General features: G+C 42.3%; 6 protein-coding genes across 9 annotated transcripts; 1 reads left to right on the forward strand and 5 right to left on the reverse strand.

Annotated features, from left to right (window-relative positions):
* Positions 1–19,422: 19,422 nt before the first annotated feature.
* On the reverse strand, positions 19,423–51,619 carry SMIM38 (small integral membrane protein 38). Its single transcript, XM_033063101.2, has 4 exons — positions 51,519–51,619; positions 49,938–50,074; positions 37,944–38,071; positions 19,423–21,611 (listed from the first exon to the last, which is right to left on the reverse strand). The coding sequence occupies exon 4, from the start codon at positions 21,048–21,050 to the stop codon at positions 20,919–20,921; it is 132 nt and encodes a 43-aa protein (XP_032918992.1). The 5' UTR covers positions 21,051–21,611; positions 37,944–38,071; positions 49,938–50,074; positions 51,519–51,619; the 3' UTR covers positions 19,423–20,918.
* A 5,891-nt stretch (positions 51,620–57,510) lies between these two features.
* TPCN2 (two pore segment channel 2) lies at positions 57,511–82,229 on the reverse strand. Its single transcript, XM_033063100.2, is given in 26 exon segments — positions 57,511–61,354; positions 62,071–62,156; positions 63,598–63,679; positions 64,198–64,280; positions 64,403–64,493; positions 64,861–64,934; positions 66,909–66,980; positions 67,279–67,378; positions 69,157–69,206; positions 69,853–69,981; positions 70,069–70,128; positions 70,363–70,482; positions 71,224–71,310; positions 71,589–71,670; positions 72,008–72,105; positions 73,250–73,314; positions 73,673–73,738; positions 74,047–74,104; positions 74,106–74,147; positions 75,672–75,744; positions 76,219–76,325; positions 77,613–77,729; positions 78,340–78,517; positions 79,136–79,212; positions 80,106–80,170; positions 82,124–82,229. Coding segments are annotated over 26 exon segments (2,247 nt in total). The 3' UTR covers positions 57,511–61,275.
* Positions 82,230–84,814: 2,585 nt separating this feature from the next.
* On the reverse strand, positions 84,815–99,594 carry NADSYN1 (NAD synthetase 1). The gene is made up of 21 exons (XM_033063309.1): positions 99,458–99,594; positions 99,283–99,343; positions 98,705–98,821; positions 97,823–97,876; positions 97,359–97,448; positions 96,444–96,495; positions 95,672–95,760; positions 94,810–94,927; positions 94,200–94,331; positions 93,999–94,073; positions 93,709–93,833; positions 93,457–93,505; positions 92,801–92,903; positions 91,989–92,157; positions 91,472–91,607; positions 90,619–90,725; positions 89,743–89,874; positions 89,520–89,589; positions 88,795–88,923; positions 88,143–88,319; positions 84,815–86,106 (listed from the first exon to the last, which is right to left on the reverse strand). The coding sequence occupies exons 1-21, from the start codon at positions 99,540–99,542 to the stop codon at positions 86,053–86,055; spliced, it is 2,124 nt and encodes a 707-aa protein (XP_032919200.1). The 5' UTR covers positions 99,543–99,594; the 3' UTR covers positions 84,815–86,052.
* A 1,585-nt stretch (positions 99,595–101,179) lies between these two features.
* Positions 101,180–107,611, forward strand: DHCR7 (7-dehydrocholesterol reductase). Of its 3 annotated transcripts, none has more exons than XM_033062537.1 (8): positions 101,180–101,292; positions 102,111–102,220; positions 103,065–103,287; positions 103,839–103,929; positions 104,584–104,797; positions 105,234–105,438; positions 105,957–106,088; positions 106,683–107,611. In XM_033062537.1, the coding sequence occupies exons 2-8, from the start codon at positions 102,117–102,119 to the stop codon at positions 107,145–107,147; spliced, it is 1,434 nt and encodes a 477-aa protein (XP_032918428.1). In that variant the 5' UTR covers positions 101,180–101,292; positions 102,111–102,116; the 3' UTR covers positions 107,148–107,611. The 3 variants fall into 3 exon arrangements, with proteins under 3 accessions (XP_032918428.1, XP_032918429.1, XP_032918427.1); XM_033062538.1 differs by having other exon boundaries at positions 101,180–101,288; XM_033062536.2 differs by lacking the exon at positions 101,180–101,292 and adding an exon at positions 101,376–101,586.
* A 2,339-nt stretch (positions 107,612–109,950) lies between these two features.
* Positions 109,951–112,129, reverse strand: LOC116997593 (serine/threonine-protein kinase pim-1-like). Its single transcript, XM_033062541.1, has 3 exons — positions 111,215–112,129; positions 110,762–110,938; positions 109,951–110,542 (listed from the first exon to the last, which is right to left on the reverse strand). Exons 1-3 carry the CDS (start codon positions 111,948–111,950, stop codon positions 110,439–110,441), a joined length of 1,017 nt encoding a protein of 338 aa, XP_032918432.1. The 5' UTR covers positions 111,951–112,129; the 3' UTR covers positions 109,951–110,438.
* A 3,484-nt stretch (positions 112,130–115,613) lies between these two features.
* Positions 115,614–117,668, reverse strand: LOC116997592 (serine/threonine-protein kinase pim-1-like). Of its 2 annotated transcripts, XM_033062540.1 has the most exons (3): positions 116,910–117,668; positions 116,457–116,633; positions 115,614–116,237 (listed from the first exon to the last, which is right to left on the reverse strand). In XM_033062540.1, the coding sequence occupies exons 1-3, from the start codon at positions 117,643–117,645 to the stop codon at positions 116,134–116,136; spliced, it is 1,017 nt and encodes a 338-aa protein (XP_032918431.1). In that variant the 5' UTR covers positions 117,646–117,668; the 3' UTR covers positions 115,614–116,133. The 2 variants fall into 2 exon arrangements, with proteins under 2 accessions (XP_032918431.1, XP_032918430.1); XM_033062539.1 differs by having other exon boundaries at positions 116,457–117,668.
* Positions 117,669–121,896: the final 4,228 nt, after the last annotated feature.

Consider the following 121,896-nt stretch of genomic DNA (forward strand, 5'->3'; position numbering starts at 1 on the left):
TCCTTGTGACCTTTTCCACTTACAAACCAAGACCACCCTACAGTTCTCTACTGATGTAACTCAGAGACCCTCACCACATAAGGCCTTGGAGTTTCCACTCATCCCTCTCTTCATTGTCTTCCAAACCCATGTTTTCATTCATTGCTGCTCTGTCCTGCCAGCACTTTGCAACTGTTCTCTGCACTTGCTGATAAAAATCTTTTTGTATAATATATAAATACATATATTTGTATAATATATAAAATATAAAATATCTGATATATAAAATATCCGCTGACATATAAAATAGAAATTATTTCACAGAATCCCAGAATCATTAAGGTTTGAAAAGACTTTTAAGATCAGAGATTCCAACCCTTAACCCAGCACCATCTATGTTCACCATTAAATAATGTCCCTAGAACCATATTCCTGTATCTCCACTGTCTTGTGCACAGCAACAAAACATATTATTTCTCAAAAAGGGTATCAAATCAGGTCAAATTATAATTGGGTTTTCCCACATTCTTTTTACTCTTATTTAATAAAGTTTTCTGTTAAGCCAAGAACAAAGTAGAACCTGAGATTGGATGTCTCCAGTCTGGCCCAACACAATTCATTTTTCTAGGATGGATTTAGCTTAGAGGAAAGGAGTTATATTTACAATATTTTGTGCATCTGTGAAAAGCTTACCTAAAACTGCAATAACTATGGGAAGCCAACTGTTGAATCACAGAGCCCTGAACCAAATGTTTGGTTTTCACTCTGCAATCCCAGATAATTCTACTCACACTTTACCTTAAAGTACCTGTGCCTTGACATTTCAAGAAATGCCGAGGATACTTTCCCTGCCTCAGTGTGTGTTCCCTGCAGAGACAGAGGGCATTTCACAGGAGTTGGTGGAACAGAAACGTAAACAAACGCCAGTGCCCTGGTTAGGCATCCGATCAGGAATGCCAAACACCTCCCCCTGCTCCCTGTCACTGATACCTTCAGCCCCACGGGTCACTGCTGATGGCCACAGCTTTTAATCATATGCTGGTCCTCCAATGATTTATCACCCCTTAACAGTTTTTGTGTTGAAGATTCCCAGTTGAGAGTCCACTCCCCTTCCCTCCCACCATGAAGTATTACCCAAGAGCATCAAAACCAAAGCAGGAAAACACACTGTCCAAGTGGGAGCAGAGTTAAAGCTTAGAAAGTTTAAGAAAACTGTTACTCACTGGCACTTTTAGCAAATAATTAGTGAAGCCATGAAAGATTTTAGGAATTAAGTGAAGGTTAAAAAGTTAAAGACTTGAAATCTTGTATAGTGTTTCCAGCAGATTACATGGCTATCTGTTTCTCTCTGCACATTCCATTTAAAAACACAGTCAGTCCTGCTTTTGATAAATCCTTGCCATGAGATTTACCTTTAGTTTTCAGCCTCCAGCTGCTTCTGTGGAGCTTGCTTCCAGTTTATCATGAACAGAAGAACGGTGCACAGGAAAAACTTCATCATTTAAGAATGCCAGCATGTGATGTGGTATTTTCTGGTCTGAGTAAGTAACCAAGATTTGTCACATAGGAAAAAATGATGCAGCATTTTTCAAGTCGGCAAAATTTCCCACATCTTCATTCCAAAGCCAAGCTGACTTTCACAATGATGCCTGAACCTGGGCTACAGCCAAGCTGTCCTAGTCCCCAGGAAAAAGGCCCTGGGACTGACCCACATATCTCTCAGGTACACATAAACTTCCTTTACTTGATCAGACTCACTTGGAACAGTGATACGAAGTCCTCATGCCTGTATCTCAGATTCTGGGAGGGATTCTTCCCACTCAGCTGGCAATAACCCCTGCAGGTGGTGGTGCTGGCAGTGATGAGGATAATATTTGTCCATCTCTTTCTGCATTGGAGCTCTGATGGAGCCAAACAATCCATCCAGTTAATTTTTCTGTAAAACAAAACAAAACAGTAGACATGCTATTCGTGGGTCCTGAACACAGCTAAACTACACATTGTGCACAGAAGTAACATTACTTCAGCCACTGAACAGAGTTTAACCATTTATGAGTATTTGTTTCAGTGGAAAAAAGGCAGGCCCTTTGAACAAAAGGGTCACATTTCACTCCCACTTCTCTCCCTCACACCTCTACTGCTACTCAAAGGTCTAATCAAAGACACACAATGACAGCAACGGAAGAATCAGGTTGGAAAACAAAATAAAATGATACCTTTAGGTGACACTCAGAAAATAAATTCCAAAAGGTAAAATATCCAACTCATCAGTCAAATAAATATCTTGGAGGGATGCATGGGAGACCTCCTGTTGCCCAGGCCAGGGACACAGTTTCAGCACATCCCTCCTCCATTCTTATCCAGCTCTCATGCTCATGGAAAGCAGGGTGACAAGAGGGAAAAATGTGGATGGAGAGGTACAGGTGTCATCCTGGCATGGAGCTGTAACAGAGCTAGGGAACGTGCACTGCTGTGAGAACTGAGAAATACCTGCCGCTGTCTGATTTACGCACAGCTTTAGCAACTCCCAACATTCTGTAGACTGTATAACATGCAAGCAGGAATTATTATGGGGATAAGGTGTATTCTTGATACATTTAATACCAATCTCCCTGGGCTAAGTCTCAATGATGCTGAGCACTCACAGCCATAACCAAAATCATGCTATTCTGGGATTATCTTCTCTAAATACAAGGCACCCTGTTATATGGAAAGTTCTAATACATAAAACAGTAGCTCAATGCATATCTAAAGATGTCCAAATACAAATGTACAACTCATAAAGCACAACCTGCAACACTACCTTACAAACAGGTAACTTACCTGGGAAAAAGGGCAATCTACCACTAAAATGAGGTTATAACACAGGCTCTCTTCTCACTTCCTTGGCAAAGGCATGGAATGATAATAACCAAATGTGATTATCCAACACAACTGCTAGCACACAGTGTATAAATAGCATTTTTGCATGATGTCACACAACTGCCACTGCCCTACATGGCAACAGGTCCTTAATAAATAGGTGTCTGTGACAACGAGGGACAGGCCAGAACCCTTACAAAGCCAATTGCTTATTTCTTATAGCTCTACCACTTCCATAGAATGTGAGTAGAAGTATTAAAATCTAAAGCTAATACACAAGAGGTTTGTTTATTGCACTGTATGGACCAAAGATGAATTTCTGTCGTATAACACTGCAGGCCGAATGCAGAAAAATTCCTCTGAAGTCTGCAGAGTGTGTTGAACAGACCCTCCTCTGTATTAGCCTTTTTCTCACATATCTGTGTTTTGAATTTTAATACAGCTGTGAAATAAAAAAAAATAGCCCTACAAATAAGCTTTGCCAATTGGGCATTCAAGTGTCAGAGAGAAAGGAAAGTTTGGGGAGGAGATGAGTTCGTGGGCACTGTGGGCAGTGACTGTGTCAGACAGCCAATGACATCACTGCCTGTGCTGTCTCCATCCCAATTTTCCAGAACAGGATTACAGAGATGACAGATTCCATTCCAAAACTCCCAGGCAGCTCTTTACATAGACGTCAGCAGAACAAAAGCATTACACAAGATTTCCTCTCTCCGTCAAGCAGCACTTGATGTTCTCTAATCCTCACCTTGGGAAAAGCACTGGAGAACCATATGGACTTGCTGAAATCACACAGAATGTCCTGTCTCGTAGCCCATAGTCACGAGTTAAGGAAACTCCGTGGGGCAGGCAGAGCAGAGGAAGTGGGCTGTGCCTTTTATTTCCAAGAAGAGAGCAAGGATAGCCTCCAAAGTTATGCACAGCACCTCCAAGTCCAATGGCCACGTGTTGCATAGAAAATTATTGCGGTGGCTTATTTGGGGATAATGGGGAGTAGAAAAACAGAAAAAACATCAACACTATGAGTTGTATTAGAGAATTCTTCAGTAGACACAAATAAGTAAAATAAATTTTTATAATTCTTCTACTTTCATCTTTAAAAACTCAGTTCTCTGCTTGTATGGGATTCTGACCATAGTTGGTGGTCTAAGGAAGTACAAGAAGTCACAGCTCTCGATATTTGGATGGAAGCTTTCATTAAAACTTAATAACCACCATTGTCATGTATTTCAACTAAACCCGGCCCAGTAGTTAAGAATTAATGAGCTCAGTTAATCCAGTTCCCTTCTCTGATTCAATTATTTTTGACTCTCACCATTGGCAGGAAGCTATTAAATAAATATCCCTATTTTGTGTGGAAATTTAATCTGATTTGTATCTATTGCTGATTTCATAATCTTAAACAACATTATCAGCAGTAACTGTCTTCTGTGCCTCACTAGACCTGAGTAGAAATTTTTTGTTCTTCACAGAAGAAAAATGAGCAAATATTTTCAAAATCTGATGCATGCAAATGTGCACAGTAATTTTCCTGCTCTTTATATTAGCAGAATTATCAGAACCTAAAAGCAGATAAAAATAATAGCACACATTCTCTTTTGGAGTTGCCATTTTTTTTTTAAATCCCCATAAAATGTTACAGCTTTATCTTTTTCCCAGCCTTTCTTATGATTGTACCTCTACGTTGGTATTCAGTTAATGGAAAATCAAAGGAAATTCAACAGGTTGTAAGGAACCACTTACACTTTAGAAAACAGCTTCATGGTCATTATCTGGCTTATGGTTTGGAGCCACACTGGAAGGTTTGGATTTCTTACCCAGCTCCATTTCGTACCCCAGCCTGTTTTATTAATGCCAGTGAAGACCAAGCATATGTTCCAGCCAGACAAACTCAGTGGAAGTGCCTCCTTCACAGCTACTCAGACCCATCTCTGCTTGCTGTGTAATTCCTTTGTCCCCTGTTGTAGCCAGGCATTTCTGCACTGTGGTGAAAGGAATTCAGATGAAGAGCACAGCTACCACCCCAAGAGTCTCAGGCACCTTCAGCTTTGTTACTGTGACCTCTCAGGTACCCAGGATTTATCTTTATAGGTAACACCATTACAAAGCATCAAAAAGTGCATGGAATGTGCTGTGTTTCAGAAACAATTTTTTTAACTTTTAACTGCAAGCAAAGGGTTGTAATAAGAAAATATTACATTGCATTATCAGGCATGTCACTGCAAGCAAAACCAGTTTCACATCTTGGGTAGTTTGAGAACAGATAGATAACGTGACAGTCTTTTTCTTCTTCATGTCCTGCATAATTGATCTTGAGCTAGGAGCTCTGCATTCCAGCAGAAACCTGGATTAAAAACCTAGACCAGTAACAGTCAGCCATCAATCTTGAGGCAATCTATCCTATCTGCAAAAATTTGAATCAGCCATTAGCTATTCAGTAACTCAGGAAGAGATCATCTTTCAAAGAGAATAAACTCTTAGTGCATATCCCCATTCATTCCTCCTATTCTTTTGCTAATTCCCATCTATTACTCCCTCAGCACTTGCAGTGAAATCACATGCTCATTGCTTTGGTCATATTTATATACCACATTACTAACCATCAGAAAAGAAGAAATAACTGCTTTGGGTTTTTTTCCACATACAGTTTCTAACAAAGATTTGAGAGAGAATTTTCCAAAAATATTGCAGACCAGGATGCAATAATAACCCCCAGCATGCACCCAAACCTACATGATTTTCAGTTTTATCCATTTCTCCTGCCATAATTCCTGAAGTGCAATGTAGTACCAGGAGCAACAACATTAAATTAAATTAAATTAAGTTAAATTAAATTAAATTAAATTAAATTAAACAGCACACCCTCACTGTGAGAGTCTTTTCTCACTGCCAAAGCAGAGTAAAATGAGAGGTTAGGTAAGATAAAGGGGACAAAGGCTTTGTATTCAAAAAGGCATCTCTTCAGAAGGCATCTCCTCTTCAAACACTTTTGAATTGTCTTTCCTGTGTCTGAAAATACTCTCATTTTACATACATACATACTTTTTACTGAGAAAACATTCAAAATTCACCCTGAAAGTCAGTTTTGCTGCATGCCTGCATGCTCCAAGGGCTGCGAGAAGGGATGCCCATTGCTGGATCTTTTCACTGTGCCCCTGCCTCTCCCAAGGCAACTTCCTGCTTCACCTACTGCCCCAAAACAGCCCCACCAGGCGAGTTTCTGGCTGAAGTTGAGTCAGGATTGCAAACTCAGCCTGAATGTCTGCTCTGCTGTTCATACATCAATACAGAAGAAGAAAGGAACTATTCCCCTTTCCTGGGCTGAGACAGACTCATTGGAGCCCAGTGGACACGAGCACAATATTTGGTGTGCATCTCTAGAGCACCAACCAACACCATCCACAGCCTGCTGGACTTCCTAAGTAATTCTCTTACTCAGGACTGTCTTCTTAATTGTTTAGGTAAATTTTCCCAATTGTTAGCACTCCTCTGGGGTGCTCCCATTGGAATTCTTGCTCCTAAAGACCAACAATAGACTAAAGCAAATTTTATTACTTTGGGACTGGTCATTAAGGCTGTTACATTGTTTTCCCCTCTTTTCAGCTTGCAATTACAGGTTGTGGAGTGTTATTACTTTTGTTTTTTTCGTAGTACATTGCACTGAAGATCTTCCTGACCACATGAAGAATACAATTAATTAGCTCATGATCTTTGATCTTTCACTTAGTGAACTCGCTTAACAATATCACATTCAGAACTCCAACTATATTTCTAAGCCATCAGGTTCACAGTATTTTGTATTAAAGTTAAAAAATAATTTCAAGATATGCTTTTCCACTTTGTAAAAATTGAAGTCAATTTGATCAAGCCACGAGCAATGCAATTTTCAAAGTCCAGGAAAATAGTCTGGTGCCTAATCACGGCAGAAGAGTCAAATCTTACAGACTCCTCTTTAAATTCCTAGTCTAAACAGTCATATTTCTTAGCCAGAAATAAAAAGGTGTGAGTTATTTAGTTATTTGAAGGGTTTTTTCCTAATATAAAAAAGTGGAATTTTTTTTTTTTTAAATATAAGAGGCATACATTTTCTGGCCAGCTTCACTTTAAAGGAATTTCATATGCACAATTAAGATATTAAGCATGGGCCCAACCATGTTACGAATTTAAGTGTGCCAGTACGGACAAATTATTGGCACTTAACAGTACTGTCTTTAAAATCATCATAATTTGACTTCAGAGCACTGCAAAAAGTTAAAAAAAGATTTTAAGAGCTGGGAAATTACTTTTCTTTCCAGACTGCTCAGAGAACTGTACATTCATTGTACTTTTGAAAGCAATGTGACTCGTGAAACTGGCAACTTTCCCATCCTTAATGTCTTAAGACATGTTTATAGCACATATTTTAATTGCCGGGTGACAAAATTATTTGGAAATAGATCAGTTTCACAATGCATTTGCTTCGTATTTTAAAATTAAAAAGCATGAGGTCTGAAAATTGCTAAGATCTGGACATAAGCCTGACAAAACAACACAAATGTTAGGGGAAGATGTCCATAATCCATCACCCTTAGTGCATCCATGAATCCATATGTACAAGCTTAGGTGTGCATAGGGATTTAGTCTGGCCAACAATTATCCAGGTGCATCACAGATTCACAACCCTCATGAGGGCCTGAAGTTTAATCCAGGTCATGTCTACTTAAGGATGGTCTTCCCAAGTGAGCAGTGGCTGCCTGAGACCAGCATTTCTCTTTTTTGGGTTTTTTTTGGTGAATAAAACCACAGTGACTTCTAAACAACTACTGCTATTTGAAATAGGGAGCTATTGGATAAATAAGAGTTACTCAAAAATGTATCAAGTCATTTTACAGCCAAATTACAATATTGTGGTCTGATTTGCATAAACCAGGCCACAGAATTCCATCCAGCAGACAAACTGATTTGGTGCATGTATGGAGGAGTATTTATTACACAGAGGCTCTCCCTGAACCTACAGGACTGACTGGATGTGAATGGGGTGTCTGCTGCCTTTTAATCCAGATTAGCCATTTTTGTTTTGATGTATAAAACACTCAAATGGCATTGGACACACCACATGGGGGACTGGCTTTGACTCCATGCTGCACCTCTAAACCTGGACTCTTCTTTAATGCAACCAGTATCAGTTGTGGCCGTGTAGCCAAACTTCTGCAGTTTTGGAATTTGTGCCTCACCTTTTCTAAGCCCATGAACATAGAAAACTCAACCACACACCAACAGATTTCCTCTTAACCTCCCATCTTTTTAAGAGGCAGTCAGGAAGGCTGATTTGTTGGCAAGTACATTCAACAGAGAGGGGAAAATAATAAAGTGTTTTAATGTTCTTCATTGCAGCTTTTAAACTCAGAAGCTCCTTCTATTTCCCAATATTTTGGTTTGTTAGTCTTACTTTTAAGTTATCATTCCAGGGCTCACAGGTAAACTTACAAGACATTTTGAAGTTACAAATAAGGGAAAAAAGTCTTTTCAGTACAATCCATCATTTAAAACTCTTGAAACTCTGTGTGCAAAGGGTTAAGAATTTTCTTCTTATTTTATATTACAAAGAGCACAAAATATACACTGGACACATGCACATCTCAGGGCATTTGATCCAAGTCTCATTTACTGCACTTGATGATTTGAAAACTGCTGAAATATCTGAAAGCAAACCTTATAAGCATGAATTTGATTTAGAGTAGCTAAAGTTCTAAGCTGTAGATGAGTCTCTCAAAAATTTGTTTGTAGAAAAAACATGGGCACCACTTCTAAACTGGGATTTTACTGGAACACTGTGGTGGAAGAGGAGTTACACCAGTGTTTATTGCCATACTAGAGATCAGGTTTTGTAAATGGGGACTGCCCTTAAGCTGTACCAACACTAGTAGGGGTCACTGTAATTTATTCCTTAATGGGATTTCCTCTCTGGTACTTCCCCATCTCCACATCCTTGTTTATCAGCTCAGCAGTGCTTGTAACAAAGCACGCCCATATATTCCACATCACATCCTTACCCAGAGCAGGACGAGCCAGACACCCTGAAATATGGAATGCGCATTAGCAAGCATGCTCCATAAAATTTCAAAGCCTGAGACCTTTTCACAGCCTGACAGATTTTCCCATATAGCTTTCCACATTCCTGGTGTAACCCAATACAGGCACTGCAGGCTGAATGATAAACAGAGACTCCTTCAGAAAACCTTGGGAAAGTGGAGCCTCAGAATATTATGCTTTGCTCTGAATATTCCAAGGTGACCAAAGGCTCCACAGCCCATTTTTTAAAGAGAGAAAAAGTAAAAATTGAATTTTAAAAGTATGGAAAAGTATCTGGCAACAACCTAGCACCACCCTCAAACACCATATTTTGTGAAAAATAAAAAATATGTCCGTACTTCCTGTTTCTGGAAAAAGCAGATTATTTAATACTGGTTTTGCATTAGGTGTATCAAAAGCAGATTATTTAATACTGGTTTTGCATTAGGTGCATCAATGCATTTTATTGTAAATAAATAAAATTTAACTGCAAATCATGAGAAGCATGAAAAGACATTTCTGCTAATTGACTCACTTATATTTTTCCTGCTTACCAGCTGCAGCTTATACATATATTCACTGCAGTCCCAATCACAGGCAATGTGCATCCAGCACTCAGAAAACATGAGCTTGCCACAGGCAGAACACACCCACTGAGCCAAGCTCTGAGCAGCATTCAAACCACACAAAAATATCCCAGAATGGAGCCAAGGCAGGTACACGCTGCCAGGCTCCTTCAGGTCAAACTCCAGGGGAAAGCAGAGCATCTTCAGAGCGGCTCTGCTTCCCATCAGCTGTCAGTGGCTCAGAGCTGGCACAGGTTTCCAGCATTTTTGAGATATTTTCACCACACTTGTGGCTTTGCAGCCCAAGGAGCACAGGAACAGAGGGGCAGCAGGGGATTGCCTCACTCCTAGAGTGACTTTCGTGGTGCAAATCCAGAGCAAAACCTCCGACAGCACAGCCAGAAACCCCAGCCAGGATGAGTAATAGGGACCTTCTGTGCAGCCACTGCTTGTAGTGAGAGCACAAAGTACACAGAGTTATCAAACAAAATAATGCACAGTGGACCACGGGCACTGTGCCCCTGTTGGAATTGGGGAAGTTTCAGCTGGTACTGAAAAGAGGTAATGTGTAGCTCCCAATATTACAAATACCTGTCCTATCTGTTATTTAAAATTATCTGTTAAAATAAAACAAACATACAACCATGTTTCTGACCATGGATTTGGGCAAAGCAATGGACTGGGTCATACTTTCCTCAGCTGTTACACTTGTTTATGACTGGACAGCTCAACCAGATCCTATTGCCTCTGCTCCCTCCTCACACTACTCTGTGGTACCAACAAGATGACTGAACAGTATTTCCACACTGGATCTTTAGGCAGGCAAAATCTGCAGATTATTTTGAAGATTTCTGCTGCTCTTGGTGATTTAAAAAAAAAAAAAAAAAAAAAGTTTGTAGGAAATAAACTGAAGTGCTATGTCATATAAAAAAAAATATTTTGTGTTCTTCAGCATTCATTTAACTTTAAATTCTATGCAAAAGGAGAAAACAGGTTCATTAATTAATAGACAGATATTAATTAATAGATAATTACAGTAATTTCACGATTATAAGCCGCACTGAATATAAGCTGCACTTCTGGGTTTCAGCAACTTTTCATTTTTTGTCCACATGTAAGCCGCACCTGATTATAAACCGCATGTTACAATACAGAGTGTGATAAAAGGTATCTATTCTATCACCATCTGTTGAGGGTGGGGACAGTGATCCTTATCTCAATGGCAGATAATCTGCTAATGGGCCATCCATTGAAACCAGGCAGGGCATTGTTCTTTATCTTTTCACACCCCATCCTTCCTCCAGGGAGTCATTTTCTGCTAATGGCCATTGAGTCCCACTGTGGGACTGATAAAATTACTGCATCCCATTGGAAGTTGCTCCAGCCAGGGGGAAGAGCCCAACATTTCTTACCAAGATAAAAACAGAGGGTTTGGGACACTAAGGGAGCCCCTTTCTCCACTGGACTCCAGAGGAAAACTGGATTTTTCCACATCACCACTGGACCTCCAGAGGGAAACTGCACCTTCTGCAGGAGCACTGCTCCAACTGAACCACATCTGTCACTGCAGGAGGATGCAGCCACCATTGAATGGGACTGCTGCCAACACCCTGCCTGACGGGGTGTCAGGTTGTACTCTGACTGTGTCAGGGTTTGGAGTTTGTTTCTTTGTAGTACTGTATTTCTATTTTGATTTCCCTAGAAAAGAACTGTTATTCCTAATTTCCATATTTTTGCCTGAAAGCCCCTTGATTTCCAAATTATAATAATTTGGAGAGAGGGGGTTTACATTCTCCATTTCAAAGAGAAGTTCCTGCCTTTCTCAGCAGACACCTGTCCTCCAAACTAAAACAGCAACTTTTCATTCTTTGTCCATATATTCGCCGCACCTGATTATAAGCCGCACTTTGGATTCGGACCAAAATTTTAGTCAAAATGGTGCGGCTTATAATCGTGAAATTACTGTAATTAATTAATTAATAGATCTTGAGGTCAAGGTCCTAAATGGCTAAATTGAAATTCTGATGCTTAGTACAAACCATAGGTGTGTCAACTCTCGGTTTAATCTGGGAAATTATATCCCCTGTACTACAAAACAAAACAAAGCAAAACAAAACAAAGCAAAACAAAACCAACCAACAAGTAAAAAACCATTATTTCCACCAGTGGAAGTAAATATTGGGAAGTAATTGACAACTGAGGAGACCACATTTTTTAGTGATTTTGCACACCTATGGAATGCAGTGAGCTGAGTTGCATAAGAACTGTCAGGATTTCCAGCTCTCCTATAAATTAAATCAGAGTGATCTGAAGTCAAGGAAACAAATACATCAAGGAACGGTTTCTCCCTTTCCACATACAACATCAGAAGCATTGATCTTAGCCAGTGAGGAATTTCTGGGAGATAAAATTCCCAGGTAATTGGCTGTGGTAGAACTTGGACCCCAGTTCTGCTGGGGCTAAAAAATTTAAATGTTAATATTTATGAGAAAAAAAAATTCTTTTTACTCCCCGAACATGTCTTTACAGTCTTGACCTAGAGACACAGATTTGTTAGAAGGTATCCATTTCTATATATAATTATATCAAAAAATGTTATACATTTCAGTGCCATATGTAGAGCTTATTTTCTTGTCAATAATATTACTGTAACATGTAGGTGACAGAAACTGAATTCATCACTAATAATCATGCACTATTTTGCACCAAGAGTAAATCTATCTGGTTTTAAGGCAGAGAACAAGACTTTGAATAACTCTACATTTCTTGAATCCAGCCTGAAACCTCAAATTTTTTTCTGAAATACAACTATGTTAATAAAAATCTCAAATTAATCAGCACAGAAGTTATGCATACTCTTAGCTAGAGAAAAACATCATGAGTAGAATACGGGAGAGACTAATTCCCCCAAGCACACCAGAAATATGGTAAGCATCTTTATCTTCATGTCCAATAAATCTTTTCCTGTCTTACTGAAGAATAATCATTCCTGTGTGATTGAAATAAACTTGAACAAGCTTTTTTTAAAAGAAAAAATAAATAATCCACCACTTGAACTTTCCAGTTAATTTCCAGGAGCCACGAAAATGCCTGATGCAACACTGCAATTTTAAAATCATCTGTGGTCACTGAAGCTCACCAAGCCACCATGTGTGCGCACAATCTCCACCAGCGGTTGAAGACCAAGCTGCAGAACAGGTGATGCCACCATGTGGAGCCTTGACTGCTAAATGAGGTCAACTGACAGTCATTATTCTGAAGGAGGGGGACAAAATGGAAAGAAGAGCCAAGGTTGGAGAGGAAGCTTTGGGAGGCTAAGCAGCAGCGTCAAGGGCAAGCCTCTATTGTGCTCGGAAACAGAAAGAATTTTGACATCTGACCTCTCCCAGGAGAAACCCAAGCAGCATCTCCAGAGTAGGCAGTGAAGCATGGAAGTGCACTGTCCACACAACAAAGAACAGATACACCAACACACACTGGATAAAGAGATAAACAGGGCCTTCCTGGGTGTCTCTGGGAAACCCACAAAGATTCATGCTCTGCAAAACAGTGCTCAGACACCCTGTGCAAAGCTCTGAAACATCAGTAAGACTGCTCCCAAGCCCTCCAAATACACAGCTCATTTTAGAGTTTTGTGACTCACTTCTCCATAAGACTTTACTACAAGCCTGATTCTTTTACCAAGCAACAATAATGATCCCCTCTTCCTCTTTATCCAGCATCACTAAATGCTCGTCCTATTTGCCCTTCTGTAGCCATTTGCCCACCAGGCCATTTATCTTTAAAAAGAGCAGTTAATGAACATTTCCCCCCATTAGTATGGCTGCTAAAGGCCTCAGTCTAGAAGCAGAGGTGGAAGCACTGATCACAACCATTCCCACTGCAGGGAATTGATGTCCAGGACATCAGAATTAATCCAGAATGACTTTTTGCTCCAGATGCATCCAGTGAAACGCACAGCTTTGTTTACCAACAGCTCCCCAGCCAGACATTCCTCATTCCATAGATCTGTGCAGTAGGAAATGCTTTGCTTGTGTGGAACATTTACCACCACATTGTTTCAAGGTTCCTTCAAAGCAATTTCTGTCCCATTTTGAGCTTCATCCACTGTGTGCCAGCTGAGCCATCTTCAGCTCCTCTAAAAAACAGCTCAGGTACCTGAACTCTAAAAACAAATAACGCCTGAGTCTGTGGAAGCCTGTTCAAGAAAATATATCCAGTATATAAAATAATCTGAGCAGAATTCCATGTGTCCTTGCCTGATTTTGGACCAGCAAAGAATGAACAATCAAACCCCATTATCCAGGGGATGGATTTGAAAGTGGCTGGTTTTCCTGCACTGATACCTTCACTAGTGGCTTCTTGTGTCAATTATATGTCTCAGGGACAGGTGAAGGGAAACAATCTGAGTGACCTGAGACCACTAGCGATGAATCCTGTCAAATGGATGTTTTGTAATAAATTTCTCCTCCTTGCATTGTAAAGTCTCACATGCAGCCTGAGGAGAGGTAAGCAGGTTTTTTCCTTTATTTCAAATTGGCAGCAGATCTTACTCATGGTCAGTTGCTTGGTAACAAGTTTCTCTGGCTACAAAATAAATATTCCACATCTGAAATATTTGAGAAAACACTGTTTTTCCTAACTACATTCCATAGTACTTGGGCCATGGGGTTTCCCAGAATAGTCTAAAATGTCAACAGGGTTACACAAAGGACAACCTCCAATTAGATTATCACTCTGACAGATATAGATCCATCCCTGTACACAGCACTGCTCATGTATTCTTTAAAAGTTAATGTTAAACCTACTCCAGAGTCTGGAACCCATGTAAAGTAGTTAAACTGCCTAGGAATAAATTAGCTGGCTGGATCCTGTGCCCTTTTAAACACAGGTGTGGTGGGAGACGTTTTGCAGGGACTGAAAATCTGAAAGTCGCTGTGTTCGGTCTGAGGTGCCCGCCAAGGAAAGCACATCTAAGGAAAGAGACAAAAGATACAAAACCAGGTATCTCACCACCAGGGATGCTCCTGGAAGTACCTGCTCTTGGACCAGCACAGACAGTGTGGAAGCCACGTGTCTGCAGGCAGCTCCCAGATTTCCCTGCCATCCTCCTGTCCATCTGTTCAGCACAACACTGCCTTGTGCAGGACACAGACAGCTGAAGCCAGTTCTTCCAACCCTCTGAAAACATTCCTCCCAGTCATCTATTCTAAGTACCATAATGGACAGATTCTTATTTTCCAAATGCAAAGAGAGATACTGTCCTGGACCAGTAGAGAAGAATCCTGCAGACTCAGATAATTCTGCACCCTTTTCCATCAAAATGACAGGGGATGTCTTCAAAGAGACTAAGAATAGGACACACATTTAGTGATGCTTCTTTAATATCCTTTTCAGTTCTCAGCACTCTGTAGCACAAGGATTTCCTGCACTTAACAGCCCTTGATGAATCCTTCTTCCATGAATTTGTCTTGATACAATGACTAGGGAGGAGAAACAACTAATTCTAGATTTTATGATTTGGTAATAATTCCCAGGAAAGAGCACTAATTATATGGAGTTTTAAAAAAAACGTAGTGGCAAAGAAAAAGGTATTCTTAAAAGAACAAATTAGGGATTCCCCACGTCATAAGTATCAGTTAGAAACTTGGACGAGGAGTTTTAAGGCTGCCAGTTCTCAAAGGGGAGGTAGGCAGGAAATGGGTTTAAACTCACGTACTATAGACCTAGGTTCAAGTATTCTTTTAAATACAGAGCCCAGGTTTCAAACTCACCTGGGCCTTTCAAAAAAAAATAAATAAAATTTAAAAATGTACCACTGATATGCAGTCTGGACACCTAAGGTCAACACGCAAAATTAAAAGCCTCCCAAACATACCTAAATGCTGTGGATGTTTCCACTCTACATAACTTTTTTAAAAATTTCTTCAGACACCAAGAGCATTCGCATCTCAGAGCTGGAAGCTCCACATGGGATAGTCAGCTGTGAAAAGAGTCTGGAAATTAATTGGGATTACACATATCTGGGCACTCATTAGCACCTTAGAGAGAAGAAACTATTGATTTCTTCTCATACATATGGGGAGGTAAAGGTACTTTCCCTCAATTTTGTATACTCATTTGCCAAGGAGATTATTTTTCCAAGATATTCCTGCCACATTTTCTGGATAGGATGGACAGTGTTTGCTTTATAAGATCTCATGTTTTCTTCATTATCAGCACTTTGTCCCCTTTGCAGCAATAATTAATTTCCTCCTAATTTTCCTCCATAATGTGTATGTTTTGCAGATGTTAATACTTTTGCCATATTCGTATCATCTCATTTTGCAATTAAAAAAAAAAACTACAGAAGAATTTCTCCTTTCAAACCTACTTATTTTATATGCCTTACTTCAGATTCTCAGAAATTGATTTCTCAGTGTACTGGTTAGTTAGTTAAACTGGTACTACTTTATTTGTTACACTGATAATCTGCAATTTATGGTGATTGGTGAAGTAAAATAGCAAATTAACAAATAAGCAAATTACATCCAGGATCTTTGGGTAAAAAGCCACAAAGCACAGAATAAATATCTCTAAATGTTTTCACTTAGAACTCAATGAAGGACAAAGACAGAATTAATTTCCTTTTCAGTGCACTCAAAACCAAAGTCTTCCTAGAGCTCTGTATTTCATAGTCTATTACTCTGCTTCTGGGATATTCAAAGCATTGGTCCTGCAAGCTTCAGTCCCAGAGCACTTCATCCTGTGCAACAAATGAGCAAAAGAAGCTGTCATGATACTCAGGAAACAGAGCAAAAATTGCATATAAATCCTTAATTCTGTTACTTTCTGATTGTCAGTGCTCAGCTTTGTCATATCCTGTTAATACAGCCCTGTAGATGATCAGCATACAATGCTCCACCAGCAGAAACAGAAATTTGCTGACAGCCAAAAAAAGGATGATATTTAGGTTTCAGGATTTATACCAATATTCTAAAGGGATAGTGATCCAGTAAATGTTTTATCCAGTTCTTATCCCTTTGACAGTTCCCTGGACTCCTTATTCCAAGTTAAAAGCACTTGGCTAAATAAGTCATAGCCTTCCAAGTCACAGAATCATAGAATGTTGTAGGTCATATATTTCCAATTCCACTTTTGTCCTGTCTGCTGTTAGTCCAAACTATCCTAATTTCTTCATCTGGTGTTTCTCCACTCTCATTCACTTTTGGAGCCAACTCTCCTACATGGTCCAGTTCAGCTTGCAGTTCATTAACTATGCATAGCTCACTTACCGTCTTTAGCTAAAACCTCACTGTAATTTCTTTTTTTCCCTGACAGTTCCCTTATCCTCATTTCTCCACATCATATCTGATCTTGTACCCCTTGAATCTGTGGTATAGCTACATAACCTTGTTGATGCAAACAAGACCTACATATCCCTGACAGCGTTGAGTAAAAATTATCTCCCAGAGTGGGACAACTACATCTTTTCAGAAAAAAAATATTTCCAATATTTTTGTAGCGTGGGAAAAACACTGTATTTTTCTCTAGTCTTGTTCTTGGAAGACAAACTGGTCTGGCTGAAACCTTCCAAAGAGAATTCAGACAGAGGCAGACACCAAATGAAACATGGAAAAATTTAGTTTGAAAAGTTGCTTTGACGAAGTTGTGAACAGCTGAAAATAGGCCTTTAGGGCTGGAAGTGCCTAGCAGCCTTAGTAGATGCTGGAGCCCAGCCTGAATGAAAGGGCCACCCTATCAGGACACCTACTTGGATGACAATCAAGCATAACCCAGGTGCATTTCTGGAGTAACTCTGTGTCCCTGCCAACCAACCAAGACAGGACTTCTGCCATTTAATTGTCCAACAATTTGATGCCTACATGAATCCTGATAGAGAGACCCTCCCAATACTTCCCCATTCCCTAGGGCTGTGACACAGAACATGAACGCAGGTTACAAGATTTCCCCCTAGCCCCCGTTTATGAAGTGGCAGTTCATTGCAAACAATTGGTGACTGGCTCCCAGCTGCACAGAATCCCTCTGTGAGAGTCAGTCGTAGCCCTGCTTGAGTCTTCAGCATGTCCTCTCCAAATTTGGCTGTAATGGACCTACCTGAAGTAATTAGGCCACCTGTTGCATCTCCAGATCCGTTTAAGGGAGTCTTTCAGCACTTCAGTTTACGCAGTTTGACAGGAACTGTGTAAGAGGGTACCAGTGCAATGGCACTGCAAAATGAAATCGTGGCATTATTTTAATCAATAAATATAATTACAAGCTCAGATGACCATGAGCTTGTCTGTAATTAGTTCTCCATACCATAACTCAGTCCGCAAAATGCCAACTTTTTGCATGTTACACAATGTGGGATGGAAATTGCCTTTGCAGATAACAGGATATTTACAACCAATTGAGCTTTTTCAGGCCACAAAAAAATTTTTAGCCCTGGTCAAAAAAAAAAAAGTATCAGTTGTGGAACTTGAAAATAGCTATTTGTTTTGGGAGCAAATTTGGTTTTATGGTACCACTGGTACCATGAAAACAGTCACCATAAATTAGCACAGTCCTAACACAGACCAGTTCTGCATCCCTGCCTTATACAGTTTTATTTTTTGCTTACATGTATAAATATAATCTATTTATATTTTTATATATTATATATATATACATATATATCTCCCCATCTTAGAGCTTCTTCACAATCATGGCAAACAGTGGGGTTTCTTCTCATCAGGTTACATGGCAATTTTGGCAACTGTTTAGTATGTTAATGATATAAATTAATAAAAACATATCAAATATAGTTATATACAGTAGATTTTCGTCAATATATTAAAAATACAATTAATTTTACATTAGCAAGGATTTTAATATTGCAGTATTTCACTTTTATTTTTCTCTTTCTTTAAACTTACCTCTGTTTCATGTCTTGAAAGGGGGCTCCACCCTGTAATCCTCATTCACACTGTCCACAGCTGAAAACTGACATTAAGGACTTGTTTATTTTTAAATTAATTTTTTAAAAATTGATAGGGCATAAATATCTTTTAAATATCTAAATGTCAGCATAGTGCTCCATAGGAAATACCAGGAAATATCAGTGGATACTTTCACATCATACCACACTTAAAGGTTTTAGATTTTTATGATCTCCATGAAAAGAGAGAGGGCAAAGACCTATGGGAATAAAGAGGAGGATCTCAATCTCCTTTATATTTTGCACTCCTGAAAGTGTGATAGCCCCAATTTTGTAATGCAGAATAACCAGGATGGCATCCCACATCCTGCAGGATGGGATAACAATTATATGAATGCACAGAAATCGACCAAGTTGTTGCTAAAACTGCTTTGAATGCATAAGGAGTTTAGTAGGCAACAAGATCTAAATGAACTCTTCAGTCAAAATTTTTATAATTATTAAATTTAATTAAATGTGCCTCAAAATATGGATCTTCTAACGACCTGCTTGGTGCTGCAGCCAGTTTTACCATTGCAGGACACAGAGCAATGTTATGCCAAACAATATTTAGCCAGATCACTCTTATAATCAGAGTGCAACTCACGTGACTCAAATGAAGTCCAAATCAAATGTTTTACACCACAAACACCAGTAGAACCAGTCCATAGAATATGGTCCATATCAAGACCACACACTCTGATTTACAGGGAAAACTTGAAATGCTAACCTGCAGAGATAAAAAAATCAAAGTTTTGAACTCCATACTAGTGTCAGTTCCAATATCCCCAAACGTGAAAGGCAGTAAATCACAACTCCACCTCCGCCTCTTCTCATTGCATCCACGCTTTTAAACAATTAATACAAACATGACACCATCAAATGCAATTTCAATATGACTGAAATAAAGAATTAGAACATTTATTTCTTAAAGGCACTATCAATTTCTTCACAAGCCTTGTTTTGCACACAATAGCACAGAATAGCAATGATAAACTAAAAGAAGAAAAATGGATCACTGTCGCTATTTTTCCAATTACTCATTATAAAAGGTGTGTCTGCACATCAAGTAGACAACATTTCACTTTCCCTTTGTGGCTTGCTGGTGTTGGGTAAACAAAAAAAGGATGGGATTATTAAAATTGAGAATCAGAGAAACAGATAAGGGGTTACTTACATCTACATGTAATTTTTTGTCATCTGGTAGGATTTCAAACCCATGACATGCACCTTCAAGCATTACAGGCTGTTGTTTTGTAGATTGGTCATCCACCATAAATAAAATCGAGGCTGAAATTAATTGACCTTACATTTACCCTGTTCCATTGCCTAAGAACACACCAGCTCTCATGCCTGATTCTTTAGGAGGCTTTAAAAGACAAAATTATAAGGGCTGATGCGCAGTTATTAATGACAAGTGTGTAGGAGTGTCTGAATCATGAATAGGCCAGAAACTCTGTATGGGAATACTGCAGTCTTTTATCTAGTTGAACTCTGATACCATCATGTGAGCTAACAAGAGATATAGAAATAAGTATATGAAGTGGTAAACTTCACATTCACATGAGATAGAAAATGATCAAAGAAAGGAAAAGGATTTTTCAAAAAAAATTTTAAGAGTGACAAGGCCAAGGTTAGTGCATTTCTCAGGCAAGGTAATACAATTTTTCTATCTTTACTACAGAAAAATTCAGATCTTAAAAGACAATATTACACTGAATTGCATTAAGATTCTGATTGTTTGACTTTATACAACACTTATTCACTTGGAAAAACTTATCTCCCTTTGCCAAGTAAGTTAACCAAGAAATCCCAAGTCACTTTGTCCTTGGGCAAGTAGTCAAATCTGCCAGTGTCCTAGTAGGGTGCTTATTTCAGGCTAGACATGAAGGTCACTTGCAAGGCTTTGGTGTCAAAACTCACTCATGTTGTCACCCCACCCACTGTTGGTGCTGAAGCACAGCCAGAGTCCATCAGACAATCTCTGAGACACAAATCTGTCTTCCATGGAACACATTATTCCAGTGGTATCCACCTTGTACTGATATTCAGATACATTGCTTGCCAAGAAATGTGAATATTGGACAGGTTAAACCCTTCAGTCAGTTTCAGATCTGACTGGCTGGGAAGAGCCACGAGGAATTTGGTATCAAATCAATCAGCCATGTAAAAATCCGCTCCTTCCAGCTCACAGCGTGGCACGTGGACACTGAGCACTCTTGGGCTGCCCAGCAAGAGGGTTCCTTCCAGCCTGACCACATAATTTAATTGGCAGAAGTCCACAAGTGTGTTTCCAACAGCAAATTCATGCCCAAGTTGGATAGGAAGTTATTTGACTCAATCAGCTGTCATTTCTTCCCCTCTGTCAGCATGAGGCTTTCTGAAAGATCATCGCACAGCTGCAGTCTCAACAGGTCATTTCCCTCTCATCAGATCCCAAGGTAAAAGCTGCTGTAGCTCCATTTACCTTATCCAGCTCTCTCCACTGTCAATTCAAATCTGAACAAGGCTTTTGAAGTCTCTTAGTCCTCTTTTCTTGTGTCAGGAAACCTTTGGGACAGTTTATAATCTATATAAGCACTAAGACAGGACCACAAAATGAATCTTATTAATATAATTGCAACCAGCAAAGCCATCAAAAGGACTGATTCCATATTTAAGCTACAATAATGTGGTAATGCGAAAAAAATACTCTGGGAGATCTAATTATATAATGCAGTATTCAGTTTTGCACGGCCAGCCCAGCAATTCCTCTAACATTCCAATCAAAGTGATCTCACTAGCATGTGAGAGAAGAGTCCAGCTGACAGATTTGGGACATGTAACGTACTATTTAGTCAAGAGGCCCCATGTGCTATTCATAAAGAATTAACAACTCTCATATTGACAATGACAGTATTGTCAGAAGACCTTTGGAAGGGGGAAAAAACCTCCATAAACTCCGTCTCTGTGAAGTTGGACTTTTTTTTTTTTTTGGCCCCTCTTTTCCAATGCTGATGTAATCTCCAAACATCTCCAGCAGCAGCTGCTCAGCGAAACCATGCACCTTCTCCCTAGTCCCTTTCAGCAGCACATGCAGCACTTTCCAGCTCCCTCAAGACAATCAGGGCCTTTCTTTCTCCAATTAGCTATCACTTCAAGAGTCCTGCGCTGTCCAACAAGCTCTTAAGAATGGTCTTTGCAGGAAACAACACTGGAGGAGCTTTTTTTTCCCCCTAGACAAATGAAAAGAGGAAGAAGGGGAGGGGGAAGAGGGGGAGACAAAAAAGCACAAGAAAACAAATCAGAACACAGAAGCTGTCCAAAATGCATCTCTCATTTAGTACATTGACAAATGCAGAAATGTCCTTGACAGCCAAGGCTAGAGAAAAGTGAGCGCGCGCATACGCACAAACAAAAAAAAATGCTCCTACTTTCTTTAGGAGATAGTTTGTTTAGTCAAATATGTTAAAAAGGTTTCATAGAAAGAAGAGCTCTTGTTACAGCAAGTCTGAGCAGTGCAAACTAAAAGGGAACAAAACTCCTGTAAGATTGTGCTCTGTTTCCTTATTTGGCTCTCCAAATGTAAAGCAGCATTATTTGAAGTAGACACTGTAGGAAAGAACTCGGTTTAGCTCACTTTAAATATAGATGGATTGAAGAAATGAGTAATTACTGGAAATGCTAAGATCTTTTCAGACTTACTAACTACCAAGCTCCTTTCCCCAGAAACTGCACTTTCCATCTAAAAAGAAATTAAAGCCTGATTTGGGGGCACAGAACTTTGGGAATTCTACATTTTTTTCCCCTTAAATTCAGGGTACAGTAATACCTTGAGGTCCATGGAGATGCCAAGCCCTCATTAGAACTAGCACAAACTCCAGGATCCAGTTCAGAGGAAAGCATGGGATTTTTACTGATGTTTAAGCAATTCCTTGCCTGGGTCTGGACATGTAGAGTTGCAAAGCCAAAACTGGGAAGGATCAGCAGTAAGTGAAATGACTTGGTAATGGTTCAAGCAATAGCCCAGTGTCAGAGCTGTTTCCTTGATTTTTAAAAATTCTGCATTAAACCAAATGTCATACCAAAATTCTGACTGTCAGCATCCTCTCAAAGGACCACTTTGTGGTCAAATTTGTCCTTGTTTGGGGTAACCTCATGGAAGTCAACCTGCTGCCTATTACACAGCCAAGAGAAACACATTTATACTGCAATTAAAACAATATTAAATAGTCTGTTCCCTTTTATTGATGTGGATCAGAACTAAAGCCCTGGGCTTTTCAAACCACTGAATGGTAGAGCAAAGCAATACTTCCAGGGTTTTCAGGAGTTTGTTCACTCTAAGGGGTGTTCTCAACTACCACATGGATTTTTAATGGAGGTGGAAAGTGTCAGAACTGATCAGATTGCTTAAAAGGCAAGAAAGTCTGACATAGTGCCCTGCATCCATTTATGAAGGAATGGGAATCAACTCAAATTCCTCTGGACAGGAAGGCTCAACCAAGGGATGAGTACACAAAATCAGGATTAAGGAGGAATCTTTGAGGAGGTGCACCAAACAATGTCTTTTTATATCTACAGATTTCAAAAGCTGCTGAGTTCAAATGGACTGCTCCTTTCAACTAGCAAATATTTTGCTGAAAAATGCAGCAGGCTGAAGAGAACAGATGACTACACATACACACACACATATATATATATATGTTACTAGGGTCACCTACAGCTAAAGAAAAAAGGATAAATTGGACCCAAAAGATCTACAAGCTTGCCCTAAAGCAAAATCAACTATGTCATTCCTGACAGCTGTTTCTCTAACCTGCTCTTTTCTTTTAAGAGACCTACACCCACACAGACGAGAAGAAAGGAAATCATCATCTCATCTGAAAGGGATTTCAGCAGGAAAAAAGAGTTTGACAAACTGTTTAGTTTCTCTGTCTGCTGCAAACACAACCCCTGCAAGACAGGGGCTCTATAGTATGCACTCACTTGGGCAAGTGGCTCATTTTGTAGCTGTACAATTAATTACTGGTTGAGGTGATAATACCTATTTTTTTTTTTTAGAGAAGCAGAATTTTTGTACCAGCCCAGCTGGATGGATGCAAGAAAAGTGCATCTTTTGTGACAACCCTCTTCCTTCAGTGTGGTGCAATGCTGCTGTCTGCGCTCCAGCAGTATTGCTGAAAACCTCCGATTTCAGCATTAGCTGCAATCCAGTACATCCCACGCCTTGGCCACCAGCTCCAGCTCCCTCTGTTAGCACCAAGGAGACCGGTGGCTATTTAAGGGCACACCAGGGATGAACTGGGGGCTCATTCTAATGTCAAGGGAACAACAGGTGCCTCATCCTCCCTAGCACCACTAGCGACTCTCAGCTCCGCCGGCTCTGGTGTTCCCTGCGAGGTGTCAAAGCCGGAACAGAGGCAGCACATCCCTGGCGCCTGGCACCGGGATGTGCCTGGGACAGGCTGACACAAAGCCAGGGGAGCTTCCACGCCGGCTGCCCGGGCAATGGCAGCTCCCTGGCTCTGCATGCCAGGGCTGTCAGCTTGGCACCTTGCGTTTATTCACACACGAGAATGCTGCCCGGGATGGAAGGACAGTGCTTTCCTGCTTGGATTTCACTTCTTGGGACAGATTTCCTCCCACGGAAAAATAAAGGCACAGCATGAGCAAGGCGAATTTAATTGCCAGATGAAAACTGGTGTGGCTGGATTTCAGAAAATGCCATTTAACATGGGTAGTTGTTCTTCCCCTCTTTAGAAAGTATTTTGTGAACAAGTTAAGAAAATTACTATGTAAAGCCTATATATTGAGCATTATTATTTGGATTTTCTCAAATTTACTTTTTCACACAACGTGTCTGGCACCATTTTTAATGATATGCCTTTTTTGAAGAATGTGTGTTGTATCACCCATAAAAGCATCCTCTCTGTTCAGAGTTTATTTTGTTAAAATCGTTTTTCAACTAGTCATCTCTCTAGGGAACAATGACATGATAGAACAGTATTTTCGATGGGTGATACTCTATTACTAACATATGCTTTCATAACATAACCAATACTACTACCCTATTCTGCTATAAATATTTATTTAAATCCTCTAATTTGAAACTATTTCCAAGACAGATTTCATATTTTGCTTTTAAGTTATCACATAATTAATTGTCCTGGTAAATGTCCATTGAAGGGTAGCTTGCGGGGGGGGGGGAGTATCTATTATGCAGTCTTGCTGACTTTTAAAATGTAAGGCAACAGATTTCACATCTCATTTTCCAATTCCTTTATAAAGCAAACTCCTAAAATTATCACTATATTCCCAAAGAGTTAAAATATCAAGTAAACTTACAAGCAACAAAGCAGACATTACAATAATAATCATAAAACACCCACTGTTATAATCAGTTTGAAATACACCCCAAAACATAAGCAAATTAGAATTTAAAAAATAGGATATTTGACTTACTGCATTTTCCACACATTCAAAAGTCAGGATATCTACCAAAGGAAACAGTAAAGAGTTGTAGGTCTTGGCAAGGCTAATAAGAATTTCCGAGTTCTTTGTTTAAAAAAAAAAAAAAAATTAAAAAAAGCAGGACCAGCACTTATCTGTCAGAATCACATGGTTTTTACAGTTATCAGAGTCAAAGGCACCTTGCTCCAGATTACATACGTGAAACCTCCCTCCTGAGCAAGCATTCTACATCACACAGAAAACAAAATACCACTTTAAAAGAGCCAGTTCAAGTAGTCACCGCTTTAGAGGACAAAATCTGACATTCAGAGTCAATTATTGCTCCACATAAGTTGTGAAAACCTGCACATGTCAAGATCATTCAATGTTGCATCGAGTCAAAGCAAAGTCAATGCCTGCCCCACTGGTGTTCTCCTGGAAAATCTCCAGCACACACACTCCTCCCACGACAGTCAGTTCTGTATGCCCATTTCCATGATCAAGGACAACAAGGACAGAAAGAAGATATTCCATTTATTACATATTTCATCCCTTAAGACTAACTTCAACCTCCATAAAACCAGAAGTCTTAGCAACACTCCAGCTCATCCTCAAAGGTGTCAAAAGTGAGATTTAAACCTAACAAAAGAGCAAAGATTGCAGGAAACACCAATAAAAGTGAAGGGAAAGGTCTAGAAGGAAATTAAACAAAACCTTATAGATCAGTCTTAAAAGTGATTACACTAAGACATCTGTATTTCCAAAAAGACTTGATGAGACCTCCGCTGCCACTCCATGACCACCTCCATGTGCAGAGACATCTTGGCTCCCTTTCATTTATGCAAATTTCTTACTAGGAATATGATCAGAATAGATCACACACATGCCATGACACCTAATGCCACCAACCAATTAAAAGATTAGTAATGCCCAAAATGTCCACCTAATGGTGAACAAAAATACACAAAAACTCCATGCCTCAAAAGAAAATAGCACAGATACATATTTAAGATTGATGTTATAAAGTTCAGAACAGCTTGTTATCAAGTAATTACTATCTCCTTAGTGATCAGATGGATCATTTGCTTTATTTTTACACTCATCTAGATGCCTAATTTTTGGGGTAGAAAGAATCTAAGGGCTTTTGCTGGGGAAATTAAGGAATTATCACCAAATCTGACTAGGCACAATGATCTAGCCCTAAATCAACTTTTCCTGGTGCTCTCCTTCCATCAGTAGTTTTTTCCCCACTGAATTAATAGAATTCACATCAATACAGCAGAGAGTGTAAGGAGCACTATTTTTGACAAAACAATGTTTCAGCAAAATGCCAGTTTTTCAAACACAGAAAACTGGTAAAACATGCTTCCATTTCGAGAAAATATTTACCAAGAGATGCTTTTCAGATCCCTAAAATTCAAGATCAGTACAAACCTGACAGATCACAGCCTTCAAACATTAAGCAGTGAAGGCACTCATGCATAAAACCACAGTTTGAGCCTTTTGACGAGTGCTGTGGTCACCTATCTCTGGGCTATTCCCAAGCCTCCCTTGACTTAAAATCCTTGTTTCCTTTTCACTGTGCACAAACCAGACTGGGACTTTCAGAAATGTTACAGCGTGGAAAACTCCTTTCCCTCCCATCTGCAACTCCATGTCTTTGGCAGACCAGACCATTTGGATGATGGTCTGCCTGTTCTGTACCAAAAATGTTCAGACCCAAACCTGCCTCTGGTTTGCAATTAAATTTGGGTGTCCTGATTATCCTTTGTTTTGACAGGACAAGCCAGTACAGATAGAAGCAAACAATGACACAGCTGCCATTTTCCTACACGGTCCACCATTCAAACTTTGTAAAACTAACCACAAGCAAAATGTGCTCTGGCGAACTACCTTGGAAACGATTTGAAGATTATATCACTCCACTCATAAAATGCAGTTATTGTAAAGAACTGCTATTCTTTGTAAGTGATGGAACACAAACATTTCACATGCTGCACTGACACTGCTCCAAACCTCATTTTTTCTATTAAAAAGTGAAAGTTGGGCTTCATTGTAGTTCAGAAAACTGCACTGTGTTTTGAAGAAGTTTTTCATTCTACTAACCAGTTATCCTGCTTACTTTTAAAGTCTCTTTGCACACAAAAAGAAGGGGAGCTGGGGCAAAGAAGGAAACAAAAGAGTCCATTTGAAAAAATTACACTGCTAGATTACAAGAGTTGAAAGCTGGTATGTAACTTTGCTCCGGGTGATCAAACTGCTAATCAGGAATGCTGTCGGGAACAGAATGGAATTCCAAATAAATTAGCCATGTCCAAGAAGCCAATACAACACAGGATTAAGGCTCACAAAGAAAACAAATTTATTCAGCCTATTTTATCAGAATTCTTAATAATGTGTACTACTTTTTCTCATCACAGTCTGAGCTCTTCCACTGGAACAGTGTGAAGAAGGAAAAATGAGTCACACTCCATAAATGTCCTACTTGTACAGACACCTAAAAATGCTACATAGAGCAAGACACACAACACCATTATATATAAATACATATGCTTATCACAGCCACGGGACAAATGTGCAGATTTATGCTCTGACTTTATTTCCAAGGCACCTGACCAAAGAAAAGATGCTACACACTTCTGTGAAAATTTACAAAGCTGAAGGAAAAGGTTAGAACTTCATTGACCTCCATGCTAAAATGAGGTATAGCAAGAAAAATTTGCAGTACTGTGGCCTGAGGTACTGTCTGCAACTAGAGCATACTCTGTTTTCACCTCCGACAGCATCTTAGAAAAACCCTTTGTAATAGTTAATGCCAAAATCACAGGAACATTAAAAGATGCACTTAAGCTTCTGCCTCTCCTTGAATTGGAACTTTAATCTTTGGACTGGTTTCCCTCATCTGGGAAATGGAGATTATAGTAGGTTCTTACTGTACAGTAATTTGGAGACAGAACTAAATTTTTGAAGCATTTTATAATAATAAAATTTTTAAGAGGAGATTAAATACTCACAAGAAGTATTTCATGCAGAATCTAGACACATAGAGAGAAATCTTTCTGCGATAGAAGTGCATGTATCATTTTGGATTCTGAAAAAATGAGGTAAACCATAAACATATTCTTACTTCAAGCCATACATTGTTCAGTACGCTTACTCACTGGAAAATAAGAGTCTGAGGACAATACCACTTGTATTGACATGACTCTGCCATATTTCCCTGAGAATCTGTGTATGCAGGGATTTTCTGTAACAAAATTCATCAAGCAAATCACCAGCTGGGTGTGAGTGTTGGGGATTCCTTTTCCTGGTGGTTCCCAGCCATGGCACTGCTCTGCTTTCCAAATGACCACACTGCACAAGACATTTCATATCCATGGTTGGTGTGTTAGTTATTTTCTAAAGAATTTTTGTCCCAGAAAAGGGGGACTCCCTGTAGGACACCAGTTGCATCCCCTCCCCTTCCCATAATGAAACAAATGTAATGCCATTTACTATCACCACTGTATCTAGTATTTTATTCAAGCACAAAAGCATGTGTGACAGACATTTATTTTTTTGTCAAGTGTTTTCTCCTCCATGTAAGAAGGTATTTACATAAATATGGAAAGAAAAGCATTCCAAAATCCCTTTCTCTGGAATACACCTCCAGAGAGTGAGGGTCAGATGATGAAAGCCATTGCTGTACCATCAAGACATGTGACTGGAAGGGTTCTGTCTCTACCTCAATGCCTCCATTAAATGCACATTAAAAAATGTTTGATTAGAACAAAATATTTTAAATTAAATATAAACTATGATGTTTGCTCAGAAAAATAAACCAAGAAAGCAGTAAGCACAAACAAAACTTTGCATGAAGACCAAGGAAAAGCGCTGATTATCATTTTCAAAAGGGTCACCTTGAATAAAAACCAAATTTTTATGATTAACTACTGAAAGAAAAGTTTTGATTCAGGGAATAGCAGAAAAGGACATTTTCCCAGAGATTTCGAACATGTCAATAAACTGCTTTGAGTCATTTGAGACAACAATTGTGACAAATGAACTACCAGTGTAAAAAAAGTTACCTTGTTCTACTTTGACCTGCCAAACAGGGCTCTGCATTAATGGACGATCCATGGACTCGAGCTGAACACATGTGCAAATGTTGAAAGAGTTGGGGTGGATTTCTGCATTTCCAGGATACAAACCCTGGATTTCTGAGGGAAGAAATGGAGGATGGCTGTTGGCAAGGAGCAATGCTGCTCCACTCTCAGCAGATCGCAGGCCAAGGAGATACAGTCTGGGTTCCTCACTAAATATTTGGCTTTACAAAATAATGTCCTAAGTTACAGTTTGATCAGCAAGTGCACTCCTCTTGTACCCTTAAATCAGCATGCTTGAGGTACATCTGAGATTTTTTTTAAAAAACACAGAAAATAAAGCAAGTAGGTGAAAGGTAACTGTATCACTTTACAGACACAAGCTACCCTCTGATTACAACTAATTAAGATATTCAGCAGCCTTAAAACAATACCTTTTTTAAATCAATGTACCCAGACGGCATTCACAGCTTTTTGTGATGACAAATGCTCTTTGAAAGAGTTAATAGGCAAAGGTTTGTACTGGCAATGAATAGGGCTACCTTTAATTGATCCAAGAGCCTTAGAGAGCCGTCTTACAGCATGATGATGTATTTGGGTTGCAAGTAGGCCAAAATAAGCATAAAGAAAATCTGTAAGACCATGAGACCTTTCATTTTTTCATTGCAGGCAGGGAAGAGGGGGGAACTGCTGAGGAAAATAAGAGAACTATGATGGGGTTATCTTTGTGCTCTGGCACTTAAAATAGATAAAACGACAGGAATTTTGAGGAAAAGAGAGGAAGTGATCTGGCTATAATTCTTAGAATAAACGTCAAGATGTACAGAAATGTACAAAACAAGGCTTCTTCAGAATAAAAAAAAAAAAAGAGGAGATGACCTAATGGTATAAAGAAACATTGATTAAAGAGATACCCAGAGGGAGAAAGATATTCCATCTGCTTTAACAAACACGGCATGGTCCTGCATTCTCTCTTAACTTCTCAAGTAAGGGGAGAAAAAAACATCTGTAGAAGAGGCAGTCACATGGATCCATTTATAATTTTTCCCCTTATTCCCTACTCATCTTTTGCCTGGTTTTGTTCAAGATGTACAGGAGCTGCGCATACTAAAAGCAACTCACAAAATTAGACATGATAGGTTAGTTGTAAATATTTTACCCTGAGTAAAGAAAGAAGAAACAAAAAAGAAACAAAAAAAATCATTTTTATAAGGAATATAAAATCCATTAAATCGTATTTTTTTCTTTATGAGACTGATTATACATTAATATTAGCTAGTAATGAAAGAAACAGTCTATCCATGCTTATACTAGTCTTTCATCAGAAACTCAGTTTTGGCAGAATCCCTTCCTCACACAGCAAAAGCTAAACAGATTTCCTTGAACTGTCATAGGTGCAAACTTTATATCAAGATAGAATTTTTCTGGAAAAGTCAGAGGCAAATCAGACAAGAAAATTCCTAGTCTAAAGGACCATTTTCAAATGGAATTACTGTGCAAGCATACTATCAACAACTCTGTGAAAAAAATCAAATAGAAAGTTGTTGGCATCTTGAGATTTTCTTAGAAGACAGATATGGGAGGAGCTGGGAAAAAACAGTTGACATTGCTCCCTAAAAATAAAGAAGTTGAGCAATAAAACATTCTGCTCCAATATATGCATCCAGATGCATTAGGAAAAGTGAGTCAAGTCCAGTTTCAATCTGGAACAGGGAACAGGCAGGTTGTTCTCAAATTCTGCTCATCCCATTCATCCCAGAGCCATGAGCAAGCCCTCTTCTAGCAGCCACTCAACAGAAAAAGGTACAGAGCCTTCATTGTGGTCTGGGCAAAAATGAAGATTGAACTCACCTCTACAAAGCAAAAGAACTAATATAGTATTCTCAAAACAGCAATGCATTCCCCTATCAGGAATATTTGGCTCCTGTGAGTCTTCCCTTATAGCACAAAGCTCTGAGGAAAAGAACAGATAAAAACTACACATCACAACTTCCAGACATTTTCCCAATTAACCATTCTAAGTCCACATCACCAACCACCACAGAATTACAACCATACCAAGGTGAGCACCAGCTGAATCCTTAAAAAAACCCCTCACTTCAGGGTACAAACGTGGGCAGATGAGGAGAACCGAGACATGTGGACAGTGGCAACCTACTATGGAAAATGGACATGAGCTGTGCACATCCTTGCTTACTTCTCTATGAAGATACTCAAAATACTGTTTGTATTTTGTATTTTGAGTTGCTTTCATTTTTAAAAAAATAATAATAATTTTGAGAAAGTCTTCTCTCCTTGTTCCATTTACTTTCAATTCAGACTCCCAGAATCTTCCTTTGTAGTTTAAAGCCAAAATATTTCCTTCTACCTTATCAGGTAACAAAATCACTATATACAAGGATATTTAAAGGATATCAAGTTCTTTAGCAATAATTAAAAATTAACTGTTTTTTGTGCAGGGCACAGCAGGTGGATTGCCCATCCCACTCTCCCCAATCATGGTGAAGCACCAGTGCTTCATAAAACAGAAGTCAATCATATCACAAAATAACTACGTCCAGTAGCTTCCTATCTGACAGGGAAAAAAATGGCCTTTAAAGGTCCCTTCCAATCTATTTTATCAATCCATTCTATGAACTGGTACAATCAGCTCCGTACTATTGATGGTGCTATTTCTACTGCTGCCCTTGGGGACAGCCTACAGAAAAACAGTCAGTATTCAGATCCTGTTCACACACATTCAGTTTCACCATAGAACACACTGAGAAGGGCACTTTGGTGGCAAATACCAGCAAAATCTGAGCCATTTTCCCAAATGAACCCTAAATGGTGTTTACAGGTCTGTTTATTTACACAGAGACAAAACACATCCCACCTGGAAGCATCAGTGGGAGCCAACAGAGCCCTACCAGAATGGCATTTCTCTACAGACTCAAACTGACCACCAATGCCAAAATGCAATAATCCCATATCCATGTGCTCATCTATGAACAAACAAATACAGTACTGATGAGAAACTGAGGCATAGAAAGTTTGAATAGAAATGAACTCAGATTTTCCAAGGGGCATCTATTTTACAAATGCCTCATAAACCTAAGAGAAACAACATTTTAAAAGCCAGTTTATGTTGTACTCTTGAAGGAATTTCTGGTTTTGGTTAATTTCCACCCCTGCTCATACGTGCACACGCACACACCTGGAACTGTTGAAACAACAACTTAAATGTAGGGAAAGCTGATGAAGAAAGAGAAATGGGTTTTCCAGTGCCAGAGATGGACTCAATTTCAGAGATAAGATTAAAACATCAGTTTTTGGCCCTCATGCCAGTGCTCAGACTAAAGTTTCCCAGGCTCCTTATAAACTGAAATAACCGTCCTAAATAATTTATATTTTTTAAAAAGCAGTCTCCAGTAAACTTTACCTAAGAGCTAGCTGCATCTCCTTGCAAAATGTGCTGTTTAACTGAGGTTTAACTAGATTGCCATCGACAATCCCGAGCCCAAACACAGGGAAACAAAACCCACGATGTTTTCCCAAAGGAGGCAGAAGGAGATTTTGCGCTGTATCCTAAGAGGCAACAGGCACAGATAAAGTTGTGCTTTCAGCTCCACCAGTATAAATCCTCAGGAACTCCACGCTGACAGAAACCTCCACCCTAAACTCTCCAAGGACTCTCCTCAGCTCAGCTGAGGATACTAAGGAAACAAACTTTGATCCTCTTTTTTTTCCCTAGAAATCTGCTTCACAATTCAACATCTTTGATGTAAATATTTTAAAAGACTGTGATGGCTTCAAGTCAGGGACAGGATGGAGGGAAATGTGTTTCCGACTCCTCTGTGGGGGAACCATTAGGAGGAGTGTTAAAAGCCCTGGGCATGCGATCAAATTAAGGTTTGTGCCAGTTCTTCCCTTGCCATCACCAGCTTCTCCAGGCTGGGCAGCTCACCCTCATCTCCTCACCAAAGACAGCTCTTAAACAGAAGCACGACAGTCTGCTGGGAGGAAACAGAAAGATAATCGCACAACTAACTTATATGGACAAAGTATGAAACAGGCCGAGGCAGAGGGAGGAGGGAGGGAGCTTTTGATATCTTCACCTTTGGAGTGATACAAACTTAATGTAAATCCAGCTTAAAAGCCGGGAGGTGGGGGGAGCTGGAATTGGGACCTTCCCATCATGTGGATGGCAGCAGCGAGGCAGCCCCGAGCCTAAACAAGGCCGGAGTTAGCATTCAGAGCACACAGCCCAGCAGAGTATGGGAAAGGGATAGAGCAGCCCAAAGAGCTGGCGCCACAAACTGACGAGCAGAGCGCAAGTGATAAAGATTTACTGCGAGAGAGGAGGAAACAGTCCGCTGGCCCGATTAGAGCTGTGAATACCGAGTTGTTCAGGGAGGATTTTGCAGCTGACTGATCACAGGCTGTCGGAGCAGGCCTCGGACAACAGCTGCAAGGCTTGCTGGGCTGCAGAAACAAAAGGCGCCTAGCACAGTGCAAAGAAAGAGTTGACAGGTTGTTGTTAGCAGTGGCAAATGTGTGAGGTATGTCACTGTGTGTGAGACAGGCTGGGCTGGGGTGCTGGGGAAGAAGGAGAGCAAGAAGCACAGGCAGCACTCAGAAAAAAAGGGGGCGTCGCGGGGGAGGGAGCGGAGACATAGGCTTGGTCAAAGCGTTTTCCTAAAATCAGGCCGGTGTTTGTAAAGGAGGACAATCACAAGGTCTGTTTACTGCTGCCAAGATGAATTAGCCCATCGTCTCATTTATAGGACGAATCCGGTGGCACAGACTACAAGGTGCATGGCATTAAAGGGACTAATTAGACGATTCTGGCAAATCTGAATTAAGACCCTTTCTTTCTTTGAAATCTGGAAAGCATTTCTCAGGACTCCAGTCAGATGGCTTAGGTTTTGTTGGGCCTTTTCTTTCTCTTCTGAGAAGGGATATCTTGTGCAATTCCCTAAATCACAAGGGTCTGCTCTAAATTCTGCTCTGAGCTTCAAGAACAGTTGTTAGGAAGCTGCTGGCATTTACATCATATCTAAAAAGGTCCAAACGAAAATCCTGGATTCTGCAGGAATTCAGCTCCCAGTCCAGGGACAAACTTCACAGCTGGTCCCTCCTGTTAAGAGTGGGCTAAACCAGAAGCCCACATGAGAACATACCTGAGCTAAGAGTCTGCAGCTGAATTCTCATTCACACACACAAAACAAGCGAGGTTTTTCAAAAGCTGGCTTCTAATCTGACACCCACCCCCTTCAAATCCAGTGCCTGCAGCCAAGTGCTTTTCCCAAGCAGCCCTGAGCTTTCTGGAGCCATGGTTCACTAAGCGTGTGAGTGCTGGGCAGGAATGTATCAATGAAACTCCAGAGATGATCAAAGACAGGAGCTGGAGAACAGGAGACCTTACTTTCAGCTCCCTGTTTGGCAAGTTTAGGATTCAGTTCTTGAAGTCTGGCAACATTTTACTCCAATTGTGACCAAAGCAAAGTGTTCCAAACGCCTCCGAAGCAATGGTGCATGCTGTTTGCACACAACCACTATATTACAGTGGTCATTATTAAAATGTTTTACAAGCAGTTAAGGTTACCATGGTATTCACAGCATAATCATAGAAGGGAATACCATGAAAATCACAGAAACATCCAGCACTGCAAGCTGCAAATATCAGATGTTTCATAGTAATTAGTGACACTTTGTTAAGCATAGGCTTCTTGCATTTTAACACACATATCTATGACCAACTAATAGGAGACACTAAGAAAGTGCAGTGGCCTCTATAGTGTTCAATCAATTATACAAACAAACCTTATTTTGATTTTTCTCTTCTAAATGGTCTCTGGGACCCAGTTAGTCTAGTCCCAACAGGCAGTACTTGATACACGGTAACAGGAATTCAGAACAAGAGGCATTTCAAATCTTCTAACACAGCTCCATTCTCCCAAAATATATATAAAAAACCAAGCCAGTGTGCAGAATACTCCATCTAGGGGCAGAAATGTGACTAGAAATTTCCTCAGCCTTTGCTTTGACATGTGTTAACCTCATTCTACCAGGTCTGAATGCATGAGGAATAATCAGACATTTCACAGAGGTTCCAAATAGCTCTTCCTCAGTATGAGTCCATAGATTTTTATTTTTTATTATTTTAAATACAGAGCTTCCAGCTTGAGTTTCCGCTTAAGAGTGATGAAGAACACAGGCACCACTTTTATACAGCTACTAGCAACAGGACTATACTTTAAACTACAAATATTATCATAGGAACAATTTATAATCCATCATCTCCATATGCTCAAAGTTTTCAGCTGAATAAGGGTGGCCAGTGAGCTCAACTAAAAAGAATAATGAAATGCCTGAAGGACTGCTTGTGTAACTGTATTTTTGTATGTAATTGTGCTTCTACTGGAGTCAAAGCAAAGTCTGAATTCGACTGCAACAGGAGCAGAAATAATCAGTGGCAGAAGTATACTTCTGAATCAAAAATCTCTCTGTAGCTGAATAATTCAATATCATTTATGATTAATGGAATTTGTTTACCAAATGTATTTGAGAGCAATGCATACAGTAGACAGAATCAACAATTCACAGGCACTGAGAAAACCCTGAAAATATAAAAAAAACCCCCTTAAGAATTTTTTTCTTTTTAGGGAAAAAAATTAGTTACAGAAGAATACCAAGTCTTGCCTTCCAATGATGTTTTCTTTATACAAATCGCTTTCAGCTGACAAGTCCTCACTGATTTTCAATAGTCAGCAATGGGTTACGGCTTGTCCATAATGTCACAGCTTTCCACTGCACTGTGTCTTGCTCTTTGTCTCTCTGGTAGAGACAGGCTGCTTCTGAAGCTGCTGTAACATTTTGGAAAGCAATCAAATTACTTCCTACATTTGCTCTCCTTAAACACCTCTGCTTGATCCCCTCCACTCTTCCTGTTCAGCCTCTCAGTCACAAACTTCATACTTCATAAATGCAGTGGTTAGAATTTTCTAGACACCACTTCAATTTTTCAAATAGCAATCCAATTACTGAGCAAATTGGCACATGTGCCTGGTTACATAGTGACTTGGCACTGCTTCCACTCGCTGCTGGCAGTGATGAATGTGTTCCCCCTCAGTCCTCCTCGTCTATCTGCCCCAGCCTCCGAGCCAACACCAGTGAACACATAAGGAGAGTGCCTGGCAGCTGCAAGCCCGAGGTGCCAAGAGGCAGATTGTGTTCTGTAGCAGAAGGATCTGGGTCTGTGACTGGCTTCCTGGCTAGTCTTTTGTAAGACCTTTTCCATGGGCTCTAGGTTGGCTCTAATGAAGCCTGTAGAAATGCCTGCAGGGAGCTGGTATAGAAGTGAGTTAAGTCAAAGGTTTAATTTAGTTTCTAAAGTGAAGTGAATGTATATTGGCCTTCTCTTTCCACCCTGCAATTATATTCCTGCCACATTTATGTGAAAATACAGTATTCAGTCAACAATAGGAGTGCATTCCTGGGTATGTCTGCATCACACATTGGGGCAAAGATCCCCAAGCCAGTCTCAATTAACTTTGCTGCAGAACCAGGAGCAATATAGCTGTGTTTGGTCGCTGTGACACTCGAGCTAATTAACTATGTATGGCAGTAACAGAGCTTTATTGTTTCTGGCACCAACGCTGCTGTCCCTGTGTGGTAAACTGCTACAGATATGCCAGCACACTTGGAGGTAACCAGAGGGCTTCCCAACCCAGTGCTGCTTTGCACTGGCCAGATACGTTTAGGAATACTCTGGGAACTGGCAAGAATTTGTTGGCCATCTCGTGAGAGTGGTGAGGCTACTGATGTGGTTACAGAATATGTGGACTGTTCCACTTTCATCCCAGTCACATCCTTTTATTACTTGCAACATGATGGTCACAGAGCATCTTTAAGTAATGTGCTGAGCATCTTGAGCAGCATCTGTCACATGTGCTGCTTTCTAAATATCTCACTTCCTCCTCCAGGGGCAAAAAGCTGGACAAAGACATTTTAAAGTATTTCTCATATTTGCTGCTTTTTTTTCTTTCTCCCCAAGAAATTTTGGTCTTATTCATAAGTGAACTTCTTTAGACTATTCAAAAAGCCCTTTTCAATTATTGCAATGAAGCAGATAAGAACTTTTCCACAACAGGATAGCTTCTCCCCATCTGGCTTTTTTATGATCCCCAAGAAATTAACTTTCTTAAAATAAATGAGTGCAGGTTCCAAAGACCAGAGATGAACTATGATCCCTGTAATTCAAACAGGCTTTGGTGAAGGTAAAAACAGAACACAACTTGCCAACTATTCCTCTTTTGGAATTCCACCTCAGGCATACCAAGAAGCTACTGGAGAGAATCAGAGTTATTTGTCCAGAAAATTTCTGATGCAGGTGGTAGTTTGGAAAATATCTGAGTGGACTCTGAACTGCACAGACAAGAATATTTCACTGAGTTTGCTTGCTTGGACTTTACTGTATGAGTTGCACTTTCTGGGTACAGTTGTTTGTTACTGATGAAATTTTTCTTTTCCCTTTATATTTTTCCTCTAAATCAGGTATTTTGACAGAGGTACTCAATGAGTGGTTGGATTATATTTAATTAAATCATCTGCATTTATAATTCAAGAGCCTTTACCAGTGTGGGTAGATAAAAAGCCCAAAATCTTCTGTTGGCTTCCTAGATAAGCCATGTTGTAATTCCAAGAACCACCATAAGTATGCAAGGACTTTCTCTTCAAACATAATCAATCACTCCAGCTCTCAAGACTGACTTCACTAGGCACCAAACACAGTGATAAATTTTAACACATGCGCCCCTTGAGCTATCCTGCTGTACAAACATCCCAACTGTGATGCAGGAGCATGGATTTTAATTAACTGTATGATATCTGAGCATGACATTTCTCCTCTGTGCTCTCAGTCTTTGACACAATTTTGCATGGGTTACTTGGAGTCACTTTAAACAAACAGCACTAGATTCTGCACAGGCACCAGGCAAGGTAAAGTTACACACATTGCTGGTAGGCTTCATACCATTTTTCAGGAGTCTTTACCTCTGCCTTCCAGTGATGTCCAAGAGAAGGATAAAAACCCTGGAGCTGTAGATGAAGTGCAACCCTATTGCCATCTTCAATACCTTCTATGGGAGCTGGACACTGGACCCACACTCCTGGTCACAGGCCTATAGGACACAAGGAAGTGTTAGTTATCCAGAAGGGCACGTGAGCATGTGCATCTCACCAGGCATGTGAATGGCCCAAACATGCCAAAGCTAGCAACACTGCTGTAGCCAAGCTGTGCTGGAGCTAAGCATGCACTGAGAGCTTTGCTGGAAGGCAGCCATTTACAGATGTACAATCAGTACAGAGACATGGAGGCAGAGACTTCCTTTAATGGGTCCCCTAAATTCTCTTCCTGAAGACACATACTTGGTTATTTCAATTAACATTTTTAGAAAACCAAATACTCTTCTTCTGATTACATCTCAGACACTGACATGTGTATCATTTTCCCTGGAGTCCTTAATTTACCACACTTCTTAAAGATCCAGGGACAAACAACTAAAAATCAAATACAGAAGGTAGCTGAATTCTGATAAGACAGAACTCTCCCAGCTCCTGTTCGCCTCTTGCTTTATCCTTGATTTGTCTGAAGATGCTGGTGGGTGCTCGCCTGCTTGTAATGATAACTATTAACAGCAGCTTGATGAATAAGAGAAGAGAAAGTAGAAAAGAAAACAATAGGAAAGGCATTAAGGGCACTAAGTCATTCTTTCTGGGGCGGGCATTAGGCATATGTTCACTACTCCAGTCCCAGTGCAATCAAAGCTGTCCTGTGCCACTGCCAAAAACTGTAACAGGTGCCAGAAGATTACAGCATCGGTTTAATCCACTCTTAAGGCACCCACTCAGGGACTGATCCAAATCCCAGGAGCCAATGAACATCTTCCCCCAGATATCAACTGTTTTCAAATAGTTCCCCTGTTATTTCTAGTGTGATGCTAGGGAGGGGCAGGGGGATAAATAAATTTGGCTGCCAGGAGGCAATCCTCTGATTTCATCACAGTCAGTCTGGACAGTTGCCAAAGCCATGTACAGCCACTCAAACACATTTGTAAGGTAATTAATATTTTATATTCACTACAATAAGAGAGCTTCATTCACACTGAACTATTAAGACAGTTTCTGGTTCCATTCTTCCCAGCACATTACAACAACAACTCCATGCCAGCAGCAGCCACATGGCCTAAAGGTGCCAAGCTGGCAAGGATAATCTCTCTCAGCATTTGGCATCTAAACCCCTTGGCAAAGCCCTCAGCAGTTGTGCTTGGCTGCCTTTGGATCCGTCATGTGGTCAGGCTGCTGATAGCATGGGAGGGTGCTGCATCCTCTGGGCACCATTTCACTTTAACACCTGTCTGATTCAGAGGAATGTGCACACATGCAGAGCAAGATCCCTGCACAAATCTTCCCGGAGACCCAGAGCATTTGCTCCATTTGTTACTGAAAGGGGTCTTTTCCTCAGAACCACTATGCTGTTTTTTTTTTTTTCTCCCCTCTCTCCCCTTCCTCTTCCCCTTCATGTATCTGTATACAGCCCTTAGAGGGTCCTACATCCTGCCATTACACATGTGTTGGAGGTTTCCTCTGTGAACAACGAATACAAAACATAGCCTTTTTGTATATAATGAAATCTCATATTTTACTGTGCTCATATAGAACCATTTCTTTGTTACTAAGACTCTTTTCATTTGCGACATTTTAATGATCTACAAATGTTTGGTATAGATGAAAGGAAATTATTATTTCTAGGTCACCTTGCAGTAATACTTTTTGATAGGCACTATAATTCCAATTAAATTGAGTAACAAGGGAGGGGGAAACCCTTCAAACATTTAAAGTGCCACAGAAGCAGAAATATTTTTAGGGGAAAACATAAAAACAAGCATACATATTTACCACAAGCTACAAAATATCAGACGAGCATTGATAAGAAAATTCAAAGCCCTTTTTCCTCTGGGAACCATTCAAACAATGCAGACCATAAGAATGCGACTCTGTGCCCCAACGTTTCTGTGTCACAGAATTGGGGCTGACTTGGGCATGAATTTATTGAAATACTCCCATGTCTGATCTGTCAGATCACAAAAGCACAGCTACCACCCCAAGCCTGGCAGAGTCAGCTCCCTGGGAGCAACAGGAGAGAAATGCATTGAGATGTTGCAGAGGACCTCCCCAAATCCTCGCCTGTCCCAAAGCACTACCCCACAAGCCTCCACTGGTTCTTCTGGTACATTCTGACACATTAGAGCATGGTTATCTTTGAGTCTGACACCCTGAAGCCTGTAAAACACATGCAAGCCTTGGGTTGCTAAGCTCTCATCACAAAATAGCTGCTATCACTTGCTCTGGATGGAAGGCTCCGTGCGCCCATCCCACCCCATCCAAACACAAGCCATGACTCCCATGTTCCCCCTCAAGCCACACACTCTGCCTGTCACCTTGTACTGTGATTTTTGGTTTGTATCAAGCTCAGGGTTCACAGACACCAGCCAAGGCCTCCCTGTTCTAGCACAGAATACAAACCCTGCTTGCAGCACGTCTCCTGTGTTTACCCACATGAGCTCTGCTTTTTTAAAAATCTTTTTTGCAATTGAGGGAGCTGATTTTTGCTGTTTTGTTAGACTTTTTTTACCTTCTTGAGCAGTTCTTCACTATTCAATCAGGAAAAAACTTATCTTCCCCCCTCTTCTGATGCACTTGTTTTTTTCAGAATATTAGGGCAACATATAGGATAGACCCTGGAACCATGACAAATTCAATATCCAGCATCTTGGAGGCTTTCCTGGCCAAAAGTCAAACCTTTCTGGAATGGAAAAAAGCTCTTTAATAAGGCATTTTCAGTAAGAAATTCACTATTTAACCCTGGGGAGGTAAGGAAATACTCCAACTTAAAATTATTATTCAGTTGCATATAAAAATGTTATTTTAGATCATTTTTAGGACTTGCTTTAATTGCATTATTTTCCTTTTTTTTTTTCCTCTTTTCCATGACCTGGGTAGTGGATTTCATTGTGATTAAAGCACCTGGCTTTTGGAGCAAGGGAGACGAAAAATAAGTACCAAATAAACATATAAAACTCTCAAGCAACATTCCTGGAATAGTTCCTCTGTAAAGTGCATGGCATGTTCAGAACACATGATTTCCTAGTACAAAGATTTTATTGGCTTCACTGCTCAGTGTGGTCATCTCAGATTCATGCCAAATAAAACTTCCAAATCATACTGACATTTTATTTTTCATCTCTGGCAATACCTACTTTTTCTAAAAAGCAAGTTTCAAACTCCTGCAGGAATTACCAAGGTTGAATGCATGTTTTATTATCTTCCCTTGAAAATGATAACCTAGAAGACACACTGCATGTTGCTCTTAGCAACTAAAGTGGAAAGGAGTAACTACAGAATTTCAAAAGATGAAACCAAAGAACAAAAGTCAAGGAGAAGGATTTGCCTAGTTCCTAGTACCTTGTTTTGGCAGCATCCCAGTGCCAGGTATCAGGAGCAGACTTGTTCTCACACAAGTGCCAGTCAGAGTGAGCCCTGGAATAAGTGCACCCTACAGCATGGCTTGCATACAAGTCACGGGGAAGACCAAGGAAAGGAAAAAAAATTGATGTCAGAGTCAGAAAAGCCTCCAGATTCAACGATGTACATGCAAACCTACACAGACAGACCTTGCCCAGTGCTTCTTTACCATAATACACTTCCCCTTGTCAATGTGACAAAATAAATACAACTTACCCAAATCAAATCCTGACCATTCCCCCTTTTTAAAATTAAAGAACTTTCTCAGGTTTATGCACTTTTTCAGCATGCAATGTAAAGTCAAGAGCTTCTTCATGAGAAGGCACCTGACTGGGAAATTTATTTTTTTTAGAACAGTTACTGTGCCATGACACAAGGGTAGAACACTGCTTTAAAGGGCTGCTGACTCTGGACAATTTATATGCTAATTTCGGAAATGATTCCTCCTCCATTAAATAAGGAGCTGAGGAATGTTCCAAAGGTCTAGACAGACCATGCTATTAACAGATTGGGTAAATCAACATTAATACTGCCCACAGCATATTACACCGTGTGAACTTTCTTCACTGCCTGCTCTTTACTAACTTTAGTTCCACGTGGTTCCTCAGCTGACTGGCCAAAATATAAACTACATCAGGTCCCTAAAGCCTTCGTGTGCCCATCTTGACCTTGGACTCACCTTTAATATTAAACTTGGGAAAAAAAATCCTGAACGGTCACACTTTTTATTCAGGGTATATTTATAAAGGGTTAATAATGATTAATACATTATGAAAATGTTAAAGAGGCATGGACAACTACAAGCACTAAGATTAGCTGTTTGGCACCTAATCAACCATCTAGAACATACATTCTAGCCCAAACTCCATCAGTGCGAAGGCCAAGTCTGGCAAATAACTCAAATACCTTCAAGCTTCTTTGAGCACTGACAAGTTCTCCAGCATTTATTAGTAGTATTCTGTGATTATTATTCTTAAAGCACAATTCAAATCAGTCTCTGAATTTAGACTTTGAATAAACAAGCTGCTACAAAACCTTTGACTAGCAGGAAAATTTCCAAGTTTTATTTTACTTTCAATAAAAATTATCTTTACATGATTTCTCATATGGTATATGTAATGCTAATAACACAGAATTGAAATGCAACAAGCATCACTAGATGGATCATAAAGCACTAAGATCAATTGAATTTTTAAAATTTCTTCTGTTTTTGCATCTCAGCTTAGTAGCCACAGTGCTAAAACAAGGCACTGATGCAAAGCATGATGCCAAGTCTAAGTGCTTAGCTGTCACAGAAAAAAAAATTAAATCCCACTTGGGATGAAATTTTGGGTTTTGAAATTAATCAGCATGCAAAGCATTTACAGCCCTTCGTGTATTATCAGGATATGATGAGTCCTTGCAGTGTCACTTACTGGTAAACCCTAAAGCAGTAAATGCTGTGAGGTGCCATCACATGACAAAAATCTGATTCCTTTGCAACTGAAGTAAGAGCTACTGATAGGTTTTTCTTTCTTCCACCCTTACCTCCCTCCTTTTTTTTTTTTTCCTTTCTACTAAACTGAGGATTATATAATCTATGTGAATGATACAATCTCGTAACTTTCTTGACAGACATTGCAACATTTCAGAGGCACAGAACTGAATGTTAAGTCAGAAAAGCATTGGGCAGGCACCTCCTCTCATTGAATTCAATAGCTGAACTTCCACAGAGTGCCAAGGGATTGAATTAGGTCTGTTTATAGTGTGAGTGCCAGCAAACTCTGTGCTTCATCACACACCCCAAAGCAATCATTGCACTATGACTTAATTATTTCATAGGAGTCACCTCTTAGAAAACTACAGCCAGGTAAGAAGTGAAAAAACCTCCCAAAAACCAGTACAAGCAGGGTCCCAAGACCTGACACAGGTAATAAATACATCACACACAGCAAGAACATGCTTTGCTATACCTGAGACACCTGTCAAATGGCTCCTGATAATGATCAATGATGGCAAATTGGCAGCTGGACTACTGGAAAAATTCCAAGCTTCACCTTCCAGCTACAGAAATGAAGAGGATACATGAGAATGTGATCTTTGGCAGGGAAAGGTACATTGTTTCATTGCTGTGGGAAAAATGCTTAATGCTCAAACATTTCCTTAAAATAAGATTACAATGAAACATTAGAGGTAGCATTATTAACAATAATCAGCTTTCCTGGCTAAAAACCAAAAAACCTTCTCCAAACCCACCTCCAAGCTGCAAGACAGAAGAAAAGAAATCTAGTGTTTCACCCCTTGCTTTTTTTCTGAGTATTTCATCAGAGATGCAACTGCAAAGTGAACAGGCCTTTGTGTGCTTTGGGTTTTAAAAATCAAGGCAGTTCCGAACTTTCCTGCTCTTTTTCCCCATCAATGAGTGAGGAGGAGATTAACTGAAATTTTGGGGTTAGATGATAACACTTGATACACTGAAAAGAACCTTCACACAACTCAAATTAATTTCTGAATGTGAGCCTTGTGCAGGAAATCGCTCATGTCTGAAAAGAGACACAAGATTCATACAGCTTTAAAAAGGATTTGGGGACCTCAGAATCTGGAGCTGTTGCTATGCTCCATGCTACAGAGAAAACCTGAATGGGGTTTTATAACCTTTGCATCAAAACCTAGTGATAATAATGTTGCTAAATATTCAAACAGGTATTCTTCCTGAGAAACCACAAGTGAAGGTCATGCAGATGTCTGCCCTTGAGTATACAAATATATGTGCAAAACATCCTATGCTTCTCAACAGGAAGTAAATCGTTCCTGAGTCAGGACTCATCCAGGGGCTCTGATTCATCACTGTCTATCCAGTTTAGAGCCACCTTTCTCCCCTCCTTTCTTAGTCTTTTACCTCAGCTTCCTTCCAACATCCTTTACCTCCTGTGAAGGTTCAACCAGATCCTTTCTTCCCCCAATTCCCTTAATTTCCCCCAGAACACACCTTATCTCAACAAGAAAACAAAACACTGGAATTTATGTTATTTTATTATATCTTTACTTCTCTGGATGCCCCTCTCCTCATACTGCCTGTTTGGGTTAAAGTTTCTTTGTGACAGGGATTATTTATTGTTCTGTGTACTCATACAACACCGTCTGGATCTTAAGCAGCCTCAAGGCACTACCATAAGAAATTGAGAATGAAAAGAGACTGCCTTTGCCCTAGGTAAATGCTGTCCAGAGTGATATTGTACTTACCCATCTTTGCAAAAAGAGCCCCAGAAAGCACATAACAAACATGTCAAATATTATAGAACCTAAATCATCAGTTCTTTTGGAAAATACGTATTTAAAATTATTTCTATAGCATGAAATGTGCTATAACACATTTATTCTATGAATCTTTGAAATATTAAACCATGGTGGAAATTTTGAGTGTTGTTCATGTATCTTTTCAGGGTACTTAGGAGTAAATTTTACCAGTTCGCAATTACTCTTTTCTCTTCATTGAGCTACCTTAACACAATTAGAAGAACATTCAAATTTCAAAAATTTTCCTATGAAAGACTATAATTACATATACAAAAATTCCAAAATACTTAGGAAGACACCCACAAAAACATTAAAAAATTGTTTCTGAACACGTCTAGCATCTAAATATTTTTTTACTGATAATTTTACAGTAAGCATGCACTTCATTTTCTTAGTGGCAAAGCTCTTGGAAAATCCAGGAGGTTAGGCTATGTTGCCAGTCTGTGTTTATCATAGAATCCTAGAATACTTTGGGTTGGAAGGCACCTTAAACATCATCTCATTCCAAGCTCCCTGCTCTGAGTAGGGATACCTTTCACTATCCAAGGTTGCTCAAAGCCCTGGCCTTGAACAATTACAAGAAAAAGGCAGCCACAGCTTCTCTGGGCAACCTGTACTACTAGGGCCTCACCAGCCTACAATAAAGAATTTTTTAAAAATATCTAATCTAAATCTACTCTCGATTTGAATCTATTTCTCCTTGTCTTGTCACTCCATGCTCATGTGAAAAGTCTCTCTCCATCTTTCTTGTAGGCTCTGTTCAGGTATTGGAGGCCACAGTTGGGTCACCCTTAATCCTTCTCTTTTCCAGGCTGAACAATCCCAATTCTCTCAGGGTCTCCTGGTAGGAGAGCTGCTGCATTACCTTGGTGGCCTCCTCTGGACTCACTCCAACAGCTCCATGCCCTTTCTGAGCTGGGACTCCAGAGCTGGAGGCAGCTCTGCAGGTGGGGTCTCACCAGAGCAAAGGGGCAGAATCCCCTCCCTCTCCTGCTTTGGACACAGCCCAGAATGTGGGTGACTTTCCAGGCTGCAATTGCACATTCCCAGTTCACATCCAGCCTCTCACCCATCAGGACCATCAAATCCAGGGCTACTCTGGATCTGCTCATCCCCAGCCTGGATTGATACCAAGGGCTAACCCAACCCAGGTGCAGCACCAGCACCTGATCTTGTTAAAACTTTGAGATTCCCATGGGCTCACTTGTCAAGCTTGTCCAGGTCCCTCTGGATAGCATCCCATCCCTCAGGTGTGTCACCACCCTGAGTTCAGTGTCACCTGAAAATTTGCTTTAGGGTGAAAAAAAGCCACCGTGACAGTCCCTGTTGTTTTCAGAACACATCCCAGGCCTGACCAAAGGCCACTGAAACAAAAAGAACTCTTTCAGGCCTTTAAGTGGAGTTAGAATGAAGAAATAATTCACTCTTCTGTAGAACAGCTCAAAGACAACCACAAATTCTGCAGAGTAGGAGCTGAATGTCTACCACTCCTAAGCAAGTGGGAAGTCAGAGTCTCAGTCTTCCCATTCGGGGCAAAACCATGGAGTTATTGAAAGAGCTAACCCATTCTGACATGCCAAAAGGATCTATTCTCTTTCCCATGAAGCTCAGGTTTCCACCTTTGGTTACGTTCTCAGAATATAAAGTTCTGTTTTTAACCCAACTAAGCAGGGCATGCAACAAGGAGAGTGGGAGAACTTTCCTGAATGTGCACTGAGCAGTCACCCAAGACTTCTGTGGAAAGAGACATCAGTGTCAGATCAAGATGGGTGATTACAGCCACCTTATCTAATCATCCTCCCTCACACAGACCAGGAACCATCAAGCAGATCTAAAAAGCTTAAAACTGCACATTCCAGAAAGGCATCCACTTGGCAGCTCTGCAGTAAAACAGTAATGCTTCAAAATGCCACACTTCTTTGAGAAGAGACATCTGACAATTTTGTTGTGAACATTACACAGCTCTGAAGAGGATGGACCTCCACGCTCAGCAAGGCTTGCAGCCTGTGACACGGATTCAGATAGCACAGAGTGACAAACCCTTGTTTGTGGCAGGGACAGCATAGTTGGAGTACTTTAGCAGTGAATTCAAGCTAAATTAAGTAGGTGATCAATCCTTAAACCCTCTGCTAGTGAATTGAGGGAAGCAGACAAAATGATTGAAACACTATTTTATGAATAATACATTATCACTTCCTTTTACACAGGGCCACATGAAAATCTGAGACTTCTGAGAAGTCTGTGGTACACTGAAAAAGAGGGTAACACCCAGATTTGTAACAATTTGCCCCAACAATGCATGAATATTTTGATGATTTCAGGTGCCCTCCTTCAAAACAGCAGTAACTTCTTTTGTCTTTGCTCAAGAATTTGTGTAGGGTCTTTCATAATTGCATATTCTGAAGCTTTCTACCTAAAACAAACTTTCATTAAAATGGGCAAGTCATTGAGCCCAAAATTCAGCCTTTTAAACACATGAGGTTTGGATGCAGTTTTGCCAGATCCACAGCAGATCCAAATGAACCTTCAGAAATTCCTGCTAGCATTACTTGCAGGAATAGCCTTTGGCTGTAGTCACCAGGGCTATAAGGGTTCTACAGTCAGTGCTGACCTTAAAGATCCTCATGTTATTTTGTTAACATGAGGGTTTTATGCCCTGGAATTATCAGCCTGCAAACTGCCCTTCTCCACCCACTGGAAACGATCAAGTATCTTTGACACAGGGAAGCTGAACTAGGAGGAAATGGTTATCCTCTTGAAGTAATCCCTAGAGTAGATGAGGATGTCATTGCAAACTTGTGGGAAAAAGCAAGTTTTCCCATTGTCAGCATGCAAGACAGGCACAGGACAATAGGTATCATGATTTTTCTGCAGTCAGGTTGGCAAATCCTTGAAAATTAAGAAAATGAAAGCCAAAGGCTATTAATTAACTAAGGGTTATAAAGTTGAGATTTAGAGACCTGACCTCTCAAAGAGACAGAAAGCAGCACAGTCTTGAAAAGAACATGAAACTTCAGTATTAGAACAGGTATAATGGATTTCTCTAATAAAGTTTTTCCAGTACCAGCCTCTTTCCTCAAGCAGTGTCTTTGTCCAAAAGAAAATAAGAAAATACTGCTACATGTACTAAAGTGAAAAAATAAGAACATTCCCATTAGTCACCAACAATTTCCTCTACCATAATCCCAAACTAATCAATTCCCTACAGATAAAAAGCTCAGATGTTGTTTCTACCATCATATTCTCACTGATGACTGCATTCTTTGGTTAGACATTAGCGACAAGTGGGGTATCCTCAGAGTTTGTTCATTTGACCTTCCACAATTCCTGTAATTTCCAGTCTACCACCTTAATGTTCTGCAAAAGGTACACAAATCATTAAACACCACATAAGGGGACATTTCACCTGTGTATAGGCAAATAAAGTTAATCCCAGAGCTGTGTGGGTGCAAGGGAATTACTTAAAACTATCAAGACAAAAATACAGGAATGAAGTCAATTCACTGTAGTTAAATCACTGCAGATACAACAAAGATGATCTGATGTAATAATCTCATGACATCCTGTCCAAACACAAGGAACCTTCCTATGACTGAACAGGTTTCTTTTCTCACATTGATTCTTGCTTAATTTTCCAAGCTTTTCAGGACAAGAATCTTATGTCTTAGTTACTAGAAGTTGAGACAACAGTTGAGAATCTCTTGCAGTAATCTGTACAAACAAAATAGCAATATAGTTTTAGAGATATCTTTCTTGAGAGAGTTTCCAACAGCACTTACATGTATAAAAATAGGCTTTATTAAACCCTGCAGGAGCCAAAAGCCTTTATTCCTTGAAGAAGCCATATGCCACCAGCAAATAAGGGTTTAGGACTACCAGGGAGCTGGGATCCAGAAAGTGCTGCCTCTTATTCATGCAAGAATAAGATGGGTCATAACTTTTGGGGATACAGAAGCAAGCACTGAATCCTGAGCTCAGTGAGAGCTTCAAAACAGGGCAGCCCTTTTTCAGAGCTTGTTCTTGTTTCTGTGGGCTGTGGGCCTTGGGTTTGAACCGAACAGAAATCAGCATAGTTCAGAAAAATCTCAGCATTACTGAGGCAAAATCTTCAGGCCAGACTATAATGATTGGTATCTAACATTTGGTACTCAGTAGGAGCAGTGAACCACAGAGGTCCCCCCGCTACTTCAGGAACAAACAATTCCCAAAGCCAGCCTGTCCCTGATGCCTGAAGGAAGTCCATGGGGACAGTTTTAACTTTCTTATTTGCAGGTGAAGTAGTAGTAGAAAGATGTTAAATTCCTTCCAGTCACTGAGTTTCCACATTTGCAGCAACATTGCCCATGAAGTAGGAGATTGATGGCATTTCCATGGTGGTGACAGCAGAATGAGTAGTTGGAAGGTAAGAGATTTACTTACAATACCAGCAAAAAAAAGTTAGCACTTTTTTGTAGAAGATGTAACTCCATAAAAGAAACAGACAAGTTTGTATGCATGCCTGCTGCAGTTTGTGTTCTCCTTAAGGCCATGACACATTCCTTTGTGTGAGCTACAGGGTGAAGTTTTAAAGGAAAACACAAAACAAAGAAAATCAAATGCTCTATCTCTTCACTAAAATGAAAACACACAAAACACACTTAGCTCCTAGTTCCAAATATAGAACAGATTTTTGGAGTCTTTCAAGCACTGTCTGCATTATCCAAAAAGGCCAAATACTCATGCAGTAGAATAAATATGGAGAGGTTCAATTCTTCCTAAAAGAGTAACAAATACTGTCCTGCTTGTCATATTTTTACTATACCAAACCAGGGAGTTTTTATTAAAACTGTAACTTTTCCTGGTCACATTCACAGACCCAGTTGATTCTAAATTAGAACTTTTACATACTTTTATTTGCACCAGCAGCAAGATATATCTCTTGGGAACAAACTTGGTCTGTCAGGGATATGGGATCTAATTTGGAAGCTAGCAGTCATCACATTAAGGCTTCTCACTATCACAGAGCAAACCTCACCTGCAGAGACAGAGCTTTTATGTTTACATGCACATATATTTATATATAAATATATATTTTTACATATATACACAGACACATACACACATGCAAACACACTTTTGGAGATAAATCTTGTGTCTCAAATGGCTGTCTCACCATAAATACCATTCTGAGATCTCATCTGCAATTACCTACATCACAAACATGCAGAACTGCTGTTCTTTCTGGCTTTATTTTGCTGGGATGCCACAGCAAGTGGTAAATGCTCTGCTGCCACCCAATGATGTTTCCTGGGATTGTCCATTTCCCAAGATCCTCTTCTCTTACTCTACAACCAGGTTTAAAAAAAACATCAGGTTAAAGTAAAGGCAGTACTTAGAGCTGAAGCACTTCACATACCTGCGCTGCCTTGGCCTCTGGGGAACACAGGACATCACCACCTCTCCTCACCTGTATGCAAATGGCCCCAGTTCTTTTCATCATCCCGCCAACAGCGGCAAAACTTTATCTGAATTCCCAGTCACAAGCCATCATTGTGCTGTGGCAGTTAATTTTTACTGGTTTACAATGTACTTTCCTCCGCACAAGAGATAATGCCAGCTAAGCACAGCAAATCTTTCACACAGCTGTTATTATGCTTTATAGGCCATCAAAGCATTGATTTCGCAGCACTGTGTCAATGCCAGACACGCCGACTTCCCGCACTGTTTTCACTGCTCAGTTCCTTTCTTCGCTCTCCTGACAAAGCACAATTTGTTTTAGTCCTTGCTGCTATGTCTAAATTTAGTTTGCAATGCTGTATAAACACAAGTGGTAGCCCATTAGGTTAAATGAAAAAGAGGAAGTGCTGTAACGTGGGTCTTGAGGTTCACCCCACCTATAATTAAGTCCTCAAAAGTTGGAACATTTCAGTTTTCCTTGCAGTAAAAATAGACATTTGTGTAGTGCTAGTTTCAGGAAATCTGAGAAACTAGCCAAGTAATTCTTGTCAATATGTATTTGCACACAAGAACAAGCTGCTCCATTCTGAAGAGTCTGTCCAGAAATCTAGGGTACCAACATGTGCATCTGCTCAAATTTGTGTAATTTAACATTTGTCAGCCCAGAGTATACAATGAATTACTTTGAAATGTGGTTTACATTTACAGTTATCAGCTTGAGCTGGTATAAAAGACCCTGACTGCTCAGGGGTGAATGCTCAGTTGAGAGTTTTCTACAAGAAAATTTGATCACTGCATTAAAAAATAAAATTACTTCCAAAACATTCTGTCCATTGCTGATTCCTGGGGTTCTCAAAGATCAGAGATTGTTCTGAGACTCATTAACAGCAAATGGTATTTAACTGTGAGACAAAAAGACACTGGATTTGGTACTTTATAAGATGTGCCACTTTCATACCCTTAACATTTTAATATGCCAAGCACAGTGCAAAAGTGTTACAGATGCAAACATCTTGGTACAAACAAATGTGTATTACTGATAATTCACAGTCTCAAACCCCTTGATTCAGGCCCCAGCACTTAACTAGGCTGAGAATGTTCCATTAAGTGCATCCAGAAGTGTTGATCACACAGCCCAGCCTGCAGTCAGTGTAAAATGGGGGCTTGAACTCCCTCTGCTGGCTAAAAAATATCTAGAGTTAAAAATAACCTCTCATGTCCAAAAAAAAAAAAGTATATAAAAAACTTTTAAAAAATAAAGATAATCTTTATATCTTCTTTAAAGATTTTAATCTTTTTAGTTATTGGCATCTCAAAGCAATTTTTCAGTACCTGAAAGGAAAATTCCTGACCTCCCCTGTTTGTTGCTCCCATGAAACACTGGTCTGTATCTGGGAAGCTCTACAGATGAGTCCTGCACAATTTCCTTCTTAAGCTCTGCCAACAGACCACAAAAAGGACAGTAACTGTGATGAAACACCAACCAGTCTTTACAAAAAAGATGGGAGAACTGCTGGAAAAAAATACACCGTCAGAGTAGCAAATTAAGATATATTTGACAAGGACCAAAATTACAACTTTAGGTCAAATTTACTGAGGAGAAAGGTCTACTACTAAAGGTAACAGAGCGGCAAATGGGGTGCAGTCCCCAATCCTAAGAGAATTTTCTGTGCTCCAAGTTATTTTGGCTCAGTTTCTTCTCTGGAAAGTGTTCCTTCTCTTCATCTATCTCAATTTCCAGAGAGAGGATTTCTGCCCCAAGAAGCCTATAGGGCAGATTCTGTGCCTTCTGTGATAGGTCAGATAATCCAGTTTTTTTAAACTTATTTCAAAATTATTTTGAGAGCATTGTGCCTGACCTACCCGTACCTTTCACAGGAGTACTCATTCCTACATCTTGTGAAGCAGGCAAGAAGATATTGTACAGTCAGAAGGACTGTGACTGCAATCCTATAAAATGGCCTGAAGCATAAATGGTGAAGCAGCCTTTGCTGGTCAGAGGGCTCTGTCCCATTAACCCTGCTGGTAAGCCCAGCTCTGCAGTGACCTAATTCAGATGGCAGTATTTTACACATATTCTACTTAAGCCTGAACACCACCACAAGTGGGATTCAGACATACATTGATGGGTCACAAACATGTTAATCCAAACCACCATTTTATCTGTGTGGGATTGGGATTTAGTTCAGCTCTTCCTCATTTAATGAACTAGACATGATCCTCCCCAAACACCTGTTCATGAGTGTCTGATGAAAAGCCAGGTAACACCTCTCTGTGCAGATCAGAAATGAGCCACATGAAAATTCGGTGCAGAACTGCATATGAGGTACCTCAGACCTACATTTCACAAGGTCCACCTATACAATGCATGTGAGCCTCAGAATATTTAAGCCTGAACCCAAACTTTCCTCATACCTCACCTTCCAATGTCTACACAATTAGGAAGTAGAGGATTCTGCTTTACAGATCTCAGGACTGCATCAGGGTCACTCAGGAGATGAGAAGAGATCCAAGGGCTTTGGAAACTTCAGAGGCAAAAGTTAATAATCACTGTGGAAGGTCTCAAATAAGCAGATGTTTCAAACATGCCTAATTTTTAAGTGCCGAGTTTGATGACAGTAGATATTACAGTGGGCACCAACCCAAGACAGCCCTAAGGAGGAAAGGCTAGTGGACAAAACAGGAAGAAAAGCAGAGCATGAAAAACATTTTTTCACATTCTCTCTTAGTCTGCATAATCTACCCTAGAGAGGCCTCAGCAAGCAAGTTAACTTCAGACCTCAATTACACCACATGGGCAACTTTATTGCCCAACAAAAAATACATAAGACATTTATAATCTCATTTAATTAAATTTTCCTACTTGTAACATTTACTATTGGGTGTGTATGTGTGTGAGGTTCATACAAAAATCTATATTATATTTGTATATTAACCAGATTAAAAGCTCACCTGCGTGGCAGGTGTTGCTGTGGGCACATGCTTGGACTATGGATTAATCAACTCCTATCAAAAACTGGGGTCTACCATCAAATCTAAAGCAAGGAAGGCAGGTGTTTTTCCTGCTGATCATCTAGCTGAGGGCTCTCATTGAATTACATGAGGAAAGAATAGCTTTGCTTCCTTCATGAAATCTGATTACAGAAAGAGAGGGGTGACACGTCACACAACAGAGTGAAGCTTAAAGGACAACCTGTTCCTCTATGGCCCCTTCTGCTGGCTACTTTGATCTAAGTTTTATTGTCTGGGTGTCTTAACAGCTTCACCTTTGATTTCACAGGGAATTTTTTTGGAGGCATTTTGCTATAGCAATTGTCCAAGTCTTTTCAGAGAAACCACCAATTATCCAGGATGCCGGGAACTAAACCCTTGTAGTTTTGGTGAAATAGAAGATTACTAGTATTAAACAGGTATGGGAAGACACATTAAAGAATCAAGTTTTACTTTCTAAAAAAAAAAAAAGAGCACTCTGTCAGCAGCTCAGCCCATCATGTGAGGAACCAATTCAACAATTCATTCCTAAAGGCAAGGAGGCCTAACACAATAACACAGTACGGGCCAGACTGGCTTCCCAGTTCACCTCAGAGGATGCTCAGGATGCTCACTGTACAAGGTATTGTTACACCACCACCCAGTTCAATGCTATAGTGTTACAGTTTTGCAGCAGACACAAAACAGCAGTTCTTTCCTGGAAGATAACAAATCCAGTCTGCTTTTAGCCAGAATCCCACACCATAACGATAATTTTAAGCATAAAAATCAAAATCCCTTCTGGTCTTACCTAATGTGACAAGCTGTGTAACACAATCTTTACAATTCAATTCTAATTTCTGCATCCAGCCCACCAACCTGTGGTTGTATTAGAGGTTGCATTTCACATTACATAGACACACACACCTGCTATACAGTAGAATTCGGTCTTCAAAATGCACTCAATTTTCTATTTTGACATGAATCTCCACCCTCTCAAACGCTGATGATCCTTTGCCAGTGAGACTGTGTGGGGCAATTGGCCTCCTGGGCAGTTTTCCACATTCAGTATGATGTTGCAGACGCTCAACAGCTCTGAAAAGTCAGACTGTTCACTCACCTCCAAAAACAAAATGCAAGAAGTACAAAGGAAGATGAGGCTAGAAGCATTTTTGAAGTGTGTTTCAGGTCCAACAGAAGGCTAGAGCTGTTGTTTAGGATGGTCATCCTGTATTTCTCCTCTAGTTTGTACAGTTGAATTAGTGACTTAATAACTAGAATCTATCAGTTTACTTACACTTACCAAACTTCCAGCATGTGCCAGCCTCAGCTCATCCCTACTAAATATTTATAAATAAGACAGCAAATAAGCAATAATTCTTCCTCCTCTTTTGATAAGGAAATATGTAGAATTAGAAGTTTAGAGGTTCCAGGATTTTTTTTTTAAACTTTTAAACAAAGTAAAAAAGTTATATACAAGAATAGGCAGCAACAAAATTATTAACCAATAGATACGGAAAAGTAAACATCATCTTCTAAACACGCAACTGAAGCTCACAGCTGGTGGGGAAAAAAAAAAAAAGCCAGCATTGTGTGTTAGCAAAGGCAGTGAGCAGGGACTGCAAGTTTTATTCCTAACTCTCCCACGGATTTCAAGCTCGGCTGTGGGCAGATCACCAAATATCTCAGCTGATCATCTACAAAATAAGGATAGCAGTATTTTCCTATCCCAGCAGGATGTTTTCAGAAGAGTGCTTGGGAGGCACTCACTGCAGTGATGGGGTCCATGGAAGTCTCTGCACAGAACAAAGACAACACCTGCTCCACTGGCTAATGGGAAAAAGATGACTGAGACTGTTACACGGAATTCCTAGCATTAAAGGACGAGCTGCAATTGCCTCTGGTTTCCAGTTAAGAAATTCACCATCAGTGAATCATTCTTTTATACAATTACTGTGGAAAAAATATTAAATATAGGACTAGATAAGAATATGATGCAAATAAACTACATCAATGGATGGAATCCCATATCAAAGGTAACATTTGGGTTTTCTCTTATAGTGGGTAACATAGAAAGTTCATGACAAATTATCCTTTTGCTTCCTTTGGCAAACAAGTGCATAGATGGTGGAGGCAAATGCACACCACAGTTTTTCCTCCAGGATTGCAACAATTTTACTTAACTGAGACACTTTTGAAAACGATTAATTAGGCCTTGTGACTCCATTTTATACAGTGTTGAAGTTCTTCTCATATTCTCTGTGGGAGATAATGATAGGTGGCTCTTCCAGTGGCTTGCTGGACATACCCCCATGTACTTAGTATTCAAAAAATGCCAGCTCAGCCTTGAGGGAGTCTTTTTCTGACCGTCTTCTTTCACTTTATGCTGGGAAAATTGTAGCTCTACAAATATAGAAGAGGTTTTGAGTTCATAATGAAATATGAACTTTAGGATTAAGGAAGTCTGATGATCTGGTGTTTATTCCTGAATTAGCAACAGATTTCCCACGACCTTAACTTCATGATTAAGACACTTCATGATTAAGATACTTCATGATCTATTTTATCTTTAAAAAAGAGATTGTATGTCTGGAGGGCGCAGAAAAGAAATCAAGAAAGGTTTCAGATTCTGTCTGCCTCGGATCCAGGGAAACATCAGACCTATTTCCATCAACAAAATTAATTTTGTTAACCACTTCATCATTACCTTTGGTAAGGTAAGGTTTTTTAATATTAAGGTTAATTACTTAATCTTTGTTTTCTGTAAGGTTTTCTAGCTGTTCCTAGGATTTGTGCAGCATCAGTCCCTTGGCAATAACTTTTGAATTCATTAATCAAACCAAGTTTCAAAGAAGAGCTGAAGTGTGAGAGGTATTAGTGTCATGCATTTTGTGACATCTAGCAAGCAGAGAACAGTGCCCAAACTAAGTGCCCTCATCAAGGGAAAAGCCAAGTTATCTGACCTACTTGGCTTGTCAATGAGCCAACACAAACTGGGAGAAGGGCAACACATGCCCTCTTCTTACCCAAAAAGTCAAGGGATTTAGAAATGAGATTAAAGGGAACTCAGCAGAGTGAACGTCTGGAGAACTACAGGGAGCTAGAGCAAGATCAAGTATCAGCAACACAGCACACACAACTCAAGCTCATCTTCCTGTGTATAATGAGAAGCTGAAGGAGCATAATTTTATTTTTTGCTATCCCTACTTGTACAACACTTGCACGCTATAAACATTTGTAAGCCATTAGCTAGATTCAGCAGAACTGTGGAAGGCTGCAACAATAAAAGCTAGGTTTGTTACAGCCACGGGAATTCTTTCCAGTGAAACCACAAAGAGAGAGGTAGGCGGGACAGGATCTCAGGGAGCAGCTGAGCCACCACCACGCTGGGGCAGCTTCACAAATATCCAGACAAAGCTATAGCAGGTGACTGTCAAATCCCTCCTAAAACAGCTCTTGAGCAAAGGGGAGTCTGCTACCTCCCACATACAGTGCTCAGAGCTAGGGAACAGCCTCAAATCCAAACTACAGCTTCTCCTACAACCAGCACACAGCGATTATGCCGCTTACAGCTTACAGATTACCACAGTTCACTCCTCTCAGCCATTTACATATTTGAGTATTGTTTTTAAAAAGTATTTGTCTGCCTCTTGTTGAGGTGAATAAATTATGTACTCTAAAGTTTTTCTAAACTCATACCTTTCATATATCTTAAGACCTCTGTTGTCCTGTGATAAACACCTTCCCCTGACTGTTTACTTTAAAATGCAGAGCCCAAAACATGCAGATTATTTTTGATCTCTTTCAGATGCTGTTAGCTCATTCAATTTGTAGTAGACTATCAGCCCCATATTTATCTTCTAATACTACTTCTTCCCTGCTCTATACTGGTGAACTGTAACAGTACATATCTCTTAAAGTTTACTTCACCAGTTTTGGCTACTTCCCCCAGTTTATCAAGGTCATTTTGAAAGAGTGTCATATAGAGTGTATTGCTAAGAGATGGACTCCAAGGTCAATTTTACCCCTCCACCCTTGAAGACCAAATTTTCCTACCTGGAATTCAGAAAACAAATGGTTTTGCATGTTTATAAAGACTTCAGATTAAGTCAAAATCAGCTGATTTCTGGAAAACTCACAAGAGTTGTCTATGCTTTTAATTAGACAAAAATCTAGTGAAAGAAAAAAATCATTAACACCGACTTGAACAATATAGGCAAATATAGGTTTTCAATAAAACCCCAAGACAGAGCACTGGAGTGACTGGATCTGATAAAAGCACAATGTTAAACTGCAAAAGCCATGGTAACACCCTGCACTACTCCTATTATACAGGCAGGTGAAAAGATAAACCATCTAGCAAGGTAAGAGCTCTGAAACATGAGGTGAAGGTAACTAATTCATACCCTGAATCATTTTCCTATAGGCCCTCCTTTTTCTTCTAGCTTTATACATCCTTTTTATTTTTTTTTTCTGCACTTTAAAAAGTGCTGGAGGGATGCAAAGCAATATTCCCCAAAACGTGTCAAGTTCATAGTTGAGTGTGCCTGTGAGTTTCATCACTGTATTTCTGTATTTTTACTGAAAGAATAAAGAACACTTCAGTTGAATCCTTCCTCTCCCTCCACTCCTAGATCTTTAAGCAATAAAAATTCATAGCAAATCAGGAAGGAAAAATAAATACATGAGGCATCTCAGATTACCCTTAATTAAGTGACTAAGGTCTTCCTCCAGAAGCTAGAAAAATCTGATCCTGATTTAATAACACAAGGTGTTCTTCTTTTGGCTTTGGCTTTCACATGCTCCACCCAAGCATCTACAACAAACATTGTCAGAGACATCAACTTGTTCCAGAACCAATTTTGTTCTGTCCTTAGTAAAACCCCACCATCCTCTAAACCAGAATATACTACCAAAGAATATCATGGACTCTGCTAAATTACGTGCAAAATCTGCCCCAGTTGAAATGCTATGAGAATGCTTTTCCACTGATCACTTGGGGAAAAGAGAGATGAAGGAACACCTGGTTTATAGAGACAGAAACGCAAATGAAAATCAACCTGCTCAAAACCATCAATGCTTGGTTCCAATGAGGTTTCACCTTAGAAACTGAGTGTGCCAAGTACCTACAGAGGATGCTATGTGCCTCTAGAACTGAAAAATAACAGAGCAACATCCATTAGGTCTGCATTTTGAAACCAAGCACTTACATCTCACTTGCATGTAAGTTCCTCTACAGGCCCAGCCCTTAACTGGCAAAAACAATGGGAACAGAGATGTCCAGCACTGCAGAAATCAGTAGCAAGAGAAAGGCAAAAACAAACCACAAGAATAATTTCCACACCCCAGTTATTTTCATGGTTTAAGAAGAAAAAACTTTTTTTAATAATGCAAATCTCAAATTTTACCTAATAACGTACATTCATTTTCATGACTTATACAATTATTGCGTAAGATTTGTGGTCATTTACATCTCCTGGTTTAAGTGACATAAGGTAGCATAATTTTGTATTTAAATTCTATTTACAATCTCAGTCAATTACACAAATGTGAAACAAGAACAAGAAAGACTATTCCCTTCAGAATGCCTTCTCCACATTTGTCCAGATGTAAAGATGAAATAACAGAGACAGTTGTGAGGCTTATGGTAATCCCACACCAATTTGTGTTGCTTTGGTAGACTATAGTGTAATGTAACAAAAAGAAATAAAAATCAACCACAAAACCCTGAAGAACCTTAAGAGGTCAAAAAAAAAAAAATCACACTTGTAGGCTGGTAAGAATTGGACACTTTCTTTTTGGCAAGGCAAAGCTACTTTAAGTATTCAGAAAAGTGGAAAACAATTTTTTTTTTTTTGCAGTAAAAAGGTAAAATAAGAATGTTTAACCACTGTGTAATAAGTTCCAATACACTGGTGGCAGTGATTATACATCATGCTAGAAGGAACAGAAACCATCCTGACATGAAGCCATACTGAACAGAACAAACTCAAAACTAGAAAAACTGTGTGCTGATGCCTTTATAGGTTTGTGATGATGAGTATTTTAAGTGCATGACTGACTTTTTATCCTAAAAAGTTTTTTCTAGAAATAATCTACAGCTTTACTTCTCTGAGAAAGAACCATTTACCCCAGGAAAGCTTGAATCAAGCTGAGTCTTCAAGCAAAAACGTTTGTTTTAGTTTTCTTTGTGTTTTTTTTGCAGTTTGTTTTGTTTTGTATTTTGCTACAAAACAAGCCCAAGCATGGCAAGTCTGAAGGAATAGGACTGCCCCGACCTATGAACTTTGAACACCACTGGATGATGATGCCACTGAAACCAGTGCAAGTGAGTTACTGGGTGGCTTAATCTGGAACAGAGACAAGAGACTGCACACAGACAAGGGCATGGCTTAAGAGGCAGGATTACAGAAGCAAAGAAAGACTGCAGGAGTAGCTCAGAACTCAGCTCACGTTTGTTCTACACATATGAAAGCTGCAACATTTTTTTCCACAGTACAAAGAAAATACAAGCAAAATACAAGCAAAAAGGAAAAGAAACAGACAGAAAGACTCATTAAATAATTTCTCAACAGTGAGACAACAAGGCAAAAATATGGTTTTGACCTCAAATGCACCATCCTGGATATTTTGCTCTCCTTCATGCAGGACAGAGAAAAATAGAAAATTATGAAAAAAGATGAGGAAAGGTACAGAGGATGACTGTTTGGCACTTTTGAAAAATGTTTTTTAACTAAAAAAACAATTAAGGGACTTAAAAATAGTAGCCAATTCCCTCCCTCAAGCCTTTGTCAATACAGAGATGACCACGATAATGTCTATTTTGGTGATAAGTGTCTCCATGAGAAGGCTGTGCCCCAAAGAGCAGTTTCATTTTTACATATACAACAGTAGTTGTGGTAGATTTTATTCTTCACAGCAGTTTACTAGTTATGTGATAGAGATTCAAGCAAAAACACCTCTTCAGAGGTACACCAAGGGATAACAAAGAGCATGTGGACATAGCTTACTGTGAATCCTCCACTTTGGATTTGTTGAGAAACTTATTTACCCAAAAAGTTTTACCCAGGTGAAAGTTAGTGGTACACAGCATGTGGTCATTAAGCTATAAAAGCATGTGATCCTGCAGTACAGGTTGAGCACCTTCAATTCCCACAGGCTTGAATTAAAATTTCAACTGTTAAGCACTTTAAGGGGGAGTGGAAAAAAAAAGGCTGAATGGGATAATCAAAGTGGGTGACTCCAGTGATCATGGTACAACAACCCAGCCAAAGTTTGTTCTCCTAAGCTTTTTCATGGAATACAACACAGTGTGCAACAGGACTTGGATGAAAGTAAAAGGAAGAGGTTCAGTAAAGAGCAACATGAGAATATTGACTCTGAAAGAGAGCTCAGTTTTACCACATTGAAAACCACAAGTGCAATTGCTCCAGTCCAGTTTCCAACTGCTCTCAGTGACCTGAATGGCAGAATCAGCACAAACCCCCCATGGAAAGCAAATTAAAACAGAGGATGTGCAAAGCAGGCAGTCCCTGTTACTAAGCTGGAATTGATTGTGTTCTGACATGCTTAACTCCCGAAAATTCGGTAAGATATGCTGGTGTCACATTACAATAAAAATAGTGTTTCAGCTCTCACTACAAGAAGATTAAGGATTTTGTTCTGGTCCTGCCTAATCCATTCATGAATCGCAGGGCACAGCCCTTGCTACATTTGCCTGCCAGAAAAGGCAGCTCCATTTTCTTGTGCTGAAAAAAGTAGCAGGCTTAGTGGTTATAAAGTTCATGTTTTAAAGTGCACTGTCATTTTAAACAGAATTTCCCTACTAAAAAAAGTAAATAAAACCTTCTGATATCAACACCCTATAAAAATAACAGCTTCAGTACTCCTTCTAAAATTGCAACTTAAAATCAAGTTAGCAAGATTCAAATCTTTTTCAAAAAAAGATATGAATCCCAAATAAAAAAAAAAACTTTCTGCAGAGAATTCCCAAGCAAAACCTCACATAGTGTCCTACAAGCCCCTCTCCTAACAGCATCTCACAGAAAATCCATTCAGTTTCTTCCAGCTGGCAACCTCAAAAAAACAGAGGTCTAAATAAATCAGTCCTTCCCACCAGTCACCTACATAACTGCAGGTGTGGGTGCTGGTGCAGTTTTTCCATCAACTCCTCCTCTGTAGGTTCTTCCAAAACATCTCTACAAAGAAAAAGCATGAGTTGTTAGGGGCAGCAAAGGGAGCTTACCAGCACTTTTTTTTGCAATGCACATACTGAGATGTAACGTGTGCTTGTTTCAGGAATGAAACAAGGAATTAAAATTACAATAAGCTGATGCTCCCTAAAGATGCATCTAGTTGCAAGTGATCCATCCTCTACAGATGTGTCATGGAAACCAGCAGCTGTTTTCCCACAAGAAGCAGGGAAGCAATTTCCTGCACACAGTACAATACAACTGAAGGTCAGTAGATTTGTTTTCCGGAAAAAACTCCCAAATGAGAACATGCTCCCAATGCTACTATTGAGTATCCAACATGCACCACAAGTTCCACTAATGCACAATCATCAAGCATTAACTCACCACCCACAATTTCATAATAAGCCAAGAACACGCATCACTTCCCTCAGCTTCCCTTCTCTTCTATCCCTTGTTTTTTCCTCCCTCAGCAGTTGTTCCCCTCACCCCCAGCACCTCCTCTCCCACCCTACTATGAGCACAAAGCATATAAAGGTTAGGCTACCAAGACAGCTTAAAGCAGGCCTAACTAAAGCACTTGCTGGATTTCTCCAAACTAACAGATGAAACAGTTTGCTTCAGAGGAAGGAAACAGAAAACATCTTGCAGCCAGCAGACTTTCTTTAAAACAGACAAAGAAAAAAAAACCTACACTGATTATCAAGTCCAGCGCAACTCACCTGAACATGAGTTCAACTGTCCGCTGGTATTCAATATCTGAAAGAGACTCTCGCTGGCAGCGACGGTCCCACTTGTGAATAAAGTTCTGAAATGTAAAAGGAGCAGCAAAAATATAAAGGCTTCTTCTTCTGATGGTACCAGAAAATAAGTTATATGTCATTACTGTGCTTATAGATAAGGTTTGGGAGTAAGGTTTTTTTTTACTTAGAGAACACAGAACTACTTAGACATCAGATTATATACTTGCTGCAGGTCACTACTTCACTCAGGCTTTTGTTCAGCAGTGGAATACCTTTCTCATCACAAACTGAAAGAACAGCAGAGCAGGAGACAGCCCTGCTGCCTTCAGCTCCTAGCAAGGACTGCCTCCCCAAGACACCTGTGTGAACTACCCACAAGACTTCAGCTGATTTGAATTTCTTGCTCTTTAAAACTCAGCAACATATAAACATAGTGCTAGTCCAGGTTTTGTCATGTTCCCTTATCCATTTTGAGCAACTCTGACAAATGAATACATAGGGAGTAACAGGGAGTAGACACACAGCAGCTCAGGCAAAAATAAAAAAAATAAAATTTTTTTAAAAAGAGAGAAAAATAGTGACATCCTGCTTTCTGGTATGGAATGCTGCACCTTTGCTCTGACAGCAACCTCTGGCCACAGCCATACTAAAACAAGCAGGCAGAAGAGCTCTAGACTGAAAGTTTGCCATTCTTCCTACTGTAGTAAATTTTAATTCTTAGTACAGTCAGCAATGTCAAGAACATCTCCAAAAGAAACTTTCATAGGGTTTGAGATGGGGTAAAGTGCCCTCTGCAGGCTCTCTGCTCCCTCCACTACCTATAAGAGAAGTCTGCAATGGTGAACCTGGAGGAGATGGTTATGATTAGCATGCCCTTCTCCATCAGAAATTTAGATTTTCAGGAAAGTATGCAGTGAGTAAATAGCGGAACCACATGCTCTTCATGGCATTGCTCAGGCAACTGCACTCCCACAGTTTCTCTGAAAATCTCTAGAATATGATCTCTTGAAAATAAGTAATCAGTTCCACTCGTCTAGTGTGGCACTGAACAATGGCGGTAATTCAAACTAGGGTGGGAAGAAACACAGGAGAACCAAAAAAAATTAAAATATTGCATTTAAATTGCTCATTTCATTTGCTGACAAATCAAAATGCAAAAAGCCTGCAGCTTAAATAACTAATGCTGAATTTAAATGGTAATGTATGAGAGAAGCAATTTTGTAACACTTTAAATATTTATCAGCTTTGTAACAAAGAGAGTGATACAATGAAATTATACACACCCAATGAGACACAACCAGTTTTGTGACAAAATTGCAAATAAAACATACAGTTCTCTAGGAAAAAGAAAACAATTGCTCAGCCCCTCGGGCATACAGCAGCAAGAAGAAAGGTAAAGTAAGCGCATACACAAACCCAACATAAAGTTGTCTGGGTTCTTTTCATTTCCTGCACAAATTAGAACCCATTTTCAGGATCTCACACCAAACAAACACACCTCCTTACCTCCAGAAGTAAAGCTACGAAGAGATTAACCCAGATGACAGAGGAGATCAACCACCAGGCTACAAAATAGATCTTTGCCCACCTGCAGATCAGATGAACAGACAATACATAAAGAAGGCAGCAAATAACCTCAGCCTGAAAGTGAGCAAAGCACCATGAAATCACTTTTTTTCCTTGAAATATAATACTACTACTTTCTTAATGGAAAAGGGGGCCTGGATCAAAAAATTAAAAACAAAAAATGTTTGCTTTTCATTAAGTTAGCCAAACAGACTAACTCCCCTCAGTTAACCAGCCAAGGGTCACTGGAACAGTTCAACCCAGGCGCTATCCAGTTCATTCAAACATCCCCCATGAAGTCAGTAAATAGAAGTGAAAGGTATGTCCAAGGTTTTAAGTCTACAAAAAATTGTTCACCCACAGAGAAAACACAAAAGCATTAGGATTATTTCCTATATATCTGAACTAGTCCAAAAGAAAGGTAAGCAGCACCCCTCTAAGTAGATGGTAGGAACTGTGCTGTGCATATACTTCTTGTTCAGGTACCAGGTATAAGGTGGATTTATATGGGACTTCTTCAGTATTATTACAGCTACTTACGGACTGGAATATCTTGAAAATGCATCCAAAAAGACTTGCCAGTTGTTCACCACCATCACATCCCAGAGGGTCACCACTGCTGCCTAAATAACAGGAGTAGAACAGCATTTAAGTTGCTGTACTGCAGATTTAAACCTCAATAAACGAGGAGGAAAGACAGGTAGAGAGGGGAAGAAGGAGGGATATCATCCATGATCAGACTCACAGCAAAGTCATCAAAGTTGTTGGGCCAGTACTCCAGCTGCTCATAGGTCCCACACTGCAGAGTGCCATTGTCATGAGTTGTGTTGGCAGCACTGCAAGAGATTACAGGCTGATGTGAACACAGCCCTCTGTGAACTCTGCTTTAGAATTCTTCTGAGCCCCTCGTAGAAAGTTAGAGTATCTCATACAAGCAAAAAATAAACAGTTAAAAATATATATTTCAGATAAAGTAGGGTAAAATTCCAAGTTACAGATAAGCATTCCTGCAATTTCAGTGCAGCAAGAAGAAACAGGAGTAGCAGATAATGAAGCGCTGGGTTTTAACATTAAAAGTAGGGTGGCTCCAAGAATGAGAGGGGAAAAAAGCCAAAAAAACCAACCACAAAAAGCTCAGAGGTAAAAGTTGCAGATGCTCTTGAAAAACAGATTCTTTCTGAGCAGTGATGTTTAGAATCTTACCTGGTATTTCCCAAGGGAACAACAGCACCTTTAAATAACATTATGCCAGTTATAGCAAATGCATAGAAAACCACCTGAAAGGAACAACCAACTATTAGCTTTGAATATGTCTGTCAAAAAATAAGAAAGCAAAATGCAATTAACACAGAATTTATATTAGTACCACAGTTAAAGTAATTGCATCAAGAACAATGCCTGAAGCTTTTAAAGTGAAAATATTTCTCAACTGCTTGTTCTTACTTTTTAATATTCTACCTATTTTTCAGTTGTTAAAATGCATTAAATCACTTAATCATCTATTTTACGTCTCTGTGTCTCAGAATGGTGCTATTTAACTACAACCATTGCAGAATAGAAAGTCAAAACCAAAGCTCAGTACAAGTATTTACAAGGAACAACCTAAATATCTGAGGGGTATTCTGATAGCATCAATGAAAGTAAGCTTTCCTGAAAGACAAAACTATGTCAGTATTTTCTCTTCCATCAGAGACTTCCTTTAAAATGTTAATTAGTCTAAAAATTTTCAATAACATTGAAATAGGATTTGGGAACTTCTGTCTTTTAATTGTTAGAAATCTAAATTTCTTTTTAAAGAGACACCTTTCAGTCTTTAGCAGTCGCCTAGGTGATATTGCAATTTTTATCCTAAAAAGTTTTTTCTAGAAATAACCTACAGCTTTACTTCTCTGAGAAAGAGCCATTTACCCCAGGAAAGTTTGAAGCAAGCTGAGTCTTCAAGCAAAAAGTTTGCTTTGGTTTTCTTTGTGGGTTTTTTTTGTTTTTGTTTTTTTGGTATTTTGCTACAAAACAAGCCCAAGCATGGCAAGTCTGAAGGAATAGAAGAGAATTGCCCTGACCTATGAACTTTGAACACCACTGGTATAAGCAGAAGCTGACATTTCACAGAGTGCCAGAAGATGGGGTATCTGGCCTGGCAACAAAATTAATTTTATTCTTTGAAAAAAGTTATATTTAAAACACTCACTGCCTGAGAAATTAGCTGATCAGTTACATTATTTTATCAGCATGTGTGTTCCAGGCTAACATTAGGAAAGATACCTTTATCAGCTGGCAATGGAGTCAGATTTCACTACAGCAGAAGCTTAGTGAGAGCTTCCATGCACCCTCAAGTAAAAGCAAATTAAATTAATGGAAGGGGCAAACACCTGTCTTGGTGCCACAGACAAGAGGCAGACTTGTCTCAGAAGTGTGAGGTGTACAGCACAACGAGGTTTTTACCCCCTTAGATTTGCCTGAACCAATATCTTTATTTCAAAGTGCAACACAAATCAATTTAAGGTCTATCCTCTACAGATAAAAGTAGAGATTATTAATGACAAAAATAGATATTCTGGTTAAATTGCATACTAGGTATACAGACTAGAGCAACAAATCATTGATCCTTAACCATTCAAATTAAGGTACCCTATAAAAATCCATGAACAATAGCAAAACCAAATCTACCTAGGCAGTTCTTTGCCCTACCAGGAAGAAATGGTTGCAAAGCCAGAAACGCAAGAGTAGGGAGAATTTATGTAATGGATATCACACATTGTGATCCACCCTTTAATCATGTTTGTTGAGTCTATGTTCTATACACACACACACCTAAACCAGGATGGTAGAGGCTCTTAAAAAATCATGTCCAAACATGCCATCTCAAGACCTTCCCAGCCAAAAACAATTTTAAAGTTGTTTTGCTATTTAAGTTAACATAAGCAAAACAGGGTAAGAAAAACTGGTATACTTTTAGCATGAATGAATTTTTATTTGAATCCACACTACCCAAGCTACGGCAAACACTCAAGTGAAGCTTTAATCAATCTTTTAAAGATTCTCCTGCTAAAGGAGGCACCACCACTGTGTGCTGACAATCACAAACCAGCAGTTTATTGTGGCTTTCCAAGACATGCCCTGGAGAAGAACTGGCTGGTTAAGGTGAAATGTTACTGCTCATAACAAGAGAACAAGAACCTTGTTAACTTTGTTGGTGACATACCCTTATTATACTACAACAAAGGAAATTACAATCTTCCATCGTGACTTACCAAAAGGATTCCTGCAAAGGCTCTTAAGTTTTTCACCAGATCCAGCAATGTAGTAACAACCAAAGCCATGAACTAAAACAGAATAGAATTTTGTATGTATGACACTCATCATACGTACAAATCCATATCATTTCTTTTAGTAAAAGGACAAAGAATCACATTAAGAGAACTTGCCTGCTCCCTCACCAGAGTAAACAGCTCAAGAGACAGTGATTTTGTGAGGGGCTGTGCAAAAGCCAGGACAGTTAGAGCTCAGCTATTCCACTCATGTGCAAGATAATTGCAACCTACACATTATTCTTAAAGGCTCTAACAAAATCTGTAGCTTGACCAACACAGAAATCCGAGTTGTGGAGGGAAAAGCAATCACCTTCATGTTCGGGATAATCCGCAGGAACCTGAACACAATTAACATGTTCACCAGCCGCACCATATCCCACAGGGATAACAACCCCATGAACTCAGGTCTCCTGGGAAAGGCAGAAGAAAGTAACACATCAGAGCAACAGCCCATGACAGGAAGACACAGTTAAATCCACTGGGCTACAGGTAATTGTAAATATATTGATTTATTTAGCAGGAGTCTCAGCTACAGTAAACTAATAACTGATGAAGGAAGGAATCCCTGTAGCCTGGGCTCTTAAATATGTACAGAGAGCTCTTTGTAGTGCATGTTTGTGCCTTGTGCTGGGCAGGAGGCACCAAAGAGGGTCCTTTCAGAAAGCAAAGTGAATCAAAAGAATTGCTGGAGGGAGATACTTCAGGGACTTGCACAAAGATAGGCATTAATCCTTCAGGGTATGCCTGGCTGAAGAAGAGCTTTAAAACAGCACTAGGTTAAAGCACTGTCTTGTCAACCTTCTGCCTTACATGTCATCATTCCATGGGAGATAGGACACTTCAAAACCCAGCCCTGAATTTTACATTTTACATAAACATCCTGAATGCTTCTTGGCTGGAAAGGTGAGCAGGTGGTGGGAATCTAAAGCTGCTAATGACAAAGGCCCTTGGTAACACTGATACTAAAATCATGATTTGTACCTCCAATACATTTAACTCCAACAATTAAAGAAATTATTTAAGGTAACACTGCACAGAGGGCATATTCTAGATAATTCAGCAACATCATTGTCCTGCCCTGAAGGTGGTGGTCTGTGGATGTGACAGTAGCACACATCAGCACTCAAGAGTGACTCATCTGGGTGGTAAGCTGTTTGCAACGACTGACACAAAGAACTAACAAAAATTACTAGTGCTCCAAGATGACAGAGCAAACAACTGCCTACATTTAAAAACCAAAGGGCAGAATCAAACTCAAACATAATGTTAGCATTAATAATTAACATCATTTGTCTGTAGCAATTACACTTCTGGGTGATAGGAATACAAGTAGTACTCAAATGTGAACGCTTCTAAAATCCTAAGGTCTGACTTGTCTAGCTCTCTTCAGAGATTCTACTGTAAAGTAAGAGAACTTCTTGATGGCAACATAACAAATATTCTGAAAAATCAGGGAGTGCTAGGGTCTTAAGTGTGAGCTTGCATGAAGACACAAAGTAACAATGTTATGAATCACCAGTGAAGAGTCAGGAAAACTTCCAGAATTCCTTTGGTTTCCTCTCTTCTTGTGGAGATAGTTTTCAAATTTTAAGATGAAGCAATGATTTTTATGTTTTTTACAACAAAATCAGGAGAGTTATCCAAAAGCTGTTTGAACTTAAGAAAATCAAAATACAACTGCTTGGTATTACAACATAGACAAATAGTGTAGGTCCATGGGAATTTTCTTACTAAATTTTATAGTATGAAAAACACCTCAGCCTTCAATCTAAATACAGGGTTGAAGAGGTTTCATCAGCTGTTTGGGAGTTCATATAATCAGATTTATGGACAATCTGATACTGAAACATATTAAGTATGTATGCTGTACCAAATTCCCACTTCTGCACCCCTGGTAAGCACAGACCTGCCAATATATTATTTAAAATCAGATTACAATTAAAACAAATGCATCCTTCTCAGAAGAGCTACACAGAACTCAAACACTAAGAAAAAATAAAAACTGTTTCACTTATCTATATTGCACAGCCTCTAATGACTACAAGGATGCAAAATTCTATCAAGTTTGGTAAATTAAAGACTGGGCTGACAATCACAGCATCATGATGTGTGTGTATGAATGTGTGTGTGTTCCCCTGACCCACCCCAGCCACCGAGCAAAGGGCAGCAGGTCATAGAGGTTACTCACCAGCCAGGGTGAGGAAATCCATACACAGCAAAAGTTGCAATCTCCAGAATCTTCAGTTAGGAAAGAAAAACAAAAACAAAAAAAACAAAGTCAAAACTTCATTTGTAATTCTGAGTTCCAGAAATTATTTAATCTTCTTGACAGGAAACATTTTCAAGAGTTTTAAGCCACTAATTTGACTCACTTTAAAGTTCTGAATTGTCATATTTGCCTTGCTATTCCCCAAACTAACCAAATGTACATACACCCAATAGTGACTCATAAAAGGATATACAGTGAATACCATTAACCATGAATTTGACCTCATCTGCTACAGGGTCATCAGGCTTTGACCACATAATTATTAAAATAGTCTGACCTTTTTTTTTTTTTTCCTTTTACTTTAAAGAGCAAAGTGGTTTTAAACTACAAAACAGAATGCCTCACGTAATTATTCCAAGAGCTGAATTTTTCCCAATAAAATTAAAAAGGCTTCTTATTAGGAAAAGCATCTTTTCCATGGATTTAAATATGCTTATCATCAGAACCTAAGAGAACCACCATGTAAACTTTCCAGCCACACAATCCCACAATACTGGCTCATGCTGCTGAGCTCAGCAGATCAGTGTTGAAAAATAAGTAATCCCACCAGCTCTTCTAGCTCCCTAACCTCCCTAGCCAACAAACCCAAAATGTGTAAGTTAACAAAGCACTTACCAGCAAAATTATAGTCAGAAGTCCATCAAATCTATTGCTTGGGTAAGACAAGTATCTTTTCAAGCCCATTGCTAAGATTTTCAGCAACATTTCCAGCAGATAGTACAGGATGAAGAAGCAGTTGATAGCCTTCACCCCCCAAAAGAAGAACAATCATTAGAATTCCTGACATCTCAGGGAACAGCAATGACTGTATGGAATATTGTTGCATCTTACCCCCAGGAAGAAGTCATCTCTTTCAGACGGCTGCTTATCAGCATCCATCACCAAAACCACCTTAAACAAAAAATGTTTTATGAATCTATGGCTTTATTGCCAAATTAAACAGATTTTTAAGCACAAGAACAGTCTTACATTCCAAAAACCCAACTGCTAGTAAAAGCAGTCATTTAAAGAAAAATTGAAGAACAAAAGAAGAAATTAAATTTGTAGCAGAGAAACACCAAAAAACAGTCACAAAAAGAGAAAGAAAGAAAACCACTGCCCCACAACAAAAAAACCTTTACTTACACAAATAGAAATAATGTTTGCCAGGGCTACCACATTCCCCAAGTATCCAAAGTAGGGATGGCCAAAGGCAAACTGCATTTTCTGCATAAAACGGGATTGGTACTCTGGACTGGAAGGGTGCTGAAAAGAATACAAAAGATTTGCTGAGACACAAAGCATAAGCATTTTAAAAATAATAAAATCATTTTTAAAACAGACAGCTTCAAAGCAAAACTTCAGGCCACTGGCTGATTTTGACATTTAAACTGGAAAATATTTTCCAGCTGTGGCTGTCAGCAGCAAGAGACCATTCCTGATTATGGCCCAAAACAAGATAATGGCAAAGAAGAGAGATAATCCAACCTCTCTCCAATGCCCCAAGCAGATAAACTAAACACCAAGCTACTATTTGTATACATCACTTCCCCATTTCCCAACATTTAATTCAGAACATTTCCTAAGCCTCAAATAGTTTTGTGTTTTGTTTTTTCTTTTTCTCCAAGTGGAGAAAACTACTTTCTGCCCCTCTTCACCTGAACATTGAGAAAACTCACATTTTGTTCTTCATTCAGGGATTGGGAAAAAAAGACTTTGAGCTATTGTGCCTTACAAACACACTTCAAAATGCTGACAGAATAAACAAAGATGCATTTCATTCATTTAACACTACCTAGCAATCCCAAACTAATGGTGTAAAAGCCCCCAGAGCAATTTTGTTTGTGGCCATAAAAGCAGCTCACAAAAAGCTTAAAAACCAATGCCATTTGATCACACCTTGTGTTCACATGTTGCAAAGTTTGTTTATACACTTGACACTAGAGTACTCTTGCTTATTTTTGCACAAGACTTCTGATGCTTTATAAATGATGATCACATACATACTTGCTTAATGGCATCTTTGTCTAGTTCTTCAAAGAGCTTCTGGAACTGGGCAGCTGACAGCTGGTCACAGGAGCACATTTTGAGTGACTTCACATGAAAGAGAAACATTCAGATTAACATCTGCAATAGGAACATCCACAAAGTTTGCCAAAACCCTTCAGATTACCTTGGAAATGCAGGAATAATGCAGCTGTTTGAGTAAGATTCAATATTGCTTTTCTGACTAACTTAAATTTTTAGTCCCATGTAGAAGTGCCACTATTCTGTTTTGATCCAAGGAATGCTGCAACAGAGGGCAGATCTCTGGACTTCCCAGTCAGGATTGATAGTCACCAATGTAAAGGCTGGAAAAATCCAGTTCTTACTCTCATGATGGCTTGCTTGCAGCGAGAATCCATCTCAGCTTTCTGCAGCACCTGTAGTAAGGCCCCAACACTCACACAGGACCTATTTAAAAGAAAACAGAATGGGCCCTGCTACAGATAACTTTATAGATGGCAAAATGAGCTATTCCAAATGTGCTCCTGACTCTCTCTTGTTTTGAAAAGTAAATAAAACTAGAAGAAGGAAAAAAGGAAACAAACTCCATAGGAGTTACAAACAGTGTCTTATGAACATCCAATTGCAGAAAAAATAAATAAATGAGACAGGCAACATGGGCAACAAACTGCCATTTTCAAGAATGGATCCTCAATAATTATATTAAAACACAACAAGATGACCAAAAACCTACTCTTTTTTTTTTTTTTCTTTCTAGATCATCTAGCAAAGATTCTTCACTTACTGTTGTGCACTAGCAGGAGTCTCTTTCAGGGAAGACAGCACCTCAAATGCAGCCCGGATTCCCAGCCGCCTCCTGAAGAGGGAGGACTGAACTGATTTCTGAGCAGTAAAAACACCACAGAGGAAACAATTTACTCACACTTCAGGCACTACTGTGTCCTATGGCCAGATAATATACTGATCCTTGGGCACACATCCCAGATTTGTGATTAGAGATCAGAACAGGAGACTGCCCTAGGCCTTACTCCCTTCCAAGAACTCCGTGTACAAGGAGGAAGGAAGCAAGTAAGCAAACAAGTCCCTGGAATTCAAGTAAACACCCAGGTTATGGTTTATTTTCAATTCTGCAGTGCATGGCATACACCTCTTCCAGAGACACTGGCAACAGCAAAGCTCAAGCATTCACAGAAACTCACACTAGTGCACAGAGAGAAGAGTTATAGAGCTTCTTTCCTAAAAGTGCAAATTTAGAACTATAGTTTTCCATGGTTTTTTTTTAATTACAGTAATGACTTTCAAGCTCAGTTATTTTATTAGCAGCCAGATTATGTCACACTGTCAAGTAAAAAAGAAAAAAATTGAGAAAGAAGGGATGAAACAGAGGAGGAAAGGATTACCAAAAATCCTTTCTGCATCTATTCTGTTTACACACTCCTCTGACACAAGAGGGTGGGGGCCATTCCTACTCAGTAATATTGCCTTGGGCTTATTATCCAAAAAACTTCACCTCCTCTCTGGAACTCTACTAGAAAAGCTACTGGGCCAGTCTGGGTAAGGCCTGGTCTAGTGGGAGGTGTCCCTGCCCATGGCATGGGGGTTGGGACTGAATGATCTCTAAGGTCTCTTCCAACCTCTTAATATTCAATGATCTGCAATAGCTATTTAAACAGCACAGCAGATTTCCTTCACACAGACCAAATTCAAGTTACTCAGCCACTTGTTTTTGTTCAGTCATACAACAGTTTCTTTTCTCCCCCTCTATAATAGTCAAAATTGCAGATTCACAGCACACTTTAAAATATGTAAGCAGGTCATTTTGTCACAGGAGGGGATCAAGTTGTAACAGCATATAAAAGGAAAAGCATCTGCATCAAACAACTTCTGTACCTTAAACAACTTTCTAGTACCTTAAAACTGCATCTGCAACCAGAGTGGGAGGGCTCCTTTAATACACAGATGAAACTTAATTCTTCAAAGGTTCAAGGTTATGGAAGAACACAGAATTTAGGAATGCTTTACTCACCAGAAGGTACCCTCGAAACTGGTTGTATATTATTGCTGTAAGCAAATTCATCAAAAACAAGTTGCCTATTAGAGAAAAAGAGGTAGCAAAATTTACTGAAAAGTATCTCAAACTTCTCAAAGAAGTTTCAATGTATGCAGTAAAGCAGATGTAAAACTTAAAGAAAGTTAGTTTTCTCATACTTGATTTCCAAAATGTTTTTAATGTTTTTAATATTTGAATATACTGTCATGTATACATGTTGCCAAAAAGCTCCAAACCATAAGTACCTTCCACGAAAATGATCTACACAATAACTGGAAGAATCACAAAAATGGACAAATGGATTATTAAACTTCCCTGGAAAAATAAAACACTGTAGATGGCATGCACAAGTGTCAAAGTCGAAGTGCATTACATTTCTGATGACAAGAGGTAACTTACCTAATACAGTGAAGAGGATGAAGAAGATTGAATATGCTCGATTCTTAGAATATGCAGGTATCATTACTGTATCAAATTTAACAAAAATAGGAAACAGTGTTTTAATGCTTGAGATGCACAGTAGACCTCTATGAACTTTTGCCAATTAGTAAAAGCTCTCATACAGCTGGACTTTAGACTGGCATATATAATTACACCACAGAATCAAGAATCAAGAGTCAAGTTACTAAAGGCTTGAAAAACCTTTGCACAACCTTCCTCTGGCTGTACTAAGAACCATCAGCTAAAAGAATGGTTACAGTAGTATGAACAGAGCAATCTTACTCTGTTGCTCTTCAAAAGGAGAGATGAGTTATTTCTGAAAGATTGCTCACCATCAGGATTATTTGCAGTAGTCAGCAGGACCAGCAGTGACGTCAGAGAATCCGGTAAAGTTCCGGAAATACACGACCCACTCCTTATCCTGCTGGTTATCCTAAGCAAAGATGTGTTCATTGTTAAGAGAAATATAAAAAATCACTGTCTTACCAAGGAAGGGGGAAAAAATAATTTTTAAAATTTTAATTAACATCACTCAATAATCAATTTCTTACACAAGTAATCAAATCTACCCCATGGAAAAAGCAAGCTGAACATAAAAATTAAGAGAATGTGTCTGAGTACAGAGCAATCATGTCACTTATTAACAGCATTTAAAAAAACACACAAGGAAGAACAGGAAACTCCACATGGAAGTTACGTCCAGTTAGCACCACAGACCCAGGAAGAACAATCATGTCACAAACTGACATTATAGGACTGAGAACCTTCATCAAAAACACACTGGGAGGCTGATCTTGGATCCTTCACATATTTTTTTTTTTCCCTGAGGTCAAGAAGAGACAGATAAAAAAAGATGCAGAGTGCAAACAACACAAACATGAGACAGGCAGCACAGGACAAACAGCTCTTGAATCTGCTGCAAATACTGGAATATGTAACCCTAGAGGACATAAACAAGACAATGCAAAAATGCAGAGTCATGGAAATAGGAAAGTTATTTTTTACCTCAACGTACACAAAAATGACTGGTTTAGGTACACAAGCTATAAATATACATCTGCTGGAGAATCTCATAGCTGAAATTAGATGCGACAAACAGAGACAATACAAGCTGCCAGAAGGCAGCTAACAGTGGGAAAACAGACCTCTGCTTCTAATTCCAAAGATTCTGTAACATGGGAATTCAGGGAATTTGCTGATCATAAGGAAGACTAGAAGCTGGCTCAAGTGCAAATTACAGTAGAAATGAAGTTGCAAAACTGAGATTAAGGATGGGACCAAAATCATTGCAATAAATTTTTGTTTCCATAAAACATATTTATGGAAGGTCTTAAAAAGTAAGAATTAAAAAAAACCCCAAAGAATCTGAGTGTAATAAATTAAGATACAGGAAGTCTAGAAGAGAAGGAACATATCAAGATTACTGGAACACAAAAATTATTTTAACCACAAATTTTCAATTTTGCTTTTCAGAAGCAGGAAGAGAAAAACGAGAGGAAAACCCAAATGGATCAGAAACCAAAACTAATACAGGCAAAAACCTACCAGGGCACGGCCAGGGATACCACTATTAAAAGGTGAGAAAACACAGAAGAAAATAAAGTTAGCAAAAAGCTAGATAGGAAAGAGAAAAAAAAAAAAGAGTGATAATATAAATGAAAAAGTGGCAAGAGCTTTGAAGACAGAACAGCACAGAGGGTTTCAACAAAAGCAGAGAAAACAGCTAGAGGGATCAAACTGGGTACTTGTATAAGGAAGTCTCCCATATACATTAATACTATGCACATGTTAGAGCTCTCCAAATGGACTTCAAACTCATCTCAACACATCTGACAACATGACCTTTTCCAGGGAAAACAAGTTTCACTAGCTTTACTATAAAACTAGACAAGAAGCAGCTGTGCAAGTACAGAAAAAAGGCACCCAGCTCTACCAAAGCAGCAATAGAATTGATTACCTTTGTTCGAGCAAAGAGCAGCATGGCAAACATAGTGAAAAGAGACAGATGAACAGCCAGTAGTAGAACAACACTGTTGAAAGAAAACATATCAAAGTATTAATAGTAACTTTATCTTATTCTTAATATCCTCTGCTAAAAATGCAAAATGATACCATATAAAGAAACGCAAGGGTGTTCTAAAGAAGTTACATGGAGGTAACAGGAGGAGATATGAGTTTTAATTCAAAATAAAAATCACACATATGTGCCTAGTTGTTTCCTTACAAAAGAGCTTAGAAAAGCAGAATCAAAACCTCCCACTCAACTAGCATTAAAAAAACCTACGTCACATACACAGTCATGTCAAAGTCTAGAGATCCTGTACAGACTAAGGGGAATCAAAAAGTTACCACAACCTTCACCCTCTGTCACCTGATCTCACTGAGCACTTATGAACCTGACTCAGAAGGAAGCTGCTCAGATGGGCCACACCAGAACACAAAGGATAACAACCTGCCTGCTAACAACCACCCTGTGAAAGGATGTTTTCTGTGCTATAACCCACCTGGCCATTTCAGGTAATGTGCTGTTAATACTTTTTAATGTTTTCTTCATCATAGAAGAATTCTGGAGGAGAAAGAACGGGCGAAGGATTCTTCTTATTCTCACACTCTGCAAAAAACAACAGATCCAGACACTGAGTTCCTGCAAGACTGGCAGCACAAATACTTTGAATGCAAGTTTGTCAAAAAGCACTTGACACACACATCAACAAAGCCAACAGTGGAACATAAAAAGAAGTGAGTTCGTAATACATCAAAAAAGATTCCATACCTCATTAAAATGAGGAGAGATTGCTTTAAAAACACACATTGACATTTCAGTAGTCTCATCAGGCCACTAATTAGAAACAATCTAACTTTATTGCTCAGTAGACATAACAATCTGTCAGGAGATGGTATTTTCGCATTTTCCACCGCAGTCCATCTCAAGAAATGGATTAACAGAGAGCTACTTTCAATAACAATAAATACATATTCTAAAAATAAGTGCTTAATTCCAATTTTCAGACTGTTTGTGTTATAACTAAAGGGCCTGCTTATTACTTAGCAACTTCTCTCTCTGACAAGACTTAAGCTGTAATTGCTTTCATAATTTCAACACTTAGAGCAAATAATCTTTTTGATTCTTGCAGTCAAGACATTTGCAAGCCCGTCAAATTATTCCTGCCACTTATTTGCTAATCAAGTGTTTCAGCATCCTGCAATATTCCAGGGGCCACACTTAGCAGCAAAAAAACGTGCTAAATAAAAGTCACTTTCTTTATTTCTGTTTTCTTGTTCATCCATCCCAGCAGTTCAACTGCTCCTTCTGCCATGCTTTGTGTTGGGAGGCTCCTGTTCAAACCTGTCCACTACCACACCTCAAGATTTTACATTTTAAGATCATGTTTCTCTCATTCACTTCCCAGCATTTTACAACAATAGTATTTTCTTAACAAAGACTGCAAGGGCCCAAGAACTAATTTAATGCAAATCTGTGGCATACAAAACCAACTGGAAGAGTGCAGTATTACATCAAGGAGGCCACTTCTAGAACCATTTCCAAACCTGATGTTCCTCTCAGGACACAACTGTTTTGAACACAGCTTCAGGTTAGAAAGCAGCTGTCAAACTACATAATTATCATTGTCTTATACTTCACTACAGAGGCTTTGATATTCAGTCAAGTTAAGCACATAACTCTCCGATTGCATGACAAAATTGGTGCCAGGCAACAAGTTCTCCCTGCACTCTTCAACTGCTGACAAAGTAATGAGTGCTATTTAATTTTATCAACAAACACAAAATTTACCTTAAGAATCAAACAGAATTCTTTACTAAGCTACATTGCACCGAACTTTTTCTGTGTTTCAGTGCATTATCCAGCTATCAAAGACCAAAGTACAGCTGTTCTTACCTCATTGCAGAAAAAACTCAGTGACACAATCCAATCAGCAAGGGAAACAATTAATGTCAGTATATATGCCATTAGCCATTTATTTTTCCAAAATTCTTTCCATCCAATTAAGTAACTCTGGACAAGGGAAAAAAAATGAGCAACTTTAAATAAAATCCAATACCCTAATAAGTCATCACTTATTTTTTCCAAGTATTTGCAATTTTATATTAGTGCTCTTAAAAAGCTCTCTACAATCCAAACAAAAATAGATTGTTGAGAGATTTTTTTCCTACAAGGACTAAAAAAAGGTCTGTAAAAGGTACACATGTGAGAGGTGCACATATGCCAGGCAAGAGAAATTCTCTGAATGCAAGAAAATTCTCCACTTAATAAACATAAAAAGGGATTTTCCAGAAGTAAGTATTCCAAGAAAGGTCAGTTTCTGACAACTTTTATTCTGTGTAAATTAACTGACACATATTTATTATATACCCTGATTTTATAGCCTAATAAAAGCAGATAAGTCAAAACACTTGCACTCCTAGCAATATTTCACACAATTAGGAAAATCAGGTTAAAAAAGGGGGAAATAAAAGTATTAATTTAGTAAATGTGAGCTTGCTAATTTTTCCTGAAATAAGACTCTAAGAGAGCAAGGCGATTTCACCCTGCGAACTCAAGATCTGAAAAACAATTCTCCACACATCTGCTGTTTCATTCAATACCAGATGAAGGATATGCTCACCTTCACAGACACATCAACCATGAACACGAGGAAGCAGAGCAGCTCAATGCTCTCCGTGAGGCCACAGGGAGGATTCCAGGCAGGAAGGCGGTACCGCACATCCGATGTAACAGTGAGTGAGGAAGGCTCTTCAATGAAAGCCAAAGCCAATATTACAGTAATGGTTAAGCTCAAAATCCTGTTTGGACAGAGATGAAATTAAAAATAAAACCAACAAAACCATAAAAAACAAACAAACAAAAAAAACCCACCCTAAAACAAACCCCAAAAAAACAGCCACAAAATGAGTCAAAATAATACTTACAGTAAAGCCATTTTCTTTGAAGTAAACCAAGCTTTATGATACCATATTTCACTCAAATGGGTTAGACCACAAGGCAGCACTTGACTAGCATGCTGTTGCCTGCACTGGAGACGCAATAGCTGACCACCAAATACTCTGAGGCGGTGTCCTTTTGAAACTAACAGCAGCATGTTTGCTGGTATCCAACATGTTTAGAAATAGACACTTTGAAAACTCCTAAGGCACAGTACTCTAAATCATGCTAATTAGTCCACTAATGCAACAGTCCTGTGGCTGTTCTCAAGAGCCATCTACATCATCACACTTCCATAAAATTTGCTTTCCACTTCTATCATGCTCACATGTGGCCAATCCCTTTGCTTCCCACAGTAAGTTCTTATAAAAATAAAACCACAATTATCTAATTATCTAACAAGCAAGAAAGATGAAGAGTAGTTTTTCAGAAAGACTAACTCCTATACAAAAATAGTAATGGAATAACCAAGTTCTTACCACTGGCAAGTCCTGGAATAGTACCATCGATAAAGCCACAGGGATTTGGAGTCCACACGGTGATTTATAGATCGATACTGAAGGCAGGAAGCAAAAAGGCTAATTCAAACATCACATTCAGTCTGTCTCAAAGACAAAGATCAAGTGACCAAAGCAAAGCAAATTAATGCATGTTATTAAAGCATCAGGTCAGCCATGACCACAGAGGTACTCTACATGCGTGAAAAGGGAAAGATTTCAAAGAAGTTCTGCCATCTAAAACCACACAGCTGCTCAGATAATTAAACTGTGTGCTACTCATCTGAAGCAAGCACTGCCATAATTTCAAATAACAGCATTTTTAATAGTTCAGTGACTATTGCATGTAGTCCCCAAAATGGTTCACCCACTGAATTCCCCTCTCCAACATTCACTCCCCTCATGGACCTTTTGTCTTTCTCTTCCAACAGCCTATAAGATGCAAACAAATTAATCCTGAATAGGTCTCACCCTATGTCTTTGAATAAAACATGCTTTCACACACTTTCCAGCTTCACACTTGAGACCAGTCTTAAACTCTTAAGATTTTACCAGCTCTTAAGACGTGCAAGTAGTCAGCTTGAGAGGCAAATTACAGGGTTTGCTCAAATAGTTTCTTTTAGCAGTAAGTTAGTCACTATCAAAACACCCACAACCAAGCCAACCCAAACGAATAAACAAACAAAAAAATCATCAAAATCACTCTCCAAACCATGTCTTCTGAAACCCTTAAAGGGATTACTTCATTGTGGGGAAAAATATATTTCTCCAAGCAGAAGCTCACTGAGACTGATATACCACAGGAATTCGGAATTCTGATTTTGTTTTGTGAATTGAGATGGTGGTTTATGAACATTGAACACAGAAAATCTTAGAAACTGGCAGAATTTGTGACAAACATCCAGCGTGGGAAGCATAACAGCTAACAAAATAATTTGTACTTTTTACTTACTTGTATTGCATCTTCAATAAATACTATGGCTTGGTTTATATAAAGGTCATTATCAGCTCCAGCACCTATGAAGTCAAAAGGAATTAAGAATCACTTGCTGTATTTTAGATAAACAAACTTTGGATAAAACAGCTTATCAGTTAGCAGAAGATGCATAGTCACAGTTCTCATGACAAAGGGCACTGTATACACAAAAAAAAGACAGAGTTCCTGCCACATTTGCTCTGCCAGCAGCACTGTTCATTACATTAAATAAGTAATAATATTGTCAAACACATCTTGCATCTTTCTGGTTCTCTTTTTGGTTTAAGTAGCCAGACTACACTGGTAGTTAAGTATCACAAAGCTACACAGAGACAAGTCCTAACAGGCAAAATAATGGAGATTCAAATTGTTCTTTGACAGAGTGTATAGTCAAGTGAAGCCAGAAAAATCAGGCACTACTATTACAGCAATTTTTATTTTTGTTTAATAAAGATACTACAGTTTAGAGTGATATTGTTCCTCCAAAACCAACAGGAATCTCCAGTCATATGAGAACTAAATTAAAAAATTGAGAGTTACTATCACCATACCAAACAGATCAGAGCTCAAGGCACAGAAAGGGGTGAAAGAACACAAATTGACATTAAATACCACTAAATTAGTTAATATGCCACTTTTTAAAACCCAGTATTAAGAAGTCTGTGTGAAGACAGACACATAAAAAATAAAGGCAGCCACTTGTGTTTTACTTGAAGTAAGACCTTCCAGGAACTTAACCCGGCAATTAAGCCAAAAAGAGAAATAAAGGCAGCTGAGGTCAAAATAAGGAAGGGGAAAAAAAAAAGAAAAAAAAAAAAAAAAGAGAGAGATATAAAAAGAGATAAACTGAGGGAGACTCAAGATATGAAAAACATATGCTAGTGTAACCTTCCCACAGAGGAGAAGAGTCCCAAGGAGCCCTTCATACCATCTCCACCGAGGAGCTGGCAATCACAACCCGGGATACAACAGGAAGGAGCCCATCCTAGCAGTAGCACAATGCCCTCCTCCAGACACAAAGCAATGCCAGAAAAACACCACTGATCAGAGTCACAGACAATTTCATGCTCCACATGATTCAGCAGCATCAATTTCCTAAAAAGGCTGCCAAAGGGTTTTAAATGTCACCTTTTATCTGAGCATCAGCAGCAAGAGTTTTGTACTGATCCTCATATGAGCCACGATGCAAGAAAGATCTGAGCATAAGCAGGAGACAAGCCAGGCTCACGCAGTAACGACATCATTTTTTTCGTGACATCTCACACTAGTGAGATAAAAATAAAAGTTGCTCAAAGGAACCATTAGCTAAAAGGATTGCAAGGACAGCAAAGCTTTGGGTACTTGAAGCACACAGTAAGCCAGTAGTGTTGACGCCAAGGATTTTGGAAGGGCAGAATCTAAGTGACTGTTCATAAAAATAGGGAAATTAGCCAGAACTGTTTACTTTAGCGATTTCTCCATGTATTCCACCATGGATATCCAACTTATTCTGCAACTCTTAGTCACAGCAAGTGACACTTAGTCACAAGGGATGATTAAAGCACTGCTCGGCTTGGGCACACAGGATCCATCCGAGACCCCGCTGCACTTCTGGCACGGCACAAAAGAGCAACAAAAAGTGAAGGTTCCTCTAGGTGATGCGATAACCTGAAAAGAGAGAATCTGAGGTTCCATCCTGGGGGAATTGAGGTGTCAGACCTACGACAGTCACCCTAGGAAAACTTGTCAGCACCTTAGAGGAAAACCCTAGAATTACATAAGGGACTAAAGAAGCCTGGGACCGGAGCAGCAGCGCAAGGCTCGCACCTGAGCTCAGCGCTAGCGGCTTCCTCAGAGCTTCCCCGCCGGGAGCAGCCGGGGCAGGGCGGCCGAGCCCCGCCGAGCACCCCGGGGGGGTCCTGCCCCTCCCGCTCCTCCCGCTCCCGGGAGCGCCCCAGCTCCGCAGAGAGGCGAGAGCTCCGGGGCCCCGGGCACCGCCCGCCCCGGGCACTCACCGTCCTCGGCGGCCGAGCGGGCATCGCCGCGCTGCCGCCACAGCCCGCGGGCCGCCCGCCAGCGCCGCGGCGGCAGCAGCGGCTCCGCCTCAGCGCCGGCCTCCATCGGCACCACGGACCGCACTGCCGCCGGCAGCCACCGGGCTGCGACGGGGCAGCACGGGAAGGGAGGGGAGGGGAGCGGGGGCGGGACGGCAGCGGGGCTCGGCCCGCCTGTGAGGGCTCCTCCCTCCGCCGCTGCCGCCCCCTGGGCGCCATTTCCCGGCCGGCCCGGCCTGCTGGGGGCTGGCGCGGGCCGTGGGGGGTGAGAGGCCTGGTGGTGTGTAGGGTTTTCACCTAAACTTCCCGGGGAACGGGATCCCACACGTTATTTATGGATTAAAAAAATATATCCCTGATGAGGAGTTGCATCTTTTTTGCCTCGGGCTAACTGCAGGCTCCTGGTTGGGTGCCTCAGGGCAGCTGCGGGTTCGCTTCCAGCGTATATCACAGTCCTAAATTACCATTTACATCCCTGGTCGCAGAAATTACTTAATTTGTGTTTAAGCACCTAGGCATTCCATAAGCAACTGTGAACTTCACTCATGCTGCTTTTACTGTTGTAAGATGCTTGACTTGTGCTGCTTGCCCGCTTTTCTCACGGTCCTTTTCACACACCCACTGGTCAGTTCCATAACAGTTTCAAAAGAGGCCTCAGGAAAACTTGACAACCCTTTTCTGCTACATACTAGGATCTGTGGCAGCATAATGATAAACACGAGAATGTATCAATCCCTCATTTTAGTATTCCAACCTGGGAAGTAAAAGTAAACCCATCCTCTGCTCTTTAATTGAAAGTTACATGTTGCTTATCAAGCTAGGTGCTCTTTACTTCAGTGACTATTTTACACATTTACTAGTCAAGACTGTTATAAGGTGACTCTTAATTGTAAGAACTAGTTGAATTGCAAATAAAATCATGGACCAGGGAGCACGATTATGATGTGTCACAAATTGACCCAAATGGCAAAAGAATTGATTAGTCTCTATGGGCCGTCTTTATTTAAATCTGAAAAGAAATAAATGTATCATTTTATATATGTTTGATAAATAGCAATGGGGTAGCTTTTGCTTTCATCTGCACCACTGTTTAGTCAAAAATTAGTTTAACACTGACTTCCAAGTAAGTCAGGGTAAGATCCAGCTGAAGATAATAAAGAAAACTCTTTGATGTTATCTTTACCACAATGGTTGTGCAGTGGATTGACCTGGGCTACTCCATCACTCCTCTCCTCAGCTGGACATGGAAAGAAAATATAAATTAAGGGGAGGGAGAGGTCACTCACTGAATACTATCACAAGCAAAACAGAATCGACATAGCAAAATTATTTGAATTTATTACCAATCATATCAGGACATGTCATAACAGGATAATGAGAAATAAAGCAAACTCTGAAAACAGTCCAGCCCTCCCTCCTTCCTGGGCTTAAATTTATTCCTGATTCTCTACCCCTCTCCCTCAGTGGCACAGTGAGACAGGGTGCAGGATTATGGTCGGTTCTCGTTGTTTCTTCCTCTGCTTCCTTAGGGCAATGAGTCCTTCCACTCCTTCAGTGTGAGGGTTTTCCTTTTCCAACACAAGTCCTTCCCCCGGGCTGCAGTTCTTCAGGAACAGCCTGTTCCACTGTGGGTTCCCTGCAGTGCCCCAAGCCCTGCCAGGACACCTGCTCCAGTGTGAGCTCCTCTCTCCATGGGTCTCCAGGTCCCTGCCAGAACCCTGTTCCAGCATGGGCTTCCCACAGGGTCACAGCCTCCCAGGGCATCCCCCTGCTCTGGTGTGAGTCCCTCCATGGGCTGCAGGTGGATCTGTGCATCCCTGTGCCCTCCATGGGCTGCAGGTGGATCTGTGCATCCCTGTGCCCTCCCTGTGCTGCAGGTGGATCTGTGCATCCCTGTGACCTCCATGGGCTGCAGGTGGATCTGTGCATCCCTGTGCCCTCCATGGGCTGCAGGTGGATCTGTGCATCCCTGTGCCCTCCATGGGCTGCAGGTGGATCTGTGCATCCCTGTGCCCTCCATGGGCTGCAGGGACACAGCTGCCTCAGCAGGAGCTGCAGGGAATCTCAGCACCGTGCCTGGAGCACTTCCTGCCCTTCCTTCTGTGCTGACCTGGGTGTCTACAGGGCTGTTCCCCTCACATATTCTCATCCTGCTCTTCTCTGGCTGCAATTACTTCTGCACAATACCTTTTTCTCCTTATATCTGTTATCAGAGGCATTACTCCCCTGGCCTTGGCCAGCAGTGGGTCCATCCTGGAGCCATCTGGGACTGGCTCTGCCACACACAGAGGAAGCTTCTGGGAGCTTCTCAAAGAAGCCACCTCTGTACCCCCACCCCCCTCACTAAAACCTGGCCACATAAACCCAATAGAAGTTGTCGCCAGTAAAAAGTGAACATCATCAGAATTATTTCCCATTCTCAGTAGGCAACAACGCACTGATAACATTGGAGTTAAGTATTGATAACAGTTGAACTAGCAGCATCAGATGGAACAGACACAGCAAAAATTTCTGGATAGTGAGAGGAAAATAGGAGTGACTTGGTGCAATCTGTAGTCAGCATAAAATGCAATTTGTACAGGTGCTGTAAATGCCATTGCTAAGAAATACGAGTGTCTGAAATAGTCAGGGTAACAACACAAGAGACATGCGTAAATATTGTATTTTTGTGCTATTATTTTTATTTGAATGAAAGCAAATGTCTCTTCTTTCTTCTTCTGTGATTGTCCAGAAAGAGAAACCAGTAACTTCCAGAGGAAACAAAGAAAGAAGAAGTCTTCAAATATACAACAAACTCTTGAACTTCTGTTCAGAATTCATCCACTCCCTCTGGCTGGAACAGGAAGTGCCCAGCTAACTGTGAAGGGAGGAAAATTGCAGCTGGGGTCTTCCATTCTTCCTTCTAGCAGCACCCATTAAGGGTAAGTTAGTTATGCATTTAAATTAGTACCATATAACAAGCACACAATGAACAATGCAGCATCTTTAACTCCAAGTGAATCAACTCCTGAGTTTTCCTTATTAGAAGTGCACCTTTCAAATCAAGGTTTAGATAAGAAATGGGAACAGTCGAACATTAAATGAAAACAGCCTCAGGCAAAGGAACAAGGCCATCCTTTTTTATTGCTCCACAGCATTGAATAAATTTAAAAGATCAACTGAAGTAATGAAGTTAAAAATTAAGTTTTTGCAAGCTAGTTTTTGCAAGTAGGTGGGATGTGGATAACACTGTAACTGAGCTCTAATTGAGAAGATACTTGTTTTATACTTCCTTCTGGAATATTCAAACAAAACAAGAAGCTGAACTCTAAATTCCCTTCCACTAACATGAAGATTACCCATCTGCTTCAAGATAGACATGCTTCCAGTACCTTGCCAAGTTAGACCTTGTGGTCACTCAAAACACTGGACCAGTCTCCAAAGCCAGTGGCAGGTAAATAAAAAACATGTAGAATAAGAACTGAGTCAATTAGCGTGATAAAATTACAAGTTTATTGCAAAGTAAGGTGATTTTTTTCCCCCCTCAACAGCACATGCCAGAACTGTTAAAATTTTACATGTTCAGCTGAGTGTTACTCAAAAGTCATATCCAAATTATCAGAACCAAAAAATAGACTACTCTGGGTTTATTTATGATTATCCAAATATTTTAAATTAGAGGCAACTAACTCAAGAAGTTGAATAAAATCCTAAATAAATGATCCCTTGGCCAAACTACAGTTTAAGTATATTGAAAGTAAAACAGGGAGTCAGTAAAAAAAATTGATTACAATGATCAGCTCATGAACTAACTGTTAAGGAGGTCATCCCTGCTCATTATCACATTATAATCTCCAGTTTTGAACATTCTGTTTGGCAAAGTAATTACCACAGTTAAACAAGACAATAAATCAGTCCACATCTTCAACTACAGAAATTCCTTCCTTTTTTTCTAGCTTGGATACCTGCAAGTAAAAAGGAAAACAATTCAGTAGCAAAATAAGCTTGTTCTTTCATCAAGATCTGCTACTGTGGTTGTAAAAGAGGCACACAAAGATCAGGTTTCTATGAAGTGGAGAAATCTTTTGGTTTGACCAAATGCAGCTAATCTGTGGTGTGACACTGGAAAAAGCAGAAGACAGCCTGCAGATAGCTTGTCCTTGCAGGTAGATGTGCCAGCTGTCCTCTGAGCTGCATCACAGTTCCCTCAAATTATGCCAGCTATTAAAATCCCAGTGAACACTTTGGCACTTGGAAGTGCATCATTTGTGCTCTCACCACAAATCCTTTCCTTCAGACACAGCTCCAGGGCAGAAGCTACAGACAGCACTGACAGAGTTCCTATGTTCTAAACCCCCTTGGCCAGGCAGAGTTGAATGACATGAAGACTTCAAGAGCAAATCTGGCAATTCCCAGCAAATGCTATGATCTCAAATTCCTTTTACCCCTGCTCTTTCTGCAGCAAATACGAAGGAATTTTGCACTAAAAATGAGTGGATAACTAAACTGGCTTGACTACACTACAGACATCCAAACCAGAAACAGATTTCTCCATCATTAGCACTCCAAATTGTTTCCATTCACAAATGAGCTCAAGCTGTAAAATAACTCTCCTACAGGAAAACCTGGCATGACCTAACTAAAGGTCAGTTTTATGTCAGCTTTATGCCATATTTTCACAGTCCTGTTACTATGCCAGAAAAATCTTAAGTGCAGATTGAGTCCCAAGAGCAGAATAATCAGTGGGACACTCCTAGAGAGTGATTCTCTCAGAATTACAATTGTGCTGAACACCAACAACAAGAGGAAACTCTTCCTCTATTCTTCCTTTTGAATAAGGCATATCTGACTCAAACCACTGCAAGTTATTATTTTCCAGTCTTGCAAAGAGCTGCAGGAGTTACCAGTTCAGGTTATTCTTATCTTTCATTTTATACACAACAAAAATCTTGCCCAAACTTGTCTACCAGCTTCCAGGAATAATTTGCAATGGCCACTACTGTTGCAGAGCACAACTGCTATTAGATCTTAATCATATTTACTGTAAGCATAAAATAATTACATTTTGGTCCAGACCCTACAAAAACATTTTGCCTGACTGCCACCAAGGCCTAAAGAACTTTTGGCCTGGACTTCAGTTGGAAAAAGTCTAATGTGATGTAAAAAATGCCCCACTGTACATACTTTACAATAAAGTACTGCACATGGTAACTTTTATCCCAGGTTTCAAGGCAGTAAAATACTATTACAGTATGTCTGGCATTTCACAGATGAAGGAATTAATATTTTATTACATGTATAAACATATGCTTAAAAGCAACTGGGATGTAAAATCTCTGGCAGAAAAAACTTCAAGGTGCTAAAATTCTTCACCCCAGCACTTCTTCCATAAAAGAGGTATTAAAATAAGTTTGAAGGGGTGGCTAAAAACTATAAAAAGTTAAGCATGGTTTCAATAATCGCCTGAGCACCTCCCCATCTTGGTGCTCAAACTGAGCACAGTACCATTACTGCTGCTGTGTATTTGTGAGTCAACTAACTTGAGATTCAAAAGAGAATCAGGTGGGAGAAGCACTTATAGAGAATTGCTGCCTCTTACACTGGCTTTTCCCACGCTGACGTAGGTCATGTCTTAATTCTGCAATTAAGCAGATCCCTTCAGACAGGTCCTGAACTGAAACCAAAACACAAAAGCTTGTTTCTCCCATTAGCACAGGGCTTCATGAGTCTGGGTACACCTATTACTTTCTGTCCTCAGTACATGTATTCTTTTATTTTTTCTTTGTTTCCATAGTTGTATGACAAAAAAAACCCTGAATACCCTACACTGAAATCAGAGGATTTAGCCTCACAGTTATGTGAAAAGAACAATCACATTTATTTCTGTAATAACTGCTACCCTAAATGTTAGTTGTCTTTTGCTGGAGATTCACTGGAACCAGGCTTGACCCACTTTGAATAATTTAAATACAAAATCATTCTAGAACCAGAGGGCATTTACCTGTTTGTCTATACACCTGAACTGCCAGGACCATGAGGTGTTGTAGAGGAAAGGCCTCAGATCAAACCGGTTGTCATCTGGACTGTAGTTTTCAGCGTGGTAGGAAGGAGTGAGGGTGGTCATTTTGTGCCTGTTGACTGAATACATCCTGAAGAAATGCTTAACCTTGGATGCTACCTGATGTACAAAGAATGTAGCTGTTAATAAGATGAAGTTTCTTAGTATTTTAACTTAAAAAATTTATAGGAGCAGAGTATTTTGGAGACTGTTTTCTACCTTTACACAGTCCAGACATTCGTTCAAACCAAGAGCTGTTATTTTCTCAGAACACATAACCAAAGGCTTCAAAAGTAGTTGGTCATCTCTATTTCAGAGAACAATTTTCCCCCTGAGGTATAGTTCTGAAGTAATTGTTTTCAAATTACCTAATTAACAATTCTTTTAACAATCTGCAGCACAAGACAACAAGCTCTATTTAAGAGATGCAGATCAGCTTTTCCAGCATATTCTGCTGCAGCTGTAGAATAATCTCTAAACACAAAATAATGAAACAATTCCGGTCAGTTAAAAGGAACCTGAACTTTCTCCAAACATACTCTATTTTGGCAAAAGCATTTAACTATTTGATTTTTCTTTCTCTTTGGAATATTACCTCTCTTGGAGTACAAATGTCCTTCCACATATTAATCAGCTTACAGAACATACTGTATGGTCCAGCCTTTGCAATTTTCCTTAATTTCCCATAGATTGAGAGCTCTGCATATGTCATCCCCATATCTGCCTGAAAACACACAGAGAAAGTCATTGAAAATCTTAACTATGCAAATCTTAATGAATACTTTAATGAAGCAATTAAAATAACTTAGCTAAATTGAAGAAACACCAAAATGAAATTGTCAATGTCAAAAACACATAGTAATATTATGTGCAGGAATAAAAAAACCCACAGGAATCCTTCTGAATTGGGAAATTGGAGGCCAAAGAGGTAGTTTTATCACTCCTCTCCTTTCCAAAGGGATAACAAAGAGAAGGGTATGGGGAGAAGAGGTCTTTGCCACCAGTCATTTTCATAGCAGTAAGGTCCTCACTTTCATTTGATATTAAAAATCCGTTAAACTGCATTTTACAACACTCATCCTTCTAAGTGTCCAAAAATCTAAAATAATTTTTAAATGTTAATTTGCTGTTTTGGAAACTATTGTCAACACAGATAGGGTGGGTGTGGGAAACTAATGCCTTGATGGCAGGTTTAAGACTGTCTATAATGTGCTTGTCAATAAGTATGGTTACATACAAGAATAAACAACAGTTATGGGACAAACCCCAGATTTTGGGGTAAGGTTTACAGAGCATTTTAAAGGTACTGCCCATTATTACCTCATCAGTTTGAGCCACTTGTCCATCCACCAGGGGCTCCAACTCCGCAGTGGGTGGAGCTGACATGATACTGTAAGGGAGAGGAAAAAGGAAAAACATGGATTCTATGCAGTCTTATGAGTGCTAGTTTGTTAAAACAGTGCTTCATCCCAAAAATGAAGTGCCTGGATCAGACCATTCCTCCAGAGGAATTAACACACACAGTCACTGAGTCACTGCTCACCTACTGAGGGCTGTGAGCTGAAAGTTTTCAAGGCAGTACTGAATGAAGTTCTTCAAATCAGTCTTGCTGATGCCACCAATGGGGTTGATATCAGCACTGGAGCAGTCGTACTTGGTCAAGTAACCACAGAGACTGAGAAAACAGGACATTTTATACAGCAACAGTTATTAATAATGCAACTGCAACATAATATGTAATCGTTGACACTACAGAGAATTTACACCTAGCATGAAGAAAGGCAGAAACAGACTGCAGATTAGTAACATATTTATACCTTAAGGGCAAACATGTTTAACTGCAACATGGCTATCCTGCAGCCCTGAAATTTCCAGAAGACCATAAATCCCTCCAAAACTGTCCATGCTGAGGCAATGTGTGCAAAATCATTAAACTACTTTGCTGACCAGTTAAAACAATAAATTTCAAAACACCCACACAACCAGCACACAGTACTCTCATGGCTTTGGAGGTCACCACAGTCTTACAGGGATTGCTTTAATCGTCGAATACTCAGCTCTAGTAACAGTACTCCAGATTTTAAAGTCTGTTTTATTCAGATCAAAGTTCACATCTTAATACCTAGTACAGTAATTGAAAATTCAACAAATTGGGAAGTTAGCCTAGTGAATGCACAGGTAAGCTCTACTGAAAACAGCATTTTATGGCACAGCTATAGCAATTCTTCAGCTAAACTTCTGAAAAATACACAATTTCCCATTCAGGTTGATTTAACTATTTTAATTAATTTCACTGTTACCAGTGTATTCTTAGGTTGTTACCTTTTCTGAGTAATAATCTGCTGTGAGATTTGGTAGAGTTGCAAGGAAATGACAGTGACCTGTTCCACCTGGACTTAGATTCCTAATTTTCACCAACCTTTCATCCACATTGGCTGATCCCAGCACCAGCAGTCCCCCTGGCATCCCACGAGCCCACAGTGTCAGCTGAGCAAACAGGTAGGCAAGGACCATTCTTATTCTAGCCTGCAAAGCAAAATGAAAAGGAAAGCAAAATTTACATAGGAGACTGATTTCTGCCCAGCTGCTTTTATTAATCAATTGTCTAAACAAACTCATGAAGAACAAAATGCAGGCAGGGTAAGCATCACTGCAAGAAAGATGGTCTTGTGGACAAATTGAACACACTCAGAAGTCCAGGTTCAGCATCTGCTACTGCCACAGACTGAGGAAGTTTCTCCTGACCAACCGCAAATTGGGGAGCAGCTGTCATTTACTACCTCTAATAGCATTAACAAGGATCCATCAACAAGGAAGGATGAAGTACGCAGATAAACCATCCCCTTTTATAGAGTAAATTAATCTCTCTAGCCTAATAGAAAACATTTGTAAAAAGTTCACTTTGCTTTGTTCTGAAACTCAGCTTCTTCTAAGGACAGCAGTAATGCCAAACCAACCTGGGATCCAGCCTCCAGCTCCAGCCGCAATTGTGGGTGATGTTAAGCAAATACCCACACTCCTCTGTGACTTAAGCCTCTCCTGTTGCCAAAAAGCTGATAAAGGATTCAGTGTTTGCTTCCAGAGCAGACAGCTGGATTTCTCCAGTAACAGAAAAAGATCGAGTCCTCAAATTAACAAAAACCACCAAACACGATAACCAACACTCGGAACTAAGTAGAGTTGCTGGTTAGGTTGGAAAACCAAAAAAAACACCAAACCAAAACCCCCAGAATTAAAAGAGTGTGACTTGATTCAGCCTACAGGACACACACCTGGACATTCTGCAGTGCCAGGCTCTCTCTGCTGCTCCCCCCACAGACAGAAAACTGGGGAGTTCGACCTGTCACCGCACTGAAGATCCCCACAACAGCTTTCACAGCCGCATCAATGTTCAGGTTGATGTGGTAGCTGAGAAGAAATTAAGCACAAGTGACTCAACCAGCACAATCTGACTATATAAAATAGAAAAAAGAAAAAAAAAACAACACAAAAATCCACCCATCAAGTGAGGTTTTAAAGCTGCTAAAATCTTGTATCTGGTATGAAGAAACTTAGGAAAGAAAAACACTTTTCAGAGTCTGTTTCCAAAATTCCATGTCCTTTGCCAAATGCTTCTAAGTTTGTCTCACTTTAACACTTCAGTAATAATATCTGTAGCAATCCTACTTAATTCTAATTAACCCACCTCCTATTCCTCTCTTATTTTTTCCCATTTTCGAGCTTGAATGTTTTAGATGTCCTTGCCAGAACATGATGGTTTTTTCCCAGCACTTCTGAGCTTGCTTGTACCTGCCTATTTGCTCAGCCAGCAGTTTAGCCCTGTTGCAGGTATCTTGGGAGGAGTTCTCACTAGCCATGTAGCACGTGGTGAAGACACGCTTGCAGAATTCCCGAGGATTCTCAGGGATGTAGGTCTCATCATTCACAATCCTGCGTGCATCAGCCAACACATCTGCATCTGAGGACAGAGCAGAAGAAACAGAACATGAGTGGAAATTATTGTGCAAATACCTTATACATTCCTTGTATTCCAATTAAGCTTTACAGTGCCCATGACAAATAAGATGACTACATCTAACTCCCCCAAAAAATTTTCATCTATCAAATAAAGGAATCACCAATTTTGCTCCTGATTTTGAGCACAGAAGTATTAAATCTTTTTGATCTACTGAAGAATTTTCATAGAAAACACATGATCCAGTATGTACAAAGATTTAGCTAAAAGCATGAAGTCTGCTTAAAGCCAGTTTAAGAACTTAAACAATTCCTAACCATGCTTTGTAGTGCTGGTTTTAACAGAAGGAGAAAATTTTCAGAATAAAGTGAAGACTATATCATCCAACATTTGAACAATAGACAGAAACTCATCTGAGTTCTACATCCAGTTCTTAAACCCTAAATGAAAACTATAATGTCAATTCAGAGAATCTGAATCTGGACACACTTTTGCTGGAATTTCTGAAGAGATACAAAGGACTCCATCAGAACAACAGGAAAAGGGTCTGCCATTAATAAGTTCTTGCAGGTAGTGCATCCAGCTAATATTACCTTGTCCATAACCATTAGTAAACACAGCTGGCCAGACACACAGATCTACTTACTGCCATTCTTGACTGCCAGGCAAACCTGGTGACACATGGAATACACTATGCAAGCTGTAGCAGAGCTGTCAATTCCACCACTCAGAGGTAGGAAAAATCCTGCCTTGGAAACAGAGTAAGAAAGAGAGTCCACACAGCAAAATTAGAAAAAAATAGGTATTGTACCACTCAAAAACACTCCTGTAGAAGAATGACAGGTGCACTGTTCAAGGCTGTTTATATTCTACTGGGGAAAAACAGAGCAAACCACCCAGAGCAAATCCTCTGAAACTCTCAACTGGATAATCAAAGTCAGTGAATAGTCAGTGAAAAACCCTGTGGCTAGAAAAAATCCAGTTGTCTTCACCGTCTAGTAAGACAGAAAAGCTAATAAAAAGATTACATTTTTCATATATACTTTACTGCTACACTCAATGACTACTTCATGTCACTGCTGCACTCAAGAAAGCACAATTCCTAAGGGAAAGGTGCACAGAGCATATTCAAGTCACACTTGGAATACAATTTTTAACTCTGAACAAGCTACCTCAGAACTCAAACTCTGAACCTTGGACTAACATCAATTTGTATCCAGCATGGGATAACAATTTGAATTGTGCCTGTGACACAAAAGAAGCTGTGTATGCCAAGGGAAAAGCAAACTGAGTTGTTCTTACCTGTTTGCTGCGCCTTAAATAGTCCCAGAGCCAACATGCAGGTCCAAGGCTGAAATTACAGAACACCATAGTTCTAAGAAGGTTAGGGAATAACACCTAAGCAAGTCAACATATTTACTGTGGCCTTCCAATGAGAGACTTCCCTTACTTAAATCTAAATAATATCTTATGTTTATCTCTTTCTTTGAGTTTTGTTTGGGTTTTTTTTTAAATCAAAATAATTTTCAAGCAACAGATTCAGTGTTTGATTACCTGATCTCCTCCTCAGGACTGTGGTGTTTCCACTGGATTGGCATACAAGTAGGAACAGCTACATCATCAGGACACGACAGAGCAAAGTCCACTTTTACCCTGGGATAAGGATTCACTTTACTTGCCTAAGCAATAGTACAGAAGAAATCAGAAGACATCAATTTTAACATAGCATACACCTATAAAACATCAGCTCTGTAAGAAACAGTGAAAATTAGGAGATGCAAATACTTTTTACATTTAATAGCTATTCAAACTTGGCACAGTTTACAAACACAAAGAGTCCTTACTGCCAAGTTGCGAGATGAAATCTCTGCTCTGTAACTTCGAACATCCTCCAAGTCCAGAGTGGCAACCAGCACCTCCTATGGAAAGGCTTTCAACATTAGATCACTCTACACAAACAGATAAACAATGCTTGGCAAAATATTCAGCATCAGTGAGAAGTGTTGAGCAGAAATGTCCTAGCAGCTATGGGATGAATACATTACCACATCATCGAGTGAAAACTGGGATCCTTGTGCAACTGTTTCTCCGTTCATGGAAATCATGGCACAGCCATCATAATACAGACGATCACCATCGCAGCCTTTCTGGTTTGCTAAAATATATATTCCACCATTCTGCCAGGGAAACAAACATGCAGGGAAGGAAAAAAAAAAAGCTGTTCAGAATAGAGGATTTGACAGGATGTTAAAAATCAAAATATTATTCCTCTGTTCCTTCCCTTCTTACAAACTTCCTCTCCTTTCACACTGTGAATGATTTTTGGCTGGAATTCTCCACTAGTAGCAAGAGTCATTCCCTCAATCAAAACAGACAGAGCTGCACTTCTAAATTGAAATTATGAGCTCAAATTGAGATTGGGAAAAGCAGGAAGGTGATGACAGAAGCTGTTTGGGTATCAGAGGAGAGAGCAGATACTGTTAAATATAAGCAAAGCATGTTAAATTACAATGACAAAGCAGCTTTTTCACAGTGTAATGTACACTCATTGCTTTATTTTTGTCCCCATAACTGATAGATGGGATTACAGTCCAAATACTTAATGTCTTCTCATTTTTTAAACAAACAGAACTTTGCAAGTATAAAAGTGCACACCTTTGCTGTGGCAGAATTTACCAGATCCACCCGGGCATGAGCCTTCCGCAGCACGTGGTGACTCCCTGAAGAGTTGGTGAAAATTTCCACGCCATCAAGTCCCATCTCAATGTGAGGGCTGTCAAAGCAAAAGCCACCAAAAAAAATCATTACTATGCTGTGAAAACTGCAAACATAATTAAAACTCACTATCAAACAGAAACATCTATGTCACTGTCAGTTTTCTGCATGCCTTAGCTCAAACAAGGATAGGGCTTTCAAAAATATCTATTTTCTTGCATTGCCCAACTCTTCTGTCAAAGACAGCAGTGGCTGCAGAGGTCAGGAGGGCACTTACTCATTCTGTTCTAAATGAAATGCCTTCTCTCTCTAGAAGGCCAGGTCTCAAAGTAAGAGAGAATAACATAATCTTGGTCTGAAAGGGCATCATGGATATACACTGCAAAGTCAGTTGTCCCATTTTCCTTGTGAAATCACATCTTCAACACACCACATCTTCTGCAGTTACAAGGAAATTAATGTAACAGAGAGATTTGGAAAAATATCAGTAATGTGAACATTAGAGTTACCTGTCATTTATTTCCTTAGATAACTTCTTTAATTCTGTTTCTTTTTGGTATCTCTCCCCTACCTTCTTGTTTCAAGTTGATTTAGTTCAACAATCAACATTTATTGCCATTCTGCACCTAGCCTAATGAGATCCTTCCCATGATGTATTTATTGCTCCTAATTATATTTTACCTTACTGGCACTTTCTGAAAGATAGATTACATACAATAATAATAATAAGCAGATCTTTTCGAACATTTATTTCAGGCAGCTCCAGAGTATGTTTTAGTTCACTTTTTCTCTTCTCCTTTACCTGTTTGGTGCCCAGAGTTCTTCACATATTTCTGTCCCTAGGCAGGTATCTTTGGTTGCTAGCACTGCATCCCCAAAAGGAACAGTTTCCTGAGGAAAAACAAGAACATTCTTACATACATGCAGTAGAACAAGCTATTCAATTCAAAAACTTAACTACCAATCTTAAGAAAATATAAAAATTGAATGCTCACTTATGTAAAATTAGTGACACAATATCAATCACATTATACCTTCTTTCATTTTATTCTAAATCTGAGGGAAAAAAAAGTAAAATTCTGAAATGCAAATTTCTGGACTGATTGAAATTTTGTGTTTTATTTTCAAGTAGTATTCAGATCCAGTGCTTTGCTTAAGGACAGGAATTAAACAATCTACACAACATAGACTGTCTGTTGCTAGGAATCACGCTCATGCTTTAGTGGGAGCTGAACTAAGAAGGTTTAAATTATTTTTAATTAAATTTTTTTTAACCTAAAAACACACACTCAATTCTAGTCTCAAGCACAGATAAACTCAGTACCAAAATTGTGCAAAATATGGCAATGTTCTCTATGTACAAATAACTGAGGCAGATTTAAAATTTACTTGCTTTGCTGCCATATACTAACAAAAATAATGTCAAATTATGCTGTCATTTAATGCAACTTAGAACCATCACTGAAACATACAAATCTACAATATGACTGGCTGCAAAATTTTGGAGACTACAGTTTTTAATTGCTGAATCTGGAAGATGCTAAAGTTAAAAAAAAAAAACAAAAACAGCTTACCTGTCCAGTCACTTCCTGAATTATCCTGGGTAGAAAATATTCCTCCACATGCCTAAATCAAGTTTATAGATTGTGAGTACATCATTACATAAATCACAGCATAAAAACTGGTTCTCATCTCACCTTCTAATGTTGGTTAAAGAAACCATATTGAAGTTGTACAGGGCTGTTTGTGTTTAAAAAAATGAAAAAATACCTTCATATTCTCTGTGGAATTAATCAGAAATGCTAACATTTTAAGATAGTAACATCTCTGCTTCAGAAAGGCATGGTTAGCAATGGTTTATATCCTGGCTAGAAAGCAGACCTAACAAAGAACACACCATGCAAGACAAATGCTAGATGGAAGTTTCTCTTTTTGCAGGGTTACTACACAAGCAGTGCAGAACTGACTGGGGCTCAGAGAAGGGATCAGAAGTGCTTTACTGAGACCCTCAAGCTGGAAACATTCCCTGACTACAAGATGAGCACACAGCATCAGAGATGAGTGCCAGGCATGTTCTGCAGCATCATAAGGTAAGCAGCTTTTATTCTCTGCAGTTGCTGAAGTTCTGACAGAGCTCATCCATTTCAGTGTTTGCCAGTTCAGTACTGGGATGCAGCAACCCAGCAGATAAACACAGCCCCTTCCAGTCCTGAGCTGGGTGTTCTTAGAAAGCACACACCAGAAAAATGACACTTTACACTGGCTGTAGGATCAAGCAGCCCCACTTTTTCTTCCAGCTCAGCAGCTCAGAGTTTGACTGCTCAATAAGCTTCCTAATCAAGCTGCAACCACGCAGTTTGGCTGTCCCTGTCTTGCTGCTCTCCCTGTAGCAGTTAATGAGGATTTGCTGTAGATATTTCAATCGTGTTGCTGTGGCTGCAAACAGCAAGCTGTGTTTTTTAACACAATTCTAACAGTTGCCAGCATACCTTGCTTTGCTCCATGGGGTGAACCATCTAAGTTCCCTGTAATTTCCTGCATTTGCCAGTGATGTTTTTGGTCTGATCAGAAGAATCTTCCTTAAATCATAAAATGAAACAGAAAAGCTGAGCTAACACATGATGTGCAGCCAAACAAGGCTATATACGAACACTGATTAATATCAACTCCTTTTAATCTTTTATAATGTAACATTTTTAAAGTTTCTGTTTGCAGACTGGGGGTTTTTCTGAACTCTTTCAGAAAGCAGTGGGAATTTAGTTTCCACAAACCAGAAAAGAAAAAAATAGATCATAAAAACCTTAGTTGTATCTCTCAAAATTTAGCAAATAGGAAGATAAATCCATCTCTGGATTTACCTCTATGGATTCTACTGAAGAATCTTGCTTGTAGGACAAACTGGTGCATGAAAAGATAATGTGTTACCTCACAAAACACATCAAGAACTACTTACTTATTCAAAAAGATCACTCGACAATTGTAGCGAACATTTCTGTGCAGAACAGGCCTGTGACAATAAGAAACAAAATTAGCAGTGACTACACTCACTAAATGAAAACATATAAAGTTACAGAATCTACTTTACTGTATAAAAACTATTCATAAGACTTCACTAGAGGGAATCAAGCAAAACAATATATCATGTTTTAGCTTCTAGTTTTTTAGTTTAAGTAGCTGTTCAAAAAAAATCAGAGTTACTGACTGTGTCTCAAATATATCAACTACTACCTGAGCCTTAGGAACATGAGCAGACCAGAAGATTCCCCATGGCTGGGCCAGGTTATTTAATGAAATGTAACTTCCTGTGATACTGCCAACCCAGTTCATAATCAAACTGGCTTTACACATTTATATCAATACTAACACATTAATTTCACAGATATAATTTATCACCCTTCTGTGTCAGCACAAGGTTTACAATGGCTTCAGTAATTCTCACATACACTTATGTTGCTTTAAGATGTTTGTCAGTGAAAGCAGCCCCCACATTCCTACAAAATAGTAAATTTATACAATCCTTTGAGTTACACCTCACACAAAGTCTGACCTGTGGCAATAAGGACCAGACATTACGGTTTCCAATATATAAACTGCAATTATCCTGTTTCCCTCTTGAAGAGCTCAGCCAGCAATCTCTGGAAGAATTATCTTCCAGGAAGTGTTCTGCACATAGCAGTCCTGGTCACGGTAACTTAAAAAGCAAAAAGTAGTGCAGTTCCTAAGATATGTTTGAAAGTTTGATGCAGAAACCTCACTATCCAGAGCATGGCACAAGCAGCATTCCCTAAGGACTTACCCCTTATCACAGGTACACAAAAATACCTCTCAAACTTACATCCCCACATCACATATAATATCTTGAGTAGCTGGAGACTTCAAGAGCTTTTCCAGAACTTGAAACGAATGCAAGAGTGTGTCTGACTCGTAATAGTGATCTGAGCAGCCATAGCCACTGCGAATAGAAACAAGGAAAAGTTTTTAAAAAATCAGCCAGAACAGAGATAAAGAATCAAAACTACTTCAGACAGGGAACATTTCACCTAACACATAATCTATGTAGAAAATGAAGAAGCAGTGCTGTCATCACCAGCCCTACTCACAGCATTTAAAACTCTGCGGTGTTTTGTATCATCCCATGATATTCCTTCCGAGCACAACAGCCTGGGCCCAAGCAGAAATCAAAGCCCTACAGTTTCCCTGAAGGAAAACTCACTGAAATAGGTCAAAAATTATCGCTACCAGTCAGGTTTCCAAGACAAGAGAGCCAATCCTGTGCTGACAATTACAGCGCTTCTCTTACAGCCGCATTGCTCTAAGTAGGGCCTGGGGCACACGGGACTGATGCTCTTCCTAATTGTTCTTCCACAGTTCACTGGAATCGCACCAAACCCAGCGCCAGCACAGCGCCCTTACCAGATTTCGAGCTCTGGCCCAAGCCGGTACCGGGCTCCCTTGCTCCTGGCGATGTCGATACCTGGAAGAGTGTTGGGAGCACAGTGCGTGAAACAGGCACGGGGGAGGAAGGAAAGAGGGAGCGGGAGAGGCTTCCTGATGGCCGGGGACAGCCAGCAGCCGTCTGGGCACTCACTTCTCAAAATCCTCTCCAGGTTGCCCTCAAAGTCCAGAGCCCACTGGTTGAGAGCGCAGGTGGCCACGGTCACTGCGTGGACCATGGCTGCCCCGCCGCTTTCCCGCTGCTTCCGGGGCCGTCCCTCCTCCAGTCCCTCCTCCCGGTCCCTCTTGTCCCTCCTTCAGTCCCTCCTCCGCTCCCTCCTCCCGGTCCCTCCTCCGCTCCCTCCTCCCGGTCCCTCCTTCAGTCCCTCCTCCAGTGCCTCCTCCCGGTCCCTCCCCCGGTCCCTCCTCCCGGCCCGAAGCTGCCCCTGTGCCGTCGGCGCTCGGAGCCCCGGCTGCTCTCCCCACGGTGTTCCCCCGCGTGTGGCTCCTCCGGCGCCGTGTGCTGCTGCACGCCCTTAGGCGCTTTCCGCAGTTTTATCTCCGCAGAGCCCTGAATAACGGGAATGTGGCCTTAGCCCTGCGGCTTCTTTTAAGATATGTCTCTCAAACCGAGTTCGGAGTGTGAGTGCTGAAGGTAACTGGGACAGGGTGCTGTTCTCATTTCAGCACCGTCCCGGCAGCTCTCAAGGTGCTGATCCCCGGGAGGGTGACTTCTTCCAAGTCCAATCTCCTCTCGTATATCCTTCATCACATATTCGGCTGCCTGTGAGCAGCCTTACACACAGGATTCTGACTTCTTTTTCTACTAGAATCGGAATCATTTAGGTTGGAAAAGACCTGCAAGATCACTGAGTCCAATGACTAATCCCACAGCGCCAAGCCCACCACTAAAGCATGTCCCAAGCGCCAGAATATACATGGCTTTTACCTCCAGCAGTGCTGACTCCATCACCGGCCCGGGCAGTCTGTTCCAACCCTTTCTGTGAAGAAACTTTTCAATATCCGATCTAAACAAGCCTTGGCACAACTAGAGGCCGCTTCCTCTTCTTCTGTCGCTTGTCACTTGGGAGAAGAGCCTACAGGCTACAGCCTCCCTTCGGGGACTTGGAGAGTGTAAGATCTCCTCCTTCAGCCCTCTTTTCTCCAAGCTGAGACCTCCCTTCTCCCCTTCCTCCCCCCTCTCCCCTAGATCCATTCCCTTCCCTGGACACATTCCAGCCACTCAGTGTGTTGGATTAAGGTGCCCAAAACTATCCCCGCGATTCAAGGTGGGGCCTCAGCGGCGCCCAGAACAGGGGCACGGTCACTGCCCTGCTCCTGCTGGCCACGCTATTACTGACACAGGCCAGGATGCCACTGTCCTTCTTGGCCACCTGGGCACACCTGGGCTCGTGTTCAGCAGCTCTCGGCCAGCACCCCCAGGTCTTTTTCTGCGGAGCCATCAGAAATTGCACAGAGCGCTCAGTGGAAGAGTTTAACAACGACTCAAGGCGGCCCAGTCTGGCTTAGGGGCTCTGTGGGGGCAGAGGGGGTTGTTGTGACCCGGATGCACGTGTAACCCATTTCCTTGGACGCCGGTTCCCAGTTGTGCAGAACGCTCGAGTTTATCCAGCGGTGCCCGTGCCCGGCGGCCGGAGCGCCTCCTGTCCGCGCGCTCCCGGCGCTGCGCGGGCCAGGGGGGCGGAGCCCGCGCCCCGCGCGCTCCTCGGCCCATGGGACGAGCGCGCCCTACCAATGGGGAGCCGGGGGATGGGCGGGGCGCGGCGGGGATTGGCTGAGGCGGTGGGGCGGGGGCGGGGATTGGCTGAGGCCGTGGGCGGGGATTGGCTGAGGCGGTGGGGCGGGGGCGGGGCTGGGAGGGGCCGTGCCGGCTGAGGGGCCGCTGGCTGGCCCAGAGCGGGGACAGGGCTGCGGTGCGAGTGATCCTCTGTCAGTGACTCCCGGCGAGAGAGGGACCCCGGCTCGTAGGTGGGTGCGTTCCTTCCTTACCGTCTCTGGGATCGGGCCTGGAAAGGCGCTAACCGTGTGGGTAAAGGGGGGCCACGAGCCGTCTTCCCCTCAGATCGCTTGTGAAAAGAAGCCTGTGGGGGGAGGACTAAAGGGCTCAGGCTCCAGGTAATGGAGCAAGCTCGCCCTGATGAGGCACATCGAGTCAATCCATAATTCAGACTATAGAATGATGATCTTTAACACGAGAAGTGTTTGATGAGACTGAAAGGAAACTACAGTGCGTGTTCCACGGGGAGAATTAGGTGTTGCAGAGTAAGTCATTCTCCATTCTCACTGATTTTTGATTTAGATAGGGTTATGTCTTATTTTCTATGGTGTTAATGACGTATATGGAGCAAGGACTATGGTCAGAAGTATCCAACTGGCAAGGTCCGGTGCTGGTAATGTTACAGTAGTAACAATTTCTCAAATTAAGGCGGGCAGTTACGTTACAGGGGTTTATGTACGCGTGGTGAAACAGTATTTTTCCTTTACATCTACCCGAAAGTGTTAAGCTACATAGTATCTATGCATCTTAAAAGAAGTTTCTAGTCAGCAAGAAGTTTAATGTGTTACTTTGCTATCAGTGTTTTGATTAGGTTTTGCTGAATATAAATTCATAAGTAATTAATTGGTGAAAATTTTTTGCTTCCTCTTCTCCACCCTCAAATTTTTTTTCTGTGTTCTGAGGTCTGTATAACAGGTTTTAGTAACTTTTATTTGTCATTCTTTTGTAGATACGTAAAACTTACTGAGAACCAGCTAGAGTAATAGGATTCATATTTTCTTTCCTGCAGGACATCATGGCAACCCATGTCCCAAAGGAGAAAAAACCTGCTGAAGGAAGAAAACACCAAAACATGAAAAATGATATTAAAGCATCTCAAGGCCAGTGGGGAAGAGCATGGTGAGAGAAGCCAATGACCCTAAGTCGTCCTTGTATTTCCAATTGCTTCATTCTTACTCTTAGAGATGCTGTAATCCTTTTAAACTTCCTTCTGTTAATAGCAGATTTTTGTGTTGCCGTGCTCTGGAAAGCTTATGGATAATTTACTGTAGCAACAGGTGCTGAAGAAAAGTTCTTCAAGTTTTTTAAGGCAGAGAGTTGGCCAGATGGTTTCGGTTAAATCACATTCCTTGCAAAAAAGAAAAGCAAATCATAAAAATTGGTAAAATTTCTGGTTCCTTCAAGGAAAGAAATATTTCCTGAAATTTGGAAAACAGGCATCCTGGTATCTTGGCATTCCCAGCTGACAAGTCCTGTTGCAGCAAGATTTATGACTCATGTACCAGTTCTCAATGAGATGGGCAGGGCATTGTACTGCAGCTGGGAACAGCAATGGTGGCACAGCAAGTGCAACAAACAGCTGTCCAAGGTCTGTCTTTTCCAAGCTTCCAAGCTTTGCATAATGTTCTTGGGATTCCATTATCCCTTCCAGCTGAATACTCCACCAGTTAGAGCCATGATTGCCATCGAAAACGTGAGATCTGTAATCATAATCTGGTTTTTTGGTGGGGAGATTTTATCTGATCTCTTGCTCTGATCAACTAGTGTAGTTTTAGAGAGGCTTGTGGCAAAGTATGTTCTGTGCTGAGTTTTTTATGGCTATTTGACTCCCAGGCATGTCCATGCCCTGAATACATTTTCAGTTTTCATGCAGTTAAGTCTAGAAGGTCCACTGCAAATATTGTCTGATGTAACTCATCTTTCTGAAACCTGGGGAATGAAAATGCTCTGTTTTGGATTGCAGGGAGGTGGACTGGTTTTCCTTGGCAAGCATCCTTTTCCTGCTTATGTTTGCACCACTGATTGTGTATTACTTCATCATGTCCTGTGCCCAGTACCAGTGCTCTCTGACTGATCCACTCCTGGACTTGCTGATGGGGAATAAGCATCTGTCTGACATCTGGAACAGCACTCCCACACTGACCTACAGAGCTGCTGTCATCTATACCCTTTGGGTCACTTTCCAGGTATATTGTTGAGTTATGGTCTGGATGCAGTGTCTGGTTTCCCCCACAGCACTGGATGAATCCTTTTGTACAAAGGATGGTGGAATGTTGCACTGGCGTTTACTCTTTGGTGTTTCACAATTTCCAAGGTGTTTTGGAATCCAAATGAACTTGGAAAATAAGCATGGAGGGAATATACACAAATATTCTTTGTGTGACATACTCCTCAATGAGGTTTTTAACAAAAAGTGGCTATGTAACAATGGTACCCATTTATTTTAAATTAACACAGAAGAAATAGATGAAAATAAAAAAGGACAAGGACCTGAATGTAGTTACCAACTGTCCTGCCTCCCCACCAAAAAAGGATGACAGCCTTACATGAAATACATCTTTAGAGCTGTAGAATAGCTTACATGTATTACTAGTCTAAAGTCTCAACAGCTAAATATTGTCATATTGGCTTACCCAATATTTACTAGAAACTTAAGAGAAAGGTTACATTTGGTATTTGTATGTAAAGGATAGTGTTTTGTGTTGTCTGTATTTACTGTGAATGCACTATCTTTTAGGTGGTTTTGTACTTGTTCATTCCTGATTTCTGCCATAAATTTCTTCCTGGATATGTGGGAGGTGTACAAGAAGGTGCTGTCACCCCTGCTGGTAAGTTTTTCCTTGGAAGACATGCACACCATGCAATCTTCTGAAATTATAACATTTCTGCTTCTTGAAGTCTTTAATAATCCACGCGTAACCAGAGGAAATGTGGACATAAATGGTCTCACCTTCCTCACATGTTCAGTTCTAACAAAACTAGAAAGTAATCTAGGTCATCTTTTAGAATAAGTTATACCTTTTGTATCTCTTATAATTAGTACAACTGTTGATCTGGTAGGCACCACACCAGCAATGGAAAAGTACTGGTTGATAATTTTGGCACTTAAAATTGTCAGTGGACTATTGCTGGTATTTGACAAGATACTTTCACCTGCTTGAGCTACATTGACCCAAGGGACTTGGATAAAACGTGTGATGTGAACTGTTACTGGTGGCTTGTTATTCTAGTCAGTTTTGGGGAACATCTAAATTCAGTTTTGTGAGGAGAAAAACTCAGCCTAACAAAGCCTGGTGGGTTCAGCAGAGTCTAATGGACCTTTCAGAAAAATGCCTCACGGTATTTTATTGGGAGGATGAGGAGAGAGAGGTCATTTCATGAGGACTTGATTGAGCTTCTGTGTATTCTGTGCATACCCATATTAATTAAAAGGTATATTAATGCAGGGTCATTAACGCTCAATTTTTTTCTTCATATTTTAGGTGTTGTGAATAAGTATGAAATCAATGGACTTCAGGCCTGGATCATTACCCATGTGCTTTGGTTTGCAAGTACTTCTTGCTTCCACTTCTTCTCACCTACCATCATTTTTGACAACTGGATTCCTCTCCTGTGGTGTGCCAATATCTTGGGATATGCAGTGTCCACGTTTGCAATGATTAAAGGCTACTTTTTCCCTACCAATGCCAAAGACTGGTATGTGAATTTTAGTAATGAGAGAATACTAGAAAAACTGTTAAATAAAAATTGGATCTATAAATTGAATAACTGAATATATTTCACTGGCACAGAGAGCTAGGCAAATGTACAGCAGTGGTTCTTTGCTTCACCAGCACTATCCTGTGTGTTTCATGCTGCACACCATGGGACTGGCAGCTTCAGTGTCACAAACACACCCATCCTAAATATGGTTATACTTAGACTGTTCAGAAGCATTGCAAGAGTAAACCCAGGCACCTCTAAAATTCTACAATTTATGTCAGTTAATGAAATACTTTGGTCATGTCAGTTTGTGTTACTTGCGTGTTACATGGTTTTATGATTTTTATTATCACTGCATCAAATTAATCTGAATTGTGTAGTCAGAGTAGCAATTATCTGTATTTGTATATAATTTTTCTTATGTTTTCAGCAAATTCACTGGAAACTTCTTTTATGACTACATGATGGGGATTGAATTCAACCCTCGAATAGGGAAGTGGTTTGATTTCAAGCTGTTCTTCAATGGGCGCCCTGGGATTGTGGCCTGGACTCTAATCAACCTTTCCTTTGCTGCCAAACAACAGGAGCTGTACGGCCAAGTGACAAACTCCATGATCCTTGTCAATGTCCTCCAGGTAAATTCCAAGGAACTGTTGAAGAAACCAGTTTGGAAATAAGCTAGTATGAAAGTAGGAAAAAATCTCCTTCCATGAAAAAGAAACAGGCATTTTTTCCTGGCATGAAACAAGCTCATTCAGTGATGGGACTTCTTTGGATTTATTCCCTGATCTGTGTAAACGGAAACTTTATTTCTCCTCTTTGTAACCCTGTGACTCTAAGCTGAAGAGAGATCAGAGTGGTCAGTTGTGAGTTCACTTCCTAAGTGTTTGTCCTTGAATTGTACACGTGCCTTAGTCATCCTACTAGTGCTTTATCTGTCTAGAGAGATGGATATTGTGTATCCAGGTAGTTTGTATTTATGTGAGAGTTCTTCTTAACCATATTTAGAAACGTCTAGTTTTGAAGTGCTAACATAAAAACACCAATGAATTTGAGATCACATCATAAGGCAGCACAGACATTAAGCTGATGCTGTTAAGCAGGGTAACTGGTGACTCTGCTCTGTTATTAATGTAAAATTATTCTGTTGCAGGGTATTTATGTTCTGGACTTCTTTTGGAATGAAGCCTGGTACTTGAAAACCATTGATATCTGCCATGATCATTTTGGATGGTATTTGGGCTGGGGAGACTGTGTTTGGTTGCCTTACCTCTATACTTTGCAGGTAAAAAAGTGTACACTGTGTATTTGGGCTAACAGGGATGAAACTCTTCCAGAAACTTTCTGTCTAGCAGTTTAATTTGTACCTTAAACATTTCTATATTGTTGGACTGTTGAGAAATTATTGCAATGTTCTTTGTAATAATTCTCTTGTAGGAAAGCTTCCTGTCTGTGTATGGATTTGACATCTTTTCCTCTCCTGGTCTTCTTCTGTGCCTCTTTCTACCACTCTCGATTGTGCCTGCATACTGTTCTAAATCCTTTCAGTTTCCTTTCTTTTTTACTCCTGCTTGTTGGGGGTCTTTTGGTTAGTGGTGGTTTGTTGGGTTTTGTCCTTGGGTTTTTCCTTCTGTCTGGTTTACATGCTTGCATCTTCTCTCTTCTTGTTTCACAAAGAAGTGCAGTTTTGGAGAGAGAAGGAAAATCTAGGATGCAGAGTCTTCTGAAAGATTTGTGGAGTCTTACTATTTCAGTACATTTTTTTACTACTCCTTCTGTTGGTCTTCTTGGTCTGTTGCGGGTCATTGTAGTCAAGGAATTTGTCTGGCATGTAAGTCTCTGTGGGAAGTAAATGGCTGATTGTTTTTGTGCTCCCCAGGGTCTGTATTTGGTTTACCATCCTGTCCAGCTGTCCACAGCTCATGCCATAGGGATCCTGATATTGGGCTTGCTGGGTTATTACATCTTCAGAATGACTAACCACCAGAAGGACCTTTTCCGTCGCACCAATGGCAATTGCAGGATCTGGGGGAAGAAGCCAGAGTACATCGAGTGCTCCTACACGTCCGTGGATGGCACCAAGTACTACAGCAAGCTGATGACCTCCGGATTTTGGGGCTGGGCACGTCATTTCAACTACACAGGAGACCTGGCAGGCTCGCTGGCCTATTGCCTGGCTTGTGGCTTTGAGCACATCCTGCCTTACTTCTACATCATTTATATGACCATTCTGCTCACCCACCGCTGCCTTAGGGATGAGCACCGTTGTAGCAGCAAGTATGGGAAGGACTGGAAGCGCTACACTGCTGCAGTGCCCTACCGGCTCCTACCTGGGATATTTTAAGGCTGATGCAGGATGCAGGAGAAAGGAGAAATGTGCAGGCAGGCCGTGTTTAAAGTAACTGAAGTAAGGCACTGAACTGCGCCGTTTTTAGAAGACTCTTTTAATTGAAATACCCCTCTGAATCTCCCCACTTCCAGATCAACTTGGAGTTTAAGAAAAGATGCATGATGTATTGAGACTCCTGAGAAATCCCAAAGCTGGGAGGTGGCTTTACCCTTGATAGCAGCAAGGCTCTGGAAGCAGTGCTTCAGGAAAGAAGATAAAGAGTTCTGTCATCTCTTCAGGAAAGAAGTTTTCTCATGCGGTTGCTTGTGCCCGTCAGAACCTCCAACTGGGAAAAACTGCAAAGGAGATTTAATTGTTGGTTGCTTGTCAAGACATGAATGATGGAAATACTGAACTACAGAAGCTTGTCTGAAAAAACTGTTATAATCTAAAATAAAAGTGAAAACTGTTACAAATTAGTGCAATTTTCAGCACCTGATAATAGGGAACATGAGTCTTCTTTTACTACTGAAACCAGATTTTGCGAGGCTACAGAGCTGTGCTGGTTGGTCTGGAGTACAGTTGACTTTTTTCATAGTACCTGTTACAGGCATAGCTTTGGATTTGAGTTGAGACAATGCTGATAACACAGAGATGTTTTCACTACTGCTGAGCAGTGTTTACACAGCATCAAGGCCTTTTCTGCATCCTCACCCCCACTCACCAGGGAGTGGGCTGGGTGAGCACAAGGAGTTGGGGGAGGACATGGGAAAGACAGCTGACCCCCAGCTGACCCAAGGAATATGCCAGGCCATGTGGCATCATGCTCAGCACATAAAGCTGGAGGAAGAACGAAGTGGAGGATGTCAGGAGTGATAGTACTTGTCATTCCAAGGCACCATTACATATGATGGAGCCCTGCTATACTGGAGATGGCTGAACATCTGCCTGCAGGTGGCAAGTGAGGAGTAGATCCCTTGTTTTGCTTTGTTTCTGTGCAGTTTTTCCTTTACCTATTAAACTGTGTTTCTCCCAACCCATGAGTTTTCTCCCTTTCCTGATTCCCTCCCCATCCCACTGTAGGGAAGAGAGCAAGCAGTTGTGTGGGCCTGAGTTGCCAGCTGGGGTTAAACTATGACAGTTCTTTTCAGTGCCTGACACGGAGCTCAAAGGGTTTGAGTTGAGAGCAGCTTTGGCGGGAATGTTCTGGATTGGATTTATAGCTGTTGGTGCTGTTGGGTCATCAATGCCCTGTGCTTCCCATGAGTCTCGTAGAGGTTTCAGTTTGATTTTGCGGCTGGCTGTGGTGCTACTCCTCACTGTGCGATGTGCCTGGGGACACTGGGATGGCAGCCCTGGTGACACACGTGGGCTGGCAATTGGCCATGACATAGCTGCTGTTTCTGTGCTGCAAGAGCTCCACTCTGTGCCTGAGCAGATCCTCCAGAGACAAAGGGAGTTGAAGTTTCTCTGTCTCTGGGGAGCTCTCCTGAGCTGGCTGTCAAAGGGCAGTTCTGGAGAGTCTTTTCTTAGCAGCACCCAAGCCTCTGCAGTGCCTCTGCTCTAAAGATATCAGGATTTGCCAAGGAGCGCTCACGGTGCCCCCACTGCTCTGCTTTTGACTGCCAGAAGGTTTCTTTCTTCCCAAGAGCTGGCACGTGTTGCGTTTGCGTGGGAATGCTGTGCATCAAACATAGGGGTTGCTTTGCTTTCTGCTGAGCAGGGCTTGCTCTCTTCAAGGGCCTTGCAGTGTCCCTTGGTACAGTGCAATGTTTTCCACTGGGAAGGTGGTGCCTCGGAGAGCCTGCCTGCAACAGGAGCTGGACAGTGTTCAAGGAATCAAGTCGGTGTTTATTCAAAGGCCTTCAAAGGATACACCTTGGGCAGCACAAGAGCCTGGCCGTGGCTCTAGCCAAGATGGACGCAAGATGGACGACCCATCACAGGTTTTCACACTTTTGAAGTTTAGGTCCATTGCCATTCTCGGGGTTAATTGTCCAAACACAGCTTCAGCTTATGAAGTTGCCTCCTCCCAGATTGCTTTCTTCCCTTCGCTGCTGTTTACACTTTTGGGCCAGAAGCTGCAAGGGTGTCCTTGATTCTCAGGCTGGAAAAGGACTGCTTTGTCTAACAAAACTGTGAAGAGAGCTTTAGAGTTCAACAAGAAGGCACAACAGAACTTAAAAATTAGGAAATCTAAAACTGAAGACATCAGAGGGAGGGATGAGTGTTGAAGACGGAGGTAGGAATGGCCGGCTCGTGTGCCCTCAGGAGGTGATGTTTCCAAAGTGACCAGCACTGATGGAGCCCAGCACCTTCCAGCACATTTTCCCCAGGGACCTTGCAGCCTGAAGCCTTCTCTCCTCAGTGGCCCGAGCTGAGGTTTTGCTGGCCCTTTTCCTCTTGTCAGAGGTGTGAACCTCGATGGATTTGTTGTCGCTGTGGCCGGGACGGCTGCCAATCCCCACTTGGCTCAGGGCACGTGGGGCTCAGGCAGTGGCCTGGCTCTGGTGGGGCTTGAGCTGGTGAGTCCTGGGCTGGATGGGGGAGCTCCCCCCTGAACTGTGAGGAGGCTCCCAGGGGAGGAAGGAGGGTAAGGCATGAACTGTGAGGCCTGTTCTGCATTTGCCTGCTGCCCATTGCAAAGAGAGAAAGAAAGAAAGAGAGAAAGAAAGAAAGAAAGAAAGAAAGAAAGAAAGAAAGAAAGAAAGAAAGAAAGAAAGAAAGAAAGAAGAAAGAAAGAAAGAAAGAAAGAAAGAAAGAAAGAAAGAAAGGAAGAGAAAGAAAGGAAGAGAAAGAAAGAGAAAGAATGAAAGAAAGAAAGAAAGAAAGAAAGAAAGAAAGAAAGAGAAAGTCATTAGAGCTCAACATGAAGTGCCCTTTTGATGCTTCTGGTTCTTCTCCCAGCTTTGCTAGCAGAGCCACTGCCTCTGCCCCTGGCATCTGCTGGCCCTGGCAATGCAGCCAGAGCCCTCTCTGGTTTCACTTCAGGAGACAGGGAGTGGGCACATCAGCTTGAAAGGACAGCGGTTGTTTCACTGTTGCATTTCTTGGCTTGCTCAAGCCCCTGCTACCCCTCCGGCCTGTGCTGGAAGACACAGAGTTCCCATACTGAAGGAAAGGCATGGAAAGCTTGAAGAAGGCTGAAGGGAGCACTTGGACTATTCCTTTTCCCAGAAGGTTTCTTTAGCTGAAGCTGCTGACAAGGACCAGACTTGACAGCCCAGAATGGGTTTGTGCATGTTTTATTTTTTGGGTCCTGCGTGGGACGTGGTAACTGGGTGCTGCAGAGGTTCCGGCAAGGCATCAGAAACGCCCGCCCCGCACCCAAGGGTGGCACAAGATGTCCTCCAGCTCCGGCCTGTCCGCGGGGTGCTTGGCCAAACACCAGCGGATCAGATCTTCACACGCTGGGGAGAGAAGGCAGAAAGCGCCGGTCAGTGGCAGAAGGCTCCTGCCCAGCAGCCCCTGGAGCCCGTGGGACCCGACCCAGTCTGCCCCGGGAGAGCGGGACAGCGGCACAGCGGGACACGGCCGCCTCCTTCAGCCACGCGTGCCGCACTGAGCCAAGCTAGGCTGCACGCTGCCGTCACCTGCCAAAGCCTGCCTTCTTGAGGCTGGATACCAACCTGGAGAGACCTGGTGCCCAAAGAAGAGCTGCCCCGACACGATGTCATGGTCCTTGCAGAAGGGGAGGTTCCCGCAGACCATGACGTACAGCAGCACGCCCAGGGACCAGATGGTTGCTGAATGGCCGTAGTAGCAGCCACAGGCGATCCACTCGGGTGGGCTGTACACGTGTGTTCCTAGGGGAGACAGGCGGTGCTGTCCAGGCGCAGCCGCTGCCTTGCAGAGCCTGGTGCCAGCCTCCTGGCTGAGGCAGGGGCCGCGCCGGCAGCCTCGACTTCCCCCGCCGGCCACCCCCACGTCCCCAAGACAACTGACCAAAGCCGGCTCTGGGCACGGCATCTGCCCTGTGCCAAATGCACGGCAGCCGGCTGAAGGCCGCGCCCCGCAGCGCAGGAGGGAATGGGGCCGTGCAGTGCCTGGCACTGGGAGCAGGGCCCGGGCTCTGGGCTCACCGGCAAATTGTGTGTAGGGCCGCTCCTGGAGGAAGGTGCCGCAACCGAAGTCGATGAGCTTCAGGTCGCCACTCTCCGGGTTCACGAGGAGGTTCTGGGGCTTGATGTCACGGTGCAGGACGCCGCAGGCGGTGCAGTGCCGCACGGCCTCCAGCACCTGGCGGAAAAGCCAGCGCGCCATCTCCTCGCTCAGGACCTCGTGCTCCAGCAGGAGCTGCAGGAGATCCCGCGATGCCTCCGGACGCTCCATGACCAGAAGGAAGCTGTCAGGCAGCTCAAACCAGTCGAGGAGCTGGATGATGTAGTGGCAACCAGAGCCCACCTTCTCCATCAGCACGACCTCCATGGGCACACGGGTGCCGTCGGGCTGTGAGGAGAAGACAATGCCTCCAGCAGGCCTGATGCTGCCCTGTGGCTGCGCTGCCCCCTCCCTGCCTGGCATGGCCCAGTGCCCGCCCCCGGGCAGCCTCCCTGCTGCTTGGGCTTCCTGCTTGGGAGGTGTCCCCTGCCTGGCCCCACCACTGGTCTCTGGCACCGCCAGGCCCACCATGCCCAGTCTGGCACACTGAGCCCACGCCCGCTCCCCCCGCCATCCCCCGCCTGCCACTGCCCAGGCCCCGGCCTTATCCCTGCCCGCCCCGGCCCTCTCTGTCCCGCTGGCCCCGCTCACGTACCAGCTCGTCCCACTGCAGGACGCTCTCCCGGGCCACGCGTTTGATGGCCACCTGCAAGCCATGGAGAGAGGGGGGTTGAGCTCAAGCCCGGACCCTCCCCGCCCCTGCCACCCCTGCCACGCCCGGCCGTCGCGGCCACTCACCGGGCTCCCATCGGAGAGGCGCGTGCCCGAGAAAACGGTGCCGAAGCCGCCGCTGCCCAGCTGCGGGCCCAGCTGGTACAGCTCCTGCAGCTGCTTCTTTTGCCCTGCAGGCCAAGAGCCAGCCATCAGCCTTGCGTCCAGGGCCCCCCTCCCAAGTGCCCGCCAGTCTGGCGGGCCGAGCCGCCGCGGGCCGCCTTGCTCTCACCTGATTCCTGCTGCGTGCCGGGCAGTGGCCGCTCCCTGTTAGTCGTCGGGCTGGCCAGCGGCACAGCTGGGGCAGGGCAGGGCCCAGAGGTGGCTGCAGGAGCCGCTGAGCAGCGGAGCAGGACGGCACCGTCGCTGTCCCCGGCCTCGTGGTCTGCCCTCTGCTGCTGAGGACGGCCGGGGCTACAGCCCGAGGCTTCACCCAGGGGGATCCCAGGAGCAGCTGTAAAGCAGACAGGGGCTTTTGAAGCAGCCGGAGACCAGGCTGCTCTCAGGGGCCCTGGCCTGGTCTGGGGATGCCCCTCAAGAGCCCTGGGGGAGCCTCAGCCAGCTCCTGGGCAGATCTCACCTGCTATTAGAGAGCCCTTTGTGGTGGTCGAGGGCTCTCTTGGGGCAGCTTCCTGCAGATGGAGGAGACCCCTTGGTGTCTCGAGGGACATCTCCACCTCCAGGCTTGGGCTGTTGCCAGCTGCCACACCCAGCACAGCGTCCTGGCAGCTGTGGGCCGGCAACTGCCGGCTCCAGGACGCTTGCTGCTCCACCAGCTGCTCCTTACAAGGCTCCCCTGCCTCGGGCTGGGCTCCCATTTGGACTTCTGGGCCTTCCCTGGTCACATCAACGGTCAGGGCTGCGCCCGTGAGTCCAAGGGAGCTGGGAGACCTGTCCCCGGGCTCTGTCCCTTCCGCAGGCTGACAGGTCTCCCTGAGCCTCTGCAGGGGATGGCGGCTGTCAGAGAGAGCAGAGGCTGGTGGCGGGATGGAGGGTCTCTGACAGCCTGAGGCCCCTGCATGGATGGCGGGTCTCCGCTGCTGTGCCATCCTTGCAAGGGCTGAGGCTCTCGCAGCAGAGGCGAGAGGCCTCTCACAGGGATGGCGGCCTCCTGGGGAGCCGGATGAGCCACAGCGGCCCAGGTGGCCTCGCTTCACCAGCTCCGCCAGTTCCCTCCACAAGGCCTGCCACATCCCTGAATAAAGCGGCGCACGTGCCCCATTGCGATCCCTGAGCAGCAGCATCAGATCCTGCAGCTCCTGGGCCACGGCCACCAAGGGGCCGCAGCTGCAGGGGCTGCCCAGGGGGCTCGCAGGAGCACGTGGCCGCTTGCGAGGCTTGGCCCGAGGCCTGGAGGAGCCGGGAGCCACCGGGGCTCCTGCCTTCCTCCGGGAGCCTCTGGGCCAGACCATGGGGCGCTTCTTGCGCTTTGTTGTCCGTGTCTGCTGCCTCCGTGGTTGCCAGCGGCCTAGGGCCCAGCAGACAGCCACGGTGGCCAGCAGCAGGACAAGCGCAATCATTGGGACGACACCGTCACTCATGGCTCCGGCACGTCCCATCTCGACTGCACTGGCAGCTGTGGCTGCTGGCCCGGGTTTTACAGCGGCAGCGCGGTGATGTCACAGTGCTGCGGCCAGGACATCACAGCCCCGGCTCATTCCAGCGTTCAGCCCCTTTGTGCCGTCACAGCCCCGCCCCGCCTCAGGGATCAGCGGAACCGGCTCATGGCTGAAGATGCACGTGGCCAGAGAAAGCCTGGAAGCAAGGAGCCTGGAAATAAGACTGGGAGCTCAGCCCGTGTCCTTTAGGATACTGCTGGGAATCCATAAAGCAGCCTGTTCTCAGGATTCTCAAGGACAAGAAAGGATAACAGTGACTAAACACCTGCTGGAGACGTGATGTTTTTCATAAAAGCACGTTTTCAAGAGGTGTTGCCTTCCTCAGACCAATCAGATCATGTCTATCCTGGCTCCGTGAACCATTGTATAAAAAGTGTAGTGTTTCTTTCAATAAAGGGCTTTTTCCCTCTCCATTACACGAAGGAACTTATTGTCGCATTCCTCACGCCGTTCGCGTGGCCCCAAAATGCGACAAGGCCGTTGGCAATGAATCGTTCCCTGGAGCAAGTGGCATATCAGGAGGAGCGCTGCTGCCAGCAGTGCCGAGCCCAGGGCTCCCAGGACGCTGCAGCGTTCCCAGCTGGAAACACCCCAGCACTCTGTGCCTGAGCAGATCCTCCAGAGACAAAGGGAGTTGAAGTTTCTCTGTCTCTGGGGAGCTCTCCTGAGCTGGCTGTCGAGGGCAGGCAGAGAATTTTGCTAGCGGCTCACTGACCTCTGCAGTGCCTCTGCTCTAAATACATCAGGCTTTGCTAGGGAGCGCTCACGGTGCCCCCACTGCTCTGGTTTTCTCTGCCAGAAGGTTTCTTTCTTCCCAAGAGCTGGCACGTGTTGCGTTTGCGTGGGAATGCTGTGCATCAAACATAGGGGTTGCTTTGCTCTCTGCTGAGCAGGGCTTGCTCTCTTCAAGGGCCTTGCAGTGTCCCTTGGTACAGTGCAATGTTTTCCACTGGGAAGGTGGTGCCTCGCAGAGCCTGCCTGCAACAGGAGCTGGACAGTGTGCAAGGAATCAAGTCGGTGTTTATTCAAAGGCCTTCAAAGGATACACCTTGGGCAGCACAAGAGCCTGGCCGTGGCTCTAGCCAAGATGGACGCAAGATGGACGACCCATCACAGGTTTTCACACTTTTGAAGTTTAGGTCCATTGCCATTCTCGGGGTTAATTGTCCAAACACAGCTTCAGCTTATGAAGTTGCCTCCTCCCAGATTGCTTTCTTCCCTTCGCCGCTGTTTACACTTTTGGGCCAGAAGCTGCAAGGGTGTCCTTGATTCTCAGGCTGGAAAAGGACTGCTTTGTCTAACAAAACTGTGAAGAGAGCTTTAGAGTTCAACAAGAAGGCACAACAGAACTTAAAAATTAGGAAATCTAAAACTGAAGACATCAGAGGGAGGGATGAGTGTTGAAGACGGAGGTAGGAATGGCCGGCTCGTGTGCCCTCAGGAGGTGATGTTTCCAAAGTGACCAGCACTGATGGAGCCCAGCACCTTCCAGCACATTTTCCCCAGGGACCTTGCAGCCTGAAGCCTTCTCTCCTCGTGGCCCGAGCTGAGGTTTTGCTGGCCCTTTTCCTCTTGTCAGAGGTGTGAACCTCGATGGATTTGTTGTCGCTGTGGCCGGGACGGCTGCCAATCCCCACTTGGCTCAGGGCACGTGGGGCTCAGGCAGTGGCCTGGCTGTGGTGGGGCTTGAGCTGGTGAGTCCTGGGCTGGATGGGGGAGCTCCCCCCTGAACTGTGAGGAGGCTCCCAGGGGAGGAAGGAGGGTAAGGCATGAACTGTGAGGCCTGTTCTGCATTTGCCTGCTGCCCATTGCAAAGAGAGAAAGAAAGAAAGAAAGAAAGAAAGAAAGAAAGAAAGAAAGAAAGAAAGAAAGAAAGAAAGAAAGAAAGAAAGAAAGAAAGAAAGAAAGAAAGAAAGAAAGAAAGAAAGAAAGAAAGAAAGAAAGAAAGAAAGAAAGAAAGAAAGAAAGAAAGAAAGAAAGAAAGAAAGAAAGAAAGAAAGAAAGAAAGAAAGAAAGAAAGAAAGAAAGAAAGAAAGAAAGAAAGAAAGAAAGAGAAAGTCATTAGAGCTCAACATGAAGTGCCCTTTTGATGCTTCTGGTTCTTCTCCCAGCTTTGCTAGCAGAGCCACTGCCTCTGCCCCTGGCATCTGCTGGCCCTGGCAATGCAGCCAGAGCCCTCTCTGGTTTCACTTCAGGAGACAGGGAGTGGGCACATCAGCTTGAAAGGACAGCGGTTGTTTCACTGTTGCATTTCTTGGCTTGCTCAAGCCCCTGCTACCCCTCCGGCCTGTGCTGGAAGACACAGAGTTCCCATACTGAAGGAAAGGCATGGAAAGCTTGAAGAAGGCTGAAGGGAGCACTTGGACTATTCCTTTTCCCAGAAGGTTTCTTTAGCTGAAGCTGCTGACAAGGACCAGACTTGACAGCCCAGAATGGGTTTGTGCATGTTTTATTTTTTGGGTCCTGCGTGGGACATGGTAACTGGGTGCTGCAGAGGTTCCGGCAAGGCATCAGAAACGCCCGCCCCGCACCCAAGGGTGGCACAAGATGTCCTCCAGCTCCGGCCTGTCCGCGGGGTGCTTGGCCAAACACCAGCGGATCAGATCTTCACACGCTGGGGAGAGAAGGCAGAAAGCGCCGGTCAGTGGCAGAAGGCTCCTGCCCAGCAGCCCCTGGAGCCCGTGGGACCCGACCCAGTCTGCCCCGGGAGAGCGGGACAGCGGCACAGCGGGACACGGCCGCCTCCTTCAGCCACGCGTGCCGCACTGAGCCAAGCTAGGCTGCACGCTGCCGTCACCTGCCAAAGCCTGCCTTCTTGAGGCTGGATACCAACCTGGAGAGACCTGGTGCCCAAAGAAGAGCTGCCCCGACACGATGTCATGGTCCTTGCAGAAGGGGAGGTTCCCGCAGACCATGACGTACAGCAGCACACCCAGGGACCAGATGGTTGCTGAATGGCCGTAGTAGCAGCCACAGGCGATCCACTCGGGTGGGCTGTACACGTGTGTTCCTAGGGGAGACAGGCGGTGCTGTCCAGGCGCAGCCGCTGCCTTGCAGAGCCTGGCGCCAGCCTCCTGGCTGAGGCAGGGGCCGCGCCGGCAGCCTCGACTTCCCCCGCCGGCCACCCCCACCTCCCCCAGACAACTGACCAAAGCCGGCTCTGGGCACGGCATCTGCCCTGTGCCAAATGCACGGCAGCCGGCTGAAGGCCGCGCCCCGCAGCGCAGGAGGGAATGGGGCCGTGCAGTGCCTGGCACTGGGAGCAGGGCCCGGGCTCTGGGCTCACCGGCAAATTGTGTGTAGGGCCGCTCCTGGAGGAAGGTGCCGCAACCGAAGTCGATGAGCTTCAGGTCACCACTCTCCGGGTTCACGAGGAGGTTCTGGGGCTTGATGTCACGGTGCAGGACGCCGCAGGCGGTGCAGTGCCGCACGGCCTCCAGCACCTGGCGGAAAAGCCAGCGCGCCATCTCCTCGCTCAGGACCTCGTGCTCCAGCAGGAGCTGCAGGAGATCCCGCGATGCCTCCGGACGCTCCATGACCAGAAGGAAGCTGTCAGGCAGCTCAAACCAGTCGAGGAGCTGGATGATGTAGTGGCAACCAGAGCCCACCTTCTCCATCAGCACGACCTCCATGGGCACACGGGTGCCGTCGGGCTGTGAGGAGAAGACAATGCCTCCAGCAGGCCTGATGCTGCCCTGTGGCTGCGCTGCCCCCTCCCTGCCTGGCATGGCCCAGTGCCCGCCCCCGGGCAGCCTCCCTGCTGCTTGGGCTTCCTGCTTGGGAGGTGTCCCCTGCCTGGCCCCACCACTGGTCTCTGGCACCGCCAGGCCCACCATGCCCAGTCTGGCACACTGAGCCCACGCCCGCTCCCCCCGCCATCCCCCGCCTGCCACTGCCCAGGCCCCGGCCTTATCCCTGCCCGCCCCGGCCCTCTCTGTCCCGCTGGCCCCGCTCACGCACCAGCTCGTCCCACTGCAGGACGCTCTCCCGGGCCACGCGTTTGATGGCCACCTGCAAGCCATGGAGAGAGGGGGGTTGAGCTCAAGCCCGGACCCTCCCTGCCACCCCTGCCACCCCTGCCATACCCGGCCGTCGCGGCCACTCACCGGGCTCCCATCGGAGAGGCGCGTGCCCGAGAAAACGGTGCCGAAGCCGCCGCTGCCCAGCTGCGGGCCCAGCTGGTACAGCTCCTGCAGCTGCTTCTTTTGCCCTTCAGCCAAGAGCCAGCCATCAGCCTTGCGTCCAGGGCCCCCCTCCCAAGTGCCCGCCAGTCAGGCGGGCCGAGCCGCCGCGGGCCGCCTTGCTCTCACCTGCTTCCTGCTGCGTGCCGGGCAGTGGCCGCTCCCTGTTAGTCGTCGGGCTGGCCAGCGGCACAGCTGGGGCAGGGCAGGGCCCAGAGATGGCTGCAGGAGCCGCTGAGCAGCGGAGCAGGACGGCACCGTCGCTGTCCCCGGCCTCGTGGTCTGCCCTCTGCTGCTGAGGACGGCCGGGGCTACAGCCCGAGGCTTCGCCCAGGGGGATCCCAGGAGCAGCTGTAAAGCAGACAGGGGCTTTTGAAGCAGCCGGAGACCAGGCTGCTCTCAGGGGCCCTGGCCTGGTCTGGGGATGCCCCTCAAGAGCCCTGGGGGAGCCTCAGCCAGCTCCTGGGCAGATCTCACCTGCTATTAGAGAGCCCTTTGTGGTGGTCGAGGGCTCTCTTGGGGCAGCTTCCTGCAGATGGAGGAGACCCCTTGGTGTCTCGAGGGTCATCTCCACCTCCAGGCTTGGGCTGTTGCCAGCTGCCACACCCAGCACAGCGTCCTGGCAGCTGTGGGCCGGCAACTGCCGGCTCCAGGACGCTTGCTGCTCCACCAGCTGCTCCTCACAAGGCTCCCCTGCCTCGGGCTGGGCTCCCATTTGGACTTCTGGGCCTTCCCTGGTCACATCAACGGTCAGGGCTGCGCCCGTGAGTCCAAGGGAGCTGGGAGACCTGTCCCCGGGCTCTGCCCCTTCCGCAGGCTGACAGGTCTCCCTGAGCCTCTGCAGGGGATGGCGGCTGTCAGAGAGAGCAGAGGCTGGTGGCGGGATGGAGGGTCTCTGACAGCCTGAGGCCCCTGCATGGATGGCGGGTCTCCGCTGCTGTGCCATCCTTGCAAGGGCTGAGGCTCTCGCAGCAGAGGCGAGAGGCCTCTCACAGGGATGGCGGCCTCCTGGGGAGCCGGATGAGCCACAGCGGCCCAGGTGGCCTCGCTTCACCAGCTCCGCCAGTTCCCTCCACAAGGCCTGCCACATCCCTGAATAAAGCGGCGCACGTGCCCCATTGCGATCCCTGAGCAGCAGCATCAGATCCTGCAGCTCCTGGGCCACGGCCACCAAGGGGCCGCAGCTGCAGGGGCTGCCCAGGGGGCTCGCAGGAGCACGTGGCCGCTTGCGAGGCTTGGCCCGAGGCCTGGAGGAGCCGGGAGCCACCGGGGCTCCTGCCTTCCTCCGGGAGCCTCTGGGCCAGACCATGGGGCGCTTCTTGCGCTTTGTTGTCCGTGTCTGCTGCCTCCGTGGTTGCCAGCGGCCTAGGGCCCAGCAGACAGCCACAGTGGCCAGCAGCAGGACAAGCGCAATCATTGGGACGACACCGTCACTCATGGCTCCGGCACGTCCCATCTCGACTGCACTGGCAGCTGTGGCTGCTGGCCCGGGTTTTACAGCGGCAGCGCGGTGATGTCACAGTGCTGCGGCCAGGACATCACAGCCCCGGCTCATTCCAGCGTTCAGCCCCTTTGTGCCGTCACAGCCCCGCCCTGCCTCAGGGACCAGCGGAACCGGCTCATGGCTGAAGATGCACGTGGCCAGAGAAAGCCTGGAAGCAAGGAGCCTGGAAATAAGACTGGGAGCTCAGCCCGTGTCCTTTAGGATACTGCTGGGAATCCATAAAGCAGCCTGTTCTCAGGATTCTCAAGGACAAGAAAGGATAACAGTGACTAAACACCTGCTGGAGACGTGATGTTTTTCATAAAAGCACGTTTTCAAGAGGTGTTGCCTTCCTCAGACCAATCAGATCATGTCTATCCTGGCTCCGTGAACCATTGTATAAAAAGTGTAGTGTTTCTTTCAATAAAGGGCTTTTTCCCTCTCCATTACACGAAGGAACTTATTGTCGCATTCCTCACGCCGTTCGCGTGGCCCCAAAACGCGACAAGGCCGTTGGCAATGAATCGTTCCCTGGAGCAAGTGGCATATCAGGAGGAGCGCTGCTGCCAGCAGTGCCGAGCCCAGGGCTCCCAGGACGCTGCAGCGTTCCCAGCTGGAAACACCCCAGCACTCTGTGCCTGAGCAGATCCTCCAGAGACAAAGGGAGTTGAAGTTTCTCTGTCTCTGGGGAGCTCTCCTGAGCTGGCTGTCGAGGGCAGGCAGAGAATTTTGCTAGCGGCTCACTGACCTCTGCAGTGCCTCTGCTCTAAATACATCAGGCTTTGCTAGGGAGCGCTCACGGTGCCCGCACTGCTCTGGTTTTCTCTGCCAGAAGGTTTCTTTCTTCCCAAGAGCTGGCACGTGTTGCGTTTGCGTGGGAATGCTGTGCATCAAACATAGGGGTTGCTTTGCTCTCTGCTGAGCAGGGCTTGCTCTCTTCAAGGGCCTTGCAGTATCCCTTGGTAGAGTGCAATGTTTTCCACTGGGAAGGTGGTGCCTCGCAGAGCCTGCCTGCAACAGGAGCTGGACAGTGTGCAAGGAATCAAGTCGGTGTTTATTCAAAGGCCTTCAAAGGATACACCTTGGGCAGCACAAGAGCCTGGCCGTGGCTCTAGCCAAGATGGACGCAAGATGGACGACCCATCACAGGTTTTCACACTTTTGAAGTTTAGGTCCATTGCCATTCTCGGGGTTAATTGTCCAAACACAGCTTCAGCTTATGAAGTTGCCTCCTCCCAGATTGCTTTCTTCCCTTCGCTGCTGTTTACACTTTTGGGCCAGAAGCTGCAAGGGTGTCCTTGATTCTCAGGCTGGAAAAGGACTGCTTTGTCTAACAAAACTGTGAAGAGAGCTTTAGAGTTCAACAAGAAGGCACAACAGAACTTAAAAATTAGGAAATCTAAAACTGAAGACATCAGAGGGAGGGATGAGTGTTGAAGACGGAGGTAGGAATGGCCGGCTCGTGTGCCCTCAGGAGGTGATGTTTCCAAAGTGACCAGCACTGATGGAGCCCAGCACCTTCCAGCACATTTTCCCCAGGGACCTTGCAGCCTGAAGCCTTCTCTCCTCGTGGCCCGAGCTGAGGTTTTGCTGGCCCTTTTCCTCTTGTCAGAGGTGTGAACCTCGATGGATTTGTTGTCGCTGTGGCCGGGACGGCTGCCAATCCCCACTTGGCTCAGGGCACGTGGGGCTCAGGCAGTGGCCTGGCTCTGGTGGGGCTTGAGCTGGTGAGTCCTGGGCTGGATGGGGGAGCTCCCCCCTGAACTGTGAGGAGGCTCCCAGGGGAGGAAGGAGGGTAAGGCATGAACTGTGAGGCCTGTTCTGCATTTGCCTGCTGCCCATTGCAAAGAGAGAAAGAAAGAAAGAAAGAAAGAAAGAAAGAAAGAAAGAAAGAAAGAAAGAAAGAAAGAAAGAAAGAAAGAAAGAAAGAAAGAAAGAAAGAAAGAAAGAAAGAAAAGAAAGAAAGAAAGAAGAAAGAAAGAAAGAAAGAAGAAAGAAAGAAAGAAAGAAAGAAAGAAAGAAAGAAAGAAAGAAAGAAAGAAAGAAAGAAAGAAAGAAAGAAAGAAAGAAAGAAAGAAGAAAGAAAGAAAGAAAGAGAAAGTCATTAGAGCTCAACATGAAGTGCCCTTTTGATGCTTCTGGTTCTTCTCCCAGCTTTGCTAGCAGAGCCACTGCCTCTGCCCCTGGCATCTGCTGGCCCTGGCAATGCAGCCAGAGCCCTCTCTGGTTTCACTTCAGGAGACAGGGAGTGGGCACATCAGCTTGAAAGGACAGCGGTTGTTTCACTGTTGCATTTCTTGGCTTGCTCAAGCCCCTGCTACCCCTCCGGCCTGTGCTGGAAGACACAGAGTTCCCATACTGAAGGAAAGGCATGGAAAGCTTGAAGAAGGCTGAAGGGAGCACTTGGACTATTCCTTTTCCCAGAAGGTTTCTTTAGCTGAAGCTGCTGACAAGGACCAGACTTGACAGCCCAGAATGGGTTTGTGCATGTTTTATTTTTTGGGTCCTGCGTGGGACGTGGTAACTGGGTGCTGCAGAGGTTCCGGCAAGGCATCAGAAACGCCCGCCCCGCACCCAAGGGTGGCACAAGATGTCCTCCAGCTCCGGCC

This window comes from Catharus ustulatus, chromosome 6 (assembly GCF_009819885.2).
Source record: "Catharus ustulatus isolate bCatUst1 chromosome 6, bCatUst1.pri.v2, whole genome shotgun sequence".
Lineage (NCBI taxonomy): Eukaryota > Metazoa > Chordata > Aves > Passeriformes > Turdidae > Catharus > Catharus ustulatus.

What these genes read in the sequence shown, in the direction of transcription:
- NADSYN1 (XM_033063309.1), bottom strand. Translation starts at nt 99,542, where the DNA reads ATGGTCCACGCAGTGACCGTGGCCACCTGCGCTCTCAACCAGTGGGCT. An exon ending in CGAGTGATCTTTTTGAATAA is followed by an intron (nt 97,449 to 97,822) that starts GTAAGTAGTTCT and finishes TTATGATTTAAG; the next exon opens with GAAGATTCTTCTGATCAGAC. An exon ending in AGTTTTCACTCGATGATGTG is followed by an intron (nt 94,074 to 94,199) that starts GTAATGTATTCA and finishes GCCTTTCCATAG; the next exon opens with GAGGTGCTGGTTGCCACTCT.
- DHCR7 (XM_033062536.2), top strand. Translation starts at nt 101,530, where the DNA reads ATGAGACTGAAAGGAAACTACAGTGCGTGTTCCACGGGGAGAATTAGG. An exon ending in GGAGAATTAGGTGTTGCAGA is followed by an intron (nt 101,587 to 102,110) that starts GTAAGTCATTCT and finishes TCTTTCCTGCAG; the next exon opens with GACATCATGGCAACCCATGT. An exon ending in AGGTGCTGTCACCCCTGCTG is followed by an intron (nt 103,930 to 104,583) that starts GTAAGTTTTTCC and finishes TTCATATTTTAG; the next exon opens with GTGTTGTGAATAAGTATGAA.
- SMIM38 (XM_033063101.2), bottom strand. Translation starts at nt 21,050, where the DNA reads ATGGAATCAGTCCTTTTGATGGCTTTGCTGGTTGCAATTATATTAATA.
- LOC116997593 (XM_033062541.1), bottom strand. Translation starts at nt 111,950, where the DNA reads ATGGCTTGCAGGTGGCCATCAAACGCGTGGCCCGGGAGAGCGTCCTGC. An exon ending in GCCCTACACACAATTTGCCG is followed by an intron (nt 110,939 to 111,214) that starts GTGAGCCCAGAG and finishes TGTCTCCCCTAG; the next exon opens with GAACACACGTGTACAGCCCA. An exon ending in TGGGCACCAGGTCTCTCCAG is followed by an intron (nt 110,543 to 110,761) that starts GTTGGTATCCAG and finishes TTCTCTCCCCAG; the next exon opens with CGTGTGAAGATCTGATCCGC.
- LOC116997592 (XM_033062539.1), bottom strand. Translation starts at nt 117,645, where the DNA reads ATGGCTTGCAGGTGGCCATCAAACGCGTGGCCCGGGAGAGCGTCCTGC. An exon ending in TGGGCACCAGGTCTCTCCAG is followed by an intron (nt 116,238 to 116,456) that starts GTTGGTATCCAG and finishes TTCTCTCCCCAG; the next exon opens with CGTGTGAAGATCTGATCCGC.